At 49.5% G+C, this 144,179-nt stretch overlaps 1 pseudogene; it reads left to right on the plus strand.

The window, feature by feature from the left end:
- Window positions 1–35,370: 35,370 nt before the first annotated feature.
- Window positions 35,371–36,806, plus strand: LOC144273276 (olfactory receptor 6F1-like; annotated as a pseudogene).
- Window positions 36,807–144,179: the final 107,373 nt, after the last annotated feature.

A 144,179-nucleotide genomic window follows, 5' to 3' on the forward strand; every position in this document is an offset into this window, starting at 1 on the left:
GTCCATTACGGTTTATTGAAAACTGCTGTAACGTTTGAAGCCATCATTTTGAGTTTGAAATGAGTTTCCTTCTCCTGCATGCAGGCTGTTGGACTCCGTAGGGATACTTGTGATCTGGATTTTTAACAGTCACTTTGCGAAAAGCCATGATAGATCAGGATGGGGATGGGTTGTGCAACTATCCCTTCAGGAGCAGCCTGCTTTGTCTCTCTCTGCCTTTGGTTCTGGTGTGTTAGGATGTCTGGATTGTGAACGATAATAAAATACTATACAGTTGCTGCCTTTCAGGAAGAATATTTTTTGTGTGTGTGTGAGAGAGAGAGAGAGAGCGAGAGAGAGCGAGCTAACTGTTCTGTGTGCATGTCCTTTAGACTGCTGATGTGTAAATACAGATGAAACTGTCTTTGGAGGTTGTGAGCCCCTCCCCCTTCCCTCCCCCAGGGTTGTAGAACAGTAGCTGTTGGTATAGGAAGTATGCTAGTAAAGTGTCCACTCCCACTTCTTCCCAAAAGGCTTTTGGATCCAAGGCATGATGTAGAGGTTCACCTTACATCCATCAACAGTGCATGTCCAACTTTTTCACTGCTGGATTCGATTGGGTCAGGACAATCGAAGAAAAGACGCCATAGAGAGGAAAGCAATTGGTGAAAAGTGATATGAATAGTGAATAATTAAGTTAAAAAGGTCAGGGGCCTGACTCTGCCTTGATGTGAACCTTATGAGGCCATTCCCAGCTGTGCAAAGAGGAGGGAGGAATGATTTGCACCCACTTTGCCCTTACATTCCTTAGGTGTTAGAGGGGTTGTAGGTGGGTTTCATTTGTGTCAAATTAACTTCCTGGGCCAGTCCCTTTAGTTAGGGCAGGGATGACTCTGTCCTCTAAAGTATAGTTCAACTGTATGTTCAAAAACTCGACGTGAGAGTCCAGTCAGTCAAATGAAGTTTCATAATGCAAACAGCATGGTGGTGGGGCAGGAAGGGAGTCCCCAGTGAGTCAGCTCTTTTGTCTGAGGTACTACTGTCAGTATTTAACCAGGAAGTGGGAGCTGTCAACTTTGCATATACTGGATTGACCTGAAGGGGTTTAAACCAGGAAGCAGGGAGTATCTGGGGCCTGGGTAGGTGTATGGAGCCCAGGGTTTGGGTGGGTGGCCAGAAAAATCGAGAAAAGGCTGGGAGGGTGTCTCTTTAGTTTCATACATTGTCTGATACTTGTTCAGAGATCACACCCACTATGGAGCAATGGGCAACAAGATGGAATATTTTCTGGGAATTATATAGATAAAACCTGACTTTACTCATGGCCTTGTGACCCTTCCTATTCCTGTGCCCAGTGGGGTATTGGTTATGATCTGTAGCCCTTTGCAGCTGATGGGATAAGGGGGAATCCACAGCTGGTGTTTCTGTAGTATCATTTGTCGGTTTCGGTTCACTGTGGGCTTTGCACAGTAATAGGCGGCGGTGTCCTCGGTATTCAAATTGCTTATTTGCAAATAAACCGTGTTGTTGGGATTGTCTCTGGAGATGGTGAATCAACCTTTGACGGAATCAGCGTCGTACGTAGAGGTGATTTGAATGTGGGCAACCCACTCCAGGCCCTTTCCAGGAGCCTAACGGACCCAATTCATTTCATAATCACTGAAGGTGAACCCGGAGGCTTTGCAGGAGAGGCGGAGAGGGTCTTCAGGCTTTTTCACATCCCCTCTGGACTTCACCAGCTGGACGTGGGACCGGGCACCTTGGAATAAGGACATGTTTAGAAATGGTACTGAGAACAAGAATACAATATCTCCCCTTTCTCTGCAATGCATTTAAGAGTGGAGAATACCTTCCAAAGCTGCTAGAATGAAAACCAAATGGAGCCAAAGTCTCATTTTCCCCGCTGCTGGAGGGGAAAGTTCTCAGGGGACTGGCCGGTCACTGCACAGACCCAGTGGGCTGTGGACTGTGTCTCCAGGTGCTGGATGGGCAGAGAGAGGGACAGATTTAAACAGGAAATTTCTCGACCTATCTGTATATCCCCTTCCTTATAAGACACAAGCTCCTGCCCTTTGCTTTACCCTCAGTCTTGAAGAAGAGGACTCAGTGGGTCCCTTATCCTGTGTTGTGAGGTGACTGGGCGAGGGGATCATGTTTGCGCTTTTACCTAAGGGAGAAGTAAAATGATCTCAAATCCCGAGACATCCTTTCCTGGCCAGACACAGTGTGTTCTTGGGTCAGGGAAAAGCTTTCCTTATTCCTCATTGCCTTTGGGTTAGACTGTGGGAGACAAGAGTATTTGGCAGCAGGACCAGAATCTGAGAAACTCTCTGAGGACAAGGGGAAGCAGATTCAGCATTTTGTAGCCATGGGAGACCTGACAGTGACAATTGGCTGACAGCTAATGTGGGATGGGAATGTCACACAAGATTTTGGGGAGGCCGGAGCCAAATCTCATTCAGTGGGAACTGCATTTTGTGACCTTAGTGCCCCCCTGATCTCCCACCCACGGGCCTCTGCTTCTCCCTCAGCAGCCGCCTCCCCCTGAGTGACCCCATGAAATCCCACCGTGTCCCTGTCCACAGCCCTTCGCCACGTGACTGTCCCCAATGCCCTGCGGGCCAGCGCTGGGCTGAGTGATGTCATCAGGGGCTAAGGGGCCGGGCCTTTTATCTCCAGGGTGACTCTGTGACATGGGGGCACTTTATTGGGGGTTGGGATGTCTCAGCTCCACCCACTGACACCAGCGGAGGGTCCGGCCGGGATTTCCACAGGGCAGTTGGTGAAAACAACCCAGGAGCCGCTTTGGAAAGTCAGGGCGGCGCCACATCCCCCGGCGCAGCGGAGGGGGTTTATTCCGGCGCCGGGTGATCTCTGCCCCCCAGCCCCGCCCGGACCCTGAATGGCCCATTTCCACACCCCGCCCTCCATCTCTCTCTGCCTCAGTCCCCCGACCCGAACCAGGGGCTGTGATCGTTCCCCGGCCTCCCGGCAGCGTTGGGAGGATAAAGGCAATAACCGCATGTAAAGGGCGGAGACGCCACGGTGAGGGGCTCCAGGGCCGGTGTAACCACTAGGTGAACTAGTCGGCTGCCTAGGGTGCCAAGATTTGGGGGGCGCCAAAAAGCAGTGCCCAAATTTTTTTTTTTACACTATTGCTGAGGGGCAGGTACCTGTCAGTCTCCAGCTGTCGGGCCACACCAGGGCCAGCAGCTTCTTCACCTCAGAGTCTCTCCCACTTCCCCAGGGGCCGCTCCTCCTGTCAGGCTCCCCGGCCGCTGCCACCACTGCCACCTGGAGGACATGGAAGAGGGACACTGCCTCAGAGCAGACACAAGGGGCCGGGCTTGGGTGGGGCCCCACATCTGCCGGCCGAGAGCGGCAGGAACCGGGCGCTGCTCGGGGGGAGCTGGGCGGCCCAAGCCCAGGGCAGCAGCACCCTCCGCAGCAGCAGGGGCAGGCTGGGAGCGTAGGTGCCCTGGGCTCGGGACACCCGGCTCCCACCAAGTGGTGCCTGGTTCCTGCTTCTCTCAGCTGGCAGGTGTGGGGCCCCAGACAAGCCCAGCCCCTTGCGTCTCGTCTGCGGCAGCACCCCCCGCCTGCGTCCTCCCGGGCGGCCGCAGCTGGGGAGCCTGAGAGGAGGAGTGGCCCCCGGGGAAGTGGAGGAGACTCTGAGGTGAAGAGGCTGCAGGCCCTGGCATGGCCTGAGTGCTGGAGACTGACAGGTACCTGCCCCTGCCCTATCCTGGCACCGCCTGCCCCCCAGCCCAGTGAGTGTTACCTGCCCCACCATCCTCAGTGCCCTGCCCCATACTGTCAGCCAGCCCAAGCCCACTGTGACACCAGCACCCCTTGGCAAAGGGCCCCCTGATCTTCACAAACAGCTGTTACCACAGGCCTGACAAGCTCACTGCACCCCACACGTGTCTTACAGGGCACTGACCCACAAAGAGGAAAGTGGAAGGGATCTACACAAGGCTGGCAAGTTGCCAAGAGTGAGAATCTCTGTGAGATGTGTGCATGGGTAATATTGTGTATTTACCTTAAAAGTCTGCTTTACGGACTTGGAGTAGAAATTAGTCTCCAGGGGATAATGGCCTTTTAGGGCAAGGGGGATTTGTCACCCGCTAACTTGGCTGGTGATGCAATGCAAGGCTCAGTTGTTTAGCTTTGCACAACAGGAAGACTTTGAATGGGACACCATCAGAGGCGATGGCAAACAACTGAAACTCCTTAAAGGTAAAAAAGAAACAATACAAGAGCCGTTACCCGTTCTGAGAGGCTGTTTATAATGCTAAGTTTACTAGTTTCTGGAGGTTGGGGGGGGGCACAGTGGAGGGGGACGGGGAGGAGGGTCGCCAGGTGGAAGTTTCGCCCAGGGCGCAAAATTATCCTTGCACTGCCTCTGGGGGGCCTCACATCGGTTATAACGAGCTAATCACCTTCCGCTGCATTAATGCGATAAACATCCCAGTTTGCTGAAAGGGCCAGAGCCTCCCTGGTGTAAATCAGGAGTAACTCGAGTCCAGTGAAAGCAGTTGAGGTGTCTTTACACTGTCGGAGGATTTGTCCCTGGAGCAATTCTCTCCACCCGTTGGGTCTGATGCAAACCCCAACGCGCTTGTCCCCTTTACACTGAGAGATGCTGGCCTGTGAGTCTGACACCGAGACTGGCCCAGCGGGAGCCAACATACCGGGTCTGCGGGGGGAGAGCGACTCAGAACAGGACTCACTCCGGATTGGAGTTCACAGATGAAGCGAGGGATCTCTGCACTCAGCGGGGATCAGGGCAGGAAGGGGAGACACATTCCCCGGGAACGGACGGGTTAAACTGGCGGGAGGTTTGTGTCCCGTTCCCCCGGGTGCCGGGTCTCCTGCCCGAGCCCGAAGCGGGGGGTGTCGCTGCTGCCCCCGCGCGGCCGCCGGGAGAAGGGCGATTCCGCAGCCTGGGTTTTTGTACGATCACAAACCGGTTTGGTGTCACTGTGTCTCTCGCACAGTAATAGCGGGCGGTGTCCTCGGGCTTCAGGCCGGTCATTTGCAGATACAGCTCACTCTTGGCGTTATCCCTGGAGATGGTGAATCGCCCTTTGACCGAGTCACTGTAGTGTATGCTAGAGCTGTAAATGCCGGCGACCCACTCCAGCCCCTTCCCGGGAGCCTGGCGGACCCAGCTCATGTAGTAGCTGCTGAAGTCGAACCCGGAGGCTTTGCAGGAGAGGCGGAGAGAGTCTCCGGGCTTTTTCACACCCCCTCCGGACTCCACCAGCGTCTGGGACCGGACACCTGGGAATAAAGACTGACCATTAATATCGGTATAAAAACAGCGAGAACACAATATTCTTCTAACTCGGCCAGCTCTTCAGAGGAGGAAAATACCTTCCAAAGCTGCTAGAGCGACAATGACAAGGAGCAAAAATCCCATTTTCCCTGATGCTGCAGGGGAAAGTTCTCCGGGGACTGGCTGGTGACTGCACCGACCCAGGGGGCTGCGGATTGTGTCGCCGGGTGCAGTCTGGGCAGAGGGAGGCTCAGATTTAAACAGGAAACTGTCTCCCTCATTTGCATACCCCAGGCTTATAAGAGACGCAGTGATCTGTGTCTGCTGCCAGTGGTCTGACTGACTCTCCCTAGAGGTCTGGGTGCGGGATTCAGAGTGTCCCGTGCTGTGTGTCTGTACAGCGCCGGGCACAGGGCGCTGGGGTCCTCCTGACACTTTTGGACCCCTGGGAGGAATGAACAGCTCCCTGCAGTGACTGTGTTTCCTCACTCAGAAACTGAGGGCCTATTGTAAGCTGATTTTGGGGTTGTGGGGGACTCAGCTGTGGAGCCCCGTTCACGCGCACAAGGGCCATGCAACGTCTGGTCAGGGGTCAGTGTTTGGCGGGGGTGGGGGTGGGGGCGCAGGGTCTATCCCACTGACGTATTGGGCTGGGCCACCCACTAGAGAGGGAAAATTTCCCATCACGCTGGGAGGGTTTTGGGAGGGAAACCCCATTCCCTTCCCAGCAGCGACCGGCTACAGTGAAATGTTCCATGATAGTAGGAACGTGATCTGAGCAGGTCTGGGGGCCTGCCTGTGGGTGCAGGTGGGAGAAGCTGGGGGGGCGTCTGAGGACAGAGTTAAGGTTTTGTAGTGGAGCCTCCCTGACATTAGTGGGCCGAGAGCAGCGTGTCTTGGAGTTTTTCTTTAGGGGAGAGTCGAGGGAGGATTCAGGCCACAGTGAAGGGAGATTATGATCTACGGCTGATATTTATATTCGTGTTTACATTCCTGTTCCCATTCACACTCCACTTCCCATTTACGCTTGGATTGTAAACTCGGTGGGACTGAGAGAGGTTTTATGGTCTGTGTTCGTACCGTGCCTAGGACTATGGGATCCTAGACTGTAATTAAGAACATAAGAACGGCCAGACTGGGTCAGACCAAGGGTCCATCTCGCCCAGTATCCTGTCTTCCGACAGTGGCCAACGCCAGGTGCCCCAGAGGGAATGAACAGAACAGGGGATCAGGGAGTGATCCACCTCCTGTCACCTATTCCGGCTTCTGGAGACCCTGGGCACTGGGACCACAACCAGCACCAAATCTATCACCGCTGAGCATCATCCTCAAGATCATTTACTTAGTTAATTATTAATAATCAATAAAGTGTAGACAGAAGCTTTCTCCTGGTTGTGCTTAAAGAACTTGTGTGATATGAACTCTACGTGTTTTTAAACCATCCCCACGATCTAATATTGGGGGATAACAACAAAAACAACAACACAAATATTTCTATTCAGACACTATAACCATTGACGCTGAAACACGTATCTCATTTCCCATTCCCACTGTCACGCATGTTCCCTTTCATATAACCACACTTTGGGGGGCGGGGGGTGAATGTGCTAAGGGAATGTCTGATAGACAGTTACACTGAATGAGACTCAGACCATAAGGGTGGGTGGCTCCATAACGCCCCATGGCCCTAGGCTCTCAGACTGGCTGGAGACCAGCTCATTGATGAGGCTAATAGAAGTGAGACCATGTACAGGGCAGGGAGTCAAATAAATCTATAAACAGGCACTACCCAGCTCTATGGCATTGGCCAGCAGGGATTTGGGGAACAGCCTTGTTCCCTTTTATAGCTGCCAGGGTTTGTGTTTTCACCTCTCCTGCTTTCTATCCTCACACGGGAACTGAGAGGTGAACATGGGACTATTTGGGCTTCTGTTTGGGAGATAATAATTCCTTTGAACCCATATCAGTGTCTGTAATAGAATATCTGGGACCGAGTGAATCCCCACCACGCCCAGTGCGGGACACCCGGTTCCCGGTATCTCCGCCTCCTGTGGATCTAGATCTGACTGTGCAGCCGGGTTCGTTTCCCGCATTTCAAACGGAGGAAATTCCTGTCTCCTGTGAGCTCCCAGCGCCCGGCCTGCCAGCATGAAACCAGCTGGGGCTTTCTCTGGGAACCGCCCCAGGAGGTTTTTGTCTGAGCTCAGAGCGGCTTCCCCTCACTGTGCAGGGGGGGTGTCTGGCACAGCGATAGCGGGCGGTGTCCTCGGCTCTCAGGCCGGTCAGCTGCAGACACAGCAGGTTGCTGGGATTGTCCCTGGAGATGGTGAGTCGCCCTGTGGCTGGTCACCCTAGTGTCTGTGCTGCTCCCACTGCCCCTGCTGATCGGGGGACCCCTCCAGCCCTTCCCGGGGACCTGAGGGTCCCAGTGCACCCAGTATCCGGGGGTAGCCCTGTTACTCTGTATCCACAAAAACAACCAGGAGTCCTGGGGCACCTTAAAGACCAACAGATTTATTTGGGCATAAACATTCCTGGGTCAAAAACCACTTCTTCAGATGCACCAGTGCATCCCGTAGCTGCTGAAGGTGAACCCGGAGGCTTTGCAGGAGAGGAGGAGAGAGTCTCCGGGCTTTTCACATCCCCCCTGGGCTCCACCAACCCCTGGGACCGGGCACCTGGGATTACGGGGAGTATCTCGGGTAATAGCACAATAATCCCCCGCCTGCCCAGCACATGGAAAGGGAGAAAATACCTTCCAGAGCTGCTGCAATGAAAACGAGATGTAACCAAACCTCGTTGTCCCTGGTGTTGGCAGGGAAAGTCCTCAGCGGGGTTGGCTGGCACAGAACCAGGGGGCTGCAGATTGTCGCTCTGGATACAGCCTGGGCAGGGAGAGGGACAGATATAAACAGGAAACTCTGACTGTCATTTGCATAGCCCCCTCTTTATAAGAGACACCTTGTATTTCCTAGCGCCAACTCAGAGTAGGAAGATTGAGAGAGAAGGGCTGGGATGACACTTCTCACAGCAGGGCTCCCAGCATGATTGCATTTGAGATTCCTAGCTGAATTTATGTAGGTCAAATTCACATTTTCTGTATCCCCTTCCCTAACTCCCAGACCAAGTCCTAACCCTAAGGTAAATTCGAACCCTCACCTGGACACTTATTGTGACGTTATCTGATTAGAATATGACCATATGGATCATTGCTGCAACCACTGTTATATATTGCAGCAAATACTGTACAAAGGGTGTCGAATGAGGTATCTATGAAAAGGTTATAATTTGATGATTATAATTATGCTGTCTATATATATGTATCATTTTTGTATGTGAAGTTATAAGTATTGGAATATCCACCTGCTTTATGGGGATTGGCTGCCCCTTTCTTTGCAGTTCACCCTAATTGAGTGACCATCTCTATCCCCCACTGGGACACCGGTCACAGCCAGATATGCCATGTAAGACATCTGCAAAAATGTTAGAATTTGCCAGATATGATAATCTTGTTTATATGTTTGTATCACCTTGGTATTATGAGTTATAGCTATGTCTGTATGTCTGTATTTCAAACTTGTGCTATGCTTCTGGGTGACACCCCGGACTGGTTGGCATCAGCACTGCCTAGCCTGCTTGATCGCCCATTTAGGACCATCAGCGACACAACTGACCCATCGCTCCTTAGAACGCTTCCATGGAGTCACCGTTGGAACCGGAGTAGCTCAGGCTTTGCCGACACTTGCAGATGTTTCCAGCACTAGGAGTCAGAGCGCCCCTCAGACAGTGCTGCAGGGAAAGCGCTCTTGTGTGTTCACACAGCCAGCTGCCCAGGAGCTCTGCATTCGGAGCGGTGCATTCTGGGCAGCTATCCCACAGAGCACTTCTTCCTCTTCCGCCGCTGAGGCTTGTGGGAAGGTGGAGAGGGGGTCGTGGGGCATCCTGGGTCCTGTGACAATGACCCATCATGCATCGCTTTGCATCCCAGCAGCCCCTTTACAATTTCCCAAGGTAAGTTTTAGGGTATGTCTACACTGGCAGAGTTTTTGCGCTGTCACTTTCACTGGGGATAGGGAAGCGCTGGTTTGTGACTCACTCAATTCCTCAGGCGTCAGAGAGTGTTTACACTACCAGCACTTCCATCGCCGATGAGAGCAGTGCTGTAGGGCAGCTATCCCACAGTGCAGCTCTCTCGATAGGACTTGTGGGAAGGTGGGGGTGAGCGTAAGGCATTCTGGGTCCCTGCTCAGTGCCCTGTGCTGCCCTGATTCATGTCCCAGCAGCCCCATTACTTCCTTGTTTCTTTCATGGAATTTTTTAATAACCCCTGCTGTCTGGCTGCTTTCCCTGCCATAGCTACAAGCAAAGGGAAAGGGAGTTTCAAACTTCCCGGGGCTCACAGAGGGAGGGGCGGACGTCCCTTTACCTGACATCAGAGCAGCGGAGATGCTGGCCAGAGTGGTCACTTTTGGAACTGTGGGATATCCTCTGGAGGCCAAAAGGAGTTTATACCAGTAGAACGTGTCTTCACTTTCACAGCAGCGCAAAAAGAACACTGGAAAGAGCTGTAGGCCTCTTGTGAAGGTGGCTTTCTTTTTGCAGTGAAACTTCTGAGTTTCACCTCAAAAAGTCATTAACAAGTGTAGATGCTCCCATGGTTTTAGCGCAAAAAAGGGACATTTTGCACTTTAAATGGCAAGTGCAGACATAGCCTTAGTCTCCTTTAAAGTCACAGGATGTAACCCCGGTTGCAAGGCCTGCAGGTATAATTCCAACCCAATCTTAAAAGAGAGCATAAATGTTCAAACTTCTCTTCTCCCGGTAATTTCCAGCCAAATAGTCTTCTCTCACACAACATGAGCCAAAGCCCACTAAAGACAAGGGAAATATTTCCCTTCACCACAGATGATTTAAAAGCAATCCCTAAAAATGAATGGCTAGCTAAGTGAGGTCATTAAGGGAAGGGGTTTGTATGTCTTATAAAGAGGGGAATATGCAAATTGTGGTGGCAGGGTCCTGTTTAAAGCTGTTCCTCTCCTCTCCTCTGGCTGCACCCTGAGAAACGATCCCCAGCCCTCTGAGTCGGTGCAGTTACCAGCCAACTCTCCCCTCCAACAACAGGGAAAATGAGACTTTGGGTCTCTTTAGTTTACATTGTGGCAGCTCTTCAAGGTATTTTCTAACCCAAACATGCTGGAGAGGCAGCGATTATTTCGTATTTTCTGTTTCGATACTAATGTTTGTATCGTGTCTTTATTCCCAGGTGCCTGGTCCCAGATCAATTTGGTGGAGTCTGGAGCGGATGTGAAAAAGCCGGGGGAGTCTCTCCGCCTCTCCTGCAAAACCTCCGGTTTCACTTTCAGCAACTACGGCATGATCTGGGTCCGTCAGCCTCCTGGGAAGGGACTAGAATGGGTGGCTTATCTAAACAGCGCTGGGGGCGATATACACTCTCTTGATTCAGTGAAAGGCCGGTCCTGAGTGGGAAGAAGCCCGGTGTGATGCTGGCAGACCAGGTGCCAGCTAGGCCTTACAAGTGCGTAGCTGGAAACCAGTCTTCTTTACCTGTGTTAGCATCATCAAAATAGATGTTAGATTCTAAGTTCATAAGAATATGTTTAGTATTTAGACTTCATAAAATGCTTGTAGGATGTTGCCTGCACTGTTTTCACTTATCTGTACCCTGGTATAACTGAACAACAAACATTTATGTTGTATACCCCTGTATCTCAGGCCCCGTCTACGCTGGCAGGTTTGTGAGCAGTAAAGCGGCTCTGAGCGTTGTAACTCCCGGGGTGTACACGCTGCCAAGCCACTTAGTGCACAGAAACTCTGCCGATGCAGGGCTCTAAAAAGCCATCCGGACGAGAGGCGTACAGCTTTCTGCGCCGGGCTACAGCGCTGCGGTGCCAGTGAGGACACCGTGGGGATTACAGTGCTGTGACTGGCCTCCGGGAGGTGTCCCACAATGCCTGTTCTCGCCTCTCTGGCCATCGGTTTGAGCTCTACTGCCCTGCCCTCAGGTGACCAACCGTCAGCCCCACCCCATACATTCCTTTGCAAATTTGAAAGTCCCCTTCCTGTTTGCTTGGTGATGCATGCAGGGGTCTCAGTGCATCTTTCCAGGTGCCCATGCCTGCTCCACGCACCAGGTGATCCCCCACTTGGGGCAATGCTGAGCTGCTGGACCTCATCTGCATTTGGGGAGAGGAGGCTGTGCAGTCCCAGCTGCGGTCCAGCTGTAGGAATTATGCTACCTACAGACAGATTTCACGACTAATGACAGAAAGGGACCATGACCGGGACACACGGCAGTGCAGGGTCAAAGTGAAGGGGCTGCAGAACGCCTACCACGAGGCGCGAGAGGCAAACCGCCACTCCGGTGCTGCGCCCACGAGCTGCAAGTTCTACAAAGAGCTGGACACGATACTTGGCGGCGACCCCACCTCCACTGCTCAGGCCACTGTGGATACTTCATTGGCTCACGTGCCAGTCGAGAGTGGACTGAGTCAGGAGGAGGAAATCTTGGATGAAGAGGAGGAGGAAGACCCAGAGGCAGAGGATAGCTCAGAGACCAGAGATGCATGGAGCCAGGACCTCTTCTCTACCCAAGAGGAGCCTAGCCAGCCACAGCAGGCGGATATTGGCAAAGCGCAGATGGGAGAGGAGGCCCCTGGTAAGTAGATCTGATTTTGGAAATTGCCTAAGCGATTTGTTGGGGGCAGTAGGGTTGCAGAAAGCAGGCTTGTCTCCCACCGCCTGCCTAGTCTGAATGGTGGAACAGGCTGCAGATACACTCCCTCACTTCACGGGAATCTCCCACACAGATCTCCAGGAAACTCTCATGGAGATACTGGGCTATCCACTGATGAAGGTTCCTCGGCAGAGCTGCTTCTGTTTCTTGCCCCATTAACGGTAACTTTCCCGCACCACCTTGCCGTGACGAGGTGGTGGTGGTGGGGAGCATTGCTGCACACAGACGAGCTGCATAGGGCCAGGGGAGAAGCTGCACGCTTGGAGAAGACCCTCCCTTGGTTCCCTGCTCACCCTCAGCAGCGAGATATCTTCCATAATGATCACCTCCTGTGGAAAGTGTGGGGACAGGAATGATTATCAGGCCCCCCCTACAGTGCTGGCTCTCCTCAAGTGCCCAAGAGCCATGTGCCCAGTGTACAGCAGGGTCCGGGAATGGTGATTTACCCTGCCCCTGTGGCTACTCACCATTTTGGGGGTCTTGTGGCTCATGTGTGCTTGCCTGGGGTCAGCCAGTTTGTGACAGGTGTGTGAGTACTGGCTGTGTTTTAAAGCACTGAATCAGTGTCGTCTGTGTTGCAAACAATACTGCTTCTGTAAAATGTTGCATTTAAACTTCACAGAGGTGACCATGGGAGGCCAGCCTCCCTCTGTGTTATCAGCGGCAGAATGGTTGCGAAGAATTAGGAGCATCCAAGAAGAGCTAAGGAGGACTTTATGCGTGAGGTTATGATTCACTCCACCTCTGAGAAAAAGGAGTTGAAGGAGTGGCAGGACAGCGAGAAGAGGGACCGAAAGGAGAACGTAGCACACCAGAAAGTTGTCACGGAGCGGCTCTTAACAGTTATGGAGCGCCAAGCGGACACGCTCCAGGAGATACTAGCTCCGCATCAGCCCTTCCCTGCAGCCATTGTTGCAAAACTCTTTCCCATGCATCCCCCCCAACACACACACACACCCCGCCAACACACTGTTATCAACCTCCTGGCTCCACTCTCTACCCGCAGCTTTCCACTCCTCCCTCCTCACGGTCCAGCACTGTGGACTCCCCATACCCACTGCACTCAACAGCCATCCCTATGCAGTTTGGCCCTGCTGAAGTACAGCTGCATCGTACTCCAAAGGAGATGGTTGGATTTGATCCCTGGACATACACAAATCTCTAGCTGTCCCGGGACCCCTCCTGCTCTTGAGACCTTCCCTTCCCTGCTGATGATTTTTTTTATTTGACTCTTTCCTCTGGTTGTTGTCTTTCAATAAAAGAATTGTGTTTGTTTGAAAGCAATCATTATTCTATTAAGTGAAAGCAAAAAGAGCACTCCAAAGCAACATACAATTTTATGTTTAGGCCCTTTCTTCCATCATGTGAACCAATCGCCTCCTAGCATTACAAGCACTGCAATCCTGAGCATATCAACAAATATTAGTGGCTTTCAGCTTCAGATTGCTGCCTCAAAGCATCCCTGATCCTTATGGCCCCACGCTGCGCCCCTCTAATAGCCCTGGTCTCTGGCTGTTCAAACTCAGTCTCCAGGCACTGAGCCTCTGTGGTCCAGCCCTGAGTGAAGCTTTCACCCTTCCCTTCACAAATATTATGGAGCGTACAGCAGGCGGCTATAAACATAGGAATATTGTCATCGGCCATGTCCAGCCTCCCGATCAGGCATCGCCAGTGAGCTTTTAAAAAGCCAAATTCACACTCCACAGTCATTCTGCACTTGCTCAGCCTGTTGTTGAACTGCTCCGTGGTGCTGTCAAGTTGCCCTGTGTATGGCTTGAGCCGTGGCATTAAGGGGAAGGCGGAGTCTCCCAGGATCACAATGGGCATTTCAACTTCCCATACAGTGATCTTCTGGTCTGGGAAGAAAGTCCCGGCTTGCAGCTTCCTGAACAGGCCAGTGTTCCAAAAGATGCGTGCATCATGCACCTTTCCGGACCAGCCTACGTTAATGTCTGTGAAATGCCCACAGTGATAAAAAAGCGCCTGGAGAACCATTGAGAAATACCCCTTGCAATTAATGTACTCGGTGGCTAGGTGGTCTGGTGCCAGAATTGGAATGTGCGTGCCATCTATCGCCCCTCCACAGTTAGGGAAGCCCATTTGTGCAAAGCCAGCCACAATGTTACACACGTTCCCCAGAGTCACGGTCTCTCAGAGCAGGATGCGATTAATGGCCAGCGGTCAACTTTCCCACTCCGAACTGGTTAGCAACCAATCGGTAGCAGTCTGGAGTAGCCAGCTTCCACAGTGCAATCACCAGACGCTTCTCCAATGACAGGGCAGCTCTCATTCTCGTGTCCTTGCGCCGCAGGGGTGGGGCAAGCTTATCACACAGTCCCATGAATGTGGCTTTCCGCATGGGAAAGTTCTGCAGCCACTGTTCGTCATCCCAGACGTGCATCGCGCTGTGATCCCACCACTCAGTGCTTGTTTCGCAAGCTCAAAAGTGGCGTTCCATTGTGGTCAGCACCTCCGTGAATGCCATAAGCAATCTCGTCTCATAGCTAGTATGCTTGGCGAGATCAATGTCAAACTCCTCTTGCCTTTTTAGTTTAAGGAATAACTCCACTGCCACTCGTGATGTGCTGGTCAGTGCGAGCAGCATTCTGGTCAACAGCTCGGGATCCATTCCTGCAGCCAGAAAGAGGCGGGTCATGGAATACACAAACCAGTGAAAGATGGTTCCACATGCGGATGGAAACACAGGGAAACACAGGAATGCTGGGATGCGAAGCGATGCATCATGGGGCATTGGGACAGGACCCAGGATGCCCTACAACCCCTTCCACCTTCCCACAAGCCCTAGCAGCAAAAGAGAAAGAGGAGCTCTGTGGGATAGCTGCCCAAAGTGCACCGCTCTGAATAGAGCTGCAAGAGCAGCAAGTGTGAACACGCTATTGGGCAGGCAGCTGCCAGTGTGAACACACAGCAGCGGTTTTCCTTCTGCGCTCTCTGAGCGGCACTGTAACTTTGCCAGTGTAGACGTGCCCTTTAAGTAATCCTTCAAATGCGAAGGAAGCCTTCTGTACGAAGTTGTTTATTCCTGTTCATTAACCGCAATCGAGCCATTGTGAGATAGAGGATCAAAGACTTTGCTAAGTGCATTCCTCCCTCCCCCACCCCCAACTACTTGTAAACCAGTTTACAAGAACTTTTGAATTAAACCTCGGCCCACCCAAAAGTCAAAACTTTGGAGGCTGAGACTAGCAGTTTGTCTCTTCTTGCTACAGGAAGTTCAGGGGGAAAACCCTGGATTCCTAGACTCCTGCTGTAACAGGATGGCTAGTCTTGCCTCCCGTAACCGGAAAGAAATAGAACCTAGGCGTTCTGGTAATGTGATGACAAAGCCTGTTGTTGGCTGACCGGAAAATTTATTCAGAACAAACAGCCTTCAAGGTGCTCAGACTTCCGGGAAGGGGCTGCAGTGTGTCGCTACCATGACTTCTGATGGGGGTGCGGTGTGTATTACACCGATTGGGCTAAGGGGTGATGAACCATCGCCAGGGACAATCCCAACCATCTGATGTATTTACAAATGAGCAACCTGAGAGACCAGAGGACACCACCCCGTATTAGTGAGTAACAGATACTGGATGAGGAAAGACTTATAGACTTTAGGGCCAACAGGGACCATCCTGATCATCTAGTGTAGCCACAGAACCGCACCGACCCCATCCTGTAACGGACCCCTGACCTCTAGTTGAGTTACTGAAGTCCTCAAATCATGGTTTAAAGACTGTCTGAGCTCAGACAAAAACCTTTGTCTCCCTCAAGGTCTATTTAACCTAGAATAAGCTTAACTGGGAGAAAAGAGACAACTCCAGGAACCCATGGATTTTATTTCATCTCATTCCTTTCACTTCATGTAATACTGAAACCCAGTGATTAGCTATAAATCCTCACAGACAGATACTAATACTTTTATAAAAGGGACCTTCTCTTCCCCCTCCATTCACCTTCTCCTAACACATTGACTGTGCTTCCCCAAGGAGCCCCAGATGTTTCATCTCAGCCTAGTAGCCTATCCAAGGAATGACCCAGTCCCTTTTGCACTTACGGATACAATTACTGAGAGTTTGTTCAAGCAGAGGCACAAGATTCGAACATTGCTTAGCACTGGTGGAAGTGCCCAGACCCCTAGTCCTGTAGAAATCAACACGAATAGGACTGCATAAAGCTGTTAGAAAGCGAAAATTTTCTGACATCTGCCTGCACCTCAACACCTGTTCACTCCCATGCCACAGACACTTTATCCCTACCCTCATATCCTCCCACTGATATTCCCACCTCATAGAGACACCCACAGCAGGGCTTATTCCCCTGCCCTCCATATCTACCCTCTAGTTTTCCCCCTTAACTACTTTCACCCGCACAGGCCCCCCACCCCCCAATCAGCAGAGCCTGCATCTCTCCTCTCTTTAGATCATAGATATTAGCTGATAGCGGTAGCTTTCTGGACATGCCTCTAAACTGGTGCCTCGGGATTTGGGCTCTTTCAAGGCAGGTGTAGATTTGTCCCTGAAGGAAAAGTATAACGAGGATCCCACCACAGTGTGCTTGGTGCTATACAGACATTGGGAAACCTGCAGCCTGGTTCCCCTCTCTCAGCCCTTGTGCACGTGATTCGGATCCATAATGGAAGAAGTATGATTATTTTATAAGGAGGGGGATATGCAAATTGGGGTGAGAGTTTCCTGTTTAAATCTCTGTCTCTGCCCAGGCTGAACCCAGAGAGACAATATGCAGCCCCCTGGTGTGGGAGGCAGCGGGTGGCGAGAGAGGAAAGGATGGTGGCCAAATGTTGCTGGCAGTGATCTGGGGGCACCAGGGAAAGAGTTTTGGGGCACCAGCTGCAGGGGAGGCCGGGCGCGGAGCTGCTCCGTATGCGATGCTAGGCGCATCTGGATCGATTCTGCTTGGAACTCCATAATTTTTAGGAGCTGCTCCATGGCTTCTTTCCAGTGCTCCGCGCTCTCCTTCCGTTCCCTCCTTGCGATGTCCTGCCACGCCTGAGTTTTTGATTCTCAGCAGTGGCCTGCTAGCTGCTGTATAACTTCATGGAGCAGGTCCTCTTTACTTTTTCGAGGCCGCCTGCACAGCCGTTCAGCTGCGGATAATAAGGACGACTGGGTTCCCAAGGTTACATCTGTGAAGCCAAAATGCAACATTTCACACAGGCACCATTGTTAACACTCGACAGAGCACTGAGATGGCCGATCTTAAACACAAGCACAATTCACATATCTATCACAACTGGCTGTCCCAAGGCCAGTGCACATAAGCCACAAGACCCCCCAGAAATGGAGAGTAACCACACGGGGCAGGGGAACACATTGTTCCAGGCCGCACTGTACTCAGGGACTTAACGCTATCCACATATGTTCCACAGGTGTGTTCAGCACGGAAGAGATCTCCTGCTGAGGGTGAACAGGGAAGCAAGGGAGGGTCTTCTGCAAGACTGCGGCTTCCGCCCTGGCCCTTATGCGGCTTGTCTGTGTGCAGCAATGGTCCCTCCCGCGATGGCACAGTCGCGTGGGAATGTTACCCTTACTGGGACAAGGAACAAAGCGGCTCTGCCAAAGAATCTGCGGAAGTGGATTGCCTAGAATCTGCATGAGACTTTCAAGGAGATCTCTGAGGCCGATTACTGCAATGTGAGAGAATCCATCAACACCTTGTTCCGCTTCTAGGCACCGCAGACCCAAGCCTGCTTTCTGCAACCCTCCTCGCCCCACCAACCTGCCCCCAACAACTCGCTTCCCAAAATCAAAGCTGCTTACCAGGCACCTCCTCTGATCTTTGCACTTCCCCAAGCTCCAGCTGCTGTGACTGGCTATCCTCCGCTGGGGTACAAAATAACTTCTGGCTGCATGCGTCTATGGATGTCGAGTCATCCTCTGGCTCTGGGCCCCCCTCCTCCTCAGCACCCTCACCCCTGATTTCCTCATGCTCCTGGCTCAGTGCACTCTGGGCTGGCACAGCACCCGAAGTGTCCATGGGGCTTTTCGTGGTGGAGGTGGGGTCACCCCCAAGTATCGTGTCCAGCTCATCGTAGAGCCAGAAGGTCACGGGGGCAGCACCGGAGCGGCGGTTTGCCTCCTGTGCCTTGTGGTGGGCATTCTGCAGCTCCTTCACTTTAACCCTGCATGCAGTGCATCCCGGTCATGGCCCCTTTCGGTCATGGCCCTTGATATCTGCCAGTACGTATCATACTTCCTGGAACGCAGCTGGGACTGGACAGCTTCCTCCCGCAAAACGCTGATGAGGTCAAGCACCTTGCCGTTGCTCCATACTGGGGATTGCCTGGCGCATGGAGGCATGGTCACCTGGAAAGATTCCCTGAGAGCACTCCATGCCTTGCTGAGAAAACAGGAAGGGGATTTTCAAAATTCCCTGAGAATTTAAAGGGTGGGTCTGACAATTTGTCAGCTGAGGGAGGGCAGTAGAGTTGAAATTGATGACTAGAGTGGCTAGAACAGGGATTGTGGGACACGTCTCAGAGACCGATCAGAGTGCAGTAATAGGCCGCGGCACTTTAGCCTGGGCGCAGAAAGCTCTACGCCTCTCGTGGAGGTGGATTACCAGGAGCGCTCCAGCCGCAGAGTCCGGCCGCACTAAGTGCCTTGCCATTGTGGACACCTCAGGAGTTACAGCACCGGGGGCTGATTTAATGCACTCCAGCTTGCCCGAGTAGACAAAGGCTCAATCACATAACTAACCTCAGTACCAGCACTGGACAGATTCAGAGAAGGAAGGGCTGCAGTTGGGTTATTTATTCTCATGAAAATAATTTTGCATTGTGGATACAGGTTGTGGACCACATTACTAAGCTTCCCCCAATCCCACTCGCTGAGGGGCTGGGGGGGAATTTCCAAATGGTTGGGGTGCCTTAACTCATGAGTCTGCTTGGAAAATCCAAGCCCTGACCCATATCTCCAGCTGTAACCGACTGGAGTTTGCTCAGGTTTTGAGCCATCTCTGTACAGAGCCCACCATGAAGCAAGAGGTCTCATTGTTAGCAAATTATAGGGTTAAAAGCCCCTGGCAGATTTTTGATTCATGCTGATGGCTCTGCTCACGCCAGTGCCCAGCGCTGCATGTACACTCCTGCCTTCACACGGCTCACGGGTGGTGGAGCAGTCTGGGTTTTTGCAGCAGCGCTGTTAGGTTTTGTTTCACGGTGTGTCTGGCACGGTAATAGAGTGCGCTGACCTCAGATTTCAGGCCGGTCATTTGCAGATAAACCGAGCTGACGGAGTTGTCTCCGGAGATGGTGAATCAGCTTTGAACAGCGGGGGAATACCATTGTTTGGATCCACTTGGCTGACTGACCTGAGCCACCCACTGCAGCCGCTTCCCGGGAGCCTGATGGAACCAGTTCATCCTTTACTGAATGTGAAGCCGGATGCTTTGCGGAAGAGGCGGAGAGAGTCTCTGGGCTTTTTCACATCCCCTCCGGACTTCATCAGCTGGACCTGGGACCAGACACCTGGGAATAAAGACAGGTTACAAATCACTGTAATATCAGCTGCAGCCTTGTAACGTCCCCCTGTTTCTCCAGTACAGTTGTGGAGAGAAAATGTCTTCTACAGCTGCTAAAGTGAAAACTAAGCCAAAGTCTCATTTTCTTGGGCACTGGAGGGAAAAAATCTCAGGGATTGGCTGGTATCTGCACAGACCCAGGGCACTGCAGATTGTGTCTCTGGGTGCAGCCTGGGCAGAGAGAGGCACAGATTTAAATGGAAAACTCTCCCTCTCAATTGCCTGAAAAAGAGATTTAGAGATTTAGAGATAAAGAGATTTAGCCTGCTCAGTACCCTGCAGGCCTAGAGCCAGAGTGAGGTGTTGGCTGTTTGCTCTCAATCAATGTGTCCTTGAGCCATTGTCTCAGACTTTGTTCCCTTCCTTATGAGAGAGACAAACTCCGATGTGATTTGTTACTTGCAGTAGGGCCCAGAGGGTGGGTGTCAGATTGTTCCAGACTGTGCATTCATGCAGCACCTCAGATAAGGGGGAAACAAAGAGATGGAGGGTGTGAATCGCCCCTGCAGAGTGGGAGAGGAGCAGGTTGACACTGATGCTTTGTGGTAACACAGCACTCACCCCCAACCCCCTTTCTGGGTTCCTGTGGGAACCACCAGCCCTTGGGATGAAACCCAGCCCCACCGCACTTCAGCGCACTGGATTCTCCTGGCTGCTTCACTTCGGAACCCACCTGGGTCTGAACACTGTGTGACCAGGCCCCTATGGGAGGGGTGAGAAGAGGGAAGCGGTGACAACAAACAGATCCTGGAACTACTAACGGGGGACCAAACACTGCCCCCCACACACATGCAGAGGAGAGCCCGGGGGTGTCTATCTGGGCTAGAGACCCCAGAGCATCAGGACAAGGAGGGGAGTTGGCTGGGAACGGTTGGGGGTGTGATGGTTTGGAACACAGAAGACCCCTTGGGAACTGCCAACTGATGCACGGAGACCACTTCTAAGTCTGTTTTCCCTGGCAGCTTGGGACTTCAGTGCCCTGCCTGGTTTGAGCCAGACACGCTAGCCGGCTGCAAACCCAGACCCAGGTCTGAACCATATTCCCTAACAGCTGCAGGCTTAACTGAAAGCAGCTTAAGAAGTGTTCCTGTCTCTAATACTCAGATGTCCAGCTCCCAATGGGGTCCAAACCCCCAAATAAATCTATTTTCCCTGTACAAAGCTTATACAGTGTAAACTCACAAATTGTTCGCCCTCTATAACACTGATAGAGAGATATGAACAGCTGTTTGCCCCCCAGTATTAATACGTACACTGGGTTAATTAATAAGTAAAAAGTGATTTTATTAAATACAAAAAGTAGGATTTAAGTGGTTCCAAATATCAGCAGACAGAACAAAGTGAATTACCAAGCAAAATAAAATAAAACACGCAAACCTATGCCGAATGCAGTAAGAAGCTGAATACAGATAAAATCTCACCCTCAGAGATGTTCCAATAAGCCTCTTTTACAGACTAGCCTCCTTCTAGTCTGGGTCCAGCAATCACTCACATCCCCTGTAGTTATTGTTCTTTGTCCCAGTTTCTTTCAGGTATCCTTTGGGATGGAGAGGCTCTTGAGCTAGCTGAAGACAAAATGGAGGGGGTCTCCCAAGGCTTTATATAGTTTCTCCTTTGGGGTCTAAACCCCTCCCTCCACCTGTGCAGAATTACAGCTACAAAATGGAGTATTGGAGTCACATGGGCAAGTCACATATCCATGCATGACTCAGAACTTTACAGGCCAAGCCACAATCCCAGGAAAGCTCAGATGTGGATTGGTGTCTCCAAGTTCATTGTTGGCTTAAGTGTTTCCTGATTGGGCAATTACTGAGAATGGGCTTTTCTCAGGAAGCTGACCAACTGCTTCGCTGAGGCTACTTAAAATTAAACAAATACACAGCCAATATTCATAACTTTGAATACAAAAATGACACATGCATACAAAAAGGATGAATAGATTCAGTAGATCATAACCTTTACATTGATATGTTACATGGCATATGTAGCATAAAACATATTCCAGTTATGTCATATTTACATTCATAAGCATATTTCCATAAAGCTTTATGGGGGGCACCGTCACAGGGGTGTCTCAGCCGGATCTGGCAGTTGAGTCTTTGCGGCCCCTTGTTCTAAGCCAGGGAACTGCTTGTAAAGTGACCTTGACATTCTATGCACCGAGGCTTGGTGGAGATGAATAAAGTTCAGCCTGTGACATGTTTGTGACTTGTTCCTGTAGAGTCTTCATCACAGGTTTGTTGTGTTGTGGCTCCAGTCACCTGACAAACTGGGTTTCTCCCCCTGTTCTGTGTATTAGATGAAGTCGACTCTAGTCATGGGGGATGCAACTGCTCCTGTTCTTAAAGTGTAGAAGGCGCTGTGCATCAGAACAGGCCCACAGCCCATCCGCTTTGCAGAGGTTAACAATGGACCACATGGGGCAGAGCAGGGGAGAATCCGGATTGTTCATCTCTAAGCGTCTGCGTTGCACTGAGAGATTCCTGTGGGTTATGAACTCTGCCTTGTGTTTAGAGGTGATGGTAAAACTGATGCAGCCCAGTGCATGTCTAAGTGAAGTTGATCTCTGTAGACTTTTATTTTGTCATGAATTGGTTCAATGAGGCTGAATCTGGGGCACAGAGGCAGAGAAGGCAACACCTTAGGGAAATGCGGTAAAAACAGAGAAGTTGGCTCCTGTAAAGATGGTAGGACAAGGCCTGTGAAAGATTAAAAGGACACGTCATGCTGAGGTGGGGCTCACTAGGGGCTCAGGCCTTTGTGCTGGGCTCTCAGCACTAGGATGAATTTCACCCCCAGAGATTTATCAATGGGCTGAAGGGGAAGAGATTTAGCCTGCTCAGTACCCTGCAGGCCTAGAGCCAGAGTGAGGTGTTGGCTGTTTGCTCTCAATCAATGTGTCCTTGAGCCATTGTCTCAGACTTTGTCCTCCAGGAAACAGAAGGCCTGGGCTCTGTTCCATAGCTCATGACAGTCGGGCCCTAGGATCTACAACAGGCCCCGGTAAAAAGACTCCTTGTTTATTTCCCCAGCCATGGGAGGGAAGAATAATCTGGTTGCTACAGCATGAGTCTAGGTATGAATATTCCTGGGGTCATTCTGGGAGTCAGGACTCCTGGGTTCCATTCTCAGTCTTGGTATTTCTGATTCATTGTGTGACTTTGGGTACTATGGAGTTTAATTCACAAGGGCTTGTAAATTGCTGTGAAATCTGCAGGAAGCAGAAGACTAACCAAGCAAAGAGAGCGCGGTGCTGGCAGCTGCTGCTCCCGGCGGCTCTCCCAGGCAGGCTGGCTCTCCGCACGGTTAGTTTTCGTGCGGGCTCTGATCGGTTCCCCCTCACTGTGTCTCTAGCACAGTAATACACCGAGGTGTCTGTGGGCTGCAGGCCGGTCAGCTGCAGGAACACTTGGCTTTTGGAGGTGTCTCTGGTGATGGTGAGGCGACTTTTGAGAGCATCATTATAGTTATTGCTTCCGCCACCCCAGATCCCTCCCATCCATTCCAGCCCCTTCCCCGCTGGCTGGCGAACCCACTGCACCGCGTTGCTAGTGAGAGAGAATCCGGACACGGTGCGGGTCAGTCTGAGGGTCTCTCCGGGCTTCTTGATTCCCCCACCGGACTCCACCAGGCTGACCTGGGAATAGACACCTGCAGAAGGGGAAATAAAGGGGAAATATTGCAGTGATTACTGGAGGCGCAGTTATTAGGGAACATGTGGTACGGGGCGCCCAGCGGCAGCCCAGATCCCGCCCGTACCCATGGGGAGCAGCAGGAGGAAGGCGATGGCCAGGCTGGGGGTCATGTCTGCGGCTGGCGGCTCCTTCCCCAGGCGGGATGAGAAGCTGAAGCCCGGCTCTGGCTCTGTGCGGGGTGAGCGGCCTGCGGCTGGGCTATGAACAGGGCCCCGGGGAGCTCATTTGCATGGGCCAGGGGGTGGGGACAATATAACGGGGGGACACAGGTGGCGTGTGACGCAGCATCGCGTTGTTCAGTCTCCTGGCAGGTGGACTCCAGGGTCCCGCTGTCACACGGAATGTTCCCTTCTGCTCTGTCTTCTGCCCGCCTGAGAGTTGCCTCTATGAAGTCTATGGAGGGGGTTATCTGTCTGTCTGTCTATCTGTCTGTGTTTCCGTACTCCTCCCCCCCCCGCGCCCTTAGATGTTCCTGTTCCAATGTGATAAACCCGGAGCTAGTCAGGTTACTCATCCTTTCCTCATGCAGGGGAACCTGGGAAATGAGCGTGGAAAGAAATCTGGGAAAGAAACATCCTGATATTCTGCTTGGTGCTGCGATGCTGGGGAGGGTTTCGGAGGGAAACGCCGGGGTCTGAGGAGAAGGGTCGGGGCTGCAGGGACAGGGTTGAGCTCAGCCCCGGGCAGAAGGGCACCACGAGTCTCAGCCAGTGATTCCATCACGCTGTGAGGTGGAGACGGGGCCCGGGCTCTGCTACCGGCCCCTCTGCAGAGTGGTGGATTTCACCCACAGAGAATTATCAATGGGCTGGTGGGGAAGATGATTGACCCCGCCCGCCCAGTCAATAATCCTCACCCAGGTTCGGCATCGCGCTGATGGTCACTCGGGCCTCAGCTTCTCCAGTGACCTCAGTGGGGGGAAGATGGAGCCCCACACCGGAGCCCATCTGATGGGAAAGCCCCGGAGAGCCACTGGGGGATATTCACAGAGCTACTTCTTCCTGCTCCGCTGAACCGCACCATGGGCACGTGGGCTCCCTGCGCCCCCAGATGGGGCCAGCAGAGCCTCTCTCTCCCCCTGGCCACCCTGGGGGGGGTCGATGTGGGGAAACACTTTTGTGTTTGTTCTCATGGCTGTGGAGCCCGAGCGCCACCCCCAGTGAGCCCAGTCGTAATAGCAAGAGTTGAGGAAGGAATATTCCTGGGGCCTTTCCCTTCCCTTCTTGGCGGTTTGATAGAAAAACGGAGAGAGCGGGTGGCGGGGCGTCAGAGCTCCTGGGCATGATTCCCAACTTGGGGAGTTCTGATCCACGGAGTAACTTTGGGTGAGATGGGGTTTAAATTCACCAGTGCTTGTAACTCGCCATGGAATTGGCTGTTCATCTGCAGGTAGAAATTGGAGCTGTCCTGGGGGCTGTGAATCGGCCCTGGATGCTGTCACAGAGTTTGTAGCTGCAGGTGTGTGATAGCTGACCAGCCACTCCGGCCCCTTTCCCGCCTCCTGTCTGACCCACGCCAGGTAATAGCTGGTGACAGGTAACCCGTCACCGGGCTTCTTCATTTCTGGACCCGACTGGGTCAGAACAACCTGTCACCAGGCCCCTGAGTAGGAAGACCGGAGGAGGGAAGAATGAGAGAACCAGGAACATGAAACACTGGCTGGTAACTGCACAGACAGAGGAGGCTGCAGATGGTCTCTCTGGGTGCCTCCTAGGCCGAAAGAGAGAGAGAGAGATTTGAGCAGGAAGTTGTCACCTCTATTTGCATATTCCCCTCCTTATAAGAGACACAAATGTCTTGCCTGCTTTCTGGATTTCAGTGACATTTGACGAAACGATGTCTTTCCCAGGGAGCCTCATGCTTAAATTCCCGTTCCCTGATTATTAACAGGGGGCCTCGTGGGTTTTTCAAAATTCCAGTCTTGGTTGTTGATTTGTTACTAATAATCAGTAACTGATCGTTGCTAATCGATAACTGGAAATGGTTCTCACTTATTCCTTTTTGTTGACGGGTTGTTGTTGGGTACTGAATAAATCGGTACATGTATCGATAGAATACCCTCTTAAATCAGGCTTCCCATTTCAATTGGGTGGCCGCCTGGACCCGATCGCATTGTATCGCTAGATCCCTTGTGTTACCAATGTTTTAGTCTGCTTGAATAAATGGGCAGGAACACCAGCTTCAGTCAATCGCGGTAGCAGCCCATGGAGCTTCCAGAATCCACACCAGTGCGGCTCTGACCCCAGATCGATTGCCCTTCTATCCAAGGCTCAGGAAAGTCAGAGAAAGTTTTCAGACTCAATTGCAACAGGCATTGGATCAGCCCCTGTCAAGGTTCCTTCCCCACTCTGAACTCTAGGGTACAGATGTAGGGACCTGCATGAAAACTTCCGAAGCTTACTTTTACCAGCTTAGGTTAAAACTTCCCCAAGGTACAAACTATTTTACACTTTGCCCTTGGACTTCTGCTGCCACCACCAAAAGTTTATCTGGGTTTATTTATTAGGAAAGCGTTGTTTGGAAACTTCTTTCCCCCCAGAATCCTCCCAACCCTTGCACTCCACTTCCTGGGGAATGTTTGGTAAAAATCCTCACCAATTTGCATAGGTGACCACAGACCCAAACCTTTGGATCTTAAGAACAATGAAAAAGCCTTCAGTTTCTGAAAAGAAGGATTTTAATAGAAGTAAAAAGTCAAAAAGAATCACCTCTGTAAAATCAGGATGGTAAATACCTTACAGGGTAATTAGATTCAAAACATAGAGAATCCCTCTAGGCAAAAGCTTAAGTTACAAAAAGACACACAGACAGGAATATCCATTCTATTCAGCACAGCTTAATTTCTCAGCCATTTAAAGAAATTAGAATCTAACGCATCTCTAGCTAGATTACTTAGTAAGTTCTAAGACTCCGTTCCTGTTCTGTTCCCAGCAAAAGCATCACACAGACAGAGAGAAACTTTGTTTCTCCCCCTGCCCCTCCAGCTTTTGAAAATATCTTGTCTCCTCATTGGTCATTTTGGTCAGGTGCCAGTGAGGTTATCCTAGCTTCTTAACCCTTTACAGGTGAAAGGATTTTTCCTCTGGCCAGGAGGGATTTTAAAGGGGTTTACCCTTCCCTTTATATTTATGACAGCCCTTTAATACATTTCTCTCCCTGAAGGTGGCAGACACCTTCCCCTGACACCGGGCAAGTGTCCGTCACCAAGAGAGTGATGGGTGTGGATAGATAGATCGATAGATCCACTCAGGTCTTTTATAACATTTGTTATGAAAACACAGCATTACCTTGAATATATAATTCAGGTCACACATTTCTGAGAGACAAAGTCTGAATTTAGTCCTTTCCTTTGGCAAGTCTGATCTGTGGAATTTCTCCAGCAAGATCATCTGGTAAAATGTCAACAGGTAGTACCGAGGAGCAGGGCCAAACAGAGGGCCATTTGGCCTGGGCCTCAAGCTCAAAGGGGGCCTCTAATTTAAACACTTGTTAATTTTTTGGCATTTGATAAGTTTCACAACTTGTTTTTATGTGCATCCCTATCCAGCCGAAATGTGACACACTCTCTCAGCTTAGAGCTGCAAATTTAAGAAAATAAGAGGTGTGATTTGGTAAAAGACATACTTTTTTTTGTTAACTGATATAGATGTTGTCATATTAAAGACAAAAAATTCATAAATATTAATAAAATATATCGCTTCTGATGGCACAAGATTAGACCATGTTTTCTCTTTTTTTTTTTTTTTTTATTATGGCTAGTGGCCTCAAAAGCTGGAAGTGGCCCAGGCCTCTCTAAACCTCTGAGAGGGCCTGCCGAGGAGATGCCCATTTGTAACCTGTATAGAGTGAGGCCATCTACCAAGGGCATCTGCTGATAGCCCCATTCAACTCCTAACATCTCTGGGTGAAATATACCTGCAACTCCCTGTCCAGGGCAGTTCCTGTTTAAATACAGGTAAGTTAATTGGATTGTACTGAGAGAGGAAGTTGAATGGATAACAGATCAGTTACTCCTGACATGGCCCTAGATTCTCAAACCGGATGGATGGGCAGTATTTGATAAGGCCCATAGACGTGAGACAGTGTGCAGGGCAGGGCAGGGAGTGGATCAGTTACATAAGTTGTTTAATAGCTGCAAGCAAATAGTACAGAAATACACAATGGTCGATAGCAACATTGGGAGTAGCCCCCTGTCTTGTTCTGAATGACAGGGTTTTTGGTTTTGTTTATCGCGTTTTATCCCCCCCCCCCCCCCCCCCCGATTTTAAGGGGATGTACAATGGGAGTCTTTATTTGCACATAAAATTTATTTGTAAATGTATTAAAATTAAGGGGGAGAGATCCAGGTACAGCCCCTTTCAGTCCTGGGGGACCGGATCTTGGATCTGTACTTTGTGTGACGCCAGATTTGGCTAGAACAGGGCACCTTGGAATAAACATGTTGCTTTCTGTTTTGAAGTTTCCAGTGCCCAGAGTGTCAGGCTCTGAGCAGCTGGGACTTTCCCTACTGCACGCAAAGGGAGGTTTTTGTCTGAGCTCAGACCGACTTCCCCTCACTGTGTCTCTCGCACAGTGGTACCGGGCGGTGTCCTCGGACTTCAGGCCGGTCAGCTGCAGATACAGCAGGTTGCTGGGATTGTCCCTGGAGATGGTGAATCGGCCTTGGACCGAGCTGGTGTAATGTACAGTACTGCCGGCCCAGTAGCTTATAGTTGCGACCCACTCCAGGCCCTTGCCAGGAGCCTGCCGGATCCAGCTCATCCAGTAGTCACCGAAGGTGAAGCCGGAGGCTTTGCAGGAGAGGCGGAGAGAGTCTCCGGGCTTCTTCACACCCCCTCCGGACTCCACCAGCTGGACCTGCGACTGGACACCTGGGAATAAAAAGATATTATACATCTCATCAATATTAAGAGCAATAGACTGTTCTCCGGCCACGCCAATGGGTCTGAGAGGAGAAAATACCTTCCAAAGCCGCTATAACGAACGCTAACTGGAGGCACAGCGCCATTTTCCCGGGTGCTGGAGGGGAAAGTTCTCAGGGGACTGGCTGGTCACTGCACAGACCCAGGGGGCTGCGGATTGTGACTCCGGGTGCAGCCTGGGGAGAGAGGGACAGATTTAAACAGGAAACTGTCCCCCTGATTTGCATATCTCGCTCCTTATTAGACACACAAACTCCTTCCCTGGGTGATCTCATTTCTTGCCCTCCGATTCCAGAAGAAGCGGGTAAATGTGTGTAGCGCTCTGACCCAAATCCCACTGAAATCAAAGGGGATTTTGAAACGGCTTACATTTACGTCGGATCACGTCCCATGTGTTTCTGTGGATGCCAGCACAATGGGGACCCGGTCCTGAATGGCTCCGGAAAGGGTCTGTCAAAGCAGAAAGAGAGGAAGGAGGGAGCGAGGGGTTATAGCATAACAAAAAAGAAAGGAAGCTGCAATCCTGCCAATGACAGCCCAGCGTCTCTAGTTCCCTGGGAATCGTTGTTATCATCTTCATCATCTTCATCCTCCTCTTCATCGCCATCTTTGGCGCATTCGCAAAGTTTACGAACGAAAAATGTATACCATCGTTCTCGAGAGCTCCTCATCTCTAACCGGGGACAGCAGCATTTCCCTGCCTCAGGGGGGTGTTGTGAAAGCGACTTCATTACAGACTGTGAGGGGCTAATGTGTTACCGTTATTGGGGCCCTAGAAAAGCCTGCGATAACACCGAGAGTCCTGAATCACTATTAGTGTCCTATAATGATATACTGAATAATAGCAATAATCATAATTCATAATTATTATTAATAATTTATTATGTCTATTCTGGTTGGGCCTGGGAGCCCCGTTTCGGATCCCTACTAGTCGAAGCATGGTGCAATCTCAGAACAAACAGACTTTCTCTCTCCCAAAGATTTGTTTGTCGTATGTAATTTATTTTGCATCAGTCCCAGCACCCGGGGAAAGTGGAGGTGCTGGGTATGGTGGGGTGGGATAGGGTGGGTAAAGAAGGGGACCCCTCCCGGTGAGTAAATGGAAGGAGGACGATTTGGGAAAGCCCCCCCATGCATGTGCTCCTGTCCCTGTGGAAACATCTAAGTGGAGTAAATTCCCGGGAATAGGAAACTGGAGGTGACAGGAAGGAATTGGTAGATTCCCCGGTTTTCTCTCTTTTCTCCTCAGCAGATTTTGGTGGTTGATCCCCACCAAAAGCGAACTGATTCTGAAAGCGAAAGGACACGTTATTGTCTAATCTCAGACCGGCTTCCCTCCTGTGTCTGTCTCTTGCACAGTGATACCGGGCCGTGTGCTCGGGGTTCAGGCAGATACAGCAGGTTGTTGGGGTAGTCAGTAATCGCTGAAGGGGAACCCGGAGGCTTTGCAGGAGAGGCGGAGAGAGTCTCCGGGCTTTTTCACACCCCCTCCGGACTCCACCAGCTGCACCTGCGAATTAAGGGGAAAGTAAGTATCTAGGACAACAGAATAACAATCCCCTACCTCTCCAATACATTAAAAGGGGGGAAATACCTTCAAACGCTGCTTCAGTGAGAACGAGATATAACCAAAGTCTCATTGTCCCTATGTTTGGAGAGGAGAGTTTTCAGGGGGATTGTCTGGTGTCTGCCCAGAGACAGGGGGGCTGCAGATTGTCTCACAGCTGTGGAAGTGAGAGAGACAGATTTAAACAGGAAACTCTCCCCCCCCCCCAGTTTGCATATCTCCCTTCTTATAAGAGACTCCAATTATTTTCTAGAGCGAACTCAGTTTCTTTTGTGTGGCTGAGAGAAGGGCCGGCAATTTATCTCTGGGGTACCCCCCTCTCCCAGTCGGAGAGCTCACTCGACTGGATTAGAGCTTCCTATGTGACTGTAAGGAGTCCAGTCTTCTTTGTCCTCTCCCTAATTCCCACATTTAACCCTAATGATAAACCTTAACCTTTTTATTGATCTCAACCTGAAAGCTAAAGGAATACCTTAGTTCTATCCCTAAATCCTGACTTCTTCCCTGAAGGCAATTCTAACCCTAAATGTAAATTCTAACCCTAACTTTTAATACTAGGCCTCACCCTCCATCCCTACCTTGAAACAAATACTAAAGCCCAACCTAAAACCTAACTATAAAGATAAAACCATACCCAAAATTTAACACTTACCTGAACACAAACCTAAATTTGTACTCTATCCCTATTTCTAAGGGTAGCAAATAATCTTAATTTTTAACATTTACCCTAACCCTAACCTTAAATGTATACGCTAATTACAAATTTGGCCCTAATATTAAACATAACATGTCAGATTAACTTTTAATTGTAACCTGAACCTCAAATTTATTCTCTGCCTTTAAATCCTAACCCTATTTGTAACCATAAACCTTAACTCTAACCCTAAACCTAGAGCTAATCTTAACCCTACATTTTAATCCTACCCGGAGGCCTGAAGTCTTGTCCTAACCCTAAAGTCTATAACTCAAACTGAAGCCTTAATGCATGGGCAGACAGGTGTTACATGATAATGTTAATGGAGGTGGGGCGGAATAAATAGAATCACATAATGTTTAGTAGCATTGGAGACAGAAGTGTGAATAGTGCACTGTGGTTTACTGAAAACTGCTTTAACGTTTGAAGGCATCACTTTAAGTCTGAAAGGAGTTTCCTTCTCCGGCATGGAGGCTGTTAAGCTCCATAGGGAAGATTGTGATCTGGAAGTATGATAGTAAAGCGTCCACTCCCACTTCTTCCTGGAAGCTTTTTGTATCCAAGGCATGATATAGAGGTTCACCTTACATCCATCTACAGTGCATGTCTGACTTTTTCACTGCTGGATCAGATAGGGTCAGGAGAATCTACCAGAAGACACCATTGAGAGGAAAGCAATTGGTGAAAAGTGATATGAATAGTGAATAATTAAATTAAAAAGGTCGGGGGCCCGACTCTGCCTTGATGTGAACCTTATGAGGCCATTCCCAGCTGTGTAAAGAGGAGGGAGGAATGATTTGCACCCACTTTTCTCTTACATTCCTTCGGTGTTAGTGGAGTTGTATGTCGGTTTCATTTCTGTCAAATCTACTTCCCTGGCCAGTCCCTTAAGTTAGAGCAGGGAAGACTCTGTCCTCTAAAGTGTAGTTCAACTGTATGTTCAAAAAAACGACATGAGAGTCCAGTCGGTCAAATGAAGTTTCATAATGCAAAGAGCATCGTGGTGGGGCAGGAAGGGAGTCCCCAGTGGGTCAGGTCTTTTGTCTGAGGTGCTACTGTCAGTATTTAACCAGGAAGTGGGAGCTGTCAACTTTGCATATATTGGATTGACCCAAAGGAGTTTAAGCCAGGAGGCAGGGAGTGTGTGGGGCCTGGGTAGGTGTGTGGAGCGCTGGATTCAGTTGGGTGGCCAGAGAATCTAGCAAAGGCTCTGAGGGTCTCTGATACATTGTCTGATACTTGATCAGAGATCACACCCACTATGGAGCGATGGGCAACAAGATGGAATATTGTCTGGGAATTAAATACATAAACCTGACTTTACTCCTGGCCTGGTGACCCTTCCTATTCCTGCGCCCAGTGCTTTATAGTTTATGGATCTGCAGCCCTCTGCGGCCCATGGGATAAGGGTGAATCCGCAGCTGGTGTTTGTGTATTATCAGGCATAGGTTTCGGTTCACTGTGCGCTTTGCATAGTAATACAGGGCAGTGTCCTCTGTCTTCAAGTTGCTCATTTGAAAATAAACCATGTAGTTGGGATTGTCCTTGGAGATGGTGAATCTCCCTTTGACGTAATCAGCGTAGTAGGTGGAGGTGACTTGAATGTGGGCGACCCACTCCAGGCCCTTTCCAGGAGTCTGAGGGACCCAATTCATGTGGTAATCGGTGAAGGTGAACCCGGAGGCTTTGCAGGAGAGGCGGAAAGTGTCTCTGGGCTTTTTCACATCCCCTCCGGGCTCCACCAGTTGGATGTGAGACCGGGCACCTGGGAATAAGGACAAGTTTGGAAATGGTACTGAGAACAATAATACAATATCTCCCCTTTCTCCGCAATGCATGTAAGAGGGGCGAATACCTTCCAAAGCTTCTAGAATGAAAACCGAATGGAGCCAAAGTCTCATTTTCCCCGCTGCGGGAGGGGAAAGTTCTCAGGGGATTGGCCGGTCACTGCACAGACCCAGGGGGATGCGGACTGCGTCTCCGGGTGCCCCCTGGGCAGAGAGAGGGACAGATATGAACAGGAAACTTCTCGACCTATCTGAATATCCCCTTCCTTATAAGAAACAAGCTCCTGCCCTTTGCTTTACCCTCAGTCTTAAAGAAGAGGACTCAGAGGGACCCTTATTCTGTGTTGTGAAGCGTCTGGACTGGGGGATCATGTTTGTGCTTTTACCTAAGGGAGAAGTAAAATGATCTCAAATCCCAAGACATCCTTCCCTGGCCTGATAGGGCGTGTTCTTGGGTCAGGGAAAAGCTTCCCTTATTCCCCTTTGCCTTTGGGTTAGACTGCGGAAGACAAGCGTATGTGGCAGCAGGACCAGAATCTGAGAAACTCTCCACGTACAAGGGGAAGCAGGTTCAGCGTTTTGTAGCCATGGCAGACCTGACAGTGACAACTGGCTGACAGCTAATGCAGGATGGGAATGTTGCACAAGACTTTGGGAAGTCCTGGGACAAATCTCACCAAGTGGGAGCTGCCTTCTGTGACCCTAGTGCCCTTCGGCCCCCCACCCAAGGGCCTTTGCTTCTCCTGCCCGAGCACGAAGCGGGGGGTGTCGCTGCTGTCCCCGCGCGGCCGCTGGGAGAAAGGCGATTCCACCGCCTGGGTTTTTGTACGATCACAAACCGGTTTGGTGTCACTGTGTCTCTCGCACAGTAATAGCGGGCGGTGTCCTCGGGCTTCAGGCTGGTCATTTGCAGATACAGCAGGTTGTTGGGATTGTCTCTGGAGATGGTGACTCGGCCTTTCATTGAATCAGCGGAGCTTGGACCCACCCCATCGTAGTAAATAAATGCGATCCACTCTAGCCCCTTCCCGGGACCTGAGGGACCCAGTCCATATTGCAGCTTCTGAAGGTGAGGGTTTGGTAGAGAGAAAATAAACCAAATATACACTGGGATAATAGTCTATTACCAAGTTTTAATGCCTTCTTCAAAAGCATTAAGTGTACTCAAGTTTCAGAGTAACAGCCGTGTTAGTCTGTATTTGCAAAAAGAAAAGGAGTACTTGTGGCACCTTAGAGACTAACCAATTTATTTGAGCATGAGCTTTCGTGAGCTACAGCTCACTTCATCGGATGCATACCGTGGAAACTGCAGCAGACCTTATATACACACAGAGATCATAAAACAATACCTCCTCCCACCCCACTGTCCAGCACCTCCTCCCACCCCACTGTCCTGCTGGTAATAGCTTATCAAAAGTGATCATCAAGTTGGGCCATTTCCAGCACAAATCCAGGTTTTCTCACCCTCCACCCCCCCCCCCAGAAGTTTAACCAGAACGTCTGGGGGGGGGGGTGTAGGAAGGAGAGTGAGTTTGTGTGTGTGTGTGTGTGTCCGGGAAAAAAAAGAAAAAGGGGGGGGGGGGCTGAGAAAGCCTGGATTTGTGCTGGACATGGCCCACTTTGATTACCATGCACATTGTAGGGAGAGTGGTCACTTTGGATGAGCTATTACCAGCAGGATAGTGAGTTTGTGTGTGTGGGTTTTTTGGAGGGGGGTGAGGGGGTGAGAGAACCTGGATTTGTGCAGGAAATGGCCCACCTTGATTATCATGCACATTGTGTAGAGAGTTGTCACTTTGGATGGGCTATTACCAGCAGGAGAGTGAGTTTGGGGGGGGTGGTGGAGGGTGAGAAAACCTGGATTTGTGCTGGAAATGGCCCAACTTGATGATCACTTTAGATAAGCTATTACCAGCTGGACAGTGGGGTGGGAGGAGGTATTGTTTTATGATCTCTGTGTGTATATAAAGTCTGCTGCAGTTTCCACGGTATGCATCCGATGAAGTGAGCTGTAGCTGAAAGCTCATGCTCAAATAAATTGGTTAGTCTCTAAGGTGCCACAAGTACTCCTTTTCTTTTTAAGTGTACTCAAGCATCTTATTGCAGGTTATGTATTATCTCCTCTTTGACAATAATATGTGTGGTTTTGTTAACTAGGGCCACCAGTGAGTTGAGCTTGTGAGACCAGTCATTAAGCAGGTTATTTGGGTCCTTGGGCCTCTGGAAATTGATAATTCTTGCCAATCTGTCTACTTTTGCAAAGATGGTCTTATTTACTACTAGGTTGGACAGGAACGCCTCCGATTCCTCAACAGATAGATCCAGGAGCTGTACCATCCTCTTCATTGTAATTCTGGTATAATATTTTGCCATTATTCTAATATTGTGCTCCATAACTCTGTTCTTCAAGTCTTTCCATCTCTTTTCACCTTCCTCTGCATAACCAAAGACATCTGGGGCAGGACTGTCAAGACTTCCTTCTCTTAATTCCTTTCCATATTCCTCAACTAAGACAGTCCAGCGCATCAACTCCAGAGTGGTAAATAGTTTTAAAAGATCTTTATACTTAGGGATTTCTTTTAGCTTTCCATCTGTGTAGGTACCAAGCTTCCTAGGCACGTACACAGCTGGCCATCCCAAGCGGCTGCTTGTGCCGCCATGTTCTCACTGCTAATTTTATCCTGCTTGCTTGACCAAAGCTAGTGCATGTGTGTCTACCCAAACTGGGAATTACACCTCCCGGCTGCAGGGCAGAGGTACCCGTGGTTGAACTCTAAATATTTTTTGTTTCCAATCTATTGATAATTTGTTATGTCTTCTCTATTTCTTGCTATGACACTGACGGGATAAAGATATTTCAACATCCCAGCCTAAAAGTCTTTCTTTAAAGTTCAAGAAAGATTAAGGGAGTTAGAAGGGACATTTGTGTAATTCAATAGAGTTCCACGCTCTTTGTTCACCTATACTGGAAACTCAACCTCTTAATTATATGAGTCTTCCTCTGTTTATTGACAACTTTACTTTTCAGGTAGACAGATGTCATGATACAAGGTTACCTGCTCTAGGTGTCACCTAGTATAATCGACAGAACAACCTGATTGCGTGCAGTCTGTCAATATTTAATGATTTTCTTTTTCTAGATACATATTATGGAAAAAGGAGAAGGAAGAAACCAAACACTCATTGTGGAATTCATCCTTTTAGGGTTTGGGAATGTCCCTGAACTGCAGCCCCTTCTCTTTCTCATGTTTCTAGTGATCTTCATTGTGACTGTGGCAGGGAACATCCTCACTGTTGCGCTAGTTGTGGCTGATCGCCACCTTCACACCCCCATGTACTTCTTCCTGGGGAACTCGTCCTGCCTGGAGACCTGCTACACCTCCACCTTGCTACCCAGGCTGCTGGCCAGTCTCCTGCCTGGGACAGAACCATTTCTGTTAAGAGCTGCATTCTGCAATTATACTTATTTGGTGTCATGTCATTTACAGAATGTCTGCTGCTAAGGGCAATGTCTTATGATCAGTATTTAGCGGTATGCAATCCACTCCGTTATGCTGCTCTGGTGAATGGCAGGGTTTGTTGCCAGCTAGTGGCAGGGTCCTGGATAAGTAGCTTTCTAGGGTGCACCACAATAAATATTTTCTTGTTCCAGTCAAAGTTTTACTTGTGGCACCTTAGAGACTAACACATTTATTTGAGCATAAGCTTTTGTGAGCTACAGCTCACTTCATCGGATGCATGCAGTGGAAAATACAGTCGGGGGATTTTATATACACAGAGAACATGAAACAATGGGTGATCAGGTAAGGTGAGCTATTAACAGCAGGAGAGGAAAAAAAAAACCTTTTGTAGTGATAATCAAGGTGAAAAGGTTTTTTTTTTCTCTCCTGCTGGTAATAGCTCACCTTACCTGATCACTCTCATCACAGTGTGTATGGTAACACCCATTGTTTCATGTTCTCTGTGTATATAAAATCCCCCGACTCTATTTTCCACTGCATGCATCTGATGAAGTGAGCTGTAGCTCACGAAAGCTTATGCTCAAATAAATGTGTTAGTCTCTAAGGTGCCACAAGTCCTCCTTTTCTTTTTGCGGATACAGACTAATGCGGCTGCTACTCTGAAACCAATCAAAGTTTTGTGATTCAAAAGAAATCGATCATTTTTTTTTGTGATTTTTCACCCACGATAAAGCTGTCCTGTGGTGACACCCAGACGGTGCAACGGCTGACATTTATTGTCTCTGCCATAGGGACATTTGTGTCCTGTCTACTGGTCCTGACATCCTACATTTTTATCATCGCCACCATCCTGAGAATCCCCTCCACCACCGGGAGGCTCCTCTCACCTCATTGTGTTTATAGTTTACTATGGGACACTGATTACTGTCTATGTGGTTCCAAGAGCCAACATTCTCAAGATCCTAGATAAACTATTCTCTGTCTCCTACACAGTCCTGAGTCCCATGATCAACCCTGTCATCTACAGCCTGAGAAACAAGGAGGTCAATGAGTCCCTGGGGAAAGCTATTCTTCAACTAGTTGCTTTCAGAAACAGGCATGGAACCTTAAAGGACAAATTTTAGCATATAGTAAAATAGAGATGAACTGATATAGTTTCTTAGACGTGGCCCACTGGAGTCCTTGAGAACAGGATTACCCCTCATTGACCTTACTTCATCTTTTTTTCTTTCTTGATTGTTACTCTGATACTTTTCAGCATTGATCTTGCATACATTTAAAACACATTTCTTTTGTACAAAACTTGATACTGTAAGAGACATTCTTTATTAATTTTTTTCCAGACACACATTTCAGTAAAGCACTCTGCTACATGCATCCATAAATTCATCCGTACATGAACACTAGGGCCCAAATTCTTCCAGGAGCTTAACATCTTTTGAGTGGTTCTGGGTCTCTTCCACTCCCACTGAAGCTAATGACATTCATTCTCCACTGATTAGGATCCTCTGTTGTCAGTTTTCAGAGTGGTAGCCGTGTTAGTCTGTACCAGCAAAAACAACTAGGAATCCTTGTGGCACCTTTTAGACTAACACATTTATTTGGGCATAAGCTTTCATGGGCTAAATTCCACTTCATCAGATGCATGGAGTGGAAAATACAGTAAGCAGTCAATTTGGTCAACGCTGCCTCATTATTTCCCTTCCAAGCTCTCCTAAAATCCTCCTCTGCCCTGAAGCATAAGAAAGTATTGACAACCGGCTGCTGGTTTGCTGAGGGGTCACTGCCGATCATGGTGACCTGTATTGTCCCATTGGTTCCTTGTCTCCCCTTCTCCATGCAGGGCCCTCCCTAGCCATCAAAGGGCACCGGCGGGTCCTATGTCCAAAGAAGCAGTTTCTGTAGGTGCAGATTTGGAAAATGATGTTTCCCAACCTCCAGTGCCCCCTTTCAGTCTTGTCCCCCAGGCTGGGCTGGGCTGTTTGCTCATTGCTGCCCCTGGTGGTGGACGGGAGAAGTGGACTCTGCAGCCCCTCTCTCTTTCTCTCACCGACCTCCGTTTTTGGATTGTTATTTAAACCAGACATGACTATTGTGGAGGGTTATTTATTTAACCATTTAACCCAGGATTTTTGTCTCCTAGGAAAACGCTCCTTGTCCCAGAAAACCCACCATAGGTGGAAAATAGTTCAACTAACCAGACAAAGGAACAGAAAACAAAGCAACCGCACAAACAAACTGGGCGGTTTCTAGTGCCAAAAGCGGAGCGGTCACGGCCCTTCTGCGGGAATGTGTCACTGAGCGCGGTGACACTAAGTGGAATCCCAGCATGGTGAAGTGAAGAGGGTCCTAGACAGAACCGGCATGAACCAGGTTGAGGCTCTGTGGCCTGTGTTATGCAGGAGGTCAGACTAGTTTATCATACTGCTCCGTTCTGGCATTTAAGTCTATGTATCTGTGGCTCCCGGGGAGGCTGTGTGTGGGCTCAGAATTTGTCCCCAGCAGAGGCAAGAAAGAGGAAGGGACTCAAATAAGAATGTTCTGTCCTTTGCGGGAACTTGTATGAACTGCTTCATCTTGCATAAAATCAAAGATGAGGAACAATAATAGCAATAAAAAGGGTTTGTTGTTGCTAATCCCTTTTCCAGAACTGATCTCATTTTTACTTAGAGGCCTGGGGCGCCCCCAACACCGAACTGCTTCTCTCATTACTGCAGGGGGAGGTTTTTGTCTGAGCTCAGACCGGCTTCCCCTCACTGTGTCTCTCGCACAGTGATACCGGGCGGTGTCCTCAGGCTTCAGGCCGGTCATTTGCAGATACAGCAGGTTGTTGGAATTGTCCCTGGAGATGGTGAATCGCCCTTGAACAGCTGAGGAATACCACTGGCTCGATCCACCAGTGTTAATCTCAGCCACCCACTCCAGCCCCTTCCTGGGAGCCTGGCGGACCCAATCCATCCAGTAGCTGCTGAAGGTGAACCTGGAGGCTTTGCAGGAGAGGCGGAGAGAGTCTCCGGGCTTTTTCGCACCCCCTCCGGACTCCACCAGCGTCTGGGACCGGACACCTGGGAATAAAGACAGGCCATTGTAAATATAGACATACAAAGCAGCGATAACACAATATTCTTCACTGACAGTTATTAGAGGAGGAAAATACCTTCCAGAGCCGCTACAGCGAAAATTACAAGGAGCAAAAATCCCATTTTCCCGGGTGCTGGAGGGGAAAGTTCTCAGGGGACTGGCTGGTCACTGCACAGACCCAGGGGGCTGCGGATTGTGTCTCCGGGTGCAGCCTGGGCAGACAGAGGCACAGATTTAAACAGGACACAGTCTCCCTCATTTGCATACCCCTTTGCTTATAAGAGACACACACTCCTGCTGCCAGTGATCGGATTGACCCGTTCTAGGGCTCCGGGTGTGGGAGTCAGACTGTCCCGTCCTGTGTGTCTGTGCAGCGCCAGGCGCTGGGATCCTCATTAGAGGTTCGGACCCCTGGGAGGAATGAACAGCTCCCTGCAGTGACTGTATTTCCTCACCCAGGAACTTAGGGCCTGGTTATTGTAAAGTGATATGGTGAGGAGAGGGGGGACTCCACTCTGGAGCCCCGTCCCATGCGCAGATGGGACTTGTATCGTCCGGTCAGTGGGGTCCGTGTCTGGGGTGTCTGGGGAGACTTCAGACAGCACTGGAGGGAGATTTCAAAGTAGCAGCCGTGTTAGTCTGTATCAGCAAAAAGAAAAGGAGGACTAGTGGCACCTGAGAGACTAACCAATTTATTTGAGCATAAGCTTTCCTGAGCTACAGCATCCGATGAAGTGAGCTGTAGCTCACGAAAGCTTATGGTCAAATAAATTTGTTAGTCTCTAAGGTGCCACAAGTCCTCCTTTTCTTTTTGAAGGGAGATTGTTATTCACGATTGATATTCATATTCGTGTTCACACTTCTATTCCCTTTCCCATTCAGACTCCACTTCCAGTTTATACGGGGAATCTGTAAACTAAAACTGAGCACAAATCAGAGCCTTTGTGTTGGCTATTGGGGTTGATTCGTGTCTTTTGTTAAATTTGGCCATGTTAAGAGACAAACACGATGTTAACCCACTGTTTGCTTTGGTGATGGACTTTGTCACTGTGGTCTAGTCTCCCACACAGTGATACCGGGCGGTGTCTTCCCGTCTCCTGCTGCTCCTTTGTAAACACAGAGGGTTGCTGGGATTGTCTCGGGAGACAATGGACCACATTTTCGCTGAATCGGTGTAATGGGAACAATTTTGTGTATCCTGCGCCCTGGAGACCCACTCCAGATGCTTCCCGGGAGCCTAAGTGACCCAGCGCTGAAGTGGAACCTGGAGACTTTAGCAGAGAGGCGAAGTCAAAGGGCACCTGCAAGTTCCATGTACAAAGGAGCAGTTTATGTAGGGACAGAGATGAAAAAAATATGTTTTCCAGCCCCAAAAGCCCCTCTTCAGTCTTGTCCCCAAGTCTGTGGTGTTTTCTCATTGCCCCCCTTCTCTCACTGATCCCCACATTTTGTATTATCATTAAAAGTAGAAAATATATATTTTGGGGGTTATTTATTCTTTTAATCTACGATTTTTTTTTGCTCATAGGAAAATGCTCCTTGTGCCAGAAAAAGCCAGCTTTTGCTGAAAAATTACTCAACTAGCCAGAAAAGCAAGCAAACAAACAAAACAGACAAACTTATGGGTTCTCGTGCCAAAAGCTGAGAGATCACGGCCCTTCTGCTGGAAAGTATCACTGACAGCCGTGAAAAAAAGCGGAATCACAGCATGCTGAAGTAAAGAGGGTGCTGGACTGAACCCCAGTTAATCAGGTTGAGGATTTATGGCATGTATTATGAAGGAGATCAGACTGGAGTATCATACTGCTCCTTTCCTCCCTTTAATTTTGTGAATCTGTAACTATCTGGGTGGTTGTGTGCATTTTTACTTTGATGTGTGATAAAGCAGTGGTTCTCAAACTGGGGGTCGGGACCCCTCAGAGGATCACAAGGTTATTAAATGGGGGGTCATGAGCTGTCAGCCTCCATCCTAAACCCCACTTTGCCTCCAACATTTATAATGGTGTTAAATATATTTAAAAGTGTTTTTAATTTATAAGGGGGGTCACGTTCAGAGGCTTGCTGTGTGAAGGGGGTCCCCAGTGCAGAAGTTTGAAAACCACTGTGATAAAGGCCACATTCAAATATGACCAGACGAATGGCCATATTGTATCAGACCAAAGGTCCACCTAGCCCAGTATCCTGTCTTCTGACCGTGGGCAATTCCAGGTGCCCTAGGCAATGAACAGATCAAGTAAACATTAAGTTATCCCTTCTCTGTCTCCCATTCCCATCTTGTGGCAAACAGAGGCTAGGGACACCTCCCTGCCAATCCTGACTAATAAGAATTTATCTAGTTCTTTTTAAACCCTGTTATAGTCTCGGCCTTCACAACATCCTCTGGGAAAGAGTTTCACAGGTTGACTGTGTGCTGAGCTAAGAAATATTCCTTTTGTTTCTTTGAAAACTGGTGCCTATTACTTTCATTTGGTGACCCCTAGTTCTTCTGTTATGAGAAGGAGTAAATAACACTTCCTTATTTATAAAGAAAACAATGTGGAGTCCTGTGGCACCTTAAAGACTAACAAAGGTATTTGGGCATACACTTTCTTTAGTGGCAATTTAGACCCCACCATTTTCTATGTATAGTTGGGATTATGTTTTCCCATGTGCATTACTTTGCATTTATCAACATTTAATTTTGTCTGCCATTTTGTTGCCCAGTCACCCAGTTTTGAGAGATCCTTGTGTAGCTCTTCGCAGTCTGCCTGGGACTGAACTATCTTAAATAGTTTTGTATCATCTGAAAATTTCACCACCTCACTGTTTACCCCTTTTCCCAGATCATTTCTGAATATGTTGAATAGGACTGGGCCCAGTACAGACCCCTGGAGGACACCACTATTTACCTCTCTCCATTCTGAAAACTGACCATTTATTCCTGCCCTTTGTTTCCTATCTTTTAACCAGTTACCAGTCCATGAGAGAACCTTCCCTCTTATCCCAGGACATCTTAATATTCCAGAAGTCCCAGTTTTTTATGGACATACGATCATAGATAGATATAGAGATTTGAAACCTGATGACAGATATTTTGTTTTCACTCTGGTTGCAGATCCCGTGCCTGTGCCTAGTGCTGGATTGTCTGTGGAAGTGCTGCCTCCATGAGGCATATGGCAGAAGGAAATTCTGCAACTTTCATTTTGTAAAAAGAAGGAGGAATACTGCACCTTAGAGACTAACAAATGTATTTGAGCATAAGCTTTCATGGGCACACACCTTCTTGGAATGGACACGAACAACCACTGGAAGAAGAACTCTCCCTTTCCAATCCATGCACACAGCTGCTTGGAACTAGGCCAATATAAGGGCAAGGTCTATAGTAACCGCCTCTGCCCATGTTGTTTAGGGCAGGTGAAAAACCTTCCCCGTTAGCGATTACCGTGTAATCTGTGTTGCCAAAATGGCTCCCCAGGGGTTGTCCCAGATGCCTCTTTCTTGGTCTCTCCGAGCACAGGACGTTCGCTGAGAACTGACCCTGTCTCTGACTCCAGCGGGGGCTCTGTGCGCATGAAGGGAGGATGGAGAAGACCACAGGCGCAGTGATCCCATACGGATTAAAGGTGAATATCCCTTTAAACCCTTTATAGTTTTTTAACATTTGATAATTTTAGATCGAGCTTTAGGTGTCACTGTAATACTTTCCCCCTCTTTCTGCCTTGGTCTAAGACGTCACTATTAATAACATTGGCTTTGTGTTGTTTAGATTAAACTGATGTATGGGAGAAACCAATATACAAGGCTGGAGCGGTACAGAGGAAACTCTCCTGTGGTTAGATTATCTATAACTGCCCATTGCAATGTTCATGCAGCTGGTGTTTACCGCTAGAGGAGGCAGGGGAATGGACTCCTTCGGTGCCTGTTCCCATCCACTGTGACAATTCCCATCTTCCTACGTGAGCCTCTTTTGTCCATTTGTTAACTATTTGAACAAGTAGCCTTCCGCTTTTCCCCGGCTGCGCCTCGCCTTGGGAGCAGGATAGGGTGGGCGGAGTGGGGAATTTGGTCAACGCTGCCTCATTATTTCCCTTCCAAGCTCTCCTAAAATCCTCCTCTGCCCTGGAGCATACGAAAGTATTGACAACCGGCTGCTGGTTTGCTGAGGGGTCACTGCCGATCATGCTGACCAGCTTTGTCCCATTGGTTCCTTGTTCTCCTCTCCCCCATGCAGGGCCCTCCCTAGCCATTTGGGTGCCCCACACGGCCCCCGGCTGGCGGGGGCTGTGTGGGGCCCCAGGCCTCCCCACCCCAGGGTCTCGTAGGCAGGAGCTGGGGGGGGCACTTTTGGGGGCCCCACAGGCCCAGAGGATTAATGGGGGCCGGGAGCAGCCCGGTCCTCTTCCATCGCCCCGGCCCCAGCCTTGTCGCTCTGGGGAGGGGGCTTGGGGGAAGGGATCCCCCGCACTCACTGGCAGCAGCGGGAAGAGAAGCAGCTCGGCCCCAGCCCGATCTACTCCGCTGGGGGAGAACATTTCCCTAACCCCCCGCCCCGCCCCGCGACACGGCTGGGGCAAGGGAAGCGAGCGGGCTGGTGCCGCGTCGCTCCGCTTCCAGCTGCCAGCGAGTGCAGCGCCGATCCTTTCCCCAAGCTCCCAGCAATCGCCGGCGGCAGGAAGCGGAGCCCCGCGGCTGGGAGCTGGCGAAGTGGAGCGGGCTGGGGCCCGGTCGCTCAGCTTCCCGCCGCTGCCAGTGAGTGCGGGGTCGCTGGGGGAAGAGGTGGGATGGAGGCGGGCCGGGGGCGGGGAAGGGTAAGAGGTGGGGCGGAGGGAGTTGTCTGGGGCCCCAGCCCCCCGCAGGGACGGCCCTGCCCCTTGCAGTGGGCGCAGCCTGTGGGGGGAGGGGGGCAGCCGAGGGATAGGGCTGGTCGCTGGGGCTGCCGCCAATGCAGCACGCAGCTGCCTAGGGCACCATGAAATTTGGGGCAATTTGGTGCCCTACGCAGCTGCTTATGCCTAAGCTGGCATAAGCTGGCGAAGTGGAGCGGGCTGGGGCCCGGTCGCTCAGCTTCCCGCCGCTGCCAGTGAGTGCGGGGTCGCTGGGGGAAGAGGTGGGATGGAGGCGGGCCGGGGGGGGGAAGGGTAAGAGGTGGGGCGGAGGGAGTTGTCTGGGGCCCCAGCCCCCCGCAGGGACGGCCCTGCCCCTTGCAGTGGGCGCAGCCTGTGGGGGGAGGGGGGCAGCCGAGGGATAGGGCTGGTCGCTGGGGCTGCCGCCAATGCAGCACGCAGCTGCCTAGGGCACCATGAAATTTGGGGCAATTTGGTGCCCTACGCAGCTGCTTATGCCCCCATGTATCTCTCCCTGCCCATCTGTTGTCTCTTGTCTTACAGTTCATAAGCTTCTTGGGGCTCTGACCGGCTTTTTGATCTGTTTGTGCAGCGCCTGGCACAACAGAGCTTGGATCCCTGACCGTGACTCCTAGGGGCATCGTACAAAATAATAAATAACAATTGACTTCACTGGGAGCAGTAGAAGCAGCTCCATCCTCGTGCTGGAGAGAAGCAAATAAATGACAGGTACTAATTAGCGCTTAACTGGTTTCCTTTCCCAGCCTGGGTTTGTTTGAGGCAAAGGAAGACAAGCCGCAGGAGAGAGACAACCCGGCTCCTTTTGCTCGCGTTTGGTTAAACGATTATGTCAGTCTTGTGGATGCAGGGAGAGGAGGACAAAGGAGGGAGACCAGCCGGTCCGGCTCTGAGTGTCTTTGCGGCCACGGGCCCCTTGCTGCGTGTAGCTCCGGAGCGCCACCTGCTGGGGGCTTCTTTTGAAACTAGCACCAGGGGCGGTTTGTGTCTGAGCCCAGACCGGCTTCCCCTCACTGTGTCCCTCGCCCAGGGATACACCGGGGTGTCCTCGGGCTTCAGGCTGCTCCTGTTAGGTAGACGCTGGAGCTGTCCTTGGAGGCTGTGAATCGCCCCTGAACTGCCGGGGAGTAGCTGTTGCTGGACGAGGAATAATAGTAGATCAGCCACTCCAGCCCCCTTCCCGGAGCCTGCCAGACCCAGTTCATACCATGGCTGCTGAGAGCAAAGCCGCTCATGGTGCAGGTCAGCTTAGTGGGTTCCCCGGGTTTCTTAATCTCCGGGCTGGACTGGGTCAGAACCACCTGTGCCCGGGCCCCTGGGGAGAAACAAAGCGGGCTGTTAAAAGTAATGTTTAAAAACAACAGATCAGAGAGACAGACAGATACACTAGAGAGAAGGAGACAGGCCAGTATGTAGAGAGTAGTCTAAACACTCCCTACTATGACTCCCCGGATCTCAATGTCTTCCCACGCGGGGTGAATTGTAGAGGGGATTTTCTAAAGCACTCACATTATTTAGGAGCACGAATACTATTGATTTTCCTAGATGGACGTTCCTAGATAACTTGGGAACTTTAGGAAAAACGCTCAGCCCATGAACTGCAGAGCGACCTACAATCGACGGGTGAACAGACAAACAAACCCACATGAGAGTCCGACCAGGAGAATGCAGATTCTCAGCGGGCCCAGCATGGTGGTGGGATGGGAGCGCAGCCCAGTAAATCCCTGAGCCAGGTGTGGGGCCTTTGGCTGAGATGCCGGAGTCGGTGGTTAAATAGGAATTCGGATGTGGCAGCTTTGCATATTCGGAGGAGAGCGGGCGGGTTGGAAATAAAAGGGTCTGAATTCAGCGGGCGGGCAGACCCGGCGAGAGGCTGATGGGGGGCGGGCGTGGCGCAGTGAGGGTCGGGGGGTGACCCGATATACGAGTGAAGAGACCAGAACTCCGAGCGGGAGAACGGGGCTATGTGAGAACAGAAGGGGAAGAAGGATTCCCCGCCAGCAGGCTCAGGACATGACCTACAGACAATCTGAGAGCGTGCTTCCTCACGGCCTGTTCCTGTCAGTCTGGTCCCTGGACCAAACCCGTCTCCACAGCTGTTTCCAACGCGCTCGCCCTGTCGAAGTCCATGGCATGAGAGCCCTCCCCAGGGATTTAGAACACGGAAGCTGGAACAGGCAGAGGCCCCAGCAGTCCCTCTCCTGACGCTCCAGGGCTTCATAGTTCTCTGCAAAGTGCACATCGGGGTGTTTTATGGGCTCTGAATCAGGGACCCTGGGATCGATTTTGTCTCTGCTACAGATTCACTTTGTGATCTTGGGCCAGTCACTTAGGCTGAGATTTTCAAAGGAGGCCGAAGGAGCGAGGAGTCCCATTCCCATTGCCAAGCAATGGGAGCGGGTGCCTAAATCATTTGGGTGCCTTTGGAAATCCCACACTAAGATGGCTTGGTGGTTTTCTTGGGCAGTGTCCTAAACAGCTGTGTTCAGGTGACAGCCAGCTGGGTAAGAAGGATCCTGAAGTTACTCAGGAAGCAAAACCAAACTTTTAACTACCTCCCCCCCCTTGTCCTTATATATCACAGTTCAGTCTTGAATTGGTCAGCAGCGACAACACGCTGCACAAGCAGCATTCAGCCTTCTGCAGGTCTGTGCGAATAGTGGCCAAATCTTGGTGTGCAAAAGCTGGGCGAGTGGGGGGGGGGGGGGGGGGAGGAGACTGTTCCGCCACCAGCCTTTCTACAGAAAGAACAGGAGGACTTGTGGCACCTTAGAGACTAACCCGTTTATTTGGGCATAAGCTTAGAGCATATTAGAGAATGCATCCGACGAAGTGAGCTGTAGCTCACGAAAGCTCATGCTCAAATAAATGGGTTAGTCTCTAAAGTGCCACAAGTCCTCCTGCTCTTTTTGCGGATACAGATTAGCATGGCTGCTCCTCTGAAACCAGTCTTGATACAATGTCTCTTGCGTTTCTTCCTCTTTGTAAACATGAACTAAGGGAGTGGAAGGGCAGAAACCTAATTATTCATAGTAACCGAGGCGAATTCTATTTCTGCATTACTAGCCACTAAATAAGATTCTCTCTGTTCCAGGGGTGGGTAAACTTTTTGGCCCAAGGACCACATCTGGGTGGGGAAATTGCATGCAGGGCCATGAATGTAGGATTGGGGCAGGGGGCTGGGGTGGGGGAGAGAGTGTGGGGTGGGGGAGGGGGTATGGTGTGCAGGAAGGGGCTCAGGGCAGGGGGTTGGGGTACAGGAGGGGTGCAGGGTGCAGCAGGGGGCTCAGGGCAGGGGTTGGGGTGTGAGGTGCAGGCTCCAGCCTGATGCGGCTTCCCTTGAGTGGTAATGGTGCACAGCAGGGCTAAGGCAGGCTCCCTGTCTGCTGTGGCCCTGTGCCACTCCCAGAACAAGCTGACATCACGTCCCTGTGGCCCCTGGGGGCGGGGAGGGGGCAGCAGAGGGATTCGCACACTACCCTTGCCTGCAGCTCCCATTGGCTGCAGTTCCCTGTGCCGCGCCAATGGGAGCTGGAGGGGGTGATGCCTGCAGGGGAGGGCAGTGCAAGGAGCACTCTGCCCCGGTCCCCTTCCCCCAGAGGCCGCAGGGACGTGGTGCCGGCCACTTCCCCCCGCTTAGTCTTGCAGCACCACCAGGGTGGCAATCCCACGGACCAGATTCAAAGCCCTGATGGGCGGATCCAGCCTGTAGGCGGTAGTTTGCCCACCCCAGAGCTAGGCCTATCCACGTGCTTTTGCTCCAGAATTCATTCACTAAAGACCCAATCCTGCAAACGCCCATGCATGGGAGCCCTCCACAGGCAGACCTGTTTGCAGGATCAGTATCTACCACAGAGTAAATAGCATAAAGCAGCTTCTTAAAGTGACACCAATCAAAATAAAACCACAGATCTATTTCTTTAAACCTTGGATTGGTCTACTTTATCCATAAGTGACAGGTTTCAGAGTAACAGCCGTGTTAGTCTGTATTCACAAAAAGAAATGGAGTACTTGTGGCACCTTAGAGACTAACCAATTTATTTGAGCATGAGCTTTCGTGAGCTATAGCTCACTTCATCAGATGCATACTGTGGAAACTGCAGCAGACTTGTTTCATATTCTCTGTGTATATATAAAGTCTGCTGCAGTTTCCACAGTATGCATCTGATGAAGTGAGCTGTAGCTCACGAAAGCTCATGCTCAAATACATTGGTTAGTCTCTAAGGTGCCACAAGTACTCCTTTTCTTTATCCATAAGATCATCCCACGTAGCCACAGGCCACAAAATGCCAACAACTCGCCAGAAATCTTGCCCCCCCCCCCCCAAGCCTGATCTCCATCCCGCACAGCCTTCTCTCCCCAGCCTGGCTGGGTCTGGGACACTCCAAACCCCCCACCCCCACCTGCCCCTACTGATCCCCACCTACCCCCTATTTCTCCCATCACTTCACCTTCTTCCACCTCCTCTGCAGGGTCCAGGGGGCACCTAATTAGTGGAACCAGCCTATGGGGCTCCATTAGTTAGGTGGGAGGGAGGCCTTTCATTCCCTCGTGTGCAGCAGGCACATCAGACCGGGGGGGGGGTCCTCTGGGCGGGGGTGGGGATGGGGCTGTGGCTGGCTCCTCTGGCTGTGGCGGGTCTCCAGGCTCTGGCCACAGGGGGAGGGCGCAGGTGGAAGGGGTGGAGCCAGGGGCTAGCCTCCCATGCCTGGGCAATTTAAAAGGGTCCTTTTAAATTGCCTGGGCCCTGGGGCAATTGCCCCATTTGCCCCCCACCCCACCGGCCTGGGCCTTGGGGCCCAAGAGCACAGGAGGGATGGAAGGCTGGTTTAAGTTGCACATGGACTCCGAGAGGGAGAAGCCCAGGGACCCAGTACCCTCACAACGGGGGGAACTGAAGTCAAGCCCTGGAGGTGGGGAAGGACCGGTGGTTTAGAGCTGCCCTGGGAGGGGACTGAGTTGTTGTGTGATGGTCTGACACCAGGAGGCCCAGTGGGAGAACCTGGAGAAGACACTGGCTGGGACTAGCCCTTGCGGCTGAGAAGGGGCCAGCAGAGGGGTGTGAGAGGAGCCGTCCCCTGCCATTCCCCATCTGGGCTGGTGGGGCTGCCCTAGAGGTAAGGATGTATGTGTAGAGGTGGGTTAGGTACTTGATAATGAGATCTGCAAAAGCCAGCACACTGAGTGGGAAGCTGCCTGACCTACCCCCATAGGAAATGCTGAGGAGAGGTTTCAGAGGGGTAGCCCTGTTAGTTTGTATCAGTAAAAACAACGAGGAGTCCTTGTGATACCTTAGAGACTAACAAACTTATCTGGGCACAAGCTTTTGTGGGATATAACCCACTTCATCAGATGCATGGAGTGGAAAATACAGGTATAAATATACAGCACTTGAAAAGATGGGAGTTGCCTTACCAAGTGGGGGGTCAGTGCTAATGAGGCCAATTCAATCAGGGTGGATGTGGCCCATTCCCAACAGTTGACAAGAAGGTGTGAGTATCAACAGAGGGGAAATTATTTTTTGTAGTGACTCAGCCACTTCCAGTCTTTATTCAGGCCTCATTTGATGGTGCCCAGTTTGCAGATTAATTCCAGTTCTGCAGTTTCTCACTGAAGTCTGTTTTTGAAGGTTTTTTTGGTTGAAGAATGGTGACTTTTAAGTCTGTTATTGAGTGTCCAGGGTGGTTGAAGTGTTCTCCTACTGGTTTTTGAATGTTACAATTCTTGATGTCTGATTTGTGTCCATTTATTCTTTTGTGTAGAGACTGTACGGTTTGGCCAATGTACATGGCAGAGGGCATTGCTGGCACATGATGGCATATATCACATTGGTAGATGTGAAAGTGAACGAGCCCTCGATGGTGTGGCTGATGTGGTTGGGTCCTGTGATGGTGTCCCTTGAGTAGATATGCGGACAGAGTTGCGAACTGGGTTTGTTACAAGGATTGTTTCCTGGGTTAGTGTTTCTGTGGTGTGGTGTGTAGTTACTGATGAGTATTTGCTTCACGTTCGGGGGTTATCTGTAAGCAAGGACTGGCCCACCTCCAAAGGTCTGGGAGCATGAGGGATCATTTTCCAGGATAGGTTGTAGATCACTGATGATGTGCTGAAGAGGTTTTAGCTGGGGCCTGTACGTTATGGCCAGTGGTGTTCTGTTGTTTTCCTTGTTGAGCCTGTCCTGTAGTAGGTGACTTCTCGGTACCCGTCTTGCTCTATCAATCTGTTTCCTCACTTCCCCAGGTGGGTATTGTAATTTTAAGAATGTTTGATAAAGATCTTGTAGGTGTTTGTCTCTGTCTGAGGGGTTGGAGCAAATGTGGTTGTATTGTAGAGCTTGGCGGTAGACAATGGGTCGTGCGGTGTGATCTGTGTGAAAGCTGGAGGCATGAAGGTAAGTATAGCAATCAGTAGGTTTCTGGTATAGGGTGGTGTTTGTGTGACCATCACTTATTTGCACTGTAGTGTCAAGGAAGTGGATCTCTTGTGTGGACTGGTCCAGGCTGAGGTTGATGGTGGGATGGAAATTGTTGAAATCATGGTGGAATTCTTCAAGAAGCTCCTTCTCATGGGTCCATATGATGATGTAATCAATATAGCGCAAGTAGAGTAGGGGTGTCAGGGGACGAGAGCTGAGTAAGCGTTGTTCGAAGTCAGCTATAAAAATGTTGGCATACTGTGGGGCCATGTGGGTAACCATAGCAGTGCTGCTGACTTGAAGGTATAAATTGTCCCCAAATCTGAAATGGTTGTGGGTGAGGACAAAAGCTCAGCCACCAGCTATGCCATTGCCTCATCAGGGATACTGTTCTTGACAGCTTGTAGTCCATCCTTGTATAGAGAGCTTCTACATCAGGGGTTGGCAAACGTTTTGGCTGGAGGGCCACATCTGAGTATGGAAATTGTATGGTGGCCCATGAATACTCACAAATTTGGGGGTTGGGGTCAGGACTCTGGCTGGGGGTGTGGACTCTGGGGTGAGGATGAGGGGTTGGGGGTGCAGGAGTGTGTTCTGTGCTGGGACCAATGGGTTTGGAGGGTGGGAGGGGGATCAGGGCTGGGGCAGGGAGTTGGAATGCAGGAGTGGGTCAGGGGTGCAGGATTCGGGCAGCACTTACCTCAAGAAGCTCCCAGAAGCAGTGGCATGTCCCCCCTCCAGTTTCTACATGGTGTCATGGCCAGGCAGCTCTGCACGCTGCCCTGTCTGCTGGCGCCGCCCCTTCAGCTCCCATTGGCTGCAGTTCCTGGCCAATGGGAGCTGTGGGGGCGATATGTGGAGCCCCTTGGCTGCCACTACAAGTAGGAGCCAGAGGAGGGACCTGCCACTGCTCCTGGGAGCCGTGCAGAGCAGGCCAAGCCCCAGACCCAATTCCCCAGTGGAAGCTCGAGGGCCAGATTAAAATGTCTGGAGGGCCGGATGCAGCCTCCAGGCTGTATTTTTCCCACCCCTGTTCTACATCCATGGTGGCCAGGATGGACTTTTCAGGAAGATCACCAATGAATTGTAGTCTCCGCAGAAAGTCAGTGGTGTCTCGAAGATAGCTAGGAGAGCTGGTAGTGTAGGGTCTGAGGAGAGAGTCCATATAGCCAGATAATGCTACTGTCAGGGTGCCAATGCCTGAGATGATTGGGCATCCAGGATTTCCAGGTTTATGGATGTTCAGTAGCAGATAGAATACCCCTGGTCAGGGCTCTAGGGTGTTTCTATGTAGATTTGTTCCCATGCTGTAGCAGGGAGTTTGTTGAGCAGATGGTGTCATTTCTTTTGGTAACCCTCAGTGGGATCAGAGGATAGTGGCCTGGAGAATAGGAGTGGTCAAACTTTTTGGCCTGAGGGCCACATCAGGGTTCCAAAACTGTGTGGAGGGCCCCTCCCACTTCCCAGCCCCTGACTGCCCCCCTTAGAACTGCCGACCCATCCAACCTCCCCCTGCTCCTTGTCCCCTGACCACCCCCCCCCCAGGACCCTCTGCCCCTAACTGTCCCCCAGGACCCTACCCCTTATCCAACTGCCCTTGCTCCCTGTCCCCTGACTGCTCCAACCCCTGTCCACTCCCCCACCCCCTGACAGGTCCCCTGGGACTCCCATGCCCTATCTAACTGCCCCCTACTCCCTGTCCCCTGACTATCTCCTGGGACCCCCTACCCTTGTCCAACACCCCTCTCCCTGCCCCCTTACCATGTCACTCAGAGCACCAGGACTGGCAGCCGTGCCACCTGGCTGGAGCCAGCCAAATCACCGCACAGTCTAGAGCACCTGGGCAGGCCACCAGCTCTCACAGCCACGTTGCCTGGCGGGAGCTCACAGCCCCACCGCCCAGAGCACTGGCAGCATGGTGAGCTGAGGCTGCAGGGCAGGGGGAACAGCAGAGGAGGGTCCGGGGGCTAGTCTCCCTGGCCGGGAGCTCAAGGCCCAGGCAGGACTTTCCCATGGGCCGGATGTGGCCCACAGGCTGTAGTTTGCCCACCTCTGCTTTGGTGAAGGACCTTGTGTGTGGAGAAGGCTTTCTGAAAATCTAAGTACATTATAGCTTCTGAATCCCCCTTGTGCATATGCTTGCTGACCCCCTCAAAGAATTATAGAAACTCCTTGAAAGAATTCTAGACAGAGGGAGGCAGTATGTTTGTACAGCACGCCACACTGCTTAGTGGGATCCTGAGTACCTTTTGTCTAATAGAGAAATTAACTACCAGCGTGACTGAGCTCATATATGCCTATCTTGATTCCAATGTCTCATCCAAAGGTAACTGCACTGGTACGGAAGGTACCCACTGGTTTCAATGGGCTTTGGATCTGCCCTTTAGAAATGAGACTCTTTGGCTAGATAATAAGGCAGATGAAGATGCATCTCTTTGTGCATATGAGGCTCAGTGGTTTGTGAAAACTGATCTCCTTTTTTAAGTCTGTATTCACATCACAACCAGAGCCTCGCTGGGACAAGTCAAGGTAACTGGGAATAGTGAGGCTCTTGACTTCACTGGGTTTCTTTGGAAATCCCTGGCACAGTCACTAAATCTTTACCAATTTCCTTATCCACGAAGTATTTAATGTATGATCAGTTTATTCTCAAAAGTCTGGATCTTCATTGTGGGGAAGAGATGGAGTTGGCTTTGGGGTACGGAATCAGTGCGAGAAAGGCCCAGCCATCCTTACTAGAGACAAACGCCTGGGCAGGTCACCCATATGAACTCAGCCACCAAAGACCCCAGCCCTGCTCTGACCCCGGTGACCCCTGGCCTCTCACCAGTGGGATCGGCTCCCTACTTGTGCAGGGGTCTCTCCCTGAGCTTTTCCAATCAACTCTCCTGGTCTCTGCCCTAGAACTCTGCCCTGTGTCACATAACTAGCCTCAGTGCCCGCACTCGACAGATTCAGAGGAGGAAGGGCAGGGGCTGGGTTATGTGTCCTTCTGAAAATAATTTTGCATTGTGGATATAGGTTGTGGGCCATATACTGAGCTTCCCATGGTACACACTAGCTGAGGAGCTCGGTGTGGATTTCCAAATGGGTGCAGGTACCTTAACTCATGAGTCTGCTTTGAAAATCCGAGCCCTGACCCGTATCTCCTGCAGTGGTTTGCTCAGGCATTGAGCCGTCTCTGTGCGGAGCCCATCGTGAAGCAAGCAGTGACATTGCCAGGGAATTAGAGGGTTAAAAGCCCATGGCAGATTTTTGATTCACCCTGATGCCTTTTCTCTTGCCAGTGCCCAGAGCTGCATGGTCACTGCTGCCCCCAAGCGGCGCACGGGAGGTGGCGCAGTCTGGGTTTTTGCATCGGCACTGCTCGGTTTGGTGTCGCTGTGTCTCTCGCACAGTGATACCTGGCGCTGTCCTCCGGTTTCAGGCCGGTCATCTGCAGATAAGCCGAGCTGACGGAGTTGTCTCGGGAGATGGTAAATCGGCCTTGAACAGCCGGGGAATACCACTGGCTGGAGCCACTTGGCTGGCTGACCGTAGCGACCCACTCCAGCCCCTTCCCGGGAGCCTGGCGGACCCAGCTCATAGCGTAGCTGCTGAAGGTGAACCCGGAGGCTTTGCAGGAGAGGCGGAGAGAGTCTCCGGGCTTCTTCACACCCCCTCCGGACTCCACCAACGTCTGGGACCGAGCACCTGGGAATACAAACCATAATGTAATTCGCACTAGTATTAAGGGGAACAATAGACTGTTCCCCTGCCCCGCCAGTGGGTGTGAGGGGCGAAAATACCTTCCAAAGCCGCTGCAAGGAACACTAAATGGAGCCAAAGTCTCATTTTCCCGGGTGCTGGAGGGGAAAGTCCTCAGGCGGGTTGGCTGGTGACTGCACAGACCCAGGGGGCTGCGGATTGTGTCTTCTGGTGCAGCCTGGACAAGAGAGAGAGACATTTAAAGAGGAAACTCTCACCCCCATTTGCATATCCCCCGTTTTATAAGAGACACAAACTCTGGTGTGATTTGTTACTTGCAGTGGGGCTGAGACTGAGGGAGACGTTGGATTATCCCAGACTGTGCGTTGTACAAGGGCGGGCACAGAGCGATGCGATCCTAAATACACCTTGGATAAGGGAGACACAAACAGATGGAGGGCGTGAATCGCCCCTGGAGGGTGGGGGAGGAGCAGATTGTGGCTGATGCTTTGTGGTAGCTCAGCAGCCATCCCAGCCCCCCTTCCCGGGTTCCTGTGGGACCCACCAGTCCTGGGGATTAAACCCGCTCCCGGCGCATATCAGCGGGGTGGATTTCCCGGGGAGACTCACTTTAGGACCCGACTGGACCAGGACAATCTGCAACCGGGGCCCGGCCCGTTGTGGGAGGAGTGTGAAGAGGGAACAGTGAGAGAAGCGGCCCCAACAAACACATCAACTAACGGGGGACAACCCCCCCCCCCCACACACACACAGAAGAGAGCCCGTGGGTGTCGGTCTGCGCTAGGGACCCCAGAGCAGCGGGACGAGGCGGGGAGCTGGTTGGGGGTCTCAGCCGGGTCTGGCAGTTGGGTCCTTGCAGTCCCTAGCTCCAAACCAGGGAACGGCTCCTAACGTGACCTTGACATTCTGTGTATCTGGGCTTGGCAGAGATGAATAAAGTTCAGTCTGTGACATGTTTGTGACCCGTTCCCGTGGAGTCTTCATCAGCAGGTTATTTATGTTGTGGCTCTGGTCACCTGACAAATTGGGTTTCTCCCCCTGGTCTATGTGTTAGCTGAAGCAGACTCTAGAAATGGGAGGTGAAACTGCCTCTGTTCTTAAAGTGTAGGAGGCGCTGGACATCAGAAGAGGCCCACAGCCCATCTGCTTCACAGAGGTTAAAAATGGACCACGTGGGGCAGAGCAGGGGGAGAATCCGGATTGTTCATCTCTACGCATCCGCATGAAATTGAGACATTCCTCTGGGTGAACTCTGCCTTGTGTTTGGCGGTGGGGGTGTAACTGAGGCACCGAGTGCACGTGTAAAAGTGGATCTCTGTAAGCTTTATTTTTGTCATGAATCGGCTCTATGAGGCTGAATCTGGGGCACAGAGGCAGAGAAGGCAACACCTCAGGGGAAATGCGGCAAAACCAGAGAAGTTGGCTCCTGCAACGAATGGCAGGACAGGGCCTGTGAAACAGAAAAAAAAAAAAAAATTCTGATTCACTGTATTACTTTGGGTGACACCAGGTTAAATTCACGAAGGCTTGTAACTTGCTGAGGAATCTGCATGAACCAAGGACTAACCGAGCAGAAAGAAGATTGTGTGGGCAGCTGATGCTTTTTGCTATAACAATGCAACATTGTTCTGTTATAATAAGTGCTTCCACCTCCCCAGATGGCTCCGACCCATTCCAGCCCCTTCCCCGCTGGCTGGCGGGCCCAGTGCAGCCCCTCGCTAGTGAGAGCGAATCCGGACACGGTGCAGATCAGTCTGAGGGTCTCCCCGGGTTTATTCACTCCCCCTCTGGACTCCACCAGGCTGACCTGGGAATAGACACCTGCGGAGGGGGAAATATTGCAGTGATTACTGGAGGCGCAGTTATTAGGGAACATGGCCTACAGGGCGCCCAGCGGCAGCGCGGATCCCGCCCGTACCCGCGGGGAGCAGCAGGAGGAAGGCGATGGCCAGGCTGGGGGTCATGTCTGCGGCTGGCGGCTCCTTCCCCAGGCGGGATGAGAAGCTGAAGCCCGGCGCTGGCTCTGTGCGGGGTGAGCAGCCTGCGGCTGGGCTATGAACAGGGCCCCGGGGAGCTCATTTGCATGGGCCAGTGGGTGGGGACAATATAACTGGGGGACCCAGGCGGTGTGTGACAGTGTTTCGCGTTGTGATATATGATGGCAGGTGGGTTAGAGAGTCCAACTTCATCAGGGAAGCTCCTCTGGTGATATTTATTTTGCCCCTCCATAATTTGGACAATTCAATATCAATGAATGAAAGCCCTTATGTTATCTATCTATCCATATCTCTGTGTCTTTTCCCTTCAGTGTTGTGGCCAATATTATATACCAGAAATTAGTTATGTTACTGATCCATTCCTTTTCAGGATGTCCTAAATAATGAGTATGGAATCAGACTTTATAAAAATGCTTCATAAATCTTATGCTTTAGGTTATAATGATCGAACGGATATGGAGTTAACTTGCTTAGTGCCTGAGACAGAGGATAAAAGTCACACCTGTACAGAAGGGCAGCAGAAGACTCAGCCACTGAAAGGCTTAGAAGGGGCTCACTCCGTGCAAAGGCCTTTGTGCTGGCCCCTTTACAAAGAAAGTCCTTATCAATGGCCTGGAAGGAAGGTCCCTCATACATCACTGACCCCTCCCTTCGAGTTAAAAATCCTCTCTCAGGTCTCAGGGTTCCAACCGATGCTCACCGACACCAAGGGTTCAGCTTCTCCACTGACTTCAGGGGGAGAAGGAGGGATCCGAAGACTGCAAAGCATCTGATCAGAAAGCCCTGGTGGATCTCTGGGGGCATCCACAGACGAAGGGCAGATGCACCTGTTCTTTCCTCCTGCTCCGTGAAATACACCCTGGGCATCTGCTCCCTGCGCTCCCCAGGGGGGTGGGATCAGCAGAGCCTCTGTCTCCTAGTACAGCTCTGTGCGGTGGCCCTCAGGGGAGATGATTCTTTGTGCATGTTCTTATTGCTGCGGAACGAGAGTGCCACCCTCAGGAAATCCCTTCCCCAGTTTCTGCACGGGGCGGTTTTTGTTTGAGCTCAGACCCGCTTCCCCTCATCACTGTATGTCTCTGGCACAGTAATACATGGCGGTGTCCTCGGGTTTCAGGCCGGTTATTTGCAAATACACCCTGTCGACGGAATTGTCTCTGGAGATGGTGAATCGCCCTTGGACAGCCATTGGCTCGATACGCTTGGGGAGCTAACCTAGTCACCCACTCCAGACTCTTCCCAGGAACCTGATGGACCCAGTCTATATCATGGTCTGGGAATCTGAACCTGGAGGCTTTGCAGGAGAGGTGGAGCGAGTTCCCAGGCTTTTTCACATCCCCTCCGGACTCCACCAGCTGGACCTGAGACAGGACACCTGGGAATAAAGACACTTTATAGACATTAGTATAAAAGGAGTGATAATACAACATTCAGCTGAGTCTGAAAACGGAGATCACAAAACTACCTTTCATAGATGCTACATAGTGACACCAAGGTCCCATTTTCACCGGTGATTGAAGGGTAAATTCTTGGTGGGTGGGGATTGTTTGGTAACTGCACAATTGCAGAGCTCTGGATTGTCTCTCTGGGTGAAGCCTGGACAGAGAGAGAGAGAGAGAGAGAGAGATTTAAACAGGAAAGTGTCATCCCCATTTGCATGTCCCGCTTCTTATGAGACACACAAACCCCTTCCACTGGTGATCTTAATTTATAGGCACTGGAGCTCAGAGAGAAGGAAGGAGTCAAACTGTCCGTTTTTCTGTGTATGTACATCGTCCACTGGACTATGTATCATGTTTCTTCTTCCATCACAGTGTAGAAATAATGGCATGATGTCCATGACCTCCCATTCCGAGACATTCATTGCTAGGGATTGAACTAAAGTCTGCTGCGGTCAAGGCAAATGCTCTCTCTGGCCTTACTGGCTTTGGATCAGCCCTGAGAGACAAGAATATTTGGCTACATGGCAGGTGAGTTGCAAATTAAACTACCTGAGATTACTGGCATCGGAGATACGTTTGAAAATGTACCCTCTGTTTTAAGGCGGGGTCGGAAGTAGGGCTGTAGGCCTGAGACTTCAATGGAGGATAATGGAGTTAGGTTCCCAACTCCCACTGAAAGCTACAAGCTTTTTGGCACCTATCTCTCTCATGCTCTTTTAAACATCAGAGCCATAGTTTATAGCTCATCTGCACTTTTCACCCCCAACACTCTCTGACTGCATTGTGCGTTTTAAATGCAGTGTATAAGTGCCCTTCTGACCGTTCACTGTGACTGCGATTTCCAAAGGAACCTAAGGGAGTCAGGTTTCAGAGTAAAAAGAAAAGGAGGACTTGTGGCACCTTAGAGACTAACCAATTTATTTGAGCATGAGCTTTCGTGAGCTACAGCTCACTTCATCGGATGCATACTATGGAAACTGCAGAAGACATTATATACACAGAGACCATGAAACAATACCTCCTCCCACCCCACTCTCCTGCTGGTAATAGCTTATCTAAAGTGATCATCAAGTTGGGCCATTTCCAGCACAAATCCAGGTTTTCTCACCCCCCACACACAAACTCACTCTCCTGATGGTAATAGCACATCCAAAGTGACCAACCACTCTCTTTAAAATGTGTATGATAATCAAGGTGGGCCATTTCCAGCACAAATACAGGTTTTCTCACCCCCCCCACCAAATTTGCCACCCCAAGCTCCAAGAGCACAACTGCCCAAGCAAAAAAAAAAAAAGGGTGGCTGGAATGCTGCCCCTTGAAATGTGCTGCCCCCTTGGTTTGCTGGTGCCTTGGTGCCTAGAGTCTTTAAACCATGATTTGAGGACTTCAGTAGTTCAGACATAGGTGAGGTTTTTCACAGGAGTGGGTGGGTGAGATTCTGTGGCCTGTGTTGTGCAGGAGGTCAGACTAGATGATCATAATGGTCCCCTCTGACCTTAATATCTATGAATCTATGAAAACCCTGATACCCCTGAAGCAGACATGACTCTCCTCTTCACAGTCAGGGGAGTGACTTTAATTGCTGGCAGGGTTTGTCAGCATGAACTGGAACTTGCCCCGCTCTGCCATGCTTTCTGCATTCTCACCTCTCCACATTTACAGTGACAGGCAAGAACTGATATTCGAAAGGTGTTTTTTGGTGTCCAGTTCACAAAAAAAGAAAAACAAACAAACCAAAAAATAAAATAAAATAAACCATCGAGAGTCCTCAGCTCTCTGGTCGCCCCACCCCACCCCAGACTTCCCTTTCTGATTTTGTTTTTGAAAGCATGGATTTCATAGTTTCACTGGGTGTACAGCTTTCTGTTCTTGCTTGTCACGGCTGGGGCGCATCAGCCTGAGAGTAGATGTATCCAAAGGGGAATGAGGACCCCAGGCGAGCAGCCACCAGATAGTGCCACCAGCCCTGTGCTCTCTTAACTTATTTACCTGACACCTGCCCTCCTGGGTGCTGCTTTTCTCTGCACAATCCCAATAAGCCCTACCAGACTTCCTCCCTGAACCCTTACTAGCCCACTGCCCTCAGCACCAACACTTGGTAGTTTCCTGGAATTAAGGGCTACCAGTTGAGATCTCTATTTCCACAGTCACTATATTAAATTGTTGGAACTATATTTCAGGCTGGATCTTTAGCTCCACCCTTGGACAGCAGCAGAAATTCTGGGCAGTGATTGTCAATTGTGAAGTGGGATCCTTTATCCATGAAGCCCCTTTGAAAATCCCAGCACTGCCCCGTGTTTCCAGGAACAGCTGAGCAGGATTTCTTCAGGAACTGAGCTGTTTCTGCATCTCAGGCCCATTGGGACTTGGTGCAGCAGTGGATGACAGAGACCATCAATTATAGGGTTTCAAAGTGATGGCAGGCTTTTATTCACCATTAGTGTTGGAAGGGAAAGTTCTCAGGGGATTGGCTGTAAGTGCACAGACAGAGGGGGAGGTAGATTGTCTCTCCTGGTGAAGTCTGGGCAGAGAGAGACAGATTTAAACAGTTAGCTGGTGCAGTTAAAGAACAGGTTTCAAGCACTTGCAGGCCTTGATGAAGAGGAGGGGAATGCAGATGAGGAAATCAACAAGAAGTGGGACAAAGTAATAGCAATTTATGAACAGAGCAGTGAAGCTTGTCTAGGCTACAGGCAGAAGAGAAGGAAGGAGTGGATTACACACTGCACATGGAATGCCCTAGAAACCAGACAAACCCAGAAGAAAAAAGTTTTAGGCACAAAATCCCAGAAGCTAAAGGACAAATACCACGAGCAGTATAGCGAGGCACACCAGGAGGTCAAACGCCTTGTGAGAGCAAACAAAAATCATTATATTGATAAGCTGGCAACACAAGCAGAAGATGCAGCTGCTCGTGGTGAACAAGGAACTGTTTACAATATGATGCAGCTTATCAGTGGTAAATGGCAGACACCAACAAACACTCTCATCAGGAACAAACAAGGACACCTAGTAACAATTGAAAAAGAACAAGAAATGCGCTGGACAGAGCTTTTCAAAGAATTGCAGAACAGGGAGCCACCTAAAGAGGAAGCAAACATCCAGAAGGCAGAAGAAGATCCTGATATCAATACAGACACCCCAACAAAGCAAGAGATCATTCCATGAAATTAAAAAACAGGAAAGCTCCTGGCAAGGATAACATGAATGCAGAATTGTTCAACGTAAATCCTAAATTAGCAGCATCTATCCTGGCCCCTCTATGTACATCAGTCTGGGAAAGTGAAAAAGTGCCAGGTGAGTGGACTAATAGGGTTATAGTGAAGATACCAAAGAAAGGAACTCTTAGTGATTGTAATAACTGGTGTGGTATCACACTTCTATCTGTGCCAAACAAAGTATTGTGTAAGATCATAGTCCAGCATATATCAGAAGCAGTTGATAGAGTTCTCAGAAAAAATCAAGCTGGTTTTTGGAAAGGACGTGGATCCACAGACCAGATCTTCACTCTATGAAACATAATAGAACAGTGCTTAGAATGGCAATGGCAACTCTACATAAATTTCATAGACTGGGCTTTTGATAGAAGGCTTTTTTTTTCATAAAAGGCTTTTAATAGCATTCACAGGACCAGCTTATGGTGCATTCTGTGGGCATATGGAATTCCTTTCTGTATAATCAACATCATCAAAAGCTTCTATTCCAACTTTACATGCAGTGTTTATCACAGTGAGCTCAGTTTTGAAGTCAAAACAGGAGTACGTCGGGGTGTGTCATGTCTGCTATCCTCTTCAACATTGCCACCAACTGGGTAATGTGGCGTACAAAGGAAGACATGCCAAGAGGCATTAAATGGACACTCTTCTCATCCCTCGAAGACCTGGTCTTCGCAGATGATGTCGCTCTCCTGTCACATACCCAACACTATATACAAGAAAAAAACAACTTGACTCAATGCATTCAGCCAGCAAATTGGACTGAAAATCAACCTCAATAAGAGAGATATCATGACCTTTAATATTGCCTCACCATCACCAGTACAGATAGAGGATTATGTTCTCACCAATGTAGAAACATTCACATACTTGGGCAGCACCATCAGCCAGGATGGTGGAACAAGCCAGGACATCGGGAACAGAATCAATAAAGCCAGGAACACCTTCAGGAGCTTAAATACAGTCTGGAAATCATCAAAATACCACACCAAAATCAAAATCAAGATTTATCAGAGCTGTGTACATTCAACATTACTTTATAGTTCTAGGCACTGACAAAGTATGACATGTCCAAGTTGCTCTTCGTTCCATATAACCTGCCTCAGAAAAATCCTCTGTATCTTTTAGCCCAGAACAATCTCAAACCAAGATCTATTGACACAGGGTAGCCAAGAGGATCTGAGAACTATTATTCCCAGGAGGCGCTGGAGATGGATCGGCCATGTGCTTCGGATGGAATATTCCATCACCAGAATAGCAATCAGATGGACACCTGAAGGCAAGTGAAAATGAGGCTGCCTGAAAACAACATGGTGTAGAGCTGTGGAAGCCGAGCTGAAAAATCTGGGGCACAGCTGGGGAACCATTGAAAGACTCGCCAGAAACAGACAGGAGTGGAGGAGCTTCGTCACTGCCCTGAACTCCAGAAACGTAATAGGAACATGATGATGACGATGATGAAACCTGGAAAGGATCAGGTGATTGCCCTAAAAAGAGCAGTCGGGGCTGCAGTGAAGGGGGAATGCTCAGTGCTTGTCCAGCAGAAAGTTCTGGGGGTTAGGACTCAGACTCCAGCCAGGTAGGGTAGTTGATGGGACCAAGTGTAAATCCCCCTAGCCCCAGTGAGGAAGGACCGGCCCCTGAATCACTGCTTTCTGTGCAGGGCTGGCCCACAACATTTTGGCACCTGAGGAGGGGCACTCAAATTATGCCCCCATACGCCCTCGCTTGCGCCAAAACCTTGAAAGGTCTCAATTCTGCCTTCTTCCTGTTCTACTCCTCTCATGGTACTGCTCTGCTACCTACCCCAATAAAAGAGAACTAGCAACTTAAAATGTCTTGTTAAAAATTTTAAGTAACAATTAACTTTCAAACGCCTGAATAGCAAATGTAATTTTTCTTGTCTGCATAGTAAACACTGGCATTTTTATCTTTTTGAATAATCAAAGTGGGGCTTTCCGTGCCTTTTTGGTTGCAAAGATTTGAACTGCTTTATGCTGAAGGTCCACAGTCTGGGCCAGCTCATGCTCTATAGAGATGGTTGCAAGGCCGACCAGCCTCTCCGGTGTCATTGTGGAGAGTTAGGTGTGTTTTTATTAACTTCATCTTGGAGAAGCTGCGTTCTCCACTGGCAACTGTTACAGGAAGTGTTAGAAGTACGCGCAGAGCAACAAAAGCATTTGGAAAGAGGGTGGTCATCTTATTTGTGCACATATATTCTAGAACAGCCTTTGGAGTTGATCCTGCTGAAATGTATCTTGACAGGGCTTTCAGTTCATCACCTAGATCACTCGCATCAATATCGCGCATGTCATCATGTGTCAACACTGTCTCTAGTGCCCTGCATTGCTGGTGTAGGTCTTCTTCAGGTATAGTGAGGAGTTCTGGAATATCATACAAATCCCAGATAGACTGCTATGTTCCTTGAGCTGCATGAAAAGTTCTCCATCTGACTGTATTGCACAATCTAGCACCTGGTTAAAGAATTCAACTTTGAATTGTTGTTTGGGGTTTCTTAAGGGATTATCCTGTGCCTCGTAATCAAAATGTCTTCTTCTTCGATGACTCTTGTATTCTTGAATGGGTGGGAAAAAAGCTTCAGTGTGAAGTTCCTCTGCCAACTTCTGTGCACTCTTCAGAACATTTTGAAATCCCTCATCTGACCGGTAAGACTGTAGGTATGACTTTGCTTTATCCCATTGTTCCATTGCTCCAGATATATCAATGTCAACACCTTGGAGTCTCTTGCTTACAACATTTATTTCAAACAGTATGTCATGCCACAACACTACGCCACACAGAAATTTGAAGTTATATATGTTTCTGGTGATTCCATTTCCCTCTGCCACTGTTCTCCCATGAACAGTTCCTGTCATAGCATTATCCTCCATAATGGCAACTGTGGCATCATCTATCTTCCCAATTTGGTGTTTGATAGGCTTTATGGCCTCCACTCGACTTTCCCATCAAGGGGCACTCAGTGGTTTCAGTGTCAGAGAGGATGTTCCCAGATGTTGCTTCAAAATTTGCCATCAATGAGTTGATGCAGAGAAAAATACATAGATGCTTCCAATTACATTAAAAAAATTCAGCAGCCTCACTGGAAGCTGATGATGCATCACTGACCCCCAAGTTCAATGAATGAGAACTGCATGGGACAAAAAAAGCTCGAGGGTTTAACTCTCGGATCTGTGTCTGCACTGCTCTGTTCTTTCTTCTCATGTTGGCACCATTATCGTAGCCCTGACCTCTCCTGTCAGCTATCACAATTCCCGTCTCTTCCAGCTTTTCAAGAAGCACATTTGTCATACCAGCTCCTGTAGTATCAACAATGTCAATAAATTCTAGAAAATGCTCTCTGACAGTCACCATTGCAGGGACATTTTCACTAGGTTCTGTTGTTGTTGTTACAAAATGCACCATTAAATTCATTTGTTCCGTATGGCTGATGTCAGGTGTGCAGTCCAGAATAACAGAGTAATATCTTGCTGGCTTCAGATCTGCCACAATCTTCTGTTTGACTTTTGTTGCCAGTAACTGTATGATCTCATTTTGAATTGTTTTTCCAAGGTAGTGGTGTGTGTACATTTCTTGGGTGGTGACTCTTCTTAGATGCTCCTGGAGCACAGCATCAAACTCAGCCATCAGCTCCACAATTTTAAGGAAGTTTCCATTGTTTGGCACATACAGCTGATCTGCAGTGCCACGCAGTGCTAGGTTTTGGGTTGTGAGCATTCTCACAATGGCAATGAGCCTTTTCAGAACATTTTGCCAGTAAAGAGACTCTGATGCAATCTTCTCTTGATGCTGATCATCTACGGTGGCCTTTAACCTTAGTCTCATCTCAAGCTCTGTCCACCTATGGAATGCTCTCTGATGATTTGCTGCCTTCTCATGGCATGCCAGATTTCTAGCCAGATTTTTTCAGTCCTTTGTTCCTGTAGAACCCAGTGTGGCTGGAACATTAGACTGGAAGAGTTTGCAACAAAAACAGTATGCAGCATTCTGGGTTTTTTAGTACATATGCCAGGCCTCTCCACTTTCTCACCATTGGGGATTTCATGCCAGTAATGTGTTGGATGGAAGCTTCTATTTTCATTGTCTTTGGGGAACATGGAGTTTTTCACTTGCTGTGGCCCATGCAACACAAGGAAGTCCCTCAGGCTACTGCTCAAGTGGGTCCACAGTCCTAGATCATCTAGACTTAAGGAACTAAACTCAGCAGCAGCTGTTTCTTGTGCATCCACCACACTCTTCTCTGATCTACACTTTTCTTCAGGAATGTGCATGGTTACATCCACTTGAGATGGAGATACGGATGCTGCAGTAGCTGCCAAGTCACCTGCACTCTGACTAACTGGAAGATCAGGCTGACTAACTGGAAGATCACCACTCACATCCTCACTGGGGCCAGAAGGCTCACCATGAACATTTGTGTCTCTATCTCAGGAGAGCTACTTCCTGCCTAGATAGAAAAGCTTCCTTTGCTTTCTTTCTTTTTCTGAATGCTGCCCCAGAGGGGCGTTTTCTTCTTTCACTCGTGGCTGCTGCTCTGTGCCAGCTATAGAGGCTCTCAGCACTCAGTTGAAGGGGACAAATAAGCAGGCTGTTAGCTGGACCTGAGTGAGGGAATATATCAGCATTTTAAGGGCCTAACTGGTTCCTACTACTTCAGTTGACTGCCTGTTCTCCTCAAGTGGGTTCAAGGAAGCAGCAGGAAACAGGAAGCTCCTGAGAAGCTGGTGTTAATCAGATAAGGCTCCTGGGGGGGCTAGAGAGGTACATAAGAGGCTCCTCCTCCTCTCTCTCCCTGCAGCACCTGCTGCTTTCTGTTATTCCTTCTCACCTTTTCTCCTGCCTGCCTCTTATGTCTCTTGTGCCCTCCTTCCTCCAGCACAGCACTCCACCATCTGTGCATCTACAGCAGAGAGAATCCAGATGCACCAGCAGCAGACACAATTTTCTACACTCTGGGTCCTAGTGGTGCCTCCCCCCCCCCCCCCCATCTGGTACCTGAGGTGACCGCCTCAGTTCACCTCATGGTAAGGCCAGACCTGTTTCTGTCGCACTAGGGTTGCTTAAAGGAGCAGCGTAAATCTGAATAATTTCCAACTGAACAAACTGAATCGCTTGTGAGAACCCCTAGCACCTACACTGTCAACATTGAGCCAGCTGGGACTTTCTCTATTAACCACAACTGGAGATTTTGTTCTGAGTTCATACAATAGCTGCTGAAGGTGAACCCGGAGGCTTTGTAGGAGAGGCGGAGAGTGTCTACGGACCTTTGGAGTCTCTGACTCCACCTGCTGGACCTTTGACAGGGCACCTGCAAATCAAGGCAAGTTAAGAATCAGGAGATTCTGACCGAGAAGAAACCTCAGGACCCTCCGCTGTTTTGGGGGAGAAAATCACCTCTGAGCACTGCGGGAGTGTGGAGGAGATGGAGCCAACATCTCATGTCTCTGCCTGGGTCCGGGTTCTCGGGGATTAACTCTTTCATTGCCCGGCCTCACAAGGTTCTGGCTTCTGAGTGCCAGAGCTGCAGGGTCAGGGGAATGGCCGGGTTTAAGCAGGGAGCTAAGTAACCTTATTTGCATATCCTGCTCTCAGTAAAGGGCTGATAAACCCAGACTTGAAATCCCCAAATAGGAGCTCAGACATGAGGGTGTGTGACTGTGTCCTTAATACACTGCCCGATTCTAGATCAGAGAGTCAACAGTGTCCCTAACAGAGAACTTTTGGTACCCAGGTCCTATGGAAAGTGAATGGTATTAGGGCACCAGTCTGTGTTAGTACCTTTGACAATTTCCCCTATAGCAGAGATACACGGTGAGCCATATTTGATCTAGTTCAGTCCCTAGTTCTAACCCAGGGAACGGCTCGTAACGTGACCTTGACATTCTATGCACCTGGACTTGGCGGAGATGAATAAAGTTCAGCCTGTGACATGTTTGTGACCCTGTGACAGATTTCTGTTACCAGTTTGCCGTGGCATCAGGTGATTAGGCTGACGCTGCAGGGTCGTTATGGGGAGATGAGAAAACACACCAAGTGTTTAAATTTTAAAGCTTTATTGATAAAACAATAAAATAACAGCAGAGAGTGCTGGGAATGCTCCCACGTCACTCTCGGGGGAGAAAGAAAGTGTTAATGCCCCAAGCCCTAACCCACTTTCATACTCACACCCGCGCACCCCAGACTGGCCAAGTCTGGGGGTAAAGTCAGAAGAAGGTGGGGGATCTGCTGTGTTCTCCAGATCTGCTTTAGCTTTTAGGAGAGTTTTAAGTTCTGGGCTTCTTAGGACGGGGTGCTCTGTCAATGACCTCTGCTTCTGGTGCCCTCCGTGCCAGTCCAAACCAGCTTTTCATGGTGTTCTCAGTGTTGTTAAAACACCCCGGTTCCAGGGACACCTGGCTTGCCCCCCCCCCCTTTTGTCATTTCATCTGTATTTTCGGACTCTGCAGCCCTGGGCTTTGTTTCTTCTTTGCTGGCCTTGCTGTCTCGCAGGTGCAAGCCTGTGCAGTTTGTTTCTCAGGGCTGCTCAGGCTCCTTTTGAGCCCCCATCTTTCTCGGCTGTCCGCCAAGTCTCGGTAATGAGCATCGTCCTTGGGCTGGGGCCAGGGTTTTATTTTTGCATTCCAGGTTGAATTAACTTGTATTCTGCTTTTTTCTTTTTCCTCCCCTCCCCCCCCCCCGCCTTTCAAACTTTGCACAAAAAACTTTCACTCACACACCTTTAACCCTCCCGAAAATGCTTTGTAATTGCAATATACAGTGCTAATCTGCCTTCCCAGAAAACTCCCTAAGGGGAGAGGACCATTAAATTGTAACAACCGGTTCCTGTGGAGTCTTCATCAGCAGGTTATTTATGTTGTGGCTCTGGTCACCTGAAAAATTGGGTTTCTCCCCCTGGTCTATATATCAGCTGATGTTGACTCTAGAAATGGGAGGTGAAACTTTCCCCTGTTATGAAAGTGTAGGAGGTGTTGTTCATCAGAACAGGCCCACATCCCATCTGCTTTGCAGAGGTTAAAATGGACCACGTGGAGTAGAGCAGGGGAGTATCTGGATTGTTCATCTCTAAGCATCCGCATGGGATTGGGGAACTCCTCTGGGTGAACTCTGTGTTTGGAGGTGGCGGTGTAACTGAAGCAGCCCAGCGCACGTCTAAAAGTGGATCTCAGTAAACACTTATTTTGTCACGAATTGGTTCTATGAGGCTGAATCTGCGCCAGAGACAGAGAAGGCAACACCTTAGGGGAAATGCTATAAAAATAGAGAAGTTAAGATGACATCCTGTAAAGATGTCAGGACAGGGCCTCTGAAATACGAAAAGGACACTTCATGCTGAGGTGGGGCTCACTAGGGGCTCAGGCCTTTGTGCTGGGCTCTCGGCACGGGGATGAATTTCACCCACAGAGATTTATCTATGGGCTGAAGGGGAAGAGATTTAGCCCGCTCAGCACCGTGCAGGCCTAGGGCCAGAGTGAGATGTTCACTGTTTGCTCTTAATCAATGTGTCCTTGAGCCAATGACTCTGACTTTGTCCTCCAGGAAACAGAAGGCCTGGGCTCTGTTCCATAGCTCATGACAGTCGGGCTCTAGGATCTACAACAGACCCTGGTAAAAAGACTCCTTGTTTATTCCCCCAGCCATGGGAGGGAAGAATAATCTAGTTGCTATAGCTTGAGTCTAGGTATGAATAGTCCTGGGGTCTTTCCTTTCACTTCTCAGCAGAATGATAGACAAATTGGAAGAGCAGGACCCTGGGAGTCAGGACTCCTGGGTTCCATTCTCAGTCTTGGTGTCTCTGATTCACTGTGTGACTTTAGGTGATACGGGGTTTAATTCACAAGTGCTTGTAACTTGCTGTGGAATCTGCAAGAAGGAAGGGGTGAGCGGCCAGCGGCTGGGCTATGAACAGGGCCCCGGGGAGCTCATTTGCATGGGCCAGGGGGTGGGGACAATCTAACGGGGGGACCTAGGAGGCGTATGACGAAGCGTCGCGTTGTAAAATCCAGTGGCTGGTGGATTAGAGAGTCCGACCTCAGTAAAGAAACATTCCTTAGGGTATTCAGTTTGTGCTCCTTACAGTTGAAAATGTAAAACCCACTAAACCTTATCTAATCTATCTATCATTGGATTGTGTAAGGAATTTTATGGAGGACTTGGTAGAATTTCTAGCCATTTTCCCTGTTAATTGTGAAAACTCTCTCTGGGGTTTAGCCTCTGCATTTGCATCAGTTGCAAGATTTGTTTGTTTCATGGGTTTTAATTGCTATGTTTAAGATGCATGTAGATATGATCTCTCTCTCTCTTACTACTTATTTATTATTGGAGACTGCTGCTGTAAAGGGGCCTGTTTGGAGTGTAATCCTTGCCACAGCGGAAAATACATTAAATGGAGGACTATCTCCATTGGGCATCTTTGAGACTGGAAGACTAATTCATTTACTTCACTGTAATGAGGCAGAATCAAAAGGACCTTTGTCACAAGCAGTAGGAGGCTCTTCAAGTTCTGTAGGGTATCTGTCATAAAAGATCCAGTGCCCTCTTCCTTTCCTCTCTAAACCCCATAAATACCAGAAAGAGAATACATTTCAGAAAAAGTAATTTAAAAAAAATCTGACTAGGGGCTTCCAATGTTCACTGCAGAATAATCTGAAAGGCAAATGTCTGTCCCAATCTCTTAGCTTCGAAATTCTCACCCCGAGATTTTCGGTAAGGAGATCCACTCTCTTGCTTCGGTGACTAAACCCAATGCATTGATAGGGGCTTATGAGAAATCTTCCCCTCTGGGCGGCTTAGCTGGCTCAGGCTGACGTTGAGGCAGGACTCAGGAGACTGGACTAAATGGACCCTGAGGACACCACCCTGTATTACTGTGTGAGAGACACAGTTAGAAGAAGCTGGTCTGAGCTCAGACAAAAACCTCGGCACCTTAGAGCCCGGGTAAGAGAGATCCTGGGGGTGCGGCTCATGTCCCACAGCAATGAGAACATACACATAGGCTGTGTCTACACTTGCAGATGTACAGAGCCAGGAGTCAGAGCGTCCCCCAGAGAGCACGGCAGGGAAAGCGCTGTTGTGTGTTCACACTGACAGCCGCCAGTGCAATGGCGTGGCCACAGTTGTGGTACTTGAGGTGGCATTCGGAGCGGTGCATCCTGGGCAGCTATCCCACAGAGCACCTCTTCCTCATCTGCAGATGAGGCTTGTGGGAAGGTGGAAGCTGGGGGGGGGAGTGGGAGGAGTCACTTTGCATCCTGGCAGCCCCTGTGCTTCCATCAGCTTTTGGCACCATCTTTCAATGGCTTTTGTACTGCGCGCTCTGTCTGCCTCTTCGTTCTGTGGGAATGGATCCTGAACTGGTGAGGAATATGCTGATGGGTCTCACTAACACAACACGAAGGGCACGAATGGCAGCCCAGCTACTCCTTAAACAACGAAGTGAAGAAAGAGAAGATAAGCAGGCCAACACTGATGTCGCCGCGCACAGTAAATATGACACGAGATTGCTTGAGGCATTCAGGGAGGTGCTGACCACCGTGGAAGGCTGCTTTTGGGCTCAGAAAACAAGCCCCGACTGGTGGAATCACATCGTCATGCAACTCTGGGATGATGAACAGTGGCTGCAGAATTTTTGGATGAGGAAAGGCACTTTCATGGCAGTGTGTGCTGCACTCAGCCCCACCCTGCGGCGCAAGGACACGAGAATGAGAGCTGCCCTGTTGGTGGAGAAGCGAGTGGCTGTGGAAGGGTGGCTGTGACAGACTGCAACCAGCCCTTGAAAAGAGGTGTTAGACTCGAGGGGTTGTGGTTGGCCACTGTGGCAGGAGCAAACTGGAAAGACTTCTGTTACCGCCCCCCCCCGCCCCGGATGGGGGTGAGTGAGGACTTGGGGGCACTGTCGGAGGGCAGCGTCCTGAAGAGGACGCCATGAGCTGGGAGCAATGCAGGTTGAGATGCCAACCTAGGCTGCGAGACGGATGGGACACCACCAGCAGAGGGCTCTATGCATGAACTGAGCTAATTCCCGGACCGAACAGCAGGAGGTGATGCAGTGGTAAGTCCCAACCCCGTCATAGATGGTTAGAAACATTCCCCAAATTTAAAGCCTAAACTTGGCAATGGCCAGTGTAAATCCATTTGCTCTTGCTGGTAACATGTAACATGCTTTTTCTTTTAAGCTTCCTCATCTTGTAGCATCCTGAAAACTCGGCCGCTTCAATGGTTTGGTTCCCAAAGACTTTCTGAGAGAACATTGATCTATATACACTGTCAGGTATCTGCATTCCACAGACCATCTCTTTGTTGTTGGTAAGAACATAATATAAGAACATAAGAATGGCCGTACTGGGTCAGACCAAAGGTCCATCCAGCCCAGGATCCTGTCTACTGGCAGGTTTCAGAGTAGCAGCCGTGTTAGTCTGTATTTGCAAAAAGAAAAGGAGTACTTATAAATTTGTTAGTCTCTAAGGTGCCACAAGTACTCCTTTTCTTTTTGTATACTGACAGTGGCTGATGCCAGGTGCCCCGGAGTTAGTGAACCTAACAGGTGGTGATCAAGTGATCTCTCTCCTGCCATCCATCACCACCCTCTGACAAACAGAGGCTAGGGACACCATTCCTTACCCATCCTGGCTAATAGCCATTAATAGACTTAATCTCCATGAATTTATCCAGTTCTCTTTTAAACCCTGTTATATTCCCAGCCTTCACAACCTCCTCAGGCAAGGAGTTCCACAGGTTGACTGTGCACTGTGTGAAGAAGAACTTCCTTTTATTTGTTTAAAACCTGCTACCCATTAATTTCATTTGGTGGCCCCTAGTTCTTATACTATGGGAACAAGTAAATAACTTTTCCTTATTCACTTTCTCCACACCATTCATAATTTTATATACTTCTATCATATACCCACTTAGTCTCCTCTTTTCCAAGCTGAAAAGTCCGAGCCCCTTTAATCTCTCCTCATATAGCACCCGTTCCAAACCTCTAATCATTTTAGTTGCCCTTCTCTGAACCTTTTCTAATGCCAGTATATCCTTTTTGAGATGAGGGGACCACATCTGTACGCAGTATTCAAGAGGTGGGCACACCATGGATTTATATAAGGGCATAAGATATTCTTCGTCTTATTCTCTATCCCTTTTTTAATGATTCCTAACATCCTGTTTGCTTTTTTGACTGCTGCTGCACACTGTGTGGATGTATTTAGAGAACTATCCATAATGATTCCAAGATCTTTTTCCTGATTAGCTGTAACTAAATTAGCCCCCATCATATTGTATGTATAGTTTATATTTATCCACATTCAATTTCATTTGCCATTTTGTTGCCCAATCACTTAGTTTTGTGAGATCTTTTTGAAGTTCATTACAGTCTGCTTTGGTCTTAACTATCTTGAGCAGTTTCGTATCACCTGCAAACTTTGCCATCTCACTGTTTACCACTGTCTCCAGATCCTTTATGAATAGGTTTAATAGGATTGGTCCTAGGACTGACCCTTGGGGAACACCACTAGTTACCCCTCTCCATTCTGAAAATTTACCATTTATTCCTACTCTTTGTTCCCTGTCTTTTAACCAGTTCTCAATCCATGAAAGGATCTTCCCTCTTATCCCATGACAACTTAATTTACATAAGAGCCTTTGGGGAGGGATCTTGTCAAAGGCTTTCTGGAAATCTAAGTACACTATGTCCACTGGATTCCCCCTTGTCCACATGTTTGTTGACCCCCTCAAAGTGCTCTAATAGATCAATAAGACACGATTTCCCTTTACAGAAACCAGGTTGACTCCCAGGCAGGGGCTGCAGTGTGTTGCTGCCATGACTTTGGATGGGGGTGCTGAGTGTATTACACGGACTGAACTAAGGGATGATGCATCATCTCCAGGGACAATCCCAACCATCTGCTGTGTTTACGAATGAGCAACCTGAGAGACCTGAGGACACCGCCCCATATTACTGAGGTACAGATACACAGCGAGGGAAGACTCACAGACTTTCAGGTCAGAAGGGACTATCCTGGTCATCTAGTCTGACCTCCTGCATGTCAGGCTACAGAACCTCCCTGACCCATGCCTGTAACAGACCCCTAACCTATGGCTGAGTTACTGAAGCCCCCAAATCATGGCTTAAAGATGGTCTGAGATTGAGTTGAGACAAAAGCAATGGGTTCAGGGAAGCAGCAGGAAAGAGAGCTCCCTGAGAAGCTGGTGTTAATCAGTCCAGGCTCCTGGGGGTGCTAGAGAGGTACATAAGAGGCTCCTCCTCTCTCTTTCTGCAGCTCCTGCTGCTTTCTGCTTTCGTATTCATCCAGTGAAGTGAGCTGTAGCTCACGAAAGCTTATGCTCAGATAAATTTGTTAGTCTCGAAGGTGCCACAAGCCCTCCTTTTCTTCTTGCTGCTTTCTGTGATTCCCTCTCACCTTTTCTCCTGCCTGCCTGTTCTGTCTCTTGTGCCCTCCTTCCTCCAGCCCAGCACTCCCCCATCTCTGCGCATCCAGAGCAGGGAGAATCCAGATGCACCAGCAGCAGACACCATTTTTTACACCCCGGGTCCTACTGGTGCCTCCACACGCAGTCAGCACCTGAGGCGGGAGCCTCAGTTCGCCGCATGGTAAGGCCAGCCCTTCTTAGCCTTCATATTGATCTGAACCTGAAAGCTCAAGGAATACCTTAGTTCTATCCCTAAATCCTGACTTCTTCCCTGAAGGGAATTCTAACCCTCAGGGTAAATTCTACCCCTGACTTTAATACTAGGCCTCACCCTCCGTCCCTACCTTGAAACTAACACTAAAGCCCGACCTAACGATAAAGATAAAACCATACCCAAGATTTAACACTTACCTGAACACAAACCTAAATGTATACTCTGTCCCTATTTCTAAGGGTAGCAAATAACCTTAATCTTTAACATTTACCCTAACCTTAAATGTATAAACTGACCGTAATCCTAAATTTGGCCCTAATATTAAACATGATGTGTCACATTAACCTTTAACTGTAACCGGAACCTCAGATTTATTCTGTCTCTAAATCCTAACCCTATTTGTAACCATAAACCTTAACTCCAACCCTAAGCCTAAAGCTAATCTTAACCCTATATTTAATCCTACCCGGAGGCCTGAAGTCTTGTCCTAACCCTAAAGATTATATCTTAAACTGTAGCCTTAATGCATAGGAGGATAGGAGTTACATGATTATTTTAATGGAGGTGGAGCAGAATAAATAGTAGCCTTGGAGGTAGACGTGTCAATAGTCCATTGTGATTTATTGAAAACTGCTGTAACGTTTGAAACCATCACTTTAAGTTTGAAAGGAGTTGCCTTCTCCTGCATTCAGGCTGTTGGGGCTCAATAGGGAAGCCTGTGATCTGGATTTTTAACATTCACGTTGCAAAGAGCCATGGTAGATCAGGATGGGGATGGGCTGTGTCTCTCTCTCATCCGGAGCAGCCTGCTTTGTCTCTCTCTGTCTTTGGTTCTTGTGTGTCAGGGGGTCTGGATGCTGAACAATAATAAAGTACTATAAAGTTGCTGCCTTTATTGTGTGTGTGCTAACTGTTCTGTGTGCATGTCCTTTAGACTGCTGATGTGTAAATAGAGATGGAGCTCTCTTTGGAGGTTGTGAGTCCCCCGTCCCGGGGGTTATAGGCCAGTAGCCGTTGGTATAGGAAGTATGATAGTAAAGCGTCCACTTCCACGTCTTCCTGAAAGCCTTTTGGACCCAAGGCATGACGTGGCGGTTCACCTTACATCCATCTACAGCGCATGTCCGGCTTTTTCACTGCTGGATCCGATTGGGTCAGGACAATCTACCAGAAGATGCCATGGAGAGGAAAGCAACTGGTGAAATGTGATATGAATAGTGAATAATGACATTAAAAAGTCTGGGGCCCGACTCTGCCTTGATGTGAACCTTATGAGGCAGTTCCCAGCTGTGCAAAGAGGAGGGAGGAATGATTTGCACCCACTTTGCTCTTACATTCCTTAGGTGTTAGAGGAGTTGTATGTCAGTTTCATTTGTGTCAAGTCAACTTCCCTGGCCAGTCCCTTAAGTTAGAGCAGGGATGACTCTGTCCTCTAAAGTGTAGTTCAACTGTATGTTCAAAAACTTGACGTGAGAGTCCGGTCGGTCAAATGAAGTTTCATAATGCAAAGAGCATCGTGGTGGGGCGGGAAGGGAGTCCCCAGTGGGTCAGGTCTTTTGTCTGAGGTGCTACTGTCAGTATTTAACCAGGAAGTGGGAGCGGTCAGCTTTGCATATACTGGATTGCCCTGAAGGGGTTTAAGCCAGGACGCAGGGAATGTGTGGGGGCTGGGTAAATGTATGGAGTGCTGGGTTTGGGTGGGAGGCCAGAAAATCTAGCAAAGGCTTTGATGGAATCAGCATAGGACGTAGAAGTGACTTGAATTTGGGCAACTTACTCCAGGCCCTTCCTAGGAGCCTGAGGACCCAATTCATGTAGTAATCGCTGAAGGTGAACCCAGAGGCTTTGCCATAGAAGCGGCGAGAGTCTCTGGGCTTTTTCACATCCCCTCCGGACTACACCAGCTGGACGTGGGACTGGCAGCTGGGAATAAGGACATGTTTAGAAATGGTATTGAGAACAAGAATACAATATCTCCCCTTTCTCTGCAATGCATTTAAAAGGGGCGAGTACCTTCCAAAGCTGTTAGAATGAATACCAAATAGAGCCAAAGTCTCATTTTCTCTGCTGCTGGTGGGGAACTTTCTCAGGCGGACTGGCCAGTCACTACACAGACCCAGGGGGCTGTGGAATGTGCCGCCGGGTGCCTCCTGGGCAGAGAGAGGGACAGATTTAAACAGGAAACTTGACCTATTTGAATATCCCCTTCCTTATAAGACACAAGCTCCTGCCCTTTGCTTTACCCTCAGTCTTGAAGAAGAGGCCTCAGCGGGCCCCTTATTCTGTGTTGTGAGGCACTTGGGCAGGGAAAAGCTTCCCTTATTCCTCATTGCCTTTGCCTTTGGGTTAGACTGTGGGAGACAAGAGTATTTGGCAGCAGGACCAGAATCTGAGAAACTCTCTGAGGACAAGGGGAAGCAGATTCAGCATTTTGTAGCCATGGGAGACCTGACAGTGACAATTGGCTGATAGCTAATGCAGGATGGGAAAGTCACACAAGACTTTGGGGAGTCCGAGGCCAAATCTCACTCAGTGGGAGCTGCGCTCTGTGACCCTAGTGTCCCGCGACCCCCCACAAACAGGCCTCTCCCTGAGCAACCCCCTTAAATCCCTTCGTGTTCCTGTCCACAACCCATAGTCATGTGTCTGTCCCCAGTGCCCTGAGGGCCAGCGCTAGTCTGAGTGATGCCAGCGGGGGCTGGGGGGGGTCTTTTATCTCCATGGTGACTCTGTGACGTGGCGGCACTTTATTGGGGGTTGGGATGTCTTAGCTCCACCCACTGACACCAGCGGAGGGTCCGGCCTGGGATTTCCACAGGGCAGTTGGTGAAAACAACCCAGGAGCCGCTTTGGAAAGTCCCGGCGGGGCCACATGCCCCGGCGCAGCGGAGCGGGGTTTATTCCGGCGCCGGGTGATCTCTGCCCCCCAGCCCCGCCCGGACCCTGAATGGCCCATTTCCACACCCCGCCCTCCATCTCTCTCTGCCTCAGTCCCCCCGTCTGAACCAGGGGCTGTGATTGTTTCCCGGCCTCCCGGCGGTGTTGGGGGGATAAACGCAGTAACCATGTGTGATCGTTGAAGTTCGATGTATTTCCCCTCTGCACTCCACTCCAGTCCCTTCCCAGGAGCCTGTCTGACCGAGCTCATGGAGTAGTTGCTGAGGGTGAACCTAGTGCGTTTGCAGGAAATGCAGAGAGAGTCTGTGGGCATTTGCACATAAGCTTGCGACTCTGGGATCTGGAGCTCAGACCAGGCACCTGGGGATAATATCTTTCTATCAATCATATTAATAGTAATAGCGATAATAGACTGCTCCTTTGCCCTGCCAATGCTTTCCAGGGGAGAGGACACCTCCCAGAGCTGCTGCAATGAACACTAAATGGAGCCAAAGTTTCATTTTCCCTAGAGTTGGAGGGAAAAGCTGTCAGGGGATTGGCTGGTAAGTGCACAGACCCAGGGGGCTGTGGATTGTCTCTCTGGGTGCAGCCTGGGCAGAGAGAGGGACAGATTTAAACAGGAAAGTGTCACTCCTATTTGCATATCCTGCTCCTTATAAGAGACACAAACTCCTTCCCTGAGCAATCAGATGTCTTGCCCTCTGATTCCGAGGAATGGGTGAAGAAAGTGTGTAACGTTCAGACCCAAACCTCCCTGAACTGAGAAGGGGCATGGCCTTGACTGCCATTGACCTCTGATCAGCTCCTACATGGGGAGCAAAGATTTAATCCTGGGCTCTTTGATCTGACAGATAGAAGGTATAACAGGAACCAAGGGCTGGAAGTTGAAGCTAGACCCATTCAGACTGGAAATAGGGTGCAAAAATCTAAGTGAGAGTAAGTGGCCTTTGGACCAACTCACCAGTGGCTGTGGTGTGTTCTCCATCACTGACCATTTTTAAACAAAGACTGCATGTTTTTCCCCTAAAACATCTGCCCACGCGATTATTTCTGGGGAAGTTCTCTGGCCTGTGGAGGTCTGATTAGATGTTCAGCATGGTCCAATCTGGCCTTGGAATCCATGACTCTATGAGCGACCTGCACCCTGTGGATAATAAGAAAAGGAGGACTTGTGGCACCTTCGAGACTAACAAATTTATTTGAGCATAAGCTTTCATGAGCTACAGCTCATTTCATCGGATGTGAGCTGCAGCTCACGAAAGCTTATGCTCAAATAAATTTGTCTCAAAGGTGCCACAAGTACTCCTTTTCTTTTGTGAATACAGACTAACATGGTTGCTACTCTGAAACCTGTGGATAATGGTGCTGACCTCTCTGTAAAGCGCTTTGAGGTCTAAGGGGAAGTGGTGATGATGATGACTGTTCCCAGTCGCTGGTCTCTGACCGCAATCATTGTCATCTGCTGTAGAAAATGATTCAATGCATCCCTCGTGGGGGCCCGCCTCTGGGTGCAGGTGGGAGAAGCTGCCGCGGGGCGGGCATGTCTGAGGACAGAGTTAAGTTTTGCAGTGAAGCCTCCCTGACACTAGTGTGCCAAGAGCGGTGTCTCTTGGTGTTTTCTACTTCAGGGGAGAGTCAAGGAGGATTCAGACTACAGTGAAGGAAGATTATTATGCATGGTTGATATTTATATTGCTGTTTATATTTCCATTCCCACTCCACTTCCCATTTACACTCAGATTGTGAACTCAGCAAGTGGGTCCCGTCCTCTGTGTGAGCTGGAATTGCCTGGGTCAGTCAGAGTGGGGCCGAGCTAAGGGGATAAAGGTAGTTGGAGTGAGGACTCAAATCCTTTCGCTAGCCCATTTCACCTGGGTAGTGTATAAGCCAGGAAACTTCCCCACAGTAGCTGGACCATTCCCCCGCTTACATAATTGGCATCACCAACAGGATCCTATCCACAGGGTCCACCCCACTGGTTTCCTGGTTGAGTTCTGATGGCACTGTCCAGGCCTGGTCAAGAACCCAACTATGGCTGGAATTGAAGAACTATGGGCCCACTTTGCTGAACTTGTGCACAGATGATCAGACCAAGCTGAGGCCTTACAACAAGCTAGAACAGAATGGAGAGAAGCCTTATCACTGCCTAAGGCCATAATAGACCATTAGGCAGCAGAAGCTAAGAAACCCCCTACTATTTATGTCCTACGAGAGCAGAAAGTCACAGAGTTTGGTGGCTTCCCAACAAGACCAGGATGCAACAGTAGAGGAGTGAGTCAAGTCTGTGTAGGCAACTCTGCATGTGCTAAGAGTACCTGAAAAGGATCATATGGACTTCATAGAAGAACACCTCAAGGGCCAGGGCCAAGGCCACGGTTAAGCTCATGTCAATGGCAGACAAGAAAGACGTGGAAAAGGTATTTGAACTCCTCCTAGAAGTGTATGGAGACAAGGTGTCACAGTCACAATAAAATAGCCTCATGGGAATGTCCCAGGCACAATAAAATTGCCCCCCATGAGGTCTCCTGGGTAAGCACCAGCATTGTATATCCCTGACGCCTATATAGGCATATGCATGGGAAAGGATTTTGGGAGGGCTTGAAGGCGTGAGTGTGGAGCGAAAGATTCCTTTGCAGGTTGCAAGAGGCCAAAAGGGGAGGAAGGGAGAAAGGAACGGGTTAACTCGACTATCCAGCTAGGTCTCAAGAAAAGAAGTTGACTCCAGCCGCTCAAGGTCAATGCACCCAAGCAGACTCTCTGATGCCAAGAAAGACAGGGGCCTGGATTCCAACCCCAACCAGCTGTGAGAACAGAGCAGTAAACTGAACAAGACTGCAGGGGATTGCAAAAACTAGTGAGAAGGCAAAGGTTAGTGAATGGGAACATAATGACCCTGAAGCTGATGTGTTTTGGGGAAGCCAAGGAAGCATCGGAAGGCCAGTTTGGACTGATACAAAGAGCATGGCGGACAAAGGTCTCTGGACACAATGCCCCCACAAGAACCCAGGACTTAAAACCTTCCCGAGAGCTGAAGCAAGTTGGAGATCAACAGTGGACCCTGGACGACCTGTGCACAGGACAGAATTCCCGTCCACCTCTCCCTCCGCGTCTTCGTACATTACACCCGGGCTTGGCCAGCCTCGGGTAGTGCATGTGTGGGTATGAAAGTGGATTAGGGCTGGGGCATTATCGCTTCCTTCCTTCCTTCCTCTGAGTGACATGGGGAATCCCCAGCACTCTCCAATGTTGTTTTACTTTATTTTATTAATAAAACTTTAAACTCAGTCACTTGGTGTCCTCCGTCATTTCCTCCCCTAACGATCCTGCAGCCTCAGCCTGATCACCTGATGCCTCAGGCAGATTGCTAACTTAATCTGTTACAAAGGTACCTATTGGACCCAGACTAAAGGAGTTATTTGAGAGCAAGCAGGAGCCTGGTGAAACTGTCTGGGCATATGCATATGAGCTACAGGAGAGAATGAGCAAAGTGGAGGGGCGAGACCCTCGACGAGTTCCAGACCCAGATATGGTTCTGAAAGAGCAGTTGGTGCTGGGGCTTCAGGATGATTCCTTCCACCGTGAAATTAAAAGGAGGTTTAAGGAAGAGCCCAGTGAGAAGTTCCATTAACTCAGTCTGGCTGCCATTATGTGGTTGGAAGAAGAGGAAGTTCCTGTGGCAGAGACGGCCAAGCCAAAGTCCCGTACACGAAGTGGGGGCCTAGTGAATGCAAGTGCTGGGGAAAAGACCCTTCCCCCAAACACAGTTTACACTGGAAAGATTAAGTGAAGCTGTCCAAAAACTGGCAGTCCAACAGCTGAAAGTGATGACCAGGGCATACTAGCAGAGAATGTCCACTGAGAAGGAGAAGAGAGTCCCAGGCACTGGAAACCAGTGGGGCACCAGGAGCAAGTGGTCCATCTACAGTAGAAGGCCAAGCAGCGGCAGAAGGATTCCTAGGCCTGTTCTTGGTGGAAAATCACTCTGCATACAGTGTTGAAAGGGACACGGGCAGTACCAGCATATCTAGCAACTCTCCGTAAGTGAGTATTTGGAGAATGTATAGCAGGGATGGAAACCAGATGTTTGTTAGATACTGGCTCAGAAGTCACCACCATGACTGAGTCGCATTTTCAAAATTATTTGAAAGACAAGGAGCTGACCATGCACAGCACACAGTTTGTACATCTAAGAGCAGTTAATGGACTGGCAATCCCAGTGGTGGGATGCCTCGAAGCAGACATAGACTACGTGGGTCAGACTCTGCCGGGGAAATGCATCTTCATCCTGAAAGACACAGCCTGAGAAGGGAGCTATATGGGAGAAGGAACCCCAGGCATTCTAGGGATGAACATCATTAGTGAGCTGAAGGAGCTACTGTTGCCAGTAGAAGGAACCAGGAGGATAAATTGCCATGGACAGCCAGAGAAGAATTCTGTGCTGAGTAGAGTACTAGCAGCTGCATCTTCTCCATTTGGTCTTCAGTCCTGCTTCTTCCCTCTGGAGGGACTTTGCTACAAACTGAAGCTCTGAACAAAGGACTGAAGGACCCATCCCAGCTGGGGATGTACTCCAGAGACTTGACATAAGACAGCAGTTTACTCCATCACTGCTACAAGCCTGAACCAAGAACTTTGTCATTACTGGATGTAATTGATTCCTTTAACCAATTGTAACTCTCATCTTTCCTTCTTTCTTTCTTTGTCTTTATGAATAAACCCTTTAGATTTTAGATACTAAGGGATTGGCATCAGCGTGATTTTGGGGTAAGATCAAAGTTGTATATTGACCTGGGTGTGTAGCTGGCCCTTTGGGATCAGAAGAACCTATTATTTGATGAGACTGGTTGTAAAAAACCACTCATCTCTGAACCTAGTGTTTTTGGTGGTGATGTAAGAGCTGGAATGCCTGAGGAAACTGCCTTTATGTTTTCTTGTTAGCCAGTGTGGTGAACCAGGAATTTACTTTTGTGGCAGCTTTGGTATATCTTATAAAAGAATAACCACCAGTTTTGGGTTGTGTTTGCCCTATTTCTCAGTAGTTCATCTTGTCTTTGGCATTTTCAGTTGTGACCCACTAAGACACAGTTGCACTTACCTTAACCTTAAAACGACTAGACCTGATCGTGCGACTGGGGAGGCGGGGGTAAAGTGGCATGCCCAAGGTCACCCAGTAATTCCCTGGTAGAGGTGATAACAGAACCCAGGTCCCATGAGTCCAGTGCACGACTACAACGGGACAGCTTCTGCAGCCAGCTGCAAATCTGTGCAGGAATTAAAGTGTAGGCAAAGGCATTGGACCATCTCTCTACGCTCAATTCATTTTTCACTCAGTGCTGGGTAAAACTCTGGTCTCTGTCACTCAGCACAAATTGAGACTAATGATATTTACTCCAGGGAAGTGACTTCATATTTAAAAAAAGAAAAGGAGGACTTGTGGCACCTTAGAGACTAACCAATTTATTTGAGCATGAGCTTTCGTGAGCTACAGCTCACTTCATCGGATGCATACCGTGGAAACTGCAGTAGACTTTATATATACACACAGAATATGAAACAATACCTCCTCCCACCCCACTGTCCTGCTGGTAATAGCTTATCTAAAGTGATCATCAGGTTAGGCCATTTCCAGCACAAATCCAGGTTTTCTCACCCTCCACCCCCCGACACAAATTCACTCTCCTGCTGGTGATAGCCCATCCAAAGTGACAACTCTCTACACAATGTGCATGATAATCAAATTGGGCCATTTCCTGCACAAATCCAGGTTCTCTCAGTCCCTCACCCCCCTCCAAAAACCCACCCCCATACACACACAAACTCACTCTCCTGCTGGTAATAGCTCATCCAAACTGACCACTCTCCAAGTTTAAATCCAAGTTAAACCAGAACATCTGGGGGGGGGGGGGCGGGGGTAGGAAAAAACAAGAGGAAATAGGCTACCTTGCATAATGACTTAGCCACTCCCAGTCTCTATTTAAGCCTAAATTAATAGTATCCAATTTGCAAATGAATTCCAATTCAGCAGTTTCTCGCTGGAGTCTGGATTTGAAGTTTTTTTGTTTTAAGATAGCGACCTTCATGTCTGTGATTGTGTGACCAGAGAGATTGAAGTGTTCTCCGACTGGTTTATGAATGTTATAATTCTTGATATCTGATTTGTGTCCATTTATTCTTTTACGTAGAGACTGTCCAGTTTGACCAATGTACATGGCAGAGGGGCATTGCTGGCACATGATAGCATATATCACATTGGTGGATGTGCAGGTGAACGAGCCTCTGATAGTGTGGCTGATGTTATTAGGCCCTGTGATGGTGTCCCCTGAATAGATATGTGGGCACAATTGGCAACGAGCTTTGTTGCAAGGATAAGTTCCTGGGTTAGTGGTTCTGTTGTGTGGTATGTGGTTGTTGGTGAGTATTTGCTTCAGGTTGCGGGGCTGTCTGTAGGCAAGGACTGGCCTGTCTCCCAAGATTTGTGAGAGTGTTGGGTCATCCTTTAGGATAGGTTGTAGATCCTTAATAATGCGTTGGAGGGGTTTTAGTTGGGGGCTGAAGGTGACGGCTAGTGGCGTTCTGTTATTTTCTTTGTTAGGCCTGTCCTGTAGTAGGTAACTTCTGGGAACTCTTCTGGCTCTATCAATCTGTTTCTTTACTTCTGCAGGTGGGTATTGTAGTTGTAAGAAAGCTTGACAGAGATCTTGTAGGTGTTTGTCTCTGTCTGAGGGGTTGGAGCAAATGCGGTTGTATCGCAGAGCTGGGCTGTAGACAATGGATCGTGTGGTGTGGTCAGGGTGAAAGCTGGAGGCATGCAGGTAGGAATAGCGGTCAGTAGGTTTCCGGTATAGGGTGGTGTTTATGTGACCATTGTTTATTAGCACTGTAGTGTCCAGGAAGTGGATCTCTTGTGTGGACTGGACCAGGCTGAGGTTGGTGGTGGGATGGAAATTGTTGAAATCATGGTGGAATTCCTCACGGGCTTCTTTTCCATGGGTCCAGATGATGAAGATGTCATCAATAGAGCGCAAGTAGAGTAGGGGCATTAGGGGACGAGAGCTGAGGAAGCGTTGTTCTAAATCAGCCATAAAAATGTTGGCATACTGTGGGGCCATGCAGGTACCCATAGCAGTGCCGCTGATCTGAAGGTATACATTGTCCCCAAATGTGAAATAGTTATGGGTAAGGACAAAGTCACAAAGTTCAGCCACCAGGTTAGCCGTAACATTATCGGGGATAGTGTTCCTGACGGCTTGTAGTCCATCTTTGTGTGGAATGTTGGTGTAGAGGGCTTCTACATCCATAGTGGCCAGGATGGTGTTTTCAGGAAGATCACCGATGGATTGAAGTTTCCTCAGGAAGTCAGTGGTGTCTCGAAGGTAGCTGGGAGTGCTGGGAGTGTAGGGCCTGAGGAGGGAGTCTACATAGCCAGACAATCCTGCTGTCAGGGTGCCAATGCCTGAGATGATGGGGCGCCCAGGATTTCCAGGTTTATGGATCTTGGGTTGTAGATAGAATATCCCAGGTCGGGGTTCCAGGGGTGTGTCTGTGCGGATTTGATCTTGTGCTTTTTCAGGAAGTTTCTTGAGCAAATGCTGTAGTTGCTTTTGGTAACTCTCAGAGGGATCATAGGGTAATGGCTTGTAGAAACTCGTGTTGGAGAGCTGCCGAGCAGCCTCTTGTTCATATTCCGACCTATTCATGATGACAACAGCACCTCCTTTGTCAGCCTTTTTGATTATGATGTCAGAGTTGTTTCTGAGGCTGTGGATGGCATTGCGTTCCGCATGGCTGAGGTTATGGGGCAAGTGATGCTGCTTTTCCACAATTTCAGCCCGTGCACGTCGGCGGAAGCACTCTATGTAGAAGTCCAGTCTGCTGTTTCGACCTTCAGGAGGAGTCCACCTAGAATCCCTCTTTCTGTAGTGTTGGTAGGGAGACCTCTGTGGATTAGTATGTTGTTCAGAGGTATTTTGGAAATATTCCTTGAGTCGGAGACGTCGAAAATAGGATTCTAGGTCACCACAGAACTGTATCATGTTCGTGGGGGTGGAGGGGCAGAAGGAGAGGCCCCGAGATAGAACAGTTGCTTCTGCTGGGCTGAGAGTATAGTTGGATAGGTTAACAATATTGCTAGGTGGGTTGAGGGAACCATTGCTGTGGCCCCTTGTAGCATGTAGTAGTTTAGAAAGTTTAGTGTCCTTTTTCTTTTGTAGAGAAGCAAAGTGTGCGTTGTAAAGAGTGCGGAGCACTCCCAGCTACCTTCGAGACACCACTGACTTCCTGAGGAAACTTCAATGCATCGGTGATCTTCCTGATAACACCATCCTGGCCGCTATGGATGTAGAAGCCCTCTACACCAACATTCCACACAAAGATGGACTACAAGCCGTCAGGAACACTATCCCCGATAATGTCACGGCTAACCTGGTGGCTGAACTTTGTGACTTTGTCCTTACCCATAACTATTTCACATTTGGGGACAATGTATACCTTCAGATCAGCGGCACTGCTATGGGTACCTGCATGGCCCCACAGTATGCCAACATTTTTATGGCTGATTTAGAACAACGCTTCCTCAGCTCTCGTCCCCTAACGCCACTACTCTACTTGCGCTCTATTGATGACATCTTCATCATCTGGACCCATGGAAAAGAAGCCCTTGAGGAATTCCACCATGATTTCAACAATTTCCATCCCACCACCAACCTCAGCCTGGTCCAGTCCACACAAGAGATCCACTTCCTGGACACTACAGTGCTAATAAACAATGGTCACATAACCACCACCCTATCCTGGAAACCTACTGACCGCTATTCCTACCTGCATGCCTCCAGCTTTCACCCTGACCACACCACACGATCCATCGTCTACAGCCAAGCTCTGCGATACAACCGCATTTGCTCCAACCCCTCAGACAGAGACAAACACCTACAAGATCTCTGTCAAGCTTTCTTACAACTACAATACCCACCTGCAGAAGTAAAGAAACAGATTGATGGAGCCAGAAGAGTTCCCAGAAGTTACCTACTACAGGACAGGCCTAACAAAGAAAATAACAGAACGCCACTAGCCGTCACCTTCAGCCCCCAACTAAAACCCCTCCAACGCATTATTAAGGATCTACAACCTATCCTAAAGGATGACCCAACACTCTCACAAATCTTGGGAGACAGGCCAGTCCTTGCCTACAGACAGCCCCGCAACCTGAAGCAAATACTCACCAACAACCACATACCACACAACAGAACCACTAACCCAGGAACTTATCCTTGCAACAAAGCCCGTTGCCAATTGTGCCCACATATCTATTCAGGGGACACCATCACAGGGCCTAATAACATCAGCCACACTATCAGAGGCTCGTTCACCTGCACATCCACCAATGTGATATATGCCATCATGTGCCAGCAATGCCCCTCTGCCATGTACATTGGTCAAACTGGACAGTCTCTACGTAAAAGAATAAATGGACACAAATCAGATGTCAAGAATTATAACATTCATAAACCAGTCGGAGAACACTTCAATCTCTCTGGTCACACAATCACAGACATGAAGGTCGCTATCTTAAAACAAAAAAACTTCAAATCCAGACTCCAGCGAGAAACTGCTGAATTGGAATTCATTTGCAAATTGGATACTATTAATTTAGGCTTAAATAGAGACTGGGAGTGGCTAAGTCATTATGCAAGGTAGCCTGTTTCCTCTTGTTTTTTCCTACCCCCCCCCCCCAGATGTTCTGGTTTAACTTGGATTTAAACTTGGAGAGTGGTCAGTTTGGATGAGCTATTACCATCAGGAGAGTGAGTTTGTGTGTGTATGGGGGTGGGGGGGATGTGAGAAAACCTGGATTTGTGCTGGAAATGGCCTAACCTGATGATCACTTTAGATAAGCTATTACCAGCAGGACAATGGGGTGGGAGGAGGTATTGTTTCATATTCTCTGTGTATATATAAAGTCTGCTGCAGTTTCCACGGTATGCATCCGATGAAGTGAGCTGTAGCTCATGAAAGCTCATGCTCAAATAAATTGATTAATCTCTAAGGTGCCACAAGTACTCCTTTTCTTTTTGCGAATACAGACTAACACGGCTGTTACTCTGAAACCTACCTTATAATAGATTCATTAGTCTATATTTCCCTGGTTTGCTAATGAGAAGGCTATCTGAGACTGTATGAAATGTCTTACTAAAGTTGAGATATACCACATCTACTGTTCTTGTCCCCGCTCCCATCCACTCATCTTCGTACCCTGTCAAAGGAGGATATGAGGTGGGTTTTGTACGGGGAGACTTTGGCAAACCAATAAAGTGCCTGAAACCACTATGGCTTAGTGCTAAAAGCAGCCAAGTCAGCAGGCTGTAAATTGGCCATTCAGCACTCTCAGTTTAGCCAAGGCAGGAGCCGGGGGGCGGGGAGGGGAGTTTTGGGTGCCACAGAGAGGGTAGCTTGACCCCATGTCCTTCCTCTTGCCTTTCCATTGAAACTACTTACTTAACAAGTTTGCTTTAAGGGGCATGTCATTCTATTACTAATGTATAAATAAGGGGGGAAAGTTTTTATTTACTGACACCACCTCACACAGAGTAAAAGTTACCAAGAGTTTTGGGTTGAAAGAACCCCAGGTAGCAGGTTTGACATGATTTGTTCTTTACAAATCCATGTTGACTGTTAGTTGTCACCTCATCTTCCAGGTGCTTGCAAATTGATTATTTGCTCCATTCTTTCCGGGTACAGAAGTTAAGTTGAGTGGTTCATAATTCCTGGGTTGCCCTTATTCTGCTTTTTATTGATAGGTACCACTTGCCCTCTTCCAGTCCTCTGGGATCTCTCCTGTCCTCCGACAGTTCTCAAAAATAATTGTTAATGGCTAAGATCTCTTTGGCCAGTTTCTTAAATATTCTCTGGTATATTTCATCTGGCCCTGCTGACTTGAGGATGTCTAACTTGTCGAAGTAATTCTTAACTTCTTGTTTCCCTATTTTAACCTCAGATCCTACCCCATTTGCACTGATGTTCACTGTTAGGTCTCTGATTACTGCTAACTTCTTTGGAGAAAACCTAAACAAAAATGGCATTTAATATTTTGGCAATTGCTGCTTTTTCTTGTGACTGTGTTTCCTTCCTCATTGAGCAGTGGTCCTTCCCTGTCCTTCATCTTCGTCTTGCTTCTAATGTATTTGTAAAATGTTTTCTTGTTACCCTAAATACTTTAATGGTTGCCATGCTCAAACACGACAGTAATGGGAACAATATAAAAAACTAAGATAGCTTGAGGGCTAGAGCTTAAACATGGCTTATTAAAAAAAATAGATATGCAAATGCATATCCTTAATGCACTGCCTAAGTCATTTAATAGCTCTGCACCTGCATGGCTAGGACACAAGGAGGGGTCTGGGAAGCTAATGCCAAGACACCATGAGCACTTTATCCAGCATCAACAGCATATTTTCGCTGAATTGTCTCTTCAGACTAGTGCCCTTTAAAGGAATTATGGTATCTGACATTTTCTGGAGATACTGGGGAATATTGTGCTTTATGGGCCTGATGCAAAGTTCACTAAAGGCAGGGGGAGAACTTCCACTGGTCTGAGTGGGGTTTGGAGCAGGGCCTACTGGAATGTTGATTGACATTTTTGAAGGGGACTTAGGTAATGGCGTATCTAATTCCCCTTGACTTTACCCTTTGAAAATTCCAGATGTGATTCATCTTTTCCCCCACAGGAGCTCTGTCAAAGGTCCAGCTGGTGGAGTCTGGAGGGGATGTGAAAAAGCCAGAGACTCTCTCCGCCTCTCCTGCAAAGCCTCCGGCTTCTTCATCAGTAGCAAGTGGCTGGATTGGATCCGTCATGTTCCTGGGAAGGGACTGGAGTGGGTCTCCAGCATAGATAATGCAGGTACCCCATATTACCTGGACTCAGGGAAAGGGCAATTCACCATCTCCAGAGACGCCTCCAATAACCTGGTGCATGTGCACATCAGCAGCCTGAAATCTGTAGATGCCGGTTTGTATCCTTGTGCTAGAGATAAGGGATCCCACAGTGATTCACTTCATTACAAATACCCTAATGGGATCCTGTGCTGGAGAAAGTCACCAAAGAAAGTGAAATACTCTGACTGCCTTCTGCTTCAGTCACAGAGTACAAGAAATTCAGAGAATCCTAGAAAGGTAGGGCTGGAAGAGGGACTTCAAGAGGTCAACTAGCTGACCCCCCTGCACTGAGGCAGGATTCGATATACCTAGACCACCCCTGGTGGAACATTTCCTCATCTGTTCTTAAAAACCTCCAGTGATGGGGATTTCACAACCTCCTTAGGTAACCGGTTCCAATGTGGATAGTTAGACATGCTTATCCTTAGAAAGTGCTCCCCCCACCCCCGCATATCTAACTAAAATCTCCCTTGATGGATTTTGCATTTGTTTATTTTCAAAAAGACACAGAATCATAGAGACGATAGTTGCTAGTGACGGAGAATCCACCATGACTCTTGATCAGTTGTTCCAATGGTTAATTCACCTCAATGTCTTTTTTTAAAAATCACCTTCTTTCCAGCTGGACATTGTCTAGCTTCAGCTTCCAGCATTGGATCCTGTTGTACCTTTGTCTGCCAGACTGAAGAGCCCGTGATCAAATTTCTCTTCCCCGTCTAGGATCTACAACAGGCACCAGTGTAAAGACTCCTTGTTTCTTTCCCCAGGCATGGGACGGAAGAATAATCTAGTGGCTCTAGCTTGAGTCTAGGCATGAATATTCCCGGGGTCTTTCCCACACCCACAGGGATGGGACCCGGGAGAGCCAACGTGCCAGGTCTCCGAGGGGAGAGCGACTCAGAACAGGACTCACTCCGGCTTGGAGTTCACAGATGGAGCGAGGGATCTGCGCACCGCAGCCCAGTGGGGCTCTCGGCAGGAAGGGGAGACACATTGCCCGGGAACTGAGAGTGGTACCGGTCGGTGCCCCTGGGCTTCAGCCCTGTCATTTTCAGAGGCAGCAGGTTGTTGGGATTGTCTCTGGAGATGATGAATCTCAGTCAGTGGGAGCTGCGCCCTTTGACTCTCGTGCCCCCTCTCCCCGCCACAACGGGCCTCTGCTTCTCCTTCGGCAGCCGCATCCCCCTGAGCGACCCCATGAAATCCCACCGTGTCCCTGTCCACAGCCCTTAGCCCCCTGACTGTCGCCAATGCCCTGCAGGCTGGGCTGAGTGATGCCATCGGGGCTGAGGGGCGGGGCCTTTTATCTCCATGGTGACTCTGTGACATGGGGGCCCTTCATTGTGGGCAGGATCCTGAACTGCACCGTTTACATCAGAGCTGTGATTTCCAGCTGCCAAATGGATGGAAAAAATGCTCGAGTCTCTTTGGAAAGTCCCGGCGGTGCCCCATCCCCAGGCGCAGCGGAGCGGGGTTTATTCCGGCGCCGGGTGATCTCTGCCCCCCAGCCCCGCCCGCACCCTGCATGGCCCATTTCCACACCCCGCCCTCCATCTCTAGGGTAGGGAAATGGGCCATTCAGAGTCCGGGAACGGAAGGGTTAAACTGGCGGGAGGTTTGTGTTCGGTTCCCCCGGGGGCCGGGTCTCCTGCCCGAGCCCGAAGCGGGGGGTGTCGCTGCTGCCCCCGCGCGGCCGCCGGGAGAAGGGCGATTCCGCAGCCTGGGTTTTTGTGCGATCACAAACCGGTTTGGTGTCACTGTGTCTCTCGCACAGTAATAGCGGGCGGTGTCCTCGGGCTTCAGGCCGGTCATCTGCAGATACAGCTCACTCTTGGCGTTATCCCTGGAGATGGTGAATCGCCCTTTCACTGCATCGAGGTAGTATATAGTATCCCCATTGTAGCTTATATAAGAGCGACCCATTCTAATCCCTTCCCGGGAGCCTGGCGGACCCAGCTCATCCAGTAGCTGCTGAAGGTGAACCCGGAGGCTTTGCAGGAGAGGCGGAGAGAGTCTCCGGGCTTTTTCACACCCCCTCCGGACTCCACCAGCGTCTGGGACCGGACACCTGGGAATAAAGACAGGCCATTAACAACGGTATAAAAACAACAATAACACAATATTCTTCTAACTCGGCCAGGTCTTCAGAGCAGGAAAATACCTTCCAAAACTGCTAGAGCGACAATGACAAGGAGCAAAAATCTCATTTTGACGGGTGCTGGAGGGGAAAGTTCTCAGGGGACTGGCTGGTGACTGCACCGACCCAGGGGGCTGCGGATTGTGTCTCCGGGTGCAGCCTGGGCAGAGAGAGGCAGAGATTTAACGAGGAAACTGTCTCCTCATTTGCATGCCCCGCTTTATAAGAGACACACACTCCTGCTGTCAGTGATCGGATTGACTCGCCCTTGGGCACCTGCTGCAGGAGTCAGAGTGTCCCGTCCTGTGTGTCTCTGCAGAGCCGGGCGCAGGGCTCTGGGGTCCTCCTGACACTTTCGGACCCTGGGAGGAATGAACAGCTCTCTGCAGGGACTGTATTTCCTCGCATGGGAACTGAGGGTCTGGCTTTTTTGACCTGATATTGGGGACTGGGGGGACTCAGCTCTGGAGCCCGGTTCCACAAGCATAAGGGCCATGCAACGTCCGGTCAGGGGGGCCAGTGTCCGGTGGGGGGAGGCGCGAAGTCTTGTCTCAGGTATCCATTGGGCTGGGCCACCCGCTGGAGGCAGAAGATTTCCCATGGCGCTGGGAGGGATTTGGGAGGGAATCCCCTTTCCCTTCCCTTCCCTTCCCTTCCCTTCCCGGCAGTGACCGGCTACATTGAAATGATCCATGACACTCGGAACGTGATCTGAGCAAGCCTGGCTCGTGCTTTGGAGCAGGTCTGGGGGCCCGCCTGTGGGTGCAGGTGGGAGAAGCTGACGGGGGCGGGGGGCGGCGAGTCTGAGGACAGAGTTAAGTTTTGCATTGAAGCCTCCCTGACATTCGTGTGCCAAGAGCGGAGTCTCAGGGTGCTTTTCTTTAGGGGACAGTCGAGGAGGATTCAGGCCTCAGTGAAGGAATATTATTATGCAGGGTTGATATTTATCTTCCTGTTTATATTTTCATTCCCACTCCACTTCCCATTTACACTCAGATTGTAAACTGGGCAAGGGGGGTCCCATCCTCTGTGTGAGCTGGAACTGCCTGGGTCCGTCAGAGTGGGGCCAAGCTAAGGGGGTAAAGGTAGTGGGAGCAAGGACTCATATCCCTCTGCTAGTCCATTTCACCGGGGTAGAGTATAAGCCAGGAAAGTTCCCCACAGTAGCTGGACCATTCCCCCGCTTACAGAATTGGCATCACGAACAGGATCCTATCCACAGGGTCCACCCCACTGGTTTCCTGGTTGAGTTCTGACAGCAGTGTCCAGGCCTGGTCAAGAACCCAACTATGGCTGGAATTGAAGAACTATGGGCCCACTTTGCTGAACTTGTGCGCAGATGATCAGACCAAGCTGAGGCATTACAACAAGCTAGAACAGAACAGAGAGAAGCCTTATCACTGGCTAAGGCAGTAATGGACCATCAGGCAGCAGAAGCTAAGAAGCCCCCTACTATTTATGTCCTATGGGAGCAGGAAGTCGCAGAGTTCGGTGGCTTCCCATCAAGACCAGGAGACATTACAGTAGAGGAGTGAGTCAAGTCTGTGAAGGCAAGTCCGTGTGTGCTAAGAGTACCTGAAAAGGATCATATGGACTTCATAGAGGAACACCTCAAAGGCCAAGGCCAAGGCCATGGTTAAGCTCATGGCAATGGCAGACAAGAAAGATGTGGAAAAGGTATTTGAATTTCTCCTAGAAGTGTACAGAGACAAGGTGTCACAGTCACAAAAAATAGCCTCATGGGAATGTCCTAGGCATGATAAAATTGCCCCCCATGAGGTCTCCTGGGTAAGCACCAGCATTGTATATTGCAGCATTTACCTCCAACGGCTAATGCAGGCTCCCTGCCTACCTGGGCCCCACACTACTCCTGGAAATGGCCAACAAACTCCTGTGGCCCCTGGGGTGGGGTGAGGGAGGCGGCACATAGCTCCGCATGTTGCCCCTCTCTGCAAGCACTGCCCCTGCAGCTCCCATTGGCCACAGCTCCCCATTCCCTACAAATGGGAGCTGCGGGGGTGGAGCTTGCAGGTAGGAGCAGTGTGCGGAGGGAGATTCCCCCTGCCCCTCTACAGAGTTGGGCATATTCCAAATAATTTAATGGACATAGGAGCTCAGCGGATAATTTTCAAGTATTTTTCATCTAGACCCTAGAACAATTTCTTAGGCTTTGCTTCAGGAAAGCACTGAGGCATTTGCTTAACCCCATCTCTGTGCAGGACACCTTTTACATTGAAGCACAATTCTTAGTCCCATTGATTTAACTTTACATTTTATTCTCCGTAGTGTCATTGGCTGTACAAGACCTGAAAGAATATTTTCTCATATTATTAATATACATAAAAATCCCTACATATTTACCTGCTTCTATGTGCACAAACATGCCCTTTAATACTTGTCCTTGAAATAGTTTACTATAACAGTATTTAATTGTAATTCACTGCTGCCCTCTGCAGTGTGTTGGTGAAGTTTGTGCCATTTCAGCTCGTTTTTTCTTCTGCGCTTAATAGCTTTCTGCTCTCAGTATTTCAGGCCAGTCATTTGCAGATACAGCAGGTTGTTGGGGTTATCCCTAGAGATGGTGAAGCGTCCCTGTGCGTCGTTGATGGTAGTTGAAGTTGGGTGTATTTCCCCTCTGCACTCCACTCCAGTCCCTTCCCAGGAGCCTGTCTGACCGAGCTCATTGAGTAGCTGCAGAGGGTGAACCCGGTGGGTTTGCAGGAAATACAGAGAGTGTCTCTGGGCTTTTGCACATAAACTTGTGACTCTGGGATCAGAGACTGAGACTGGGCACCTGGGGACAGAAAGATATTATCGATCATATTAATCGTAATAGCGATAATAGACTGCTCCTTTGCCCCGCCAATGCTTTCCAGGGGAGAGGATACCTCCCAGAGCTGCTACAATGAACACCAAATGGAGCCAAAGTTTCATTTTCCCTGGAGCTGGAGGGAAAATCTGTCAGGGGTTTGGCTGGTAAGTGCACAGACCCAGGGGGCTGTGGATTGTCTCTCTGGGTGCAGCCTGGGCAGAGAGAGGGACAGATTTAAACAGGAAAGTGTCACTCCTATTTGCATATCCTGCTCCTTATAAGAGACACAGACTTCTTCCCTGAGCAATCAACTGTCTTGCCCTCTGATTCCGAGGAATGGGTGAAGAAAGTGTGTAACGTTCAGACCTAAACCTCCCTGAACTGAGAAGGGACGTGTCCTTGACTGCCATTGACCTCGGATCAGCTCCTCCAAGGGAAGCAAAGATTTAATCCTGGGCTCTTTAATCTGATAGATAAAAGGTATAACAGGAACAAATGGCTGGAAGTTGAAGCTAGACCCATTCAGACCGGAAATATGGTGCAAAAATCTAAGTGAGAGTAACTGGCCATTGGACCAACTCACCAATGGCTGTGATGTGTTCTCCAGCACTGGCCATTTTTAAACCAAGACTGCACGTTTTTTCCCTAAAAGATCTGCCCACAGGATTGTTTTTGGGGAAGTTCTCTGGCCTGTGGAGGTCTGATTAGATGTTCAGCATGGTCCATTCTGGCCTTGGAATCCATGACTCTATGAGCGACCTGCACCATGTGGATAATGGGGCTGACCTCCCTGTAAAGCGCTCTGAGGTCTAAGGGGAAGTGGTGATGATGATGACTGTTCCCAGTCACTTGTCTCTGACCACAATCACTGTCATCTGCTTCAGAAAATGAGGCAATGCATCCCCTGTGGGCAGTTGAGACTTTGCACTCCATATGCTTTACAAAAATATGTTTTAAGGATGAATATGATGTAACTGGAATTTTCTTTATGCCAAAGGTCTCTTGTAAGGTACCATTACAAAGCTTATGATCTACTGAGTGTGGTCATCCCATTTGTATGACTGTATCATTCTTATCTCTGAAGCTAGAAATATGAAGTCTTACTCTAAAGGCCTAGTGTCATTATGCAAGGTGTGGACCATTATTGGTGGTTTAGAATCTTGATGGCTCCCGTTGACCAGGACAATCGGTTGTAAATGGCTCTGTTTACTTTTAAACCTTCCTGTGTTCCTGTGAGTCAGGCCGGCCAGCCTTGGAAGAATGGAGAGTAGGGGTCTCACAGGACATGGGACCATGTCACCTGGTCCTGGAATCCATCTTAAACCTGGTGCTTTTCCATTTAGAAGGTGGGGACGGGGACCCAGAGAGAAACAAAAGATTCCCACCTTGTGCCAAAGCTATAAAAGGGGGTGGAGCAGGACAAGGAGGGTCCCAGCCTGGTGTTCGAGGGGGATTAGCTGGTAACTGCACAGAGTCAGGGGTCTGGGCAGAGAGAGGGGCAGATTTAACCAGGAAACTCTCACCCTTATTTGCATATCTCGCTGCTTATAGGAGAGACAAACCCTTTTCCCAAATGCTCGGAGTCATTTGGCCGTTGGCTCTAAGGGAGAGAGTTAGACTGGTGCTAACTCTGTGTCTGGGCCAGTCCCAGCGAGTGCGACGCCATCTGACCATACTGGTGTACAAAAAGCTCCCTTGAATTCTCTCACACCCCTCCAGGTGTAAGGTCTGATCTACAATCTGTTGAAGGGAATGGAAAGATCCACTCTTGGCTTTAGCGGACTGTGGGTCAGGCCCTTAGAGAGAAGAGTATCCGGCTAGTGACCAGGGCAGCAGCACGTGAAAATCTGTGTTTGTATTGAGGGCAGAGGTGGTGGGAACCTGATGTATCCTTTCTAGAGAACGTTAGAACTATTGCTGCGTTTTGTTATTTTTCAAAGGAAGCTGAGAGTATTTGTACCTATTTCCCAACAAACTGCGATAGGATTTTGACACCTGGTGCTTTGAGGGACCTTTGAAGTCCAAGTCCTAGTTATTACACCTGGAACAATCGAGACCCCAAATATTCCTCCTCTGCGCTGTGCATTTTTACTCTATTTTCAGATAAGTTCCACATTCAGACATGTGACTATTCAAGACGCCCCCGTTTTGATGGACACATGATCACAGCTGGATATACAGGTCGGGCACCTGCTGACCGATATTTCTTCACTCGCTCTGTCGATCCCGTTCCTGTGCCTCGTGCCGGATGGTTTGTGGACGTGCTGCCCCCACGCGGCGCAGAAGAGAAGCACAATTCTGCAGCTGGAGCTTTTGTGTTAGCAGCATCGGGATTCCCTCGCTGTGTCTCTCGCACAGTGATACCGGGCGGTGTCCTCGGATTTCAGGCCGGTCATTTGCAGGTACAACAGGCTGTTGGGGTCACCTCTGGAGACGGTGAATCGCCCTTTTGCCGAGTCACTGTAGTCTATGCTAGAGCTGTAAATGCCGGCGACCCACTCCAGCCCCTTCCCGGGAGCCTGGCGGACCCAGCTCATCCAGTAGCTGCTGAAGGTGAAGCCGGAGGCTTTGCAGGAGAGGCGGAGAGAGTCTCCGGGCTTCTTCACATCCCCTCCGGACTCCACCAGCTGAACCTGCGACCGGACACCTGAGAAGAAAGATGAATTATGGGAAAAATTAGTATCTAGGGCAACAGAATAACAAGATATGGAAAGGGAGAAAATATCTTCACACGCTGCTGCAATGAGAACGAGACACAACCAAAGCCTCATTGTCCCTGTGTTTGGAGAGGAGAGTTTTCAGGGGGGTTGTCTGGCGACTGCCCAGAGACAGGGGGCTGCAGATTGTCTGTCTCACAGCCGTGGAAGTGAGAGAGACACATTTAAACAGGAAACTCTCCCCCTATTTGCATATCTCCCTTCTTAAAAGAGACTCAAATTATTTCCTAGAGCTAACTCGGTTTCTTTGTGTGTGGCTGAGAGAAGGGCCGGCAGTTTATCTCTGGGGTACCCGCCTCTCCCAGTCGGGGTGCGAGCACCACTGGATTAGAGCTTCCTATGTGTCTCTAAGGAGTCCAGCTCGCATCTTCTTTCTCCTCTCCCTAACTCCCACATTTAACCCTGACCCTTAAGATAAACCCTCACCTTAGCCTTTATATTGATCTGAACCTGAAAGCGAAAGGAATACCTTAGTTCTATCCCTAAATCGTGACTTTTTCCCTGAAGGGAATTCTAACCCTCAGTGTAAATTCTAACCCTGGCTTTTAATAGCCGCCCTCCTTCTCCATCACAGCCTTGACACTAAAGCCCGACCTAAACCTAACGATAAAGATAAAACCATACCCAAAATTTAACACTTAACTGAACACAAACCTAAATTTGTCCTCTATCCCTATTTCTAAGGGTAACAAATAACCTTAATATTTAACATTTACCCTAACCCTAACCTTAAATGTATAAACTCACTGTAATGCTAAAACTGGCCCTAATAGTAATCATGACGTGTTACATTAACCTTTAACTGTAACTTGAACCTCAAATTTATAATCAATCTCTAAATCCTAACCCTATTTGTAACCGTAAACCTGAACTCTAACCCAAAACCAAGAGCTAATCTTAATCCTAAATTTTAATCCTACCCGGAGGCCTGAAGTCTTGCCATAACCCTCAAGTTTATACCATAAACTGTAGCCGTAATGCATAGGTGGACAGGACTTACATGTTAATGTAAATGGAGATGGAGCACAATAAATAGAATCACATAATGTTTAGTAGCCTTGGAGGCAGAAGTGTCAATAGTCCATTGCGGTTTATTGAAAACTGCTGTACGTTTGAAGCCATCATTTTGAGTTTGAAATGAGTTTCCTTCTCCTGCATGCAGGCTGTTGGACTCCGTAGGGAAGCTTGTGATCTGGATTTTTAACAGTCACTTTGCGAAGAGCCATGGTAGATCAGGATGGGGATGGGTTGTGCCACTCTCCCTTCAGGAGCAGCCTGCTTTGTCTCTCTCTGCCTTTGGTTATGGTGTGTTAGGATGTCTGGATTGTGAACAATAATAAAGTACTATAAAGTTGCTGCCTTTCAGTAAGAATATTGTGTGTGTGTGTGAGAGAGAGAGAGAGCGAGAGAGAGAGAGCTAACTGTTCTGTGTGCATGTCCTTTAGACTGCTGATGTGTAAATACAGATGAAACTGTCTTTGGAGGTTGTGAGCCCCTCCCCCTTCCCACCCCCAGGGTTGTAGACCAGTAGCTGTTGGTATAGGAAGTATGCTAGTAAAGTGTCCACTCCCACTTCTTCCCGAAAGCCTTTTGGATCCAAGGCTTGATGTAGAGGTTCACCTTACATCCATCAACAGCGCATGTCCAACTTTTTCACTGCTGGATTCGATTGGGTCAGGACAATCGAAGAAAAGACACCATAGAGAGGAAAGCAATTGGTGAAAAGTGATATGAATAGTGAATAATTAAGTTAAAAAGGTCAGGGGCCTGACTCTGCCTTGATGTGAACCTTATGAGGCCATTCCCAGCTGTGCAAAGAGGAGGGAGGAATGATTTGCACCCACTTTGCTCTTACATTCCTTAGGTGTTAGAGGGGTTGTAGGTGGGTTTCATTTGTGTCAAATTAACTTCCTGGGCCAGTCCCTTGAGTTAGGGCAGGGATGACTCTGTCCTCTAAAGTATAGTTCAACTGTATGTTCAAAAACTCGACGTGAGAGTCCAGTCAGTCAAATGAAGTTTCATAATGCAAACAGCATGGTGGTGGGGCAGGAAGGGAGTCCCCAATGAGTCAGCTCTTTTGTCTGAGGTACTACTGTCAGTATTTAACCAGGAAGTGGGAGCTGTCAACTTTGCATATACTGGATTGACCTGAAGGGGTTTAAACCAGGAAGCAGGGAGTATTTGGGGCCTGGGTAGGTGTATGGAGCCCAGGGTTTGGGTGGGTGGCCAGAAAAATCGAGAAAAGGCTGGGAGGGTCTCTCTTTAGTTTCATACATTGTCTGATACTTGTTCAGAGATCACACCCACTATGGAGCAATGAGCAACAAGATGGAATATTTTCTGGGAATTATATAGATAAAACCTGACTTTACTCATGGCCTTGTGACTCTTCCTATTCCTGTGCCCAGTGGGGTATTGGTTATGATCTGTAGCCCTTTGCAGCTGATGGGCTAAGGGGGAATCCACAGCTGGTGTTTCTGTAGTATCATTTGTCGGTTTCGGTTCACTGTGGGCTTTGCACAGTAATAGGGAGCGGTGTCCTCGGTATTCAAATTGCTCATTTGCAAATAAACCGTGTTGTTGGGATTGTCTCTGGAGATGGTGAATCAACCTTTGACGGAATCAGCGTCGTACGTAGAGGTGATTTGAATGTGGGCAACCCACTCCAGGCCCTTTCCAGGAGCCTAACGGACCCAATTCATTTCATAATCACTGAAGGTGAACCCGGAGGCTTTGCAGGAGAGGCGGAGAGGGTCTTCAGGCTTTTTCACATCCCCTCTGGACTCCACCAGCTGGACGTGGGACTGGGCACCTTGGAATAAGGACATGTTTAGAAATGGTACTGAGAACAAGAATACAATATCTCCCCTTTCTCTGCAATGCATTTAAGAGTGGAGAATACCTTCCAAAGCTGCTAGAATGAAAACCAAATGGAGCCAAAGTCTCATTTTCCCCACTGCTGGAGGGGAAAGTTCTCAGGGGATTGGCCGGTTACTGCACAGACCCAGTGGGCTGTGGACTGTGTCTCCAGGTGCTGGATGGGCAGAGAGAGGGACAGATTTAAACAGGAAATTTCTCGACCTATCTGTATATCCCCTTCCTTATAAGACACAAGCTCCTGCCCTTTGCTTTACCCTCAGTCTTGAAGAAGAGGACTCAGTGGGCCCCTTATCCTGTGTTGTGAGGTGGCTGGGCTAGGGGATCATGTTTGCGCTTTTACCTAAGGAAGAAGTAAAATGATCTCAAATCCCGAGACATCCTTTCCTGGCCAGACACAGTGTGTTCTTGGGTCAGGGAAAAGCTTCCCTTATTCCTCATTGCCTTTGGGTTAGACTGTGGGAGACAAGAGTATTTGGCAGCAGGACCAGAATCTGAGAAACTCTCTGAGGACAAGGGGAAGCAGATTCAGCATTTTGTAGCCATGGGAGACCTGACAGTGACAACTGGCTGACAGCTAATGTGGGATGGGAATGTCACACAAGATTTTGGGGAGGCCAGAGCCAAATCTCATTCAGTAGGAACTGCATTCTGTGACCTTAGTGCCCCTCTGATCTCCCACCCACGGGCCTCTGCTTCTCCCTCAGCAGCCGCCTCCCCCTGAATGACCCAATGAAATCCCTTCGTGTCCCTGTCCACAGCCCTTCGCCACGTGACTGTCCCCAATGCCCTGCGGGCCAGCGCTGGGCTGAGTGATGCCATCGGGGCTGAGGGGCGGGGTCTTTTATCTCCATGGTGACTCTGTGACGTGGGGGCACTTTATTGGGGGTTGGGATGTGTCAGCTCCACCCACTGACACCAGCGGAGGGTCCGGGCCGGGATTTCCACAGGGCAGTTGGTGAAAACACCCCAGGAGCCGCTTTGGAAAGTCCCGGCGGCGCCACATCCCCCGGCGCAGCGGAGCGGGGTTTATTCCGGCGCCGGGTGATCTCTGCCCCCCAGCCCCGCCCGGACCCTGAATGGCCCATTTCCACACCCCGCCCTCCATCTCTCTCTGCCTCAGTCCCCCGACCCGAACCAGGGGCTGTGATCGTTCCCCGGCCTCCCGGCAGCTTTGGGGGGATAAAGGCAATAACCGCGTGCGAAGGGCGGAGATGCCCCGGTGAGGGGTCCCACATCGGTGATAATGAACTAATCACCTTCCGCTGCATTAATGCCATAAACATCCCAGTTTTCTGAAAGGGCCAGAGGCTCCCTGCTGTAAATCAGGAGTAACTCGAGTCCAGTGAAAGCAGTTGCGGTGTCTTTACACTGTCGGAGGATTTGCCCCTGGAGCAATTCTCTCCACCCGTTGGGTCTGATGCAAACCCCAACGCTCTTGTCCCCTTTACACTGAGAGACGCTGGCCTGTGAGTCTGACACCGAGACTGGCCCAGCGGGAGCCAACATACCGGGTCTGCGGGGGGAGAGCGACTCAGAACAGGACTCACTCCGGATTGGAGTTCACAGATGAAGCGAGGGATCTCTGCACTCAGCGGGGCTCTGGGCAGGAAGGGGAGACACATTGCCCAGGAACGGAAGGATTAAACTGACGGGAGGTTTGTGTCCCGTTCCCCTGGGTGCCGGGTCTCCTGCCCGAGCCCGAAGCGGGGGGTGTCGCTGCTGCCCCCGCGCGGCCGCCGGGAGAAGGGCGATTCCGCAGCCTGGGTTTTTGTGCGATCACAAACCGGTTTGGTGTCACTGTGTCTCTCGCACAGTAATAGCGGGCGGTGTCCTCGGGCTTCAGGCCGGTCATTTGCAGATACAGCTCACTCTTGGCGTTATCCCTGGATAACGATCCCTGCATCCGATGAAATGGGCTGTAGCTCACGAAAGCTCATGCTCAAATAAATTGGTTAGTCTCTAAAGTGCCACAAGTCCTCCTGTTCTTTTTGCGAATACAGACTAACACGGCTGCTACTCTGATCCCTGGAGACGGTGAATCGCCCTTTTGCCGAGTCACTGTAGTGTATGCTAGAGCTGTAAATGCCGGCGACCCACTCCAGCCCCTTCCCGGGAGCCTGGCGGACCCAGCTCATCCCGTAGCCGCTGAAGGGGAACCCGGAGGCTTTGCAGGAGAGGCGGAGAGAGTCTCCGGGCTTCTTCACATCCCCTCCGGACTCCACCAGAGTCTGGGACCAGACACCTGAGAATAAAGACAGGCCATTAATATCGGTATAAGAACAGCGGTAACACAATATTCTTCTTACTCTGCCAGGTCTTCAGAGGAGGAAAATACCTTCCAGAGCTGCTAGAGCGACAATGACAAGGAGCAAAAATCCCATTTTCCTGGGTGCTGGAGGGGGAAGTTCTCAGGGGACTGGCTGGTGACTGCACAGACCCAGGGGGCTGCGGATTGTGTCGCCGGGTGCAGCCTGGGAAGAGAGAGGCAGAGATTTAAAGAGGAAACTGTCTCCCTCATTTGCATGCCCCTTTGCTTATAAGAGACACACGCTCCTGCTGCCAGTGATCGGATTGACTCGCCCTCGGGCTCCGGCTGCAGGAGTCAGAGTGTCCCGTCCTGTGTGTCTGTGCAGCGCCGGGCACAGGGCTCTGGGGTCCTCCTGACACTTTCAGACCCTGGGAGGAATGAACAGCTCCCTGCAGTGACTGTATTTCCTCGCATGGGAACTGAGGGCCTGGCTATTGTGAGGGGATTTGGGGACTGGGGGGACTCAGCTCTGGAGCCCCTTTCCACGTCCGGTCAGGGGAGACAGTGTCTGGAGAGGGGTCGTGTGCCAGGGATCCATTGTTCTGGGCCACCCGCTGGAGAGGGAAGGTTCCCATCGCATGGGGAGGGAAGCCCCCTTCGCAGCAGTGACCGGCTACACTGAAATGATCCACTTGTAGAGGAGAGTTAGGTGCTTGATCCAGGGATTGGCAAAAGTCAGCACAATGAGTGGAGAGCTGCCTGACCTACCCCTTCGGAAATGCTGAGGAGGGGTTTGGTCCAAGTACCACCTGTTAAAGGGAGTTAGGTGCCTAACTCCAGCTGGGATTCACAGCCCTATCCTGGAGTTAGTCCCAGGTATTTACATTCAAAAACACGCCCACACTCCCTTGTGCCAGAGAAGGATTTGTTGGTGCTTCCCTTAGCTTTTAGCCTAGTGGTTAGAGCACTTGCCTAGGACATGGTAGAGCCAGGATCATTTCCTGACCCTCTGCCTGATCCGGGAGCAGGGACTTGAGCCCCGGTCTTGCACTGTCAAGGGCATGGTGACATCTGGGGTACAGACACCCCCAGCACATCCCTTTCTCTTTCAGACCAAATAAGTATTAATTAAGTCACGGTGGAACAGGAGAAATTGAAAGACCCCTCCCCAAATACCCCGTAGCCTGGTGCTCAGGGCGTTCACCCAGGACCGTTTTGCTGCTGTGACAGGCGACTGTGTCACAGGAGCCTAATTCATATTTTGAGAATTGACTGGAGAGGAGAAAAATCTACTGACAGTGACGTTTAAGTAAGATAGGAGCCGAAGACGTTTGGGGAGGAATAGCCCCCTGTCTGTTTAGATGGGCAAATGCTCTCTGGAGGGACTAAAGGCTCCTGTGTTTATCAAGGCAGTGTTAATGTTTCTAATTATAATGTGTTTAATTTTTCATAAATTACGCCCAGTGTTTTCCTTCCGTTGACGCACAGCCGGGAACAGTGAATTGTGTTCCAGACAAATGCCCCCCCCGCCCCTTCGCAGTGTTGCGATGCACATTTCATCTGAAAAAGCTGCCGTTGTCACAGCCATCTGGATGGGGCATCTATGCCAACCGGGGAATGTGTTATGTTATGTTACTAATAAAGCCAAAAGCCACTACCAGCCGCTGGATGCAATTGTTGCCACCATAACAATTGTGTTTGTAATATATTCCTGTTTATGTAAAAATCAACAGTCACCCTCGCCACTGTGTCAGCGGGAGGGTAAAAACCTATGTGGTGACTCCTCACAACAAAATGTTAATTCTGGGTGGGTGGGGGGGAATGCCACAACCCAATGGCCCCATCCCTCAGGGGGACCCTGGACTGGCAAATCAGCATTGTACGTTGCTAATGCTGTCACAGGCATCACAAGGCATTTTGAGAAGGGTTAAAGGTGTAAGGGTAAAGTAACAGGTTCCTTTGCAGTTATGAGAGGCCTTAGAGGGAGAAAGAAAAAAAAAAAAGAAATGGGTTAACTCGATGCTCCAGCTAGATCCAAAGATAAGACGCTGACTCCAGCCCAAGGCCACAGCACACAACCTACTCTCGGCTGCCTGCCAAGAAAGACGGGGGCCTGAATTCCAACCCCAAAGAGCTGTAAAAAAAAAAAAATCAACTAAACAAAACTGCAGGGGCTGCAAAAAGAAGTAAAAGGGCAAAGGTCAGCAAGGAAAAAAAAGCTGTCTCACGTCCCTAAAGCAGGTGTGTTTTAAAAAAGTGGCGAAAAGCAGCGAAAAGCGAGGTTGAACTGGTACAAAAAGCATGGGGGACAGAAGTCCCTGAACGGAAGGCCCCCCCAAAAAACCCAGGTCTTAAAAACCCTCCCAAAAGCCAGGGCAGCTCAGAGATCAACAGCAAACTCTGGGCAGCCTGTGCACAGAACAAAACTCCCGTCCACCCTTCCCCCTCTTCTTCTTACGTTACCCCCGGGCTTGGCCAGCCCCAGGTAGTGTGTGTGTAAGTATAAAAGGGGGCTAGGGCTTGGGACACTAACGCTTCCTTCCTTCCTCTAAGTAACATAAAAAGCACCCCTCACTCTCCGCTGTTGTTTTACTTTATTTTATTAATAAAGCTTTAAAACTTAGTCACTTGGTGTGCTCCTTCATCTCCTCCCCTAACGATCCTGGGACCTCAGCCTAATCACCTAATGCTCCAGGCAAATTAATAACATAAACCTGTCACAATGGATGCCTGGTGCTTTCTATAAATCAGTCCCTGTTAAGTCACGTTTTTGTAGGACACCGCAGTGCTTGTGTTTCACTTTTGGGATGTGCAGATACATTTCCGGTTATAGGGTGCAATGAGTAGTATAACTAGAATACAGACTCCTGTTTCCTGCTGCCCCAGGGGCTCCCATGTGCTCAGGAGATTGTGGTTTCCTCTGCAGATAGTTTTTCCATGACTCTGACTGGGTTTCCTTTTGCTGTGCTATTCTCATGGTAGTATATAGTGGTGTCTTCACTTCTGAGCCCACTGATCTCTACATAGGCTGCACTGATGGAGTTGTCTCTGGAGAGGGTGAATCACCCTTTATATTTGTCGGCATAGCCAATTCCTCCATTATATGGGTTAATCCTGTTGAATCCAAGAGAGCAAGAGGCTAGTAAAGCTGTACCCAGATGGTTTACAGGACAGCTTCCTTGACTCTCCAGGTTTTTTAATCTCAGCACCAGGCTGGACCTGTTGGATTTGGGACCAGACACCTGCAGTTACGGGACAACAATGCATGAGTCTGAGTACCCTTCTTGTTGGCTCTCCTTTCTCCTGCACACCCCAGATCTCTCTGAAATTCACTTACCCGGGAAGGCTGCCAGCAGGAACAGAAAATGTAGCAAATATTTAATGGTTGTTTCTACAACACCCTCCACTTGGCAAAGCAAGGTGACGCCTTTTGATGGTGATTTTCTCCCATTGCAAACTTTAAACAGGGAGTATAATTACTTTATTTGCATATTCAACATCAAAGACGCCTCAAAAGCTCGAAGGAGCTGAACGGGAATCAGAACGCATCAACTGTGCTTGGATCTGGCATCTGCCATTCTTCTGGTTCTCAGAACTCATCCGAATCTATTTTTAATTAAATCTCTTGCAGTAGCACATCAGGAGAAGGCCCCGATTCTATTGTGAGCTGCAGTTTATCTAGGTAAAATATTCAAAATGGGATTCAAGGAAAAGAATTAGCATTTAAAGGGAAACATAAAACAGGTCTAGAGGGTGAACTTTCCTGAGCTGTCCAAGGGATTTGGATACCCAGTTCCCTTCCAAATCTATGGGGACTTGAGGTGGCTATTTCAAAGCTACAAATACTTGGGCATCAAAATCACATTGATTTTCAATTGAGTTAGGGCCTAAGTGCCATTTGTGCCTTTGAATATTTATCCCTTGGAGTCTAAATCCCCTAGACAGCTTTGAGACTCTTAGCACTTGTCTACACACAAAAGGTGTACCATTGGAACTATAAAGGTATAATTCAGGGGGTACAACACACTCCTCCCCTAATATGGACACAGACATACCAGTGTTACACAGGAGGGCAAAGTAAGTTATGAAGATCTTCCCTTCTGGCCTTGAAATCTGAGTCTATGAATCAGTATAAAGTTCCTTCAGCTGGTGTGGCTGTTCTTGGGTGGGAAGGAGAATGCAAAATCCCAGTATAAGGCACATTTCAGCAGCTATACCTGTGTCCAGCCTGGGGAGCGCATTGATACAACTATTACAATCACACACACACACACACACTGCAGAAACCCTTCCCAAAATCTAATACTTGTACAATATCCGTGGGCCAAGGCGGCCTCAGGGATGATCTGTAAACAAGGGATCTAAAGAACAGCCCTGGGTTCTCCTCCCGGCGTTTCCAGTGGACCTGTTGGTTCACCCTGGGGTGTAAAGTCAACTCTCTGAGCCTCTGCTGGTGTCTGCCTGGTGTATTTGGATTGTGAACCCTTCAGCGCTGGGACTGCCTGTCCCCAGGGCGAAGTGCGGCACCCGGCATAATGGGGCCCTGGACGCCCTTAGGGTGTGTGAGACAGACCCCACAGCGTGTCCGCACAGCTGTATAACTGATGTTTAAAGAGACTGGGATTTCTCAGAGCTGCTGAGTAGATTAGTGTAGCTGGGTCCCCTTGATCGAAACGGTATTTTGGGTTTCAAATCTCAGCCCCAAAGAGTCATTAGCAGACAGACACTGGCTGTGATTTCCAGAGGGGCAGAGGAAAACAGGACTTGTACTGAGGAGGCAGCTGGATGTTATGAAAACCCCACACCAAAATCCCCTTTGGTTTCATTGGGATTTTGGCACCTAATTCCCTTCATCTCCATTGACAATTCCGGCCACTGGCTGCTCTGAGAAGTGTGACATTTCAGTGACGGCTCCTGTCTCCTCGCCTCCGATGTCCTTTTACTGGGTTAGATTGTGTCTCCTCTCCTCATGGGGAAAACACTTAGCCACTCGGGGACTATTTGTTAAGGGAGTTAGGGACCATTCTCAGGTACTCACTGGTAAAACAAGACGACCTGCCCCCACACAAGGGGTGGGGAACATAAAGACGGAGATGGAGCAGATCTATTAAAAATGCCCGCGTGTTTATTTCATTCGGATTTCCCTTCAGTGGCTCTGAGTCCCACTGACCCCATAAGTTTTCAGGGCTCAGTGAAATCAAAGTCTTTTTCCTCTGAGGTGTACGTGTTCTCCTTAAGAATGGAAGCCCCAGCCTGTGAGCCCAAAGTCAGTGCGAGCTTTCTCGGGGCTGCCTCTCTTCGCTGGGGCAGCACACAGGGACCTGGCCTTGTTTAAGCACCCCTCTTCTCAGGGGAGGCGGGCGGCAGGTTAGCAGACATTTTGGTTGTGCTCAGAACGCGCAGAGCCTGCCCCCCCAAATCCCGCCCCCCACAAACTCCATCACCCACCTGCCTAAGGCTCTGGGAGGGAGTTTGGGTGGGGGGAGGAGGTTTGGGGTGCAGGCCCTGGGCGGGGACAGGGGATTGGGGTGAAGGAAGGGTGCAGGCTCTGGGAGGGAGTTTGGGTGAAGGTTCTGGGGTGGGCTGGGGGTGCAGGCTCTGGGAGGGAGTTTGGGGTAGGGGAGGTGCAGGCTCTGGGAGGGAGTTTGGGGGTGGGAGGGGGTGTGTGGGAAAGGGGCAGGGGTGCTGGCCCTGGGAGGGGGTGGGGGGTACTGCGCTTATCTGGGGCTCCTAGGCAGGGCGAGCCGCGTTTCCTATTGGCTGCAGGGGCGCTTGGGGCGAGAGCAGAGCGCAAGGACACAGACCCGACCCACCCCACTCAGGGGCCGCAGGGCGGGGCCGGCAGCCACATGGAGCGAGCAGGCAGGACCCTGCTCAGCTCCGCTGCGCTGCCGGTGGTGGGTGGGGGCCCCGGGGCCACTTTAAATCACCCGCCGGGGAGCACCCGGGGGCAGAAGTCGGGGCCGAGGGAGAGACCCGGCCTCAGACATTGCTGGAGCCGGGCCCCGGGCCAGGAATATTCCTGGTGCCCAGGCGCCACGGGCCCATAGACCTCGCCGCCCACCGCCCCTTCTGCCCTCCCTCCTTCGCACTCCCTGGGTAGCCCCCTTTCCCCAGGGCTCGCTCTCCTCCCACAGACGGAGTTCAAGGCGCCTGTTTTCGGGGGGTCCTTAGTCTCCTCTCACTCCCAGCGAGGTTCGCTAACAGGGTCTAATAGCTGGGGCTCCCTTCCCTTCCGGGAGCTGTGGGCGAAGGCAGGGGGTCAACGCCCCGGTAATGGGTCCGATCCTGCGGCAGACACACGCTTCCTGGCACACCCAGCTTCTCCAGGGGCTGTGATTGTTCTGGTCCCCTTCTCCTCTGTTTAATGTTGACTGTATCCTGGGAACAGAGTCCTAGCTTGAAAAGTGGTTTAGGCACTTAAGGATCTGAATCCCATTAGCTTTCACTGATCCTAAGTCACTAGGGGATAATTACCCAGAGTCTGTTCACAGGGGTCACCGTTATCCGGGGTGGCTGAGGGCTGCAGTGTTCGCAGGAGACCCGGGTTCTCTCACTGGCAGGTTTTTGAATTGGTCCAGATGTGGTTTGTGTCACTGTGTCCAGAGCACAGTAATACCTGGCTGTGTCATCGGTTCTCAGGCTGCCCAGCTGTAGATAGGCCGTGCTCATGGAGGTGTCCCTGGTGATGGTGAATCGCCCCTGGAAGGCCTGGGCGTAGCTAGTGTCACCAGTATTGGTATTGATTACTCCAACCCACTCCAGTCCTTTCCCGGGAGCCTGCCGTACCCACTGCATGCCATAGCTGGTAAAGGTGTAGCCGGAGGTTTTACATGTCACCTTCGCAGACTCTCCAGGCTTCTTGATTTCTGCCCCAGACTGGGTCAGCTGGATCTGGGAGCTGACACCTGTAAATAAATAAGAAGAAAAAATACACTTTATTTCCCTCTTTCCCCCACTCCATTTCCTTGATGTTTCCAGGTCCTTCTATTGCCCCTTCCTCCGCCCCTCGCAGAATTATCTGAGTTCCTGGTGTACTTATGAATTTATCCCCACAACACCCTGCTGAGGTAGGGATGTGCTGTTACCCCATTTTACCGATAGGAAACTGAGTCACAGAGATTCAGCCTGGGATTGTCCATGATGCCTAAGAGATTTTGACACCCACTTTGCAGTAAAACCAAGAATTTGGCATCCAGATCCCTTCGGTACCTTTTCACTTTAAATGACCGGTTTCAAGGCACATGTGAAAGAAACAGGATTTGAACACAGAATGATTGAGATGCAGTCCTACATCTTAACCAGAAAGCCATGGTGTGCAACCCCCGCCGTCCGAGCTCGCTGCCTGTCAGTTTACTCCACTTACCCGAGAAGGCTGCCAAAAGGAAAAGGAACCCCAGACACGCCATTTCAATTCTACCCAACCACCCTGCCTGGTGCAACGACTGTGAACTGTCTGGCTGCCCCGGCAGATTTCCAGTGAGGATCAGTCGCTCTCCTTTATCAGGAAGTTTCCCGACTTCATTTGCATGTGGTCATTGCCAAGACATTTGAATAAACCGCAGCGGCACCGGCCTTGGCAAATAAATGACTTCAGAACCCGGAGTGAGAGACTGAGGGGGAATCAGTAGGTCACTGCAATGGAATTTATGCCCCGATTCAGGAAAGCATAAGTGTGTTGATAACAAGGTGACCAAATTAATATAATTTGGGCCCCAATCCAGGAAAACACTAAATCCACTTTGACATCGGGGGACTTCAGTGTGAGTTTACAGATAATTGGTAAACTTGTGTTTTACGGCGCCTAATAGTGGGTTACCAAAGTGTAACACCCAATGGATATAAAATTGAAATACCATAGAATCAATGAATGTATAAGCACTAGCGCCCTTCACTGGTGAAATAGGGATGTGAGCTGTGATTTCCCAAACCTCGGAGGAGCGCTGGATACTCAGTTCCCGCTGATTGGAAAGGGGTTTTTGTGGGCAAACCCTGACTTTAAAAATTCCAGCCTTCGGTACTGTGGACAGGTAATTCATTGGGATTGTTCCCGGGTTCAGTCTCTGGATAGAAATGTTTCATAATCGAACATGACACTTTGCTGCCCCCATGAAATTCAAGTTGGCTTGCTTGGCTATGTAACTCACATGGTGTATCTCTCACTAAGTGGTGATCAGATTAAATGTAAGTGTTTGTGATTACAAATTCAGAATTCCTGTCCTGCAAATATTGTACAATATTCACATAAAACGTGCTTGCATCAGTGAATGTTCCTACTAGTGAACTCCTTTACTAAGACATTCCCAGAGAACAAACACAAAAGGACCACAAATTCTGTCGAAGTGAATTCATTTAAAAGTTCAAATGATTATTCATGCAGATTTTTTGCAGTTTTCACCCAGCTGTAAAGTCAACCAACAAAGATTGGTCACAGCTGTAACATCAGGTCCATATTGCTTTCAACTACCTGAGAGGTGGTTCCAGAGAGGATGGTTCTAGACTATTCTCAGTGGTAGAAGAGGACAGGACAAGGAGTAATGGTCTCAAGTTGCAGTGGGGGAGGTTTAGGTTGGATATTAGGAAAAACTTTTTCACTAGGAGGGTGGTGAAACACTGGAATGAGTTACCTAGGGAGGTGTTAGAATCTCCTTCCTTAGAAGTTTTTAAGGTCAGGCTTGACAAAGCCCTGGCTGGGATGATTTAATTGGGGATTGGTCCTGCTTTGAGCAGGGGGTTGGACTAGATGACCTCCTGAGGTCCCTTCCAACCCTGATATTCTATGATTCTATGATTCTATGTGGGTCTGTCCCTTTGATAAACATAGAAGCGGTTTTCCCCTCTTCTTCCTCTCGGTTTAATAACTTGGTCATTTTTGTTTCCTGTAAGCCCTGCAGGGTTGAGGTGGGAGGATTTTTCTGTGTGTGCTGATTTGCTTTTAGAACTTTTTCCAGGGGTTTTCACTGAACTGCAAGAAGTCCATCCCTTTGCCTATTCATGAGACATCTCTCTCTGAAGAGCCTTTCACTGCTGTTCTCTGGAAGCTGGCTACACTAAGAAGGATGGGTGTGAAGTTAATGAGAAGGTTTGATATGAGCTGTCAGTGAGCATGTGCTATGATCTTACAGGGCCGTGTTATCCACAAACCCGAGGTGAGACTAGAGGTTTGTAATGTCCTGATCTCTCTCTAGGTTGTCTGAAGCAAGGGAGTCCTCTTCAATGTACTGAGTACGTAGGAATGTCTGTGTGTGTCCTATGAATTAACAGAAAAACAGAGCAATGTCAAGTGTTCTCAAGAATGTCCGCTTGTCTTGTGCTTGGCCACTTCTACACTACAAAATTAGGTCAAATTTATAGAAGTCGAGTTTTAGGAAGCAATTTTATACAATCGATTGTGTGTCCCCCCCCACTAAGCGCATTAAGTCAGTGGAGTGCGTCCACATTATCGTGGCTAGCGTCGACTTTCGGAGCGTTGCACTGTGGGTAGCTATCCTACAGTTCCCACAATCTCTGCTGCCCATTGGAATTCTGGGTTGAGCTCCCAACACCCAGTGGGGCAAAAACATTGTTGCAGATGGTTTTGGGTACGTTGTCAGTCTCCCCTCCCTCCATGAAAGGAATGGCAGGCAATCGTTTCGTGCCTTTTTTCCGTGCGGAAGCCATGCTGCTGTCAGCAGACGGCGCAGTAGGACTGCTAACCGTCATCGTCCTCCACCGCTTCCGCTGCGACTCTGCTCTGCTGCTTTGTCTCAATAGCGAATTTCCCCATGTTCGCAAAAAGAAAAGGAGGACTTGTGGCACCTTAGAGACTAACCAATTTATTTGAGCATGAGCTTTCGCGAGCTACAGCTCACTTCATCAGATGCATACTGTGGAAACTTCCCCATGTTGTCTGTCATGGGCTCCTGGGTGCGTGTGTTCTTCCTCGGGAAATGTCCGCCGTGCTAACCGTCGTCCTCCACCGCTTCCGCTGCAACTCTGCTCTCCCGCTCTCATGAATCCACCTCGCAGGTCCTCTCATCGTTCTCTATAAATATCTATTCTTCTGGCATCCATCATCAGCCACTGCTTCCGCTGCAACTCTGCTCTCCTGCAGACGCCATACCACAGCAAGCATGGAGCCTGCTCAGATCACCACAGCACTTATGAGCATTGTAAACACCTCTCACATTGTCCTGCGGTATGTACAGAACCAAAACCTGCAAAAGCAGGCGAGGAGGCGACGGTAGCTCAGTGACGAGAGTAACGAGGACATGGACACAGACTTCTCTCAAAGCACTGGCCCCAGCAATTTGGACATCCTGGTGGCAATGGGGCAGGCTGTGGAACACCAATTCTGGGCCCGGGAAATAAGCACAGACTGGTGGGACAGGAAGTGCTGCAGGTCTGGGATGATTCTCAGTGGCTGCAAAACTTTTGCATGCATAAGGGCACTTTCATGGAACTTTGTGACTTGCTTTCCCCTGCCCTGAAGCACAAGAATACCAAGATGAGAGCAGCCCCCACAGTTCACAAGAGAGTGGCAATAGCCCTCTGGAAGCTTGCAATGCCAAACAGCTACCAGCCAGTCGGGAATCAATTTGGAGTGGGCAAATCTACTGTGGGGGCTGCTGTGATGCAAGTAGCCAACGCAATCACTGAGCTGCTGCTATCAAGGGTAGTGACTCTGGGAAATGTGCAGGTCATAGTGGATGGCTTTGCTGCAATGGGATTCCTTAAATGTGGTGGGGTAATAGACGGAACGCATATCCCTATCTTGGGACCAGACCACCTTGGCAGACAGTACATAAACCGCAAGGGGTACTTTTCAGTGGTGCTGCAAGCACTGGTGGATCACAAGGGACATTTCACCAACATCAACGTGGGATGGCTGGGAAAGGTACATGACACTTGCATCTTCAGGAACTCTGGTCTGTTTGAACAGCTGCAGGAAAGGATTTACTTCCCAGACCAGAAAATAACCATTGGGGATGTTGAAATGCCTATAGTTCTCCTTGGGAACCCAGCCTACCCCTTAATGCCATGGGTCATGAAGCCATACACAGGCACCCTGGACAGTAGTAAGGAGCTGTTCATCTATAGACTGAGCAAGTGCAGAATGGTGGTAGAATGTGCATTTGGATGTTTCAAAGTGTGCTGGCGCAGTTTACTGACTCAGTTAGACCTCAGCGAAACCAATATTCCCACTGTTATTACTGCTTGCTGTGTGCTCCACAATATCTGTGAGAGTAAGGGGGAGATGTTTATGGCGGGGTGGGAGGTTGAGGCAAATCGCCTGGCTGTGATTACGTGCAGCCAGACACCAGGGTGATGAGAAGAACACAGCAGGGTGCGCTGAGCTTCAGAGAAGCTTTGAAAACCAGTTTCATAACTGGCCAGGCTACAGTGTGAAAGTTCTGTTTGTTTCTCCTTGAGGAAAACCCGCCCCCTTGGTTCACTCTCCTTCTCTGTAAGCCACCTGCCCGCTCCTCCCCCCTTCGATCACCGCTTGCAGAGGCAATAAAGTCATTGTTGTTTCAAAATCATGCATTCTTTATTAATTTGTCACACAAATAGGGGGATAACTACCAAGGTAGCCTGGGAGGGGTGGGGGAGGAGGGAAGGAGAAGGCCACACTTCACTTCAAAACTTATTGAATGCCAGCCTTCTGTTGCTTGGGCAGTCCTCTGGGGTGGAGTGGTTGGGTGGCCGGAGGCCCCCCCACACACACACCGCATTCTTGGGCATCTGGGTGAGGAGGATATGGACCTTGGGGAGGAGGGAGGGCGGTTACACAGGGGCTGCAGTGGTGATCTCTGCTCCTGCTGCCTTTCCTGCAGCTCAACCATACGCCGGAGCATATCAGTTTGATCCCCCAGTAGCCTCAGCATTGCATCCTGCCTCCTCTCATCACGCAGCCTCCACCTCTCCTCTTGCTCCCGCCACATCTCCTCTTGCTCCCGCCACATCTCCTCTTGCTCGTCCCTCCTGCCCTCACATTCATTTTCTGCCTTCCTGGACTCTGACACTGTCTGCCTCCATGCATTGTGCTGGGCTCTTTCAGCATGGGAGGACTGCATGAGCTCAGAGAACATTTCATTACGAGTGCATTTTTTTCGCCTTCTTATCTGCACTAGCCTCTGGGTCGGAGATGATAGGGGGAGCGTTGAAACATTTACAGCTGCGGGAGGAAAAACAGGGAGAGTAGTATTTAAAAAGACACGTGAACAGCTCAGCATGAACTGGTCCGCCCCCTACCACGCCCCCCCTCCATATGGCTAACAGCGGGGATGATTTATTTTCAGCCACAGGCAAACAGCTCAGCAGGAATGGACACCTCTGAATGTCCCCTTAATAATGTCCCGGGAGGATTTCCGCTCCATCCCCAGACACGTGAACAGACTTTTCCAGTAGCTGTACTGGCTGCAAATGCATCCCAGGTCTTCAGGACAAATTAATCATTAAACACGCTTGATTTTAAACATGTATTATATTTACAAAGGTACACTCACCAGAGGTGCCTTCTCCGGCTTCATGGTCCAGGAGCCCGCCTTGGGAGGGTTGGGACGGTAGTGGCTCCAGGGTGATAAACAGTTCCTGGCTGTCAGGGAGAACATTCTCCTCCTCTTCATCATCCCCAAAATCCTCATCCCTGTTGTGTGAGACTCCTCCCTTGCAGGAGTCCATGTACAGGGGTGGGGTAGCGGTAGGAGCACCCCCTAGAATTGCATGCAGCTCATTATAGAAGTGGGTGGAAGAGAACAAAGGGGGCTGCCAGTCATGAGAACACCCCTGCTTCCCACCTAAGATGTCTTCTGGAACTAACAAGGATTGTACCAGGGGAAAGGATTGGGCCAGACTAGGAAGGAGTCTGGTCTGTGAAAGGTTTCACAGTAGCAGTCGTGTTAGTCTGTATTCGCAAAAAGAAAAGGAGTACTTGTGGCACCTTTGTCAGTCTCTAAGGTGCCACAAGTCCTCCTTGGTCTGTGAAAGAAGCTTATTGGAAGATCGCTGAGGGTGAGATTTACCTGTATTCAGTTTCTTAATGTTTTAGGCTTAGACTTGCATGTTTTGCTTTATTTTGCTTGGTAACTTACTTTGTTCTGTCTGTTATTTTTTGGAACCACTTAAATCCTACTTGTTATACTTCATAAAATCACCTTTGTTTGCCCATGACTTTGCAGCTATTCCTCAGCCTCACAGATGAGCTGGGTACTTAGGAGCTCATTAGTGACCCCAGCTGCATGTAATGGGGCTTCATTAGAAAGACTGAGCCCGGCTGTGGTGATGAGGGAGGGTGAGCATTGCTTCAAGAGAGCTGGGAGCTCAGCAGAGGCCTAGAGGACGGGGATCTAGGCAGAGTTGCTGGAGGAAGGTTTAGTTAGTTGGGGACAGGCTGTGGCCAGAAAGCAGAGCTACGGGAGTGGGGTGAACTCCTGGGGGGCTAGAGTGAGATGGAGCCCTGAGGTAGGGTTTGTGAGGACCAGGGAGTGAGCTAGAAGGCCATGAAGGGTGGAAGGCTAGTTTAAAGGGCACTTGGGCTCCCAGTGGGAGGAGCCTAGGGGCCTTCTACACTCATAAGAGGAGGAACTGAAGTGAAGCTCAGAGGGGTGGGGAAGGACCTTTGGTTCAGAGCTGAATTGGGACAGGGATTGGAGCCCATATCTTCCATTGTCAAAGGGAGGGTGATATTAGGGTGCAGACACCCCCTTTCTTTTTCAGGCCTCATGAGAATTAAATTATTCACAGTGGAAAAGCTTCAACAGGAGAGATTGAAAGACCCCTCCCCAAAATACCCCATAGCCTGGTGCTTAGGCCATTAGCCCAGGACAGTTTTGCTGCTGTGACAGGTGACTGTGTCACAGGAGCCTAATTCATATTTTGAGAAGTGACTTAGTAGCTAGAAAAAAATCTATTTACCATGAGGCTTAAGTGAGTGAGGAGCCTAAGAAGTTTGGGGGAAATTACCCTCAGTCTGTTTACATGGGTAAAAGCTCTCTGGGGTGACTAAAGGCTCAACCAGTGTTCGCCGGAGACCTGGGTTCTCTCACTGCGGGTTTTAGAATTGCTGTAGATGTGGTTTGTGTCACTGTGTCCCTAGCACAGTAATACATGGCTGTGTCGTCGGTTCTCAGGCTGCCCAGCTGTAGATAGGCCGTGCTTATGGAGGTGTTGCTGGTGATGATGAATCACCCCTGGAAGGCCTGGGAGTAACCAGTTCCACCGCTACTGGGACGGATATATCCCACTCACTCCAATACTTTCCCAGGAGCCTGCCATACCCAGTTAATGTAATAGCTGGTAAAGGTGTAGCCGGAGGTTTTACATGTCACTGTCACAGACTCTCCAACAAAGAAAATAACAGAAAGCCACTAGCCATCACCTTCACCCCCTACTAAAACCTCTCCAACGCATCATCAGAGATCTACAACCTATCCTGAAGGACGACCCATCACTCTCACAGATCTTGGGAGATAGGCCATTCCTTGCTCACAGACAGCCCCCCAACCTGAAGCAAATACTCACCAGCAACCACACACCACACAACAGAACCACTAACCCAGGAACCTATTCTTGCAACAAAGCCCTTTGCCAGCTGTGCCCACATATCTATTCAGGGGACACCATCATAGGGCCAGTCACATCAGCCACACTATCAGAGGCTCGTTCATCTGCACATCCACCAATGTAATCTATGCCATCATGTGCCAGCAATGCCCCTCTGCCATGTACATTGGTCAAACTGGACAGTCTCTACGTAAAAAAATAAATGGACACAAATCAGACGTCAAGAATTATAACATTCAAAAACCAGTCGGACAACACTTCAGTCTCTTTGGTCACTCAATTTCAGATCTAAAAGTTGCAATTCTTCAACAAAAAACTTCAAAAACAGACTCCAACAAGAGACTGCTGAATTGGAATTAATTTGCAAACTGGATACAATTAACTTAGGCTTGAATAGAGACTGGGAGTAGATGGGTCATTACACAAAGTAAAACTATTTCCCCATGTTTATTCCCCCACCCTCCACCCACCACTGTTCCTCAGACGTTCTTGTCAACTGCTGGAAATGGCCCACCTTGATTATCACTACAAAAGGTTTTTTCCCCCGCTCTCCTGCTGGTAATAGCTCAACTTAAGTAATCACTCTCGTTACAGTGTGTATGGTAACACCCGTTGTTTCATGTTCTCTACGTATATAAATTTCCCCACTGTATTTTCCACGGTATGCATCCGATGAAGTGAGCAGTAGCTAAGGAAAGCTTATGCTCAAATACATTGGTTAGTCTCTAAGGTGCCACAAGTCCTCCTGTTCTTTTTGCGAATACAGACTAACGCGGCTGCTACTCTGAAATATATCATTTGGCTTTCCCTGTGTGAAGGTGGAGGTGGATGGGGGGATGGTGTTCCACAGATGATTTAATATTCATTCAAAAGGGAGAGAATTTAGAATTCAGATTTTCCTTGTACTGTGCGGTTCTCATCTGACACACAAGCAGAGGATCCTGGGAAGTGACCAATTGTTTTTCTTTTGCACCCAGAGCACTCCTAGCCAGAGCTTTTCTAGTGCTTTAATCAGTCCAGCTCTAGGCCGTTTCTCTGGGTATTTGCCCACCTCTGCACAGTGCTACAAACCCAGAGAGCCATAGGCTGCTGTACAAACTGCTGGGTAATTCTTGCGCAATCTTCCTCTTTCCCTGCCAGCGGCAGCTTCTGAATGTGGAACAGGAGCTTGCTCAGCACACGACTGAGCCGGGCTGTAGGATAGAAATTTTGAAACACAAGATCAGGCTGAGAAAAGCATTTCAGTTGGGGGAAAGTGGCAAGAATCCAGTTCTGCTGGTTTACCACTGCCCCATGGACTTCAAAGGAGCTCTGGCGGGTGGACCCTGGCTGCATGGCCACCCGCTGAGGTTAACACCTGTTGACATCATTTGAGCGCCTGGCCCGCTGGTTCCAGGAAAGCTGGGCCGATTCACACTAGCTGTGGATCTGGCTTTCTCTGCCCAGCGGCACCGGCTGCAGTAGACAGCATTGGGGCAGGTAGGAGCTAAGTGGCTGCAATTGTTTGTCCCACAAGTGCGTTAAAAGGCTCAGTTCTTCAAGGGTCAAAATTCAGCCCGTGTGAGTGGGAATGGAGGGGTCTGAACCGCTCCTTCTGAGATGCGTTTCGCAGCATGGGCTCTGCGGGGTGGGCTGCTCAGAGGAGGTTCCTGTTTTTGTCCCAGCCCTCACTGGTTTCTATTCAGTGTGTGTCTCGTACAGTGATACGTTACAGTGTCTTCATTAGTCCTGGAGACGAGCTGGAGATAGCAGGCGTTCTGGGCTGTCTCTGGGGAGACTGGGCCGGCTTCGGAAGGACTGGGAGTACACTAAACCTCCGTCATTCTTGCTAAGCCCCAACCATTCCCATGCTTTCCCTGGACGCTGCCTTACCCAGTGTCACCAGCAGCACCCATCGGTGATGGAGACCCCAGCAACAGCACAGGTCAGTTTGAGAGACTCGGAAGGTTTCAGCGGTCCCTGGCCGGATTGAACGAGTGTCACTTGAGAAGAGATGCCTGGAGAGAGAGAGAGAGAGAGAGAGAGAGAGAGAGAGAGAGAGAGAGAGAGAGAGAGATTAATTCAACATCGTGTAGTCCTTTACTCAATAAACTCAGTATTGCATCACTCCCCACAGCCTTACTTGTAGGGAAAACCAAAGCAAGAAGAGAGAGGAGTAGCAACTTCAGAGTTGGGTGAGAAGTCCAATCGAGAGAGAACGTCCTCATTGAAGGTACAGAGAAGCAGAGCTCCGTATATGAACAGGGAACAAGGAGCGGAGATTTGCATGTAGCATGTTGATGTCTCAAAGGGCACAAAAGGTCCCATAGGCGATGATCGCTCCTGAGCATAAGGTGAGAACGAGGCTTCGGCACTTTAAATGAGCTTTGCTTGTGAGGTGTGCAGACACCAGAGCGCGTTGGGAGACATACGTCCCAGAGCATCCACTGAGGGCCAGTCCCTGCCTTTTAACAGGGAAAAGGGGCTCCCTCTTCATTTGCGTAGGAAGGCTGCGCCACCCTCCAATGTATAAAACCAGACACTCAGAAGGAATAAGGCTGGGCATTTGCATGATAAACTCAGAGAGGTCCATGCAGTCCGGGCCAGGGAGCGAGTGCGCCACAAATTTCTCTCTCCACTACTTGTATGGCCCCATCACTGTAGACTCTGATCATCTCACAGTCTGTGATGCATGCGCGTCTTTGAAATAGGGGGTATCATTCCTACTGCCTGCCTCAGTTTCCCCACTTATGCACTGAGCTAAAGTGACCTGCTCAAGGTCACACAGGAACTCGCTACCAGAGAGGGGAGTTGAAGCAAATTCTTCCAAACTCCAGGTGAGTTCTAACCACTGGACCATCCTCCCTCTCCCTCCTGCAGAGATTTAGGAATGTGCTGCACTTTGCACATGTGAGTAATCTTATTAATTTAAATGGGACTACTCGTAGGAGTAAATTTAACTAGGAGCTTTGTCTAGGGTGGAGTAATGTGCTCTGCAGGGGTCTCATTTCTGTTTGAAACACTAAGAACACAAGAATGGTCACAATGGTCAGACCAAAGGTCCATCTAGCCCAGTATCCTGTCTCCTGACAGTGGCCAATGCCAGGTGACCCAGAGGGAATGAACAGAACAGGGAAACATCAAATGATCCATCCCCTGTCCTCCATTCCCAGCTTCTGGCAAACAGCGGCTAGGGACACTATCCCTTCCCATCCTGGCTAATAGCCATTGATGGACCTAGCCTCCATGAATTTATCTGGGTCTCTTTTGAACCTTGTTCTAGACTTCAAAGAAGAACTAGATAAATTCATGGAGGATAGTACTAAGTTAAGGTGCACTACAGAACATGTGCAGAGCCTTCTGGTGCACGTTACAGACCAATCCATGTGCAATTCATTGGTGTTCTTTAGAAATCAAGCTCCATATGCTTAGATCTTTGTATGGTTTAGGTTTAAGAATGGATTTTCAAAAGGCACCTCCCTCTAAAATTCAAGGCAGTCTGTGTGTTGCATTCCCTCAGTCCCTTTGAAAGACCCAGTCTAATTCCCTGTTGCCTGGACTTCCTTGTGAACTAAATTCCCACCGGGTGTCTCTGCTGTTCTCATGTGCTGCAGGGAAAATGGAATGATGAAGTACGAAGTCAAGTTACATGAGGAGTAACAAAAGATTTGGAGGGGGAAGAGCATCAGATTGTTGTTTTTACATTAGTGCCCAGGGCCCCCCACCAAAACAGAGATCCCGTTGTGTAAAGTGCTGTGTGCACCCCTCGGAAGAACCTGCAATGAGGAGTTTAGGGAGCCTTGTCAAAGGCATGAATGGGAGCTAAGCAGCCAGTTCACATGGATTTTTAATTTCAATGCACTTTGGGCCTTTGAAATTCTCCCCCTGAAAATTTAAGGTTAGGGTTTGCAAGGAACCCTAACACAGCTAAGTGCCCAAATCCCGTAATTGGATTGGGTGCCTAACTCCCTTTGGCCCCTTTGAAAAATCCTACCCTAAAGAGACAAGACCCAGACAATTACATACCTTTTTAAGCACCAATTTTAGCAGTGATTGAAATTTTCGAAAGATCAGAAAGGAGATACGCCGGCAAATTCCATTGCACTGAAGATTAAATTAATAAGCAGCGGGTTACATACTAAAGAAGAGGAAGTACTTTTTCATGCAATGCACAGCTAACCTGTGGAACTCATTTCCATGGGATGGTTTGATAGCCAAAACTATAACATGGTTAAAAATGGATAAATTAATGGATAAGTCCATCAATGGCTATAAGCCGAAACACTCAGGGATGCTTTGGGTGACCTTAAACCTCTGACTACCTGAAGCTGGGAGTGGAAGACAGGGATAAAGCACTGCAGAATTGCCCTGTTACATACACTCCCCCTGAAGATCTGGTATAGGCCATTGTCAGACAGGATACTGGGCAATGCAGACCGTGGTCTGAACATAATGGCAGGTCTTATGTTCAATAGGATCTGGGTTTCTCACTCTGTTGGGGTTTGTCTACACAGGGATAAACCAACTGCTGGCCTGGGTCAGCTGGCTGGGGCCAAGCGGCTAAAAATGGCTGTTTAAAAATGTTCTCTGGCTCTTAAAAAAGCAGTAGCCCTACTTAATTTGTATGAGATAGTTCAAAAAGACTTTAAAGCCAGGCAGCAAACAAAGGGGTAGGAGAGAGGGAAGAGGAGGTAACAATAGGGAAAGGTTTCCAGTTTACTTAGGTTAAGATTTCTCAAACTGCCTTTCTTCCTAATATAAACCAGGCATCTAAATGCCTTTAGGTGGCTTTTTAAAATTAAATCTCAGCCAGAATTAATACTAAAAAGGAGGGAAAACCCAACTGGGTTCAAGATTGAGCTTGAGAAAGTTATGGTGGGTGGTGGTATGATGAGATGGCCACATGCCATTGTAGGCACACCAACAACTGCTGGTAGCAAATATCCCCAATGGCCAGTGGTGGGACACTAGGTGGGGAGGGCTCTGAGTTACTACATAGAACTCTTTCCCAAGGGTCTGGCTGGTGGGTCTAGCCCACATGCTCAGGGTCCAACTGGCTGATATTTGGGGTCATGAAAGAATTTACTGCTACCTCCCCCTGCCAGAGCCTTTCGCTGCTGGGTTTAGCTACACAGACAGTGAGTATGGAGGCAGCCTATGTGTTTCAAACCATGTCTCTGGTTTATGAAGCTCATTTTGAATTCTAATCCTGGTCTCTGAAGTGCTTGCAACCCCTCCCAGACTGGTATAATCTGCAAACTTTTTAATGTACTCTCTCTGCCATTATCCAAGTCATTTATGGGGCTATTGAATAGAAGTGGACCCAGGACAGATACCTGTGGGACCCCACTCGATATTCCCTTCCAGCTTGACTGTGAATCATTGATAACTACTATCTGAGAACATTTTCTAACGAGTTGTGCACTGACATTATAATAGGTTCATCAGTCTATATTTCCCTGGTTTGTTTATGAGAAGGCGATCTGAGACTGTTTGAAATATCTGACTAAAGATGAGATATACCACATCTACTGTTCTTGTCCCCGCCCCCATCCCCTCCTCTTGTTACCCTGTCAAAGGAGGATATGAGGTGGGTTTGATGTGATTTGTACTTTACAAATCCATGTTGACTGTTAGTTGTCACCTTATCTTCCAGGTGCTTGCAAATTGATTATTTGCTCCATTCTTTCCAGGTACAGAAGTTAAATTGAGTGGTTTATAATTCCTGGGTTGCCCTTATTCTGCTTTTTATTGATAGGTACCACTTGCCCTCTTCCAGTCCGCTGGGATCTCTCCTATCCTCTGAGAGTTCTCAAAAATATTCTTTAATCGCTAAGATCTCTTTGGCCTTAAGTATTCTCTGGTGTATTTCATCTGGCCCTGCTGACTTGAGGACGTCTAACTTGTCTAAGGAATTCTTAACTTGTTGTTTCCCTATTCTAGACTCAGATCCTACTCCATTTACACTGATATTCACTGTTAGTCCTCTGATAACTGCTAACCTCTTTGGAGAAAACCTAAACAAAAATGGCATTTAATACTTGGGCAATTGCTGCATTGTCTTGTGACTGTGTTTCCCTCCTCATTGAGCAGTGGTCCTTCCCTGTCCTTCATCTTCCTCTTGCTTCTAATGTATTTGTAAAATGTTTTCTTGTTACCCTAAATCAGAGGTTAGCAAATTACAGCCTGAGGGCTACATCTGGCCCCTGAGCTTCTGGCCAGGGAGGCTAGCCCTCAGCCTCTCCCCCACTGTCCGCTCTCCCCCGCAGCCTCAGTGCTCCGCACCGCAAGTGCTCTGGCCCTGCGCTCCTGCTGGGCAGCGTGGCTGCGAGCTTCTGCCGCTCTGAGCGGCGGAGTTAGGGCGCGGGGAGCCAGCGGGTTGGATAAGGGGCAGAGGGTTCCAGCGAGCAGGGGGGATTGGATAAGGGATGGGAGTCCCAGGAGGCCTGTCAGAGGGTGCTGGTGGGGTGGATAGGCTTCGGGGCAGTCAGGGGAGAAGGAGCGGGGGGGAGTTGGATGGGTCACTGGTTCTGAGGGGGGCAGTCAGGGGGTGGGAAGTGGGAGGAGGTGGATAGGGGATGGGGGCCGGGCTGTTTGGGGAGGAACAGCCCTCCCTATCCGGCCCTCCAATGTGGCCCTTGGGCCAAGAAGTTTGCCCACCCCTGCCCTAAATGTTCAAACTCTACAGTAATGGGGACAATATGAATACCTAAAGTAGCTTGAGGGCTAGAGCTCAAACATGGCACTAGCCGGCAGGACCAAGCTTCTTCACCCTGCCCCCCAGCGAGGAGGGTGGGGGCGGAGAAGAGCAGGCCAGGGCGGGCAGGATTCTTAATGGCTCGCTGCTGCCTGCAGGGGTTTGGCACACGTGCCATAGGTTGCCGACCCCTGCTCTCAATGCTCTTTTGTGATACTCCAGATCTGGCTCCTTCAAAGCTCTCAGATTAAATGAGTCCCCTGCACTTTCCCTTTCTTAATTAGGGGCTGCCTTGTGCAGAAGTGGGCCGAAGGAAGGGAAATGATGGGATGCTACATTTTGACGCCGCTTGTGAGACAGGTGATATTCTGACCGGTTGTAATCTTGAATGTGATTTCAGTATAAACAGGTTTGTTGAAACACAGAGGTGAGGAATGACCGTCTGACACACGAAGTAACCAGACAACAGTGGTGTGAATTTTTTGTGTGCTTAGAAAACCACGATATTTTTTTAAAAGGGAATTCTTAAAATGAGACCATCTCTGTACAAGGGGTATTTTATTATGAATGGGCATTAGCAAGAAACTTGGCGTTTGGCTAAAGATCAATCCACTAGACTCTGTACAGGGAATTCCCACGGTCTGCCTATGAGTGTAGGATGAGTGACCCCCATTTCCCCCTCCTGCAGAACGTGGCATTGGCTATTAAGGATCTCCAGTCCCTCTGCAAAGGAAGCAGGGTGTTCGAGAAGCACAATTCAGCCTTCGTTAGGTGAGTGCAAAGTGTGGCAAGATCCCGGTGTGAAAAATTCTAAAGTTCACGGTCCACCTTTAGCTGCATGGCTCCTGCTTCCTGCCTGTCTCCTCCAGCTGAGTTTGTTGGTAAGGCAGGTGGAAGGACGGAGAGCTAAGTGTTAATCACACTTTGGAGAAGGAATTTCTTTCTGTATTCCTAGGGAGTGTATAAGGCGGTCTCGGTTCTGTCGGAACCGCGGGTCTCTGACAATAAAAGTGAATTTTCCGAGGAGTGAAGCCCGGATAAAGGACTGGAGGCTTCACACTCTCTGGGTTCCTGTGTGAACGGCTCTGTTCTGGCAGTGACTGTGGGCATGGAGAGGGAGGGGGATTCGCGCTGGAGGTTTCTGTGCTAACCGCAGGAGGTTTCTGATCGCTGTGTCTCTCGCACAGTGATACCGGGCGGTGTCTTCGGCTTTCAGGCTGTTCATTTGCAGATACACTGTGCTGCTGGACTCGTCTCTGGAGATGGTGAATCGCCCTTTCACCGCATCACTGTAATATGCTGCTAAATTATTAGCAGGATTGCGTATCTCTGCGACCCACTCCAGTCCTTTCCCGGGAGGCTGACGGACCCAGTCCATCCAGTAGTTGCTGAAGGTGAATCCGGAGGCTTTGCAGGAGAGGCGGAGAGATCCCCCAGGGGGTTGAATCCCCCCTCCGGACTCCACCAGCTGGACCTGTGACCGGACACCTGGAAAGAATGAGAATCACATTCACACAGGGCCTGGCTCAGAGCCCATTGGAAGCAGCAGGAAGGTTCCCGTTGACTTCACTGCCCTTTGGGTCAGGTTCGGGATGTGCAGCATCCCCCGGTGTCTCCAGTCCGTGTAGCGGGGAAGGGGATAAAATTACCTGGAAGGGCTGCTAGTAAGAAAGCGAGGGTCAGCCACAGTCGCATGTTGCTGACGCTGGAGGGTTTTCTGGTGGGAACTTCACCTTGACACCCGGACTTGTTCTTCCTCCCTTCTCACACTGCAGGGTCCCGGAGATCACAGGGTTTCTATAGTGCCCCGAGGCACTGAATTTGCATCTCCTCCTCTTTATAAGACACAGATCTTGGACCTCAGCCCTCAGCGAACTCAGCCTCCTGGAGGTGGGTGTAGTGGGTTATCTGGGAAAAAGAGGAGTCAGAACTGCACTCACAGAATAGTTTCTGCAGTGTTTTTCACAGTTGCGCTAGTTGCTTTTTAGACAGAAAATTCCTTATTGATTGTTCACCTTCCCCTAAATCCTGTCTGCTTGTCCCTCTGCTCTTCTGAGATCCCTGGAGCAGTGTGATCTGTCGGGGGGCATGAGCCTGGTCCTTGAGAATCTGGCGGTTTGTTCCTGGCTCTGCTACTCCTATGATGCGTGATCTTGGGCAAGAGACTTACACCCTTTGTGCCTCAATCTGTATGTCTATAAAATGGGGGAAATTATATTGACCCTCCTTTGTCGGGGCTTTGAGATTTATGTATGGGAAACCTCTGTAGAATAGCTCGGTGTTGTTAGCTCTGCTAGAAGAATTGGAGAAAGTTTATTGAACTCCTTCTGGCAATGCTGGAAGAGAAGACAGAATTCTATTTATTATTGTTATACCAGCACCTTAACGTTAGTGGGAATTTGTGGGTCAGGATCCCCTCTGCTGTTGTGAGAGTCGTAGCCCAAGAGGTGCCATGGTGCGGGACGCTGCTCAGTCAGGCAGTGGGTGTTATCTCCCAGGTGAGAGGCAGTGCGCTCAGATGCCAGGCTCCGTTTCCTTTAGGGGTGGGCGACCCTTCGCAGACATTGGTTTGTAAAATCTGTGAGCTGGGGTTGAGATATTGAAGGGACCTTAAGGGAGACAGCAGCTCACTGGGTCTCTGAGCTGCGCCATGGGCTATATAAGTCGGGGGAGATTTGTTCCATGTTACTGAATCATATGGAAATACCTACACACCCGCTCCTATTTTCTCCCCCCAGAAGGGTTATTCAGAGTGCAGTGTTCAGTCAACATAAGGGTATCACGGTCTGTTCCCTACTTCTGGCTGGAATGGTCACTGCCAGCGACAGTAGGAAGCTCGATTTTATTGCTCTCCTTGCCTGCTGCTCTCTCCATTTCTCTTCCCTCGGTGTATGTTTTCTGGGATGTGAGTGTAGTGATGGGATTTTCGGGAGCGGGGGTTCTAGGAAATGAAATGTTCAAGGCTAAGCTCGCAAGGTGACAGGGCTGTTTCTTTGACAAGAACAGATTTGTGAAAAAGAAGTGCAGTTGAGATGCAGCAATTCCACACGGGAAAACTGAAAGCTTTCTTCCAGGAGAGTTGTTGAAAGCTGGAAACTGAAAGACTTGCATGGTTTCTGAAATGCACAGAAAATAAATCAATGCAGCCTCAAGCATGCTGGGTCTTTTGGTTTGTTCCCAATTAATTCATTCACTCGGTCACTTTTAGGATTTTCTCTGTAAGTTTTTCCATGCAAGCTTCCAAGTCTCTTCAACTGGATTTCTTTTTTTAAAATACGAGGGTTGCACATACGCTCATTTCACCAGCCACGGCTCCCGAGTTCTTAACACATTTAACAAAATCAATTCACAAGGTGTAACAGAAAATTCCACGTTTATGGTCGTCGTCCAAAATATACTCAGTAAAATTCATAATTAGAGAATAGGTGTTTTCTCATCTCCAGAGCCCAGGATCTGTGGACACAGACAACACAAATTTCTGGATATTCCATGATTATTTTGCCTGTAGAGTTTTGTCAGACATTCCTGGGGCCAATGGAATGGACAAAGTCTGCAAATGAAAACTGCCCTTTAAGAATCATAAATGTATTGGAAAGTTCATTCCCATAACTCTCAAAGTAATTACATGCATTATTAATCATACCGCACCCTTATTGGCTCTATGTCCTGAAGGATACCACAACAGTTAAACTGTGTGTCTGATTTTGCTCCCACTGGAGTCCATAGGAGTTCTGCCATTGATTTCAATGGGAAGAGCATCAAAGCATATGTGTAGGAATGACCTTGCTCACACGAGGCTTCTCCTGAATTATGAGAACATTTGTTTCCCATGGCTCTTGCGAGGCTGTTGCACTTGCTATAAGCAATTAAAGACTCATGAGAGGAGGGACTTGAGTCTCCTCCTGAATCCCAGAGAGTGTCCTGACCACTGAGCTGCTGAGTGAATCGCTTTCCTGCTCTCTCTGGCCCAGTACATGTCACCAGCTAGACACCTAAGGGATTTCGGTGCCTGCAGGGTGCAGGCTTTGAGAGTCTCGGTGGCATGTCCGATTTAGGCACATAAGGTGGCAGTTAGGTGCTGAATTCCCTTTGCGGATCTAGCCCTGAACACATATTGAAAGCCCCTGTCGAGCACTCCTGGGCTCCGTCCGGAATTCAAACCTATCTGCCCGGGCTGAGATTTCCCAAAGCTCCCGAGGGGTTCTAATAGGAATGAGGTGTGCGTATCTCTAGGGCAGCTTGGAAACTATTAGCCTGGCTGTTGGGGGGGGGGGGCGTTAAATAACGTTTTCATTCATATATTTTCCAGTTGGTTCTCTCAGCCTGGGCTATTGGGAGCTGGAGGGGGTGAGGGAAGGCGGGGAGGAGCGGAGTGAGGGGCACAGAGTGTATTAGGGACAAGGGAAAGTTGCGGGCTGGTCTCTTCTCACAGTGCAGTTAGTCAGTGTCTGCATTTGTGTGTCAGAGAGCCTCAGAGAGGCAGCTCAGGGGAGGAGTAATTAATTTCACGGCTCTCCCCGCTGCGAGCTATAGAACTCCAGCCCCGCCAGCGGAGAGTTTGCCCTTAGCCAGCGAGGGCAGGTTTTTTTCTGAGCTCAGACCGGCTTTCCCGCACTGTGTCTCTCGCACAGTAATACTGGGCGGTGTCCTCGGATTTCAGGCCGGTCATTTGCAGATACAGCAGGTTGTTGGGGTTGTCTCTGGAGATGGTGAAGCGTCCCTTGAAGGGCTGTGCGTAGTTGATGGTAGTTGAAGTTGGGTGTATTTCCCCAATCCACTCCAGTACCTTCCCAGGGGCCTGTCTGACCCAGCTCATCCCAGAGCTGCTGAAGGTGAAGCCGGAGGCTTTGCAGGAGAGGCGGAGAGAGTCTCCAGGCTTCTTCACATCCCCTCCGGACTCCACCAGTTGCACCTGGGACCGGGCACCTGGGAATAGAAACATAATGTAATTATCATTAGTATTAAGAGCAACAAGAGACTGTTCCTCTGCCCCGCCAATGGGTGTGAGGGGAGGAAATACCTTCCAAAGGCACTGCAAGGAACAGTAAATAGAGCCAAAATCCCATTTTCCCTGGTGCTGGAGGGAAAAGTTCTCAGGGGCCTGGCTGGTCACTGCACAGACCCAGGGGGCTGCAGATTGTCTCTCCGGGTGCAGCCTGGGCAGAGAGAGAGACAGATTTAAACAGGAAACTGTCCCCCTGGTTTGCATATCCCACCCCTTATAACACACACAAACTCCTTCCCTTGCTGCTCTCATTTCTTGCCCTCCGATGCCAGGAGAGGGGGGTAAATGTGTGTAGCGCTCTGACCCAAATCCCATTGAAACCCAAGGGGATTTTTGAGTGGCTTGGACCTACATGGGATCCGGTCCCACGTGTTTGTGTGGAGTCCAGCACAATTTGGGAACCCGGTCCTGAACGGCTCCGGAAAGGGGCTGTCAAAGCAGAAACCAAGGAAGAAGGGAGTGAGCAGAAAAGAGAGAAAGCAAGAAAGGAAGCTGCAGTCCTTTGAATCATCACCATCATCTTCAGTGCAGAATGACCCCTGCATGGTCAGTGGGGTATTGAGGGAGTGGGGCTGTGATGTCTTTCAGCAACACAGATTATTCGGCGAGAATTGGCAGAGGAGCCCCAGGGAGTTGGATTTGGGATAACTAAATGATTTGGGAACCTAAATCCTAATCACTGTCTCTGGGATTTAGGCTCCTAAATTTAAGTCACTATCAAAAGTTGGGCTTGGGCTCCCAGCTCACTTAAACTGTTCCCGATTTGCACAATGGGAATTATATTTCTCTACCTTAAGATTCACTGATGAATCCTAAATGCAGCATTGATGAGGGCCTTAAAATGCCTAGATTGAATTAGCCATGTGGAGAATAGAGGCTATTAATAGGCAACTGGATTTGACAGCTGTCTCTATTTCAGCTTTTCACCTTGGTTCCCCCTTACTGCAAAGACCTGTGGGTATGCCAGATATTCTTGTGGTTTGGTCTTTTCTTTGGGCAGGATCCTAAACAGCTGAATTCAGGTGATCCACCAGGTCTAGAGGAAGGTGTGACGAAGTGGGACTGTTCTTAATGTTTCCTCTGAATAGTGTGAGGTTGCCTCAGTTTCCCCTAGGCAGTTCTTAAGTATCTAGGTGGTGGGGTAAGGGTGTATGATCATTGCAGAGCCCTAGAGGGCATGTGTGTGCAGGCGTCTGGACACAGAGAATGGCCGACACCCTGTTTCCTGGCAACTGATGGCCTGGGCCCTTCCCCCCTGCAAGGTGGGAGCTAAAGGGTTGGAGAACAAAGGAATCAGGTGACCTCCTGGCCCAGGAAAGGAACAAAGCCCAGAGGAGGAGGGGCTGGAGGGAGTTTCAATTGGGGGCTGGCTGGGACATGGAGTGAAGGGCAGACATGGTTGTCTGGCTCACTGCCCCCCAAAATGGACCCAGCTGAGGGGTCCTGTTCTCTGCACCTGCAAGCTCTGTTTTAGACCATGTTCCTGTCATCTAATAAACCTCTGTTTTACTGGCTGGCTGAGAGTCACGTCTGACTGCGAAGTTGGGGTGCAGGATCCTCTGGCTTCCCCACGAGCCCCGCCTGAGCGGACTGGCTGTGGGAAGCACACGGAGGGGCAGAGGATGCTGAATGCTCCGAGGTCAGACCCAGGAAGGTGGAAGCTGTGTGAGCTGTGTGTCCTGCAGACAGTCTGCTCACAGAAAGGCAACTGCCCCAGAGTCCTGACTGGCTTCATGGGGAGCAGTTCCAGAGCATCACCCAGGGACTCCGTGACAGAAGGATCCTGAAATTAGTCAGGAAGCAAAACCAAACCTTTAACTAGTCCCGCAGCGTGTGTGCTTATGCATTGCAGTTCAGTCTTTAATTGTTCAGGACAGACAATGTGCTGCAGAAGCACCATTCAGCGGTCTGCAGGTCTGTGCAAACAGCAACAAAATTATGGTATACAAAATCCTAGGGCGGGTCTGCCACGAATTTTAAGAACATAAGAACGGCCAGACTGGGTGAGACCAAAGGTCCATCGAGCCCAGTGTCCTGTCTTCCAACAGTGGCCAATGCCAGGTACCCCAGAGGGAATGAACAGAACAGGGCATCACCCAGTGATCCATCCCGTCACCCATTCCCAGCATCTGGCAAACAGGCTCTTTAAATAATGTTTCTGGCTGTCAGGGTTCCCTCCCCACTCTGAACTCTGGGATACAGATGTGGGGACCCGCATGAAAGACCCCCTAAGCTTATTTCTACCAGCTTAGGTTAAAAACTTCCCCAAGGCACAAATCCTTTCCTTGTCCTTGGATGGTGTTGCTGCCACCACCAACCGATCTAGACAAAGATTCAGGAAAAGGACCACTTGGAGTTCCTGTTTCCCCAAAATATCCCCCCAAACACGTTCACCCCCTTTCCTGGGGAGACTTGAGAATAATATACCAACCAATTGCCTTTAAGAAAAGTACAGACCGGACCCTTTACTTTTAGGGCACTAAAATCAATCAGGTTCTTAAAAGATGAACTTTAGTATCAAGCAAAAAGTAAAAGAAGTACCTCTGTAAAATCAGAATGGAAGGTAATTATACAGGGTAATACAAAGATTTAAACACAGAGGATTCCCCTCTAGGCTCAGCGTCAAAGTTACAGAAACAGGAATAAACCTCCCTCTTAGCATAGGGAAAATTCACAAGCTAAAACAAAAGATAATCTAACACATTCCCTTGCTATTACTTACAATTTCTGTAATTTTAGATGTATCCTTTCATTTGGAGCTGGGTTACGGGCTTGGTCTCTCTCTCTCTCTATAACCAGAGGGAACAACAAAGAGAGCACAAACAAAACCTCCCTCCCACCCCCATTGGAAAGTATCTTCTTTCCTTATTGGTCCTTTTGGTCAGGTGCCAACCAGGTAATTTGAGCTTCTTAACCCCTTACAGGTGAAGGAGGGATTTTATGCTACCCTTAGCTGTAGGTTTTTGACACTGGCATTTCTTCCTTTTAGTTCGTGTTCACAAGGCAGGTCGAAGGGCAGAAAGCTAATGATCAATAGCAACTGAGACGGATTCTATTTCTGCATTGCCAGCCACGAAGTAAAGTCCTCTCTATTCTCTCAGCACAGTGAGTCTTTAATTGCCAAGGCGCATTTTGAGGTGACTGAAGTCCAGATCCATTATTGGCGGTTTCTTGGTGTCTAAACTGCTCTGCTGTGTCTGTGTCTGCTGCTCTCTGCGGGCGCTGGGAGCTGGTTGGATTCGAGGAGGAGGTTTCTGTATTCACGGCAGTTGGTTTCTGATCGCTGTGTCTGTCGCACCGTGATACCGGGAGGTGTCCTCCGCTTTCAGGCTGTTCATCTGCAGATACACCAGGCTTCTGGAGTCGTCTCTGGAGATGGTGAATCGCCCTTTCACCGCATCGCTGTCAAACATGCCATGGCTATTAGCAGGGTTGTATATCCCTGAGCCCCACTGCAGGCCCTTCCAGGCGCCTGATGGACCCAGCTCATGTGGTCGCTGCTGAAGGTGAACCTGGAGGCTTTGCAGGAGAGGCGGAGAGATCCCCCCGGCTTCTGAATTCCACCGACGGACTCCACCAGAAGAACCTGGGACCGCACATCTAGGGGGGAAAAGAAGAAGGAAAAAGGCTATTAAGAATCACGTTAATACAAGAAGAAAAGGAGTACTTGTGGAACCTTAGAGACTAACCAATTTATTTGAGCATAAGCTTTCGTGAGCTACAGCTCACTTCATCGGATACATACTGTGGAAATATCGAAGATCTTTTTATACACACAGAGCATGAAAAGATGGGTATTTACCACTACAAAAGGTTTTCTCTCCCCCCACCCCACTCTCCTGCTGGTAATAACTTATCTAAAGTGATCACTCTCCTTACAATGTGTATGATAATCAAGTTGGGCCATTTCCAGCACAAATCCAAGTTTTCTACCCCCCTCCCCCCACACACACACACAAACCCACTCTCCTGTTGATAGTAGCTTATCTACAGTGATCACTCTCCTTACAATGTGCATGATAATCAAGGTGGGCCATTTCCAGCACAAATCCAGGGTTTAACAAGAACATCTGAGGGCCGGGGGTGGGGGCGGGTAGGAAAAAAAAAGGGGAAATAGGTTACCTTGCATAATGACTTAGCCACTCCCAGTCTCTATTCAAGCCTAAGTTAATTGTATCCAATTTGCAAAGTAATTCCAATTGAGTAGTCACTCACTGGAGTCTGGATTTGAAATGTTTTTGTTGTAATATCGCAACTTTCATGTCTGTAATCGCGTGACCAGAGAGATTGAAGTTTTCTCCAACTGGTTTATGAATGTTATAATTCTTGAAATCTGATTTGTGTCCATTTATTCTTTTACGTAGAGACTGTCCAGTTTGACCAATGTACATGGCAGAGGGGCATTGTTGGCACATGATGGCATATATCACATTGGTGGATGTGCAGGTGAATGAGACTCTGATAGTGTGGCTGATGTGATTAGGCCCTGTGATGATGTCCCCTGAATAGATATGTGGGCACAGTTGGCAATGGGCTTTGTTGCAAGGATAGGTTCCTGTGTTAGTGGTTCTGTTGTGTGGTATGTGGTTGCTAGTGAATATTTGCTTCAGGCTGGGGGGCTGTCTGTAGGCAAGGACTGGCCTGTCTCCCAAGATTTGGGAGAATATTGGGTCATCCTTCAGGATAGGTTGTAGATCCTTAATAATGCGTTGGAGGTGGGGGGAGAGAAAACCTTTTGTACTGGTAAATACCCATTTTTTCATGCTTTCTGTGTATAAAAAGATCTTCGATACTTTCCACAGTATGCATCCATGAAGTGAGCTGTAGCTCAGGAAAGCTTATGCTCAAATAAATTGGTTAGTCTCTAAGGTGCCACAAGTACTCCCTTTCTTTTTGCGAATACAGACTAACACGGCTGTTACTCTGAAACCTGTTAATACAAGACCTGAGCCAAAGCTCACAGAAGCTGTTGGAAAGATGCCCATTCACTTCACTGCGCTTTGGGTTGGGGAAGGAATGTCCAATCTTCCCTGGAGTCTCCAGCCAATGTTGGGGGCGAGGGAGGGGAGAATTACCTGGAAGGGCTGCTAGGGCAAAGAGAAGATTCAGCCACATTATCCTGCTGCTGACGCTGGAGCGGTTTCTGACGATTACTGCAAAGATGCCAAGATCTTGGCCTGCTCCCTTTTCATATTCTGCCATCCAGGAGACACCAGATTTATGCAGGGCCCCGAGACACTGAATTTGCATCTTCCCTCTTTAAAAAACATACAACAGCCCGCAACCCTCATTAAACTCAGGCCTCTGGGAGACGGGTTTGGAGGAAGAAGGTATTCCGCTGGAGAAGGAGAGTTAGACTCTCTCTGATAGGTTCATTTCTGCAGTGATCTCTTCAGGGATGCTTGCTGCCTCTGACAGACAAAATGCACCATTGACTGTTCACCTGCCGCTGAGCTCTGTCTGTATTTAGTTTGTGAGTTCCTTGCCACTGTGTCCTAGCGCACACAGCACTAGACTGGGCCATGGGACACAGGCTTTTTATTCCTTGGTCTGCTGGGTTGCTTGGATAAGTCACTTTTCTCTGCAAAGTTGGGATAGAGACCCTGACCCTCCTTTGTGAAGTGCTCTGAGACCTCCTGATGGAAATCTCTCTATAAATGCTAGGGGTTAGTACTATTACTAATGTCTGAAAACGTCTTTTTCTTCTTCTACAAGTATCTGCGTTATTTGTCCCATGTTTCGTTAACCAGTGTATTAAACCCTGGCCCCTGGGCTGTTTGTATTCATCACTGCCAACGTAAAAGAAACTGAAAATCCGTCATCGCACCCCCCTGCAGTGTTTCCCCGCTCCGGGGGCGGGCTTGGGGCAGCGCTGAGCACAAGGGCTCCTCGTTCGTCTCTGGGGCTGCTGGGCGCGGTGGCGATACGAGCAGTGACTGTGTTTGTATTTCCCAGCACCCGGACCCTGTTCCATGTCTCTGTCTTGTGCTCTTCAGCGTCGCCCTTAGAACTGGTTCCCCTGCAGGCAGAACCCCCTGCTTCCTGCCATCCCACTGGCTGTACATTTCATCCAGTTCCCTTTCTTGAACGACCCCGAATGCAGTTTCTCTGTGTGTGTGTATCTGGCACAAGTATACACTGCAGTCCCTTCAGCCTTCAGGCTGCCCGCTTGTAGAAGGGCTGTGCTGAGCGATTTGTCCAGAGTCAGGGTGACTTTCCCCTGAAAGTTCTCCCTGCAGGTTGGTGCCCCTGTATCCGTGCTAATCCAGCCGATATCAAACAGCCCTTTCCTGAGAATCTGTTGAACCCAGGAGATTGCATAGCTTGTGAGTGTACAACCAGAGCCTTTACAGGACCCCTTCACAGACTCCCCCGGCTTCTTCACCTCTGCACCAGACTGGACCAGCTGGATCTGGGTCTTTACCCCTGTGAAGAAAGAAGCAGGGTGAGAATTCTTGTGACTAGTTCTGCTTTCCCCCCTTTCCTTGTCCCAGTGAAATTCACCTCCCTGGGTGAACTGCCAACAAGAGGAGAAAACTGAACCCACAGTTCATGGCTATTCTTCTCAAGATCCCTGCGGTAGCAGAACACAGCGACTGCTGCAAAGAGCATCCACTGAGGGCCAGTCCCTGCCTTTTAACAGGGAAAAGGGGCTCCCTCTTCATTTGCATAGGGAGGCTGCGCCACCCGCCAATGTATAAAACCAGACACTCAGAAGGAGTAAGGCTGGGCACTTGCATGATCAACTCAGAGAGGTCCATGCAGTCCGGCCCAGGGAGCGAGGTCTGCCACAAACTTCTCTCTCCACTACTTGTATGGCCCCATCACTGTAGACTCTGATCATCTCACAGTCTGTGATGCACTTTGAGGTTAAATGCATTTGAAATTGGAGGTATCATTTCTAACTGCATCGGTGGGGAAACTGAGGCACTGAGCTAAAGTGACCTGCTCAAGGTCACACAGGAACTCGCTACCAGAGCGGGGAGTTGAAGCAACGTCTCCCAAATTCCTGGTGAGTTCTAACCAATGGACCATCCTTCCTCTCCGTCCTGCAGAGATTTAGGAATATGCTGCACTTTGCTCATGTGAGTAATTTTATTAATTTAAATGGGACTACTCATATGAGTAAATTTAACTAGGAGCTTTGTCTACAGGGGGTAGAATAATGTGATCTGCAGGGGTCTCATTTCTGTTTCAAACAGTAAGAACACAAGAATGGTCACAATGGGTCAGACCAAAGGTCCATCTAGCCCAGCATCCTGTCTCCTGACAGTGGCCAATGCCAGGTGCCCCAGAGGGAATGAACAGAACAGGGAATTATCAAGTGATCCATCCCGTCACCCATTCCCAGCTTCTGGCAAACCGAGGCTAGGGACGCCATTCCTGCCCATCCTGGCTAATAGCCATTGATGGACCTATCCACCATAAATTTATCTAGCTCTTTTTGAACCTTGTTCTAGACTTCAAAGAAGAACTAGATAAATTCATGGAGGATAGTACTACGTTAAAGTGCACTACAGAACATTTGTAGACCCTCCTGGTGCAGATTACAGACCAATCCATGAGCAATACATTGGTGTTTAGAAATCAAGCCCCATATGCTTAGATCTTTGTATGGTTTAGGCTTAAGAATGTATTTTCAAAAGGCACCTCTCTCTAAAATTCAAGGCAGTCTGTGTGTTGCATTCCCTAAATCCCTTTGAAAGACCCAGTCTAATTCCCTGTTGCCTGGACTTCCTTGTGAACTAAATTCCCACCAGGTGTCTCTGCTGTTCTCATGTGCTGCAGGAAAAATGGGATGATGAAGTACAAAGTCATGTTGCATGAGGAGGTACAAAAGATTTGGGGGGGGAAGAGCATCCGATTGTTGTTTTTACAATAGTGCCCAGGGACCCTTACCAAAGAAGAGACCCAGTTGTGTAAAGTGCTGTGTGCGCCCCTCGGAAGAACCTGCAGTGAGTTTAGGGAGCCTTGTCAAAGGCAAGAGTGGGAGCTAAGCAGCCGGTTCACATGGATTTTTAATTTCAATGCACTTTGGGCCTTTGAAATTCTCCCCCTGAAAATTTAGGTTAGGGTTTGCAAGGAAGCCGAAGGTAGCTAAGTCCAATTACTGGATTTGGGCACTGGGTGCCTAACTCCCTTTGGCCCCTTTGAAAATCCTACCCTAAAGAGACAAGACAGACAAGTACATTCCTTTTTAAGCACCAGTTTTAGCCGTGGTTGAGATTTTCGGAAGGTCAGAAAGGAGGTACACCACCAAACTCCATTACACTGAAGATGAAATTGATAAGCAGCTGGTTTCATACTAATGAAGAGGAAGTACTTTTTTCATGCAATGCACAGCTAACCTGTGGAACTCATTTCCATGGGATGGTTTGATAGCCAAAACTATAACATGGTGAAAAATGGATAAATTCATGGATAAGTCCATCAATAGCTATTAGCCAAAACACTCCGGGATGCAAGCCCATGCTTTGGGTGACCCTAAACCTCTGACTACCTGAAACTGGGAGTGGAAGACAGGGATGAAGCACTGCAGAATTGCACTGTTACATACACTCCCCCTGAAACTCTGGTATAGGCCACTGTCAGACAGGATACTGGGCAATGTGGACTGTGGTCTGAACCATAATGGCAGCTCTTACGTTCAATAGGATCTGGATTTCTCACTCTGTTGGGGTTTGTCTACACAGGGATAAACCCACTGCTGGCTTGGGTCAGCTGGTTGGGGCCAAGCGGCAAAAAATGTCTGTTTAGACATTCAGGCTTGGGCTGGGCCTGAGCTCTGGGACTCTGTGAGGATGGAGGATCCCAGACCTCAGGCTCCAGCCCCAGCCCGAATGTCTACACAGCAATTTTTAGTCCCTTGTCCCCAGCCAGCTGACCCAGGCCAGACACAGTCATGCCACAGGGCTTTTATCCCCCTGGATATGGACCTTTAGACTCCTCTGGAAATGCGAAGCGGAGTGCTTTGCTGAATCAGGGCCTTTATCTCAACCCTTCATGATGCTCCAAATTCTGGAGCCCTGTTGACTTCCATTGAAGGATCAGGGACTTGGTCAAAGGAAAGATACAAGAGGGGAAGGACACAAAGTAAGGGGTAGGTGTGGGGGAGTAGGAAGAAGAGGTAAGAATAATCTAAACTTGTCTGTCTTTCCACTCCTTGCCTTACTGAAGCGGAATCCTTCCATTGAAAAAGGGCAAATAATTAGGCCTGGCCCAAAACTTTCCATCCAAACTTTAAGAGAATTGGGGTTTTGGCTAAACCAAGATGTTTCCAGAAAGTGTCTGCTTTCCTCAAAATTAAATAAACCTTTTCATTGATGGAAAGTTGAATTTTTCTGCTGAAAATTTCAATAAAAAGAGAGTTGAAATTTTCAGCGGGAGAGAAAAGCATTCTCACATTAGCCCCACGAATGATGTTTTACCCAGGGCTGTCATTATGAGATGGCCCTGCATCTAGGACAGGTGTCATTCTGAGCTGTGGTTAGGTCTTTCCCTGTCCTCTCCTAATGTGGGCCGCTGCTGCCATCTGATGGAGATATGACCTAGAATCTCCCACTAAGGAGTTTGAGTGAACAAGGGTACGTTCTCGGTCACTGTGTTCACCCCATCTGGCACAGTAACACACAGCTGTGTCCTCCGCTTCAGCCCATTCATTTGCAAGAACAGCAGTTTCTGGGTGTTGTCGCTGGAGATGGTGAATCGCCCTTTGACCGAGTCTGTGTAGTATGTGGTGTCACCAGCCCGGTTTGTAATTGAAGACGCCCATTCCAGTCCTTTCCCCGGAGACCTCCGTGCCCAGTGCCTACCGTGGCTAGTGTACGTGTAGCCAGACACTTGACAGGAGAGTTTTGCAGAGTCTCCTGGCTTTTTAACTTCTACAGCGGACGGGCTTCACTGGATTTGTGACCAGACATCTGCAAATAAAGCTCTTACCTGAGAGCGCTGCCAGCAGGGAATGAACAATGAAACGCATGATATTAATTTTTGAATCAGAATTCCAATGGAACAGACGAAGATACACAGCACAAAGTAGGGTACTTGGGGTGCGCCAGAGAAGGACATGTTCCCTGGCTCTTGAAAAAAGAGTTGCCCTATTTAACTTGCATGAGGTAGTTCAAAACGTCTTTAAAGCCAGGCAGCAAACAAAGGGCTGGGAGAGAGGGAAGAGGAGGTAACAATAGGGGTACGTTTCCAGATGACTTGGGTTAAGATTTCCAAAACTGCCTTTCTTCCTAATATAAACCAGGCATCTAAATGCCTTTAAGTGGCTTTTTAAAATTAAATCTCAGCCAGAATTAATACTAAAAAGGAGGGAAAACCCAACTGGGTTCAAGACTGAGCTTGAGAAAGTTATGGTGGGTGGTGGTATGATGAGATGGCCACATGCCATTATAGGCACATCTACAACTGCTGGTCGCAAATATCCCCAATGGCCAGTGATGGGACACTAGGTGGGGAGGGCTCTGAGTTACTACAGAGAACTCTTTCCCCAGTGTCTGGCTGGTGGGTCTTGCCCACAGGCTCAGGGTCCAACTGGTTGATATTTGGGGTCATGAAGGAATTTACTGCTACCTCCCCCTGCCAGAGCCTTTCGCTGCCAGGTTTAGCTACACAGACAGTGAGTGTGGAGGCAGCCTATGTATTTCAGACCATGTCTCTGGTTTGTCAAGCTCATGTTGAATTCTAATTCTGGTCTCTGAAGTGCTTGCAACCCCTCCCAGATTGGTATAATCTGTAAACTTTATAATGTACTCTCTCTGCCATTATCCAAGTCATTTATGGGGCTATTGAATAGAAGTGGACCCAGGACAGATACCTGTGGGACCCCACTCGATATTCCCTTCCAGCTTGACTGTGAATTATTGATAACTACTCTCTGAGAACATTTTCTAACGAGTTGTGCACCTACCTTATAATAGGTTCATCAGTCTATATTTCCCTGGTTTGCTGACGAGAAGGCAATCTGAGACTGTATGAAATGTCTTGCTAAAGTTGAGATATACCACATCTACTTTTCTTGTCCCCGCCCCCATCCCCTAGTCTTGTTACCCTGTCAAAGCAGGATATGAGGTGGGTTTGACGTGATTTGTTCTCTACAAATCCATGTTGACTGTTAGTTGCCACCTTATCTTCTAGGTGCTTGCAAATTGATTATTTGCGCCATTCTTTCCGGGTACAAAAGTTAAGTTTAGTGATTTATAATTCCTGGGTTGCCCTTATTCTGCTTTTTATTGATAAGTACCACTTTCCCTCTTCCAGTCCTCTGGGATCTCTCCTGTCCTCCGAGAGTTCTCAAAAATAATTGTTAATGGCTAAGATCTCTTTGGCCAGTCCCTTAAGTATTCTCTGGTGTATTTCATCTGGCCCTGCTGACTTGAGGATGTCTAACTTGTCTAAGTAATTCTTAACTTGTTGTTTCCCTATTTTAGCCTCAGATCCTACCCCGGTATGCATCCGATGAAGTGAGCTGTAGCTCACGAAAGCTCATGCTCAAATAAATTGGTTAGTCTCTAAGGTGCCACAAGTACTCCTTTTCTTTTTACTGTTCGTCCTCTGATAACTGCTAACCTCTTTGGAGAAAACCTGAACAAATTGGCATTTAATACTTGGACAATTGCTGCATTGTCTTGTGACTGTGTTTCCCTCCTCATTGAGCAGTGGTCCTTCTCTGTCCTTCATCTTCCTCTTGCTTCTAATGTATTTGTAAAATGTTTTCTTGTTACCCTAAATCAGAGATGGGCAACTTATGGCTTGCGGACTACATCTGCCCTCTCAGCTCCCGGCCAGGGAGGCTAGCCCTCGGCCCCTCCCCACTGTCCTCCCTCCCCTGTAGCTTCAGTGCTCCGCACCACACCGCAAGTGCTCTGGCCCTCTGCTCCTGCTGGGAAGCGTGGTTGTGAGCTCCTGCCGCTCTGAGCTGCATGGTAAGGGGGCGGGGAGCCAGGGGGTAGGATAAGGGGCAGAGGGTTCCAGGGGGGCAGTCAGGGGACAGAGAGCAGGGGGGATTGGATAAGGGGTGGGAGTCCCAGGAGGCCTGTCAGGGGGCTGGGGGGTGGATAGGATTTGGGGCAGTCAGGGGACAAGGAGCGGGGTGGGGTGGGGGCGGGGTGGATGGGCCGTGGGTTCTGAGGGGGGAAGTCAGGGGGCGGGAAGTGGGAAGGAGTGGCTAGGGGGTGGGGGCCGGGCTGTTTGGGGAGGCACAGCCCTCCCTACCCGGCCCTCCGATGTGGTCCTTGGGCCAAAAAGTTTGCCCACCCCTGCCCTAAATGCTCAAACACTACAGTAATGGGGACAATATGAATACCTAAGAGAGCTTGAGGGCTCGAGCTCAAACATGGCTTATTAAAAAAAATATGCAAATGCATATCTTTAATGCCCTGCCTAAGTCATTTAATAGCTCTGCACCTGCATGGCTAGGACACAAGGAGGGGTCTGGGCAGCTAATCCCGAGACACCATGAGCACTTTATCCAGCATCAACAGCATATTTTGGCTGAATTGTCTCTTCAGTCGAGTGGCCTTTAAAGGAATTATGGTTTCTGACATTTTCTGGAGATATTGGGAAATATTGTGCTCTATGGGCCTGGTGCAAAGGCCACGAAAGGCAAGGGGAGAACTTCCCTTGGTCTGAGTGGGGTTTGGAGCTGGGCCTACTGGAATGTTGATTGACATTTCTGAAGGGGACTTAGGTAATGGGGTATCTAATTCCCCTTGACTTTACCCTTTGAAAATTCCAGATGTGATTCATGATACTTTCCCCCCGCAGGAGCTCTCTCAGAGGTCCAGCTGGTGGAGTCTGGAGTGGATGTGAAAAAGCCCGGAGACTCTCTCTGCCTCTCCTGCAAAGTCTCCGGCTTCTTCATCAGTAGCAAGTGGCTGGATTGGATCCGTCATGTTCCTGGGAAGGGACTGGAGTGGGTCTCCAGTATGGATAGAGCAGGTACCCCATATTACCTGGAATCAGGGAAAGGGCAATTCACCATCTCCAGAGATGCCTCCAATAACTGGGTGCATTTACACATCAGCAGCCTGAAACCTGAAGACACCGGTGTGTACCCTTGTGCTAGAGATATGGGATCCCACAGTGATTCACTTCATTACAGATACCCTAATGAGATCCTGTGCTGGAGAAAGTCCCAAAAGAAAGTGAAATACTCTGACTGCCTTCTGCTTCAGTCACAGAGTACAAGAAATTCAGAGAATCCTAGAAAGGTAGGGCTGGAAGAGGGACTTGAAGAGGTCAACTAGCCCACCCCCCTGCACTGAGGCAGGATTTGACATACCTAGACCACTCCTGGTTCTTCATCTGTTTTTAAAAACCTCCAGTGATGGGGATTTCACAAACTCCCTAGGTAACCGGTTCCAATGCAGATAGTTAGATATGCTTATCCTTGGAAAGTCTGCCCCCACCCCATATCTAACCTAAATCTCCCTCGATGGATTTTGCATTTGTTTGTTTTCTGAAAGACACAGAACCATAGAGACGATAGTTGCTAGTGACGGAGACTCTACCATGACTCTTGATCAGTTGTTCCAATGGTTAATTCACCTCAATGTCTTTTTAAAAAATCACCTTCTTTCCAGCTGGACATTGTCTAGCTTCAGCTTCCAGCATCGGATCCTGTTGTACCTTTGTCTGCCAGACTGAAGAGCCCATGATCAAATTTCTCTTCCCCGTCTAGGATCTACAACAGGCACCAGTGTAAAGACTCCTCGTTTAGTCCCCCAGCCAGGGGCGGAAGAATAACCTAGTGGCTATAGCTTGAGTCTCGGTATGAATATTCCCGGGGCTCTTTCCCACACACACAGGGATGGGACTCGGGAGAGCCAACGTGCCAGGTCTCCGAGGGGAGAGCGACTCAGAACAGGACTCACTCCGGATTGGAGTTCACAGATGGAGCGAGGGATCTGTGCACCGCAGCGCAGCGGGGCTCTGGGCAGGAAGGGGAGACACATTGCCCGGGAACCGAGACTGGAACCGGTCGGTGCCCCTGGGCTTCAGGCCGGTCATTTTCAGATGCAGCAGGTTTTTGGGATTGTCTCTGGAGATGGTGAATCTCACTCAGTGGGAGCTGCGCTCTGTGACCCTCGTGCCCCCTGCCCCCCCCCCCCCGCAACGGGCCTCTGCTTCTCCCTCGAAGCCGCCTGACCCCGAGCGACCCCATGAAATCCCACCGTGTCCCTGTCCACAGCCCTTAGCCCCCTGACTGTCCCCAATGCCCTGCGGGCCAGCGCTGGGTTGAGTGAGGCCATCGGGGCTGAGGGGCGGGGCCTTTTATCTCCATGGTGACTCTGTGACATGGGGGCCCTTTATTGGGGGCAGGATCCTGAGCTGCACCGTTTACACCGGGGCTGTGATTTCCAGCTGTCAAATGGATAGAAAAAATGCTCGAGTCTCTTTGGAAAGCCCCGGCGGTGCCCCATCCCCGGCGCAGCGGAGCGGGGTTTATTCCGGCGCCGGGTGATCTCTGCCCCCCAGCCCCGCCCGGACCCTGCATGGCCCATTTCCACACCCCGCCTCCATCTCTGGGGTAGGGAAATGGGCCATTCAGAGTCCGGGAACGGAAGGGTTAAACTGGCGGGAGGTTTGTGTCCCGTTCCCCCGGGTGCCGGGTCTCCTGCCCGAGCCCGAAGCGGGGGGTGTCGCTGCTGCCCCCGCGCGGCCGCCGGGAGAAGGGCGATTCCGAAGCCTCGGTTTTTGTACGATCTCAAACCGGTTTGGTGTCACTGTGTAACTCGCACAGTAATAGCGGGCGGTGTCCTCGGGCTTCAGGCCGGTCATTTGCAGATACAGCTCACTCTTGGCGTTATCCCTGGAGATGGTGAATCGCCCTTTCACTGCATCGAGGTAGTATGTAGTACTCCCACCGGGGTTTATGTGAGCGACCCATTCTAGTCCCTTCCCGGGAGCCTGGCGGACCCAGCTCATGTAGTAGCTGCTGAAGGTGAACCCGGAGGCTTTGCAGGAGAGGCGGAGAGAGTCTCCGGGCTTTTTCACACCCCCTCCGGACTCCACCAGCGTCTGGGACCGGACACCTGGGAATAAAGACAGGCCATTAATGTCGGTATAAAAACAGCGAGAACACAATATTCTTCTAACTCTGCCAGGTCTTCAGAGGAGGAAAATACCTTCCAAAGCTGCTACAGCGACAATGACAAGGAGCAAAAATCCCATTTTGCCGGGTGCTGGAGGGGAAAGTTCTCAGGGGACTGGCTGGTGACTGCACCGACCCAGGGGGCTGCGGATTGTGTCTCCGGCTGCAGCCTGGGCAGAAAGAGGCACAGATTTAAACAGGAAACTGTCTCCCTCATTTGCATGCCCCGCTTTATAAGAGACACACGCTCCTGCTGTCAGTGATCAGATTTATTCGCCCTAGGGCTCCGGCTGCAGGAGTCAGAGTATCTCGTCCTGTGTGTCTGTACAGCGCCGGGCACAAGGCGCTGGGGTCCTCCTGACACTTTCGGACCCTGGGAGGAATGAACAGCTCCCTGCAGGGACTGTATTTCCTCTCATGGGAACTGAGGGTCTGGCTTTTTTGACCTGATATTGGGGATTGGAGGGACTCAGCTATAGAGCCCGGTTCCACAAGCATAAGGGCCAAGCAACGTCCGGTCTGGGGAGTCAGTGTCTGGTGAGGGGGAGGCACGAAGTCTTGTCTCAGGGATCCATTGGGCTGGGCCACCCGCTGGAGACGGAAGATTTCCCTTGGCGCTGGGAGGGATTTGGGAGGGAAGCCCCTTTCCGTTCCCTTCCCGGCAGTGGCCGGCTACATTCAAATCATCCATGACACTCGGAACATGATCTGAGCAAGCCTGGCTCGTGCTTTGGAGCAGGTCTGCGGGCCCTCCTGTGGGTGCAGGTGGGAGAAGCTGGGCGGGGCGCGGGGCGGGAGTCTGAGGACAGAGTTAAGTTTTGCAGTGAAGCCTCCCTAACATTCGTGTGCCAAGAGCGGCGTGTCTGGGTCTTGTTCTTTAGGGGACAGTCGAGGAGGATTGAGGCTACAGTGAAGGAAGATTATTAAGCACGGTTGATATTTATATTTATTTCCATTTCCACTCCACTTCCTATTTACACTCAGATTGTAAACTCGGCAAGGGGTGTCCTGTCCTCTGTGTGAGCTAGAATTACCTGGGTCAGTCAGAGTGGGGCCAAGCTAAGGGGGTAAAGGTAGATGGAGTGAGGACTGAAATCCTTTCACTAGCCCATTTCACTTGGGTATTGTATAAGCCAGGAAAGTTCCCCACAGTAGCTGGACCATTCCACCGCTTACATAATTGACATCACGAACAGGATCCTATCCACAGGGTCCACCCCACTGGTTTCCTGGTTGAGTTCTGACAGCACTGTCCAGGCCTGGTGTGGAAGTATAACATTGTATAAGTATAACGTTGTATAAGGGGACATGATGGATACATTGTATATGAGAGGGCATGCCAAAACATGTTACAAAGTATCTGAGGGAGCACACGTAGGGACAATTAGCTTTTGAATGGAGAAGCAATTAAGATAGAGCCAGCACGTCTAAGAAGCAGGCATCAGAATGGAAGGTGTGAAGGGCAATTAGTTAAGTTAACTGGAAGCTGTTAAAGGAGATTGTTAAGGGTGGCAGGTAATTGAAGATACGTGACTGGTCTCAGGGATCTCGAAGGGTGGTGACTAAAATCTTTATCTTCTTTTGTCTGTAACTTCTCTGTAACTTGTTCTCCAAAAAACTGTATAAATTAAGAGACACAAGCCCCACTCGGGGGCCTCACTTCTAAATGTATTAGCAGAGCAGCTTTGCTAATAAAACAGAGTGGTCTGATAAATTGTGAGTCTGAGTCAAACTTTGACACTGGTCAAGAACCCGATTATGGCTGGAATTGAAGAACTATGGGCCCACTTTGCAGAACTTGTGCGCAGATGATCAGACGAAGGTGAGGCATTACAACAAGCTAGAACAGAACAGAGAGAAGCCTTATCACTGGCTAAGGTAGTAATAGATCATCAGGCAGCAGAAGCTAAGAAACCCCCTACTATTTATGTCCTATGGGAGCAGAAAGTCACAGAGTTGGTGGCTTCCCAACAAGATCAGGAGACATTACAGTAGAGGAGTGGGTCAAGTCTGTGAAGGCAACTCTGTGTGTGCTAAGAGTACCTGAAGAGGATCATATGGACTTCATAGAGGAACACCTCAAGGGCCAGGGCCAAGACCACAGTTAAGCTCCTGGCAATGGCAGACAAGAAAGGTGTGGAAAAGGTATTTGAACTCCTCCTAGAAGTGTATGGAGACAAGGTGTCACAGTCACAATA

The sequence above is a fragment of the Eretmochelys imbricata genome, chromosome 13 (genome assembly GCF_965152235.1).
Source record: "Eretmochelys imbricata isolate rEreImb1 chromosome 13, rEreImb1.hap1, whole genome shotgun sequence".
Classification (NCBI taxonomy): Eukaryota; Metazoa; Chordata; order Testudines; family Cheloniidae; genus Eretmochelys; species Eretmochelys imbricata.